Source organism: Vanessa tameamea, chromosome 23 (genome assembly GCF_037043105.1).
Source record: "Vanessa tameamea isolate UH-Manoa-2023 chromosome 23, ilVanTame1 primary haplotype, whole genome shotgun sequence".
NCBI classification, from domain to species: Eukaryota; Metazoa; Arthropoda; class Insecta; order Lepidoptera; family Nymphalidae; genus Vanessa; species Vanessa tameamea.
In genome coordinates, this window is record NC_087331.1 from 4,624,849 (window position 1) to 4,769,027 (window position 144,179).

At 32.4% G+C, this 144,179-nt stretch overlaps 12 protein-coding genes and 1 non-coding gene across 22 annotated transcripts; 8 read left to right on the plus strand and 5 right to left on the minus strand.

The window, feature by feature from the left end:
• Positions 1-8,737: 8,737 nt before the first annotated feature.
• Positions 8,738-53,734, plus strand: LOC113401936 (uncharacterized). The gene is made up of 69 exons (XM_026642016.2): positions 8,738-8,897; positions 15,645-15,689; positions 16,125-16,243; positions 16,610-16,743; positions 17,169-17,310; positions 17,801-17,953; positions 18,434-18,647; positions 18,835-18,946; positions 19,199-19,363; positions 19,814-19,948; positions 20,404-20,525; positions 20,822-20,937; positions 21,488-21,642; positions 21,809-21,951; positions 22,236-22,412; positions 22,722-22,831; positions 23,325-23,651; positions 23,940-24,124; positions 24,513-24,698; positions 25,343-25,478; positions 25,894-26,073; positions 26,762-27,032; positions 27,306-27,598; positions 27,681-27,857; positions 27,993-28,187; positions 28,367-28,552; positions 28,839-29,008; positions 29,831-30,045; positions 30,322-30,484; positions 30,565-30,790; positions 31,035-31,139; positions 31,213-31,324; positions 31,470-31,616; positions 31,886-32,004; positions 32,792-32,989; positions 33,275-33,454; positions 33,600-33,698; positions 34,177-34,329; positions 34,620-34,826; positions 35,224-35,382; positions 35,688-35,923; positions 36,141-36,252; positions 36,674-36,844; positions 37,629-37,771; positions 38,431-38,536; positions 38,972-39,102; positions 39,262-39,463; positions 39,837-40,057; positions 40,760-40,895; positions 41,169-41,546; positions 41,635-41,880; positions 42,388-42,624; positions 42,967-43,299; positions 43,452-43,617; positions 43,752-44,682; positions 45,178-45,373; positions 45,767-45,900; positions 46,120-46,361; positions 46,636-46,838; positions 47,274-47,430; positions 47,723-47,949; positions 48,350-48,474; positions 49,119-49,313; positions 50,084-50,205; positions 50,722-50,870; positions 51,244-51,355; positions 51,683-51,814; positions 52,366-52,532; positions 53,482-53,734. Exons 1-69 carry the CDS (start codon positions 8,840-8,842, stop codon positions 53,566-53,568), a joined length of 12,486 nt encoding a protein of 4,161 aa, XP_026497801.2. The 5' UTR covers positions 8,738-8,839; the 3' UTR covers positions 53,569-53,734.
• On the plus strand, positions 53,251-53,412 carry LOC113401946 (U1 spliceosomal RNA). Its single transcript, XR_003369185.2, has one exon. It is a non-coding gene; the product is annotated as a U1 spliceosomal RNA (small nuclear RNA).
• LOC113401944 (heme oxygenase 1) lies at positions 53,728-55,472 on the minus strand. Its single transcript, XM_026642031.2, has 4 exons — positions 55,297-55,472; positions 55,080-55,212; positions 54,587-54,798; positions 53,728-54,504 (listed from the first exon to the last, which is right to left on the minus strand). The coding sequence occupies exons 1-4, from the start codon at positions 55,394-55,396 to the stop codon at positions 54,215-54,217; spliced, it is 735 nt and encodes a 244-aa protein (XP_026497816.2). The 5' UTR covers positions 55,397-55,472; the 3' UTR covers positions 53,728-54,214.
• Positions 55,473-57,422: 1,950 nt separating this feature from the next.
• On the plus strand, positions 57,423-62,189 carry LOC113401941 (S-methyl-5'-thioadenosine phosphorylase). The gene is made up of 8 exons (XM_026642028.2): positions 57,423-57,580; positions 59,699-59,874; positions 60,015-60,152; positions 60,569-60,748; positions 61,072-61,147; positions 61,226-61,312; positions 61,545-61,667; positions 61,905-62,189. Exons 1-8 carry the CDS (start codon positions 57,557-57,559, stop codon positions 61,938-61,940), a joined length of 840 nt encoding a protein of 279 aa, XP_026497813.1. The 5' UTR covers positions 57,423-57,556; the 3' UTR covers positions 61,941-62,189.
• On the plus strand, positions 57,600-59,091 carry LOC113401943 (cytochrome c oxidase assembly factor 7 homolog). Its single transcript, XM_026642030.2, has 2 exons — positions 57,600-58,231; positions 58,612-59,091. Exons 1-2 carry the CDS (start codon positions 57,847-57,849, stop codon positions 58,977-58,979), a joined length of 753 nt encoding a protein of 250 aa, XP_026497815.1. The 5' UTR covers positions 57,600-57,846; the 3' UTR covers positions 58,980-59,091.
• Simj (simjang) lies at positions 62,175-72,523 on the minus strand. Of its 7 annotated transcripts, none has more exons than XM_064218565.1 (19): positions 72,403-72,523; positions 72,021-72,070; positions 71,567-71,648; positions 70,720-70,740; positions 70,114-70,246; positions 68,902-69,044; positions 68,076-68,222; positions 67,579-67,689; positions 67,223-67,336; positions 66,756-66,839; positions 66,389-66,433; positions 66,094-66,192; positions 65,798-65,916; positions 65,205-65,686; positions 64,924-64,973; positions 64,575-64,662; positions 64,115-64,243; positions 63,394-63,528; positions 62,175-63,062 (listed from the first exon to the last, which is right to left on the minus strand). In XM_064218565.1, the coding sequence occupies exons 2-18, from the start codon at positions 72,056-72,058 to the stop codon at positions 63,401-63,403; spliced, it is 2,013 nt and encodes a 670-aa protein (XP_064074635.1). In that variant the 5' UTR covers positions 72,059-72,070; positions 72,403-72,523; the 3' UTR covers positions 62,175-63,062; positions 63,394-63,400. The 7 variants fall into 7 exon arrangements, with proteins under 7 accessions (XP_064074635.1, XP_064074636.1, XP_064074634.1 ...); XM_064218566.1 differs by having other exon boundaries at positions 65,211-65,686; positions 71,567-71,651; XM_064218564.1 differs by having other exon boundaries at positions 71,567-71,651.
• Positions 72,524-73,426: 903 nt separating this feature from the next.
• Positions 73,427-76,341, plus strand: LOC113401942 (exosome complex component RRP41). Its single transcript, XM_026642029.2, has 6 exons — positions 73,427-73,726; positions 74,352-74,424; positions 74,681-74,817; positions 74,946-75,150; positions 75,243-75,337; positions 76,245-76,341. The coding sequence occupies exons 1-6, from the start codon at positions 73,556-73,558 to the stop codon at positions 76,314-76,316; spliced, it is 753 nt and encodes a 250-aa protein (XP_026497814.1). The 5' UTR covers positions 73,427-73,555; the 3' UTR covers positions 76,317-76,341.
• A 720-nt stretch (positions 76,342-77,061) lies between these two features.
• LOC113401940 (maternal protein exuperantia) lies at positions 77,062-83,000 on the minus strand. 3 transcript variants are annotated; one of them, XM_026642022.2, is made up of 10 exons: positions 82,838-83,000; positions 81,940-82,116; positions 81,104-81,256; positions 80,778-80,920; positions 80,189-80,394; positions 79,682-79,817; positions 79,046-79,194; positions 78,397-78,536; positions 78,131-78,227; positions 77,062-78,012 (listed from the first exon to the last, which is right to left on the minus strand). In XM_026642022.2, the coding sequence occupies exons 2-10, from the start codon at positions 82,096-82,098 to the stop codon at positions 77,957-77,959; spliced, it is 1,239 nt and encodes a 412-aa protein (XP_026497807.1). In that variant the 5' UTR covers positions 82,099-82,116; positions 82,838-83,000; the 3' UTR covers positions 77,062-77,956. The 3 variants fall into 3 exon arrangements, with proteins under 3 accessions (XP_026497807.1, XP_026497808.1, XP_026497809.1); XM_026642023.2 differs by having other exon boundaries at positions 81,940-82,113; positions 82,838-82,997; XM_026642024.2 differs by lacking the exon at positions 82,838-83,000 and adding an exon at positions 82,569-82,699.
• A 753-nt stretch (positions 83,001-83,753) lies between these two features.
• On the plus strand, positions 83,754-94,254 carry LOC113401939 (tRNA (adenine(37)-N6)-methyltransferase). Its single transcript, XM_026642021.2, has 7 exons — positions 83,754-83,834; positions 89,422-89,602; positions 89,681-89,778; positions 90,317-90,551; positions 90,673-90,830; positions 91,389-91,599; positions 93,651-94,254. The coding sequence occupies exons 2-7, from the start codon at positions 89,535-89,537 to the stop codon at positions 94,207-94,209; spliced, it is 1,329 nt and encodes a 442-aa protein (XP_026497806.2). The 5' UTR covers positions 83,754-83,834; positions 89,422-89,534; the 3' UTR covers positions 94,210-94,254.
• On the plus strand, positions 83,918-89,343 carry LOC135193955 (uncharacterized). Its single transcript, XM_064218563.1, has 2 exons — positions 83,918-85,139; positions 89,044-89,343. The coding sequence occupies exons 1-2, from the start codon at positions 84,146-84,148 to the stop codon at positions 89,046-89,048; spliced, it is 999 nt and encodes a 332-aa protein (XP_064074633.1). The 5' UTR covers positions 83,918-84,145; the 3' UTR covers positions 89,049-89,343.
• On the minus strand, positions 94,248-99,112 carry LOC113401937 (oligosaccharide 4-alpha-D-glucosyltransferase-like). Its single transcript, XM_026642018.2, is given in 3 exon segments — positions 94,248-94,725; positions 94,727-97,556; positions 98,900-99,112. Coding segments are annotated over 2 exon segments (3,219 nt in total). The 5' UTR covers positions 97,535-97,556; positions 98,900-99,112; the 3' UTR covers positions 94,248-94,314.
• Positions 99,113-101,950: 2,838 nt separating this feature from the next.
• LOC113401945 (proteasome subunit alpha type-5) lies at positions 101,951-104,645 on the plus strand. 2 transcript variants are annotated; one of them, XM_064218675.1, is made up of 5 exons: positions 101,951-102,074; positions 102,234-102,490; positions 102,648-102,826; positions 103,499-103,611; positions 103,854-104,645. In XM_064218675.1, exons 2-5 carry the CDS (start codon positions 102,234-102,236, stop codon positions 104,034-104,036), a joined length of 732 nt encoding a protein of 243 aa, XP_064074745.1. In that variant the 5' UTR covers positions 101,951-102,074; the 3' UTR covers positions 104,037-104,645. The 2 variants fall into 2 exon arrangements, with proteins under 2 accessions (XP_064074745.1, XP_026497817.1); XM_026642032.2 differs by having other exon boundaries at positions 101,959-102,113.
• A 1,239-nt stretch (positions 104,646-105,884) lies between these two features.
• Positions 105,885-111,603, minus strand: LOC113401938 (juvenile hormone epoxide hydrolase-like). Its single transcript, XM_026642020.2, has 9 exons — positions 111,337-111,603; positions 110,843-111,025; positions 110,403-110,648; positions 109,847-109,993; positions 108,719-108,938; positions 108,145-108,276; positions 107,374-107,608; positions 106,860-107,072; positions 105,885-106,600 (listed from the first exon to the last, which is right to left on the minus strand). Exons 1-9 carry the CDS (start codon positions 111,421-111,423, stop codon positions 106,084-106,086), a joined length of 1,980 nt encoding a protein of 659 aa, XP_026497805.2. The 5' UTR covers positions 111,424-111,603; the 3' UTR covers positions 105,885-106,083.
• Between the last annotated feature and the right edge of the window lie 32,576 nt (positions 111,604-144,179).

Below are 144,179 nucleotides of genomic sequence, written 5' to 3' on the forward strand. Positions count from 1 at the left end.
TTATATAATTATGAACTTTTAGCTTCAAGGATATTATATTAAATATATACATATATACGTCAGTAATATAAATAGATTTTAAGAAAAAAATACATTTACGACATTGTCAGTTGCTTATTTTTCTTTTAAATAAGGCAACTAATTTATCTAACGCTGTTCTCCATTTAAAATTATACATAAATTCAATAACATTATTTCTATTTATTTCACTTTTACAATTTAATTATGTCAAAAATTATATTCAATATAATTGTACAATAAAATACAACAATGAAGCATTACATTTTTTATTTGTTTTAAGAAATTGAGTTATTGTGTTAAAGTAAATATATATGAATTATAAAACAAGAATTTATAAGACTTCTTTTTGTATTCAAATCAGACAATCACATAAATATTTATAAAACTCTCAAAGCTTTACTGTTTTTGTGTAAATCTTATATAGTATAAGGTAAGATAACTTGAAGAAATATTTACTATGTTTGTATATAACTATGTAAATATAAAATAAGATATCTGTATATATCTAAAAAGGAAATGACAGTCCGTAATTATTCCACTGGCCGAATGAATAAGTATTCTTTAAGAAAAAATAATACAGAGCTTCATCTATATTTCGAAAAAGATGCTCCTCGGTGGAACTGCAAAAGTATATATCTGAATTTCCTCAGTCACATTAAGATTTACTCGCGATTATTTCCTTCAAACCCAAAACGAATTGTAAACATTCATTTTGCACATGAAAATCACATTAGTGTGCGTGACTCGTCAGTACGATTCGATTTTTAACTAAAACATATTAAACAACTAATTTCCGCGTGGTTTTTGCCTGTATGCCAAATTTACATGATGATTGGTTAAGAGGTAAAAGCATAATAGGCAGGATTATATATAATATATCCTGCCGAAAGCTTCAAGCTTTTTTAACATCAATATTCTGAGTTGAATAATGTGCCTTATTTATTAATGATTAGAATGTATGAGATATACGAAAACCCATTTATTTATTTTCATTAGGACAACCAATAGTATGTACAATATTACATCAAAATAAAAAAATAAAAATTCAAAACGATCTAGGCAAAAGTTCTACTACATACAGGTAGTCTCACCATGCACTATCATATTACACAATATGTATTAAAGAGATAAGAAGTTATAATACATTTTTTAACTATTATATAACTAATAAAACCAATAAAATATTCCATAAAATTAGAAATGAGCACAAATAATATTCTTTATTTTTCGATTGAACTGAGGGCGACTATCGTGACATATGTCTAAATCTTGTAATTGATTACTGATGGTGATGTATAACAATAATATTCTCGATGTTAAAACAAAAAAAATGATATTGAAACGATAAAATAAAAAAAAACTGAGCAGGCACGTATTACAGCACAATGCACAGACAGACAGACTCCCGCGAGACAACAAAAGTTATTTAATCGCTAAATTAATATCTTCGAGACAATTATTATCTGTTCAATTTTAATAAGAGAACGAGTTTTTTGAATAAATTTCTTTTATTCTAGGACGTTAGTGGAGCGAGTGACAATAAATACTAGACTAAATTGATAAATTAATTCGTAATTTTCAATTTTGAACAGATTTTTTTTCATATCATCAACAGTTAAGCCATCATTTTTGTGCAAATAACGTTTAAGTTATATTTTCTAAAAATGTATATCGAAAATTATTATTATTTTTTTAATTAAAAAGCCTTGTTATTTGTCTCTCTATGGAATCTAGGTCATACCCACGTTCAGTCTAATGAATGAGCACTAACAAAACAATCAGGATTCAAACCGTGGGCAGAATGCCTCGCATCTGTTGCATTACTACAAAACGTAATTCACGATTAAATAATGCAGTAATTAATTAAGTTCATAACTATAACGAACTACAACATTAATATACTTTTATTCCATATTACATTTCGAATTCTCAAGTATATAAAATATAATAATTTAATTCTATTCAAGAATATTTGTCAGGTAAAAGAATAGTATTTCTTAGATTATAACAATTTGCATGCAATAATTTATCAGGCACTGCAATTTTCCCAGTCTTTTTTATTTGTTTTACAACATGGAACGTTTAATGAACTTGTAAATAAATATATGTTAAATCACGTTAAGACTTGGCCCTGCGCCTCAACTATTGCCGATCCTGTTGAATTTTCCGTCCCATCGGATTATGTGCAGGAATAGAAAGTGCTTCTGTGTTTGCACTCACAATATTTTAAATATTTTCTGCATAGTTGACGTCTATAACCGAGGGGTTACTGTAGGCGAAATCGGTCAGGAGATAACATTATTTTATTATTATTTTAACCAACCCATTAGAGTCTGTTTTTAAAATAAAAACCATAAATAACTTCCTTGCTTACATTGTGAAAATTTACTTAATAGGTTGCCTTTATAAACAGCATACACTGTAGTTAGCAATAATCATGAATCACATGTGATACGCAGAATAGGCAAAGGGTTAACATTGTACAGCCTATTTCAACCGAAGAAGAAGTACAAATAAATAAACAACTTTGACATCGAATTGAGACGATATCATGAGTCGAGATCTTGAATGATCTATTGTATTACGAATTCGTGAAAAAATTGCGGTTTGAATGTCGGCAAAGTTGCTAGTGGAACTTCAAAAGTAAATTTAAATTGGATATATGTAGCTAAGTTTTTTATTATTATATAGATAGGCGGACGAGCAAATAGGCCACCTGATGTTAAGTGGTCACCACCATAGACAATGGCGCTACTAGAAATATTAACCATTCCTCACACCACCAATGCACCACCAACCTTGGGAACTAAGATGTTATGTCCCTTGTACCTGTAGTTACACTGGCTCACTCACCCTTCAAACCGGAACACAACAATTCTAAGTACTGCTTTTTAGCGGTAGAATATCTGATAAGTAGGTGGTACCTACCCAGATGGGTTAGCACAAAGCCCTACCACCAAGTAAATAGTTTAACAGTGTTGTATTATAAATAAAGATACATTAATAAGGAGCCGTTTGTAGTGATGCGCATAATATAGATATGCTATTAATTATTCGTACGGAATATGTAAATCTACGTTTTGATTATCATTACTCTTTTTTCGATTGCGATAGGCAAGAGAAAAGCAAGGCAAGGCAAGAGGCAAGAAAGGTAAATTAATGATTTGGAATGTTGAATTTAAGATGTCCCCAGAGCTCAATAAATGAATACCAATTACTGAATAAACTGAACTAAATTATCCAATGAAAGAACAGGCGAGTATAATTTGTAATTATATAAGGCTTCGAATCCATGCACATACTGACTGAATGACAATTAAGTGATACAATTTAATCATATCTGAATATTCAATCAACAATATACAGAACAACAATGGATTAAGCTATATTAACGAAATCCGTTGGATACTGATTTAACAATATTCCAATATTCTCAGTCCATAATTTTGAATACGAATGTACATTTTTAAATTGTATGTATAATAAATAAAATATGATCATCGTTAAAAGCGTGTAAGCTGTTTAATTTCTCGCTTAGAACAATTTATATTCAATACATTCTTGCCAACAATTTTTTTTTTCTGAAAAGGATAATAATCCATCTGATTGTATAGGTCTATAACCAAAACTCAAAAGGATAATATATACAATATAGGTTTTAATAAGTATATCTGAACCCTGTGCCTGCTTTTGCTGGTTCATTTTCCGTATAAAATTATTTGTTTGTAGGTGTGATTGGTAGATTAGATTCTAGTTGAAACTAGATTCGGGGCCTGCACCAAACATAATCAATTTCATGCCATTTATATATAATATAATCGTAGCAGACATTTAAAAAAATATATCAATTTAACAAAAATCTTATTAACGACCGCTATTATTGAGGAAACCTTAAACAGAATTATTTACACCGTTTAGACAAACCTAAATCATTTAACGTTTTATGCCATAAAAATAAATTTATACATAGCAGTTAAGATCAGAGAAGATTGATAAATTGAGAAGATTGGTAGATACTAATTCAAACCCAGTCATGCCCACTGAAGAAACATGGGGCTTAATTTGTTCTTATAATTCATCTCACACTTCTCACGATACTGAGAAAACCTGCGTATGAAGATGAAAATCTTCTACATAAAAATTAAATCCAATCTAAACCTAATTAACTTTATTCTGTCAACTTCCCCGATTATTTATAACGAAATCAGATTTTAAAGGTGAATATTTAGGCTAAAATTTTAAGTTATTAAAATCTTAGTAAACACATCAACATATTTATTTTCTAACATAAAATGTTTATCACCATCAAATAAAAGATGAGGGTATATATTTTTTATACCGTATCTCGTACCGTTAATTACTTTCCGCACTGGGGTTTCGGTAGAATTACCAGCGTTATGTTATTTATCCACATGCGGAGACTGAGCCTTTTTACGGACAATGCAATCTTATATTAATATTTTTTTGGTCTAGTTTTTAAAATCTTCCGGATAGTTTTTTGTTAATAGATGAATTTATTTAAAATCGGTTGATTCGTTCATAAAATCGTCATTTATTAACGAAACAAAACAAAAATTTATTATCATCATAAATGTACTATCCATTTTTGTTGTGATAAGATATGGACTCAACAAACTAATTACTATAATCGGTTATTATCGAAAGCCTTAATTTGAAAAGTGTGTTGAAATAACCATTAAAATTGACAGTAAATTTCTACAATAAGATACTGGGTACCCTTCTGGGTAGGTATCACTCATCAGATATTCTACCGCCAAATAGCAGTACTCAGTATTTGTGCTCCGTTTTGAAGATTAAATGAGCCAGTGTAAGTTCAGGCGCAAGGGACAGACCATCTTAGTTCCCAAAGTTGTAGGCGCAGTCCGATGTAAGGAATGGTTAATATTTGTTATAACGCCGTCTATGGGCGGTGGTGGCCACTTACCATCAAATGGCCCATTTACCTATACCTATATCATAAAATGTAGATTTACTTAGAAATTAGTCGTAGTGATAATTAACTCATTTTTTTTTTAATTCCTCTTTTCAAATGTGTGGCTGTGTTCACCTGCATAAACCGCTATGACCTCTTATTCTGCAGCGGGTTGGAATAAGTTCAAGCACCCAGCACAGGGTCTGACTTGAGTTGGGCAAGAGTCCCATGACTCTTTTCTTTTTATAACAATATATAAGCTATTAAACAAATGGCCCAGTGGTTAGAACGCGTGCATCTTAACCGATGATTTCGGGTTCAAACCCAGGCAGGCACCACTGAATTTACATGTGCTTAATTTGTGTTTATAATTCATCTCGTGCTCGGCGGTGAAGGAAAACATCGTGAGGAAACCTGCATGTGTCTAATTTCAACGAAATTCTGCCACATGTGTATTCCACCAACCCGCATTGGAGCAGCGTTGTGGAATATGCTCCATACCTTCTCCTCAAAGGGAGAGGAGGCCTTAGCCCAGCAGTGGAAAATTTACAGGCGGTTAATGTAATGTAAATAAATGGAATATAATATTATAATTGATTGATGACGATTTGATGTTAAGTTGCATTCATAGTATTCGTTTAATTTATCATCGATATGTTGATAAATTATTATAATATAAATTGAATTCTATAAATTGTTTAATTATAAACATTTTGTTTATAATTACTCTCAGCGCGCTCTTCTTTCAGTACAGATACTTAACCCAAAACGGCGTTCTTGTTTTGGTTAAATAAATTCTGAAATAATAACTTCAACTATGAAACCACATGTATAAAATATCAAAGTACTTAGACAGAAGGATATAATAAATCATATTATTATATTTACATATAAATTTATTTTAAACAGGTAAACTGACGGGCTGTTACCCGCCGGCTATGAATCGAACGATGGAATTTAAGACATTATATCCATGTGCCTTTCATACACTAGTTTATTCAATCTTTAGATTATACTGCAATATCCTGTATTGATAAAATAGATAGGTACTGAAGAATTTCAGTCTATTATTATATGAATAAACATCAATACATGATAGGTAACATGTATTGGCATCCACTCGGAGAATTATAAATCCAGGGGCTAAATATACTAAAATAACTATTATATAAAAGAATAGTATCGAATATATAGTATTATAGTTGATTTAATTAAGTGGAAACTTCATTTGAAGTGCAACTGATGCAATCGATTGGATAATCGTGATTAAAGCGAATAAGCGAAGAAACGATCCGTGACATACGTGCGTATCTATGTCATATCAACCAAATAATGTCTGGAATTATCTCAATCAAAACTATATTATATTCCAATTCTAGAAGACCGTGTATCAATTTATAGTGATGTATTCCAATGATCTTCTACCATTGGAATATAATATAGTTTTGAGTCAAGATAAAAAGTTGTGCTAAGAATTTGGCACTTTCTGGGCTGGCCACCAACCTCCTTGGAAATCCTTTGGCTGGTAGATCAGTTCGCCGCAACCATATAGATGGTTGAGGCGCTTACATGCTCAGGTGTTGAGTGCGCTTAACAAAAATTCTCTAAGTCTTTCGATTCCTATGGGTATAATCGGACTCTGTTCTACTATGTAAGCACCGCACGTCATACATCCAGAAAAAATACTCATATATTTTGTAAAACTTTTTTATTAACTTAAGTAGTTATTTTCAAGCTAAATACATTTCAGTCATGATTCATCACGTTATGTCCAAAGCTATCTAAAAACTTAACTATTACACTCATGTTCACTTTACTTTTACACGGTCGTTAAGAGAGAACGTCGTTGAAGAGAAACAAATTGACTGCTAAAGTTTTAAAGTAAAATCATCAAAATGCGCGAACGCAGCTGACCATAAAAATACGTTTTAAATAAATCGATTAAAATACAACATTAATCACAACTTTTCCTTAGATGTTCTTTAAAGGTGATTATAAAAACAATGTCGTGTTTCTTTCAAATTTCAAATTAACGATAAGAGAGATGAGTATAAAAAACATAATCAGTGTTTAACGTTAACGTAACGTCTACATAACGTTTGTAATTAAAATTTTAATATATTGAATGAGTGCGCTAAATGAATATTTTAAATATAGTTTAAATATTTTCGTTGAATAGCACATTTGAGGAAAGCACAATGCCATTCATCATCAAGGGATTACTTAAGTCGCGGACACACATAAATAATTTTAATTCAGTTCCTTAATTCCTTTTTTCTCGGCAACTGTTATCTGAAAAACTAAAATATATGTACGTCTTACCTACATTATACTTAGTATATATTCTTAATTTCCAAAAGTAACATAATTAGAAGTAACAGATATAAATATGAAAAATACAGTCTGTTTTATGATTAGCTTTTTTTTCCTAAGCTATCGATACGAAGATTTTTTTATTTACATTGGAATATTAAGTAACACAATACTAAGGGAACCTTCGGTTTACTTTTGCTGAATATTATTTAACGATTTTTACGTCGATGGTGATCGTTGCTCTGTCGCCTAATATCGATATGTTCCCGTACCGATGTACGGGAACATTTTGTGGGACGTAACACTTTTCTCCGCAATTACAGTGTATGAAGTTTCCGGTAAAGCAAGGACAAACAATGACGTATACCCACCCCCTTATTAATCATACAAATTATTCTGAAGCGCGGGATCTACGACTATCAATATAAAGCCGGAATAAATTAGAATAGATTTCTTTTAGTTTTATTTAATATAGTTCAGCAGATTAACTAATGGCCCACGATGGTTAGTGATCAATTAACAGAGACAAACAAAACAAAAAAAAACAGTCGGATAATAACACAGACAATAATAATAGCATTACGTTAGAAACAAGTTTAACCGAGGAGTAAAGCTAGTGTTCATTTGTACATTTATGTTACATTGACAATCGCATACAAAGAATTATTATGATGACTAGTTATTGATAACCAAACAAGGTACTTTTGATAGCGTGTTGAAGATGCACCAGGTGTGAACAGATTCAACGAAATCTGTTCACACCTGGTGAACAAATATATTATATATAAAGAGTTTGTATATAGTAAATACAAATAACAATCGCTTTAAATCATAAATATTCCATACGAAGAAAAAAAACACAAAAACAAAATACGATACCACGTGGAAAGTACGTGATAGACAGTTGATAGTAGCAAATATCCACCAACCGTTGGCCATCATTCCAACATTAAAGACCGTGGTGACCGTCTATTCTGATGGACCATGTATCTTTTCATATTAAGAACACACCATTAATTCGAATTAAAATATATCTCAAAACGTCAAGATTTGTCATATGTTATTCCAAAAATTGATAAAAACCTTCCAAAGATGAAGTTAATAAGACACTGGATAAAAAGCTTATCATTAAACATAACTAATTATCTATTAAAATAATTACTCAATGGTAAAAAAACGTTATCAAATAGGTATATACATTTAAACACATCATGACATGTTCACAACATTTCTCCAACCTACCCGATGACATTATTTAGCTGACAAACAAACAAAATAAATGCATCCAAAGACAAACCGTTTATCAAATTACATTGAACGCAACACGATCCAGTATTTCCGTCAACGTCCCGTCAGATCCCTAGCAGTGCGATCATTGATGTTTACAGACAATATTCATTACAAATTATAAAATTCTATCCAACAAAATGCGTGTTCCGTTATGATAAATGAGCGATAATAGTGTTTACTTTGACCCTACGACGACCCTCGATACTCAATGAGATTTTCGTCATTTGAAGAGTGACGTGCGGTACGCGAAGCTGAATAATGGTTTGATTTGTGACCGACAAAATGAATTGGTGTGTGATATTTGTGTGTCTGTGCGTTGCAAGTGTACGTGCATCGGGGAGTATGTTATCTTTTATATTATAATTTTTTCATTATTATGTATGTATATATTTAGTGTAATGACTATAGACAATCTAAGGGATATTGGACCACATGTTTATGATTTTTGTATAAATGTATTCGTACTATATATTTACTCTTATAAAGTAATACATTAATAAAAACCTGAAAAAGTTATAATGACTTTGCAGATATACGTCTTATGCAATATTAAAAAAAAAATTGAAGTACGTATAGATTATTCCTTTTTGGTTTATTATTTGGATAAGATCACTACAAAACCGGTAAAAATAATAAAATAAAAAAATAGACATCGCTACAATGGAATAGTATAAAATTTTATTACGTTGTTAACTTTAATTGTTTTCAGCAAAAATATTGCACCACACAACTTGAAAATCGAAGCTTCAATAATATTAATTAGAAATACCATTACTTAAATATAACTCTCCTTTTTTAATACATAATTTAAATGCATTTTAAATTCACCGAAAAATTATTCAACGAAACGAAATGTCAGAAACAAACACTTTTAAATAAATTATCAAAAATGAAACGTAGTTTAGTCAAATGGTATATTAATTAATATAGGTACTATAATTAATATAGTATAATATAATTAATATAGGTACGTCCCAAAAATTGTCTTATTAAAAATTAAAAGTAGTTTAGTAAAATGTTATAATATAAACTTTTCAAAACTTCTTAAAAATAATTAAGTAATATATTTGCAGGTTGAACTAAAAAAAAAGCAAACGATTTAGATGTCAAACAATTTACCGATTCTAAGAAAAAATTAAGATTACGAATTAATATGTTATTTATATCGTAATAAGTTTTAATTACAAACATGCTCATAGTTCATCCTATATCCGGTGCAAATATTACGAGATATTGATAATTATCCAGTAATTAGGTTAAACGGACATCTATTATGCACGTGGAGTATGCTATTAATTTATTTATTTGTGCGCTGGTACTTGTCAAAACATTTAGTGCCATTAATTCTCATTTAAATGTAATGCATTTTTTGTTCATCTACTTTTCCCTTAACTTTATAAGTATTTTATTGTTGTTTTATGAAATTAAACCATTTTATTTCACTTACGTATTACGTATAGGTACCGACGTTATTTTAATTTTAATGTAATCTTATATAATCATATAAGATTACATTAAAATTATTATAATTATTTATTTATATGTATAGGAATAATTTCTACCTACTCTGCTTTCTTTTTTTTAATTTTTTTGGGTAAACCTTTTGAAACCACCGAAGCGATCAAGCTGAAATACATTTACTTTGATTGCTGACAACAAAAAAAAAGTATTCGTACAATATATGAATTTAAAAAAAAACGTTTTTAAAGTTTTGTAACTTATTAACTTACTCTACAGACATCGATACTAACACTCTTTGTAAAACAACTATAAATTTTCGATTTGAAAATTGTTTTGGTCGTATTTGTGAAAAAGTATGAAAAAAGCCATGAGCAAGAACTATTGCCGATTTGTACAAACCGCTCCGTATTGTATTGTTATTTCTCAATTCCTCGATGCCGGTAGGGTGATTATTCCGTGTCGACGGATTTCAATACTCAATCATTCCACATTCAACAAGGATTTCCATACGACGGCACAAGGTATTCATATTTTTACGATGTGCAGTGCTTACGCTACCATTCATATATTTTTTTTATTCTATTCAATATGTGTATATATAAAATTCTGATCACTTTTGAACGTTTTATTTCATTTTCGATGTTCAAATTGTTTGGCATTTGATTTGTGACACAAGTTTTTTTTTTTTAATGTAACTGAAAATTACAATGTACATGGAGAGTATCGAGTTGTTTTCTGACATTTATTATTCATTCATTCATTCATATGAGTCATTTAATAAAATGATATTCGGCATGATGAATTATACCCAAACCAATTTCAGATACATACAACGCTGTAAAATAATACAATAATGTTATAACCTAAAACGTATCTAAAACCTACACGACACAAAGTATCCTCACGTCTTTCATTTTAAGATATATCAAAGTTTCAAATATACAGATCGATAGAGCGAAAAATTCTCCATCTATGTTATATTCAGTGTTCTTACGTAATGTCACTTACAAAATTTGAATTTTCTAACGTTTGTATTTTTATTTACTTAAAGAAGAAAATCTCAATCTTATACAAATATAAAAAAGTAACTTATGCTTTTTAGGGCTAGTCTACGATTTATTTATTATAAATATTATGGCAAATGGACTACCTGATGGTAAGTGCTAACCATTGCATATAGACATGCACCCTTCAAACTGTAACAGAACAATATTGTTAGCTTGGTATTGCTGTTTGGCGGTAGAATTTATGATGAGTCAGAGATACCTACCCAGACGGGATTGCTCAAAGCCTTACCACCAAGTAACATAAAATAAATTTAATAAGTACTCAGAAAATAAAATATTTGAGAAGTATTTTTAATTGTAAAAGGACTAGTCATAGATTGTATGTAGAACATTATAGTATATATATAATATATATTTCTTTACAATGTAGTTGACCATTGAGCCAATTATCGGTGTAGAATCTGGTAATACTTACTATAAAAATTCTTTATCTCCGGAATCGAATCAACATTTAAAATTTAAACTCCGAAGTCGAAGTGTTTCTAATTCATTTTGCAAGATTTGACCTTATCTCACTAATAAACATTGCACGTTAAAAAAAACATACTTATCTAAGGGCACATTAATATAAGATTGTGTATGGATTGAGAGACCTATTTGCGCGATATTTATTCCTCATTCTAAATTACGTAAAAATTCACGTTAAAGTCAGCTGGTTTGATTTCTTTTTGGTTAATTTTATTTAACTTATTTCTATCGGGACTATCATCAACATCACATCAATCGGGTGCTTCGCTGATGAATAGAAAAGAAACCAAAATATTTCACATGTATAATTTAGTAGAACATGGAATATGTATATGCGGAACGGAAAATATGTACATCTTTATTTATAATACAACACTATTGCACTTAACCACTTATTTCCACTTTAATTTTACTTCTTAAATTCCGATAACAGTTCCGTCGACGTTCAAAACTACATTTTTTTTGCAAATCCATGTCATAGACTAATCAAGCTCTCGACCAATAATATCCCGTTAATTTGGTGTCAAATGTTGTTTATTTGGCTTTTTTCCTGTTATGGTTGGAATAGAGTATACATAGATAGGTGAGACTAACAAAAGAAAAAAAAAATACTTAATAAATTTAACAGAAATATTTACTATAAATATTAATTTAATAATTATGTTAAATATGTACCTACCTAATTTAATTGTGTTGTATAAAATAAGTGATTCACATATTTTTGTCACTGACATTATGGTAATGTATTCCTAATGTTCCTATCAATTTTATGATAACAATAAACCTACATTGTTATTAGTTTAAATATTGTTTACTTTAAATGTTAAAATATTGCATCATAATGTCTAATTATTATAATATTCTCATCTAATAGAAGCCAGTGAGATCACATCGGCAATCTATTAATCACCAAAAAAATTTAGTTTTTTCATAATATTGTAAGATAACATCTTACTATAGTTTAAATTGCTTTAATTATATATTAAAAAGTCACACTTAACCGTTATTTCAACAATTTACGATTTACATTTATCTTTGTGATCGGCTATAAAACACACGCCATTTTTTTTCCAATCAATTGTCAATTTTTTTAAAAGCCCGCCTAAACTAATTCGCTTTTTTCCACAGATAATAAAATCTTAGGTTAGGTCATAAGGCGATTAACAAAATTAACTTTCGAATCCAGTCGACAAAAATAATTATTGATTCGTAATATAAAGTAATTAATACGATAAATTATAATATTACAAATTATTATCATTTGCTTACAATATGTTTTTAAATTTAGTAAATTAAGAACTTAAGATTATTTATTCTATTAGTTATGTATACTTCAAATATATTTTGTTGCCTCAAGCCGTGGCGTAAGCCGATTTTTGTCCTAGTGATTATGGGACGATAGCTGCACATAAAAAAATCGGTTATTGTCTCATTTTGAGCTCCAGCCGTAGATGTGCAGAAAAATAAAGAGGATTATTGATTGCAATTTACTAAATTGTTACAATTTAAAAAAATAATTAATTTTAGAGAGCGTAAAACGATACTGGTCGGTTAGACAATAAGAAAAAAAATAAAAATGTAAACAAAATTAAAGTGAATTGTTATCGACATACTCCAATCCTAACTTAACTAATGTATAATGTTCGACATTAAAAATTTAATTTAAATAAGGATTCATCATTTTGGCGCCAAATGTAGATGAGTGACTTTCAGTTACCATTAAATGAAAAAAAAGAAATCTATCATAGGTTTCGAAATTACTAAAAAAACTTTTGAATAAACGCAAAGTTTCGCGGTCGCCCACTAATTTTTATAATTATTGTTAATTCCATTTTATACTCTACTTAAAATAAAGTTTTATTTTTAAAGTCTCGTTTGTCAATGTCCATTTTATCAGACTATAGATCTAGTTACATCATAGTTCACTGACGAAGACTCCATTTCAAATTATCGACGTGCATACTAACAAATATAATTTAATACTTATTTGATAGATAGGTACCATCTGTACCTATCTAACAAATAAGTATAAGTATTGGATAAATGTTATAAATCTGTATTTAATATTATTTTGCTCATAAAGACGATGAGATTATTCTAGCTTAGACCGAAATTTCGGATAAAACGGTCATCCGAAATAAATCCTATCCACATACAGTATAGCCCTTAGCCATACTGTTAAATGGTAAAATAATCCCATAGACAATTAAATAGGTAGGTATAGATAACTGTAAGCTCTGTTCCCTGATAAATAATCATGAAACCTTTACATTAGTAAAAACTAGGAGCGGTAAAAAAAAATCTCAAAAATAATACCTATAAATGTACCTACATAATTAATATGTATTCCTTATTAATATATAACATACAATTTGACCTAATTAAAACAACTGATTCTTTGTTTTGTTGTTTATGAATGTACGTCATCTTTATTGTATGTACTTTTTCTTTTTAGTACAAATTATATAAAATTATGTGTGTATTAAGCTTATATATTTTGAATTTGTAATAAAACCTAAACCTTACAAGAATAAAACTATAAATAGAATAAATTCAGTACGACATCAAGATAAGGAATAATAATTTTAATGATCCCGACGACATTGAAAGGAATTAATCATTTTATTTTTAAATTTAGAAGAGTTGTATTTTTTTATACGAAAAATGTTTAAATTTATATTTTTAACCGAACAAACACAAGTAAAAATCGGTGATTATCGGAACTTTTACAATAATAATAATTAATATATAAACTTACAATTGATATTTAACTCATAATACTAATGGCACTTAGCTATATATATGTATGCGTATAATTCATCAGTCATGCTATACAATTAAAATCTCTACTTTTACAAAAATATAAATATTATAGTCGCTGAAGCTCGTTTTACTGACATAAATATAATTATGATTCTAAAACTCGTTACCGCAAAGTCAAAATATGATTATCTACATACGAGATACACGCATTAATTAATTTTCAAACATCAATTTACAAAACATAAGATTAATTATAACCCTAATAAATATTATATTAAGCACAACGATTAATTTGTTTGTTTTTTTTTAATCCCTTGCAATTTTAAATACCTTAATATTTTTAAACGTAGTTTATTTTATTATTGGCGTATAATTCAACATCATTTAATCAACAACAAAATATATTTTTATAATTCATCATTAGCTTACAGCTAACAATCCCAACTCGACGAAACATAATCCTGTGCTAAACGTATGTATCCTGTGTTTTTGAGTAACGTTGCGTAACAGTTATCCTTTCACTCGAGTAACTAACACCAAACTGATCCTCTGTGACAAGGGTGAGATAAGGATCTCCGGAGTTTTAGTATAGAAAACGGAAAACCATTTCGTTTCTCCTACATAAAGTTGGAAGGTTAATTTTCTGCAACTCTGAATAAACATTTTCCTTTTTCGAACCTTATAAGAACAATAAATTGCAGCCTGAGTCAATATAAGTCTCCTATAACAATGTCTTCTAACTAGAGATATGTATGTATGATTTCTAATAATTATAAAAAATATCGTGTATCCTTATAAAAACATCAAAATAGCTAAAATAAATATTAACCATTTCTATAACATCTAATGTAATGTTTATCTAAACGACAGTAACGAAAAAATAAAACAGATGCAGGCAAAATGATAATTAAAAGGCTTTGGTTGGCTTGGTTTTTTTCCATAATATCTCGTAATTAATAAAACAAAAAATTAAAACGTAAGTGCGATTAATTGCAATTAACAAATTAATATAAAAAAAATCAACTAAAAATATCGCCATAAATTTAACCTCCGTGCCCTAGTCGTCGTACTTCTGGTTTGTTTATATACAAAAATTTCAAGCCGTCCTTAAGTCGTTTTAACAAAATGTTTACTCTTATATGCCCTCTACTGCACATACATCGCATTTAGGACTTTAACTACATTTAAATTTGTACTTAGATTAACTTAATAATATTATAGTAACTATAATATGTATAAACAACAACTTCATAATTGAAAGAAAATCTAATTCTTAATTTAATATTGTATTTTAAAAACTTCCCATATAACAAATATTTTGATTACAGATTCGTTAAAGGATCCATACATTTGCGGACCACCAACATGTGCACGTAAGTAATTGGTATTGCAAAAATTAAGTGTAAAAAGAATAAAAATTACTAATTAACGAATTAATTATACAAATATTCCAATTATTATTAAAGAGAGATCATTCTTCTATAGTACTAAATAGTTCGCATTTTATTCTGTTAGTACTTTCCGTTTTTTTTGACATATTTGACATTATATGTCAAAATGAAATTGAAAGTAATCAGCTGTTCTATATTTTGTAAACAAACTATTCCCAATCTCGTAACCGGGTCATAAAATATTGGAGTAGGTGCTATTCTATAAATATATCCGATGAAAATTTGTTTGTATAGACATTATAAAAAAAACTCATGGAGAGTCTTTTCTATCTCATATTTTGTAATCATTAATATTATATTCAACAATTTGTATTTAAAACTTATTAAATATGTATACTTATTAATATATTTTTGCAGATGCTGAGAAATTTAAATACTTAACACCAATTATATACAACTATGAATACAAAGTTAATGTGGAGACTTATTTTGCTGGTTCAAGCAATAATCGCTCGGCACTGAATATAACGTCTGGTGTAAGTCAATTTAAATACCAATAAACCCTTTTACATAACTCTTAATATCGTTTATATTTAATATTTAAAAAAAATCCTTTTTAAAACAATTGAATTCAAATTAAATTCCAATTATGTTCCAATTTGGTTAAAATACTTAGAAACAAAAACATCTATATTAATATAATAAATGCGAAAATAACTCTGTCTGTTACAATTTCATGGTTTAACCACTGAATCAATGTTGATGAAATTTGGTAAGAAGCAAGCCTTACTACTTAGTTTTTAACCTTCAATGAGATAAATTTGTAGATAAACTGAATTCCACACAGGTAGCAGTTAGTAGTTAGCAGCAGCTAGTTTTATATAAAAATCAAATTGTTTCAGGCTATAGTTCAATTCATTAAGCCCTGTGAAGGACTCCTGCGTTTGAGTGGAGTCACAATTCTTGATCAAGATGAGAATTATCCAATTGAAAGAGCTGAAAAGTTCAAGCAGTCTGTTTCATCACATGACCTTAGGTAACAGTCCTAATAATCAATGGATTAATTTAAAGCATCTAAACAATTCTTCAATGTACTTTGGAAGCTACACATGTAGCAGAATTTCATTCAAATTATGCTTTCATTTTAACAATATTTATCTCGCTTGAAAAATATGATTTAAAATACTATAATAAATTTAACTTCCCTGACAATCTTCGATTAATAGAGACATTTATTCTAGCCATTGGGCCACCATAGCTAATAACTTTATTATTTAAAGTTTTTAGTTTTACTCCATATAATCAAAAAAATGTTTTGTAAATTAAATATATTTTTTGAATTTACGTCAAATTCTGACTTAAAATGTAATTGTATTATTATAAATATATAAATATAATTATGTAAATGAATGTGCGACATAGTACAAATATTAAAACAAAAAATAATTTTCATCAAAACAGGTTTTCTTTCCATGATGGAATCATTTCTGAGATCTGTCCGGATGACGCTGAAGAGGATTGGGTCCTCAACTTCAAAAGAGCAATTCTATCTCTTTTTCAGAACAGCATGAAAAGATTTGACATCAACTTTAAAGGAGTTGAAGTAAGGCAGTATCTTTTATTTAAGTCAAATATTGCAAAATTAAAAAAAAACTAGACAGATCTATCTTTATATTTCTTGTTTAATTTATAAACTCATACATTATATTTTCTGTTTCTAACATTGCAAAGCAGTCAGCTCTACGATATTTAAAATTAAAAGCCACAAGGTCCATTATTATGATTACAACATATTTGACAAAAAAAGTTTTATATTACCAAACAGTACAATGATAATTAATGAATAATATTAATAATGATATATGTATTTAAAATATTAGTTAATATTTTGTGTAAAATTAAAGTAATTATTGAATTAATAAAATATACATTTATATTTTTGATATTTATTAAAAAAAAACTATAAATGCACTATGCTGAAAAATAAAATTTAAAAAGAATTTTCCTCAAAACATTATAAAAATTATGCTGCTTGACCTTTAAATTTGTCTCCAGTTGTGCACAAAAATTCACTTTAAGTATTTACATTCCAGCAAGACATCCATGGCACATGCAATGTGGACTATGTTGTCCGAGGACAGGAGAACACCAGCCTCATACTGGTGAAGACACGTGACCTCTCCCAATGTACAGACAGATACAAGTACATGTCAATATTACAGACTGTGCGATATGATTTTCAAAGTGTGAGTTTTTTAATTTTTATGTTATGTATATAGTCAGGCTAGCAAATGGGCCACCTCATCACTGCCCATAGACGTTGGTACTGTAAGAAATATTAATCAATCCTCATATCGCCAATGCACCCCTTTGGGAACTAAGATGTTATGTCCCTTGTGAATGTAGGTACACTAGCTCACTCATCCTTCAAAACGGAACAGAACAATATTGTTAACTTAGTATTGCTGTTTGGCAGTAGTATATATGATGAGTGGATGGTTCCTATCTAGAGATAGGCTACCACAAAAGCCTGCCACCAAGTCAAGAGTACATTTTATATAACTTGTATTTGTAAATTTGTGTTGAAAAAAAAACAACATATTCCTTTTAAAGAAAATTAATTCTTCTATATCCAAGCCTAAATTAATTGCGCTATTTATGCTATTTATTTTTTAATTTATCTTACAATTGTTACTGAGTAAAAATGCTTGAGATAACCTTTACAGAAATTTCAAACTTGGCCAGTTCTAAAATCCGAAAGCAAATGTCGTATATCCGTGGACCACAACATTTACAAATCAGTGAGCTGTCGCGAACGCCACCTCTTCGAGCCTTTCTCGGGAAAGAACTCCGGAGCCATGACCACGGTCTTACAAGACTTAGTTCTTAAGGAGGAAATTAATAAAACGGGCTCAGAATACATGTACACTGAAAATAAAGGTAAAGATTTTTTTATTTCCTTTTTTATGTCAAATAAGTAGGTGGAAGATAAAATGAGCCAAGATAAAAAATATCATCTGCCATAATTAATGCTTCGAACTTGGAAATACCTTCTGTAATGACAAATGTTTTTTGATTCTCGTAGTTTATTTTTTTGTAATTATTTTTATACCGTTCTATATTACAGCCTGGGCTGCTATTCAGAAACGGTCCAATATTCTCCACCACCACTCGCCGTACGGGAGATCTGACACCGGCGAACTGAAATCGGCCAGAGACGTGCTAAAACTACTGTGTTTGTGAGTTATATACATATATATGTAATATTTTCTAATGAAATAATAAAAATTGTATTTTCAGTTAAAAAATTTCAGAAGACTGTTACCGTTTTAAGGATTAAACTAACTAGAGAAACATGTGTAATAATACCTAAATATCAACTTATTTTTTAAGTTAGCTTTAAGTTTTCTTGAAACGGGGACACTCTAAGGAGTTTAAAAAATCCTCACGGTCAAGTAACAGACCCACCACATGTGAAATAAAATTCGCAGGGTCAAGCCTAGCTCGGACGACGAAGTACGGACAGTCGATGAGAACATGGACAGCGGCTCGACCGTGGGGCTGTGGGGCCGCCTCGTGCGCGCCGCGCGGCAGCTGCACCACCCCGCGCTGGCGCAGCTGCTGGCGCGCGCGCCCAGCGCCTGCCCCGCCGCTGCGTCAGTACCCCCACACCACTGAGCGACACCACTCCACCACACGCATCCACTATACACCTAAACATACCATAGTTAAGATCTAATAAACTCGTGCCGCGGTGCGAATGAAAACCCGTGCAAGAGTAGACTAGATGAATCAGAGACATTTCTACTTAACTGCATATATGTCACCGTAAGATTACAAAAATCATACGAGACAGATTGTAATCTGTCGAAATATTGTGAACTGTGAAATATGATTGCAATTTAACACATTATTTTTAGCTATATTGTAATCTTTCGAAATATTGTGAATTTCGACAGTTTACAATCTGACGAGATAGATTGTAATCTTACGGTGACATATATAAACTAAGTACCGTAAACAAAACATACACCAATTAATACACAGAAAGAATAATCACTGCACAAATAAAAATCCAATATGACAATAAACTTTTTTGTTTGTAGTAAGCACATTCTCGACGCTCTACCCTACATAGCGAGCCCTGGGTCGGTGGAGCTGATAAAGAACTTGATTGTTAACAACGAGGTCAACAAAGAAACTAGACACGAATGGCTCATGTCTATGGCTATGATACCAAGGTATTTCATGCAACACCTTATAATCATTTTGTCAAACTTATTTTGATATAGAGCCCAGCTCTTGCGCCAAACCTTAGGTGACTCTTTATTGTGGAATCTATTTGCTGCTATATTATTTTTTTCTCTCAGAGCTCTGAAATTATACCATATAGATTCTAACGTGATTAAAAATTGGTAATTACCCGAGATTTTTTTTTCATCCTCATACCACCAAACCCAACCAATTGAACGTATTTAAGCAGCAAATTAAAGAGCTCAGTGTTTCTTGGTTGAAAGTGGTGTTTCCAACCCTACAAAAAACAGCTATTATTGGCGTTTATAATTCAACAGGTTAATTTGGTATTGAGAAAGTTTTACCTCTATAAAGTTACGAGTGCATCCTCAAATACATGGAAAGTGTAAATGGTACATCAAAATACATATTTAAAATACTCCTATATTACAATATTTTACAGACCTAAACTAGAAATGTTGAAGAGTATGTTGGAACTGCTACAGAAACAGAAGAACGACAAGATTATAAGTTTCACGGTATCGTCTATGGTCCATTCCTACTGCAAACACAGCGGGAAGTCACGTATGATTCTTTTTTATTATATAAAATACCTACACAAATAACCTCTCAAAGCCCACAAACACAAACATACACCCAAAAGTACGCATACACACCCAAAAATAATATATTTCAATAAAAATACCTAATAGAAGATAAAACTTGTTTTTTTAAAAAGAGTATCCAACAAAAACTGTATCTCAAACGTACATCCGGATGCCGTAATGTATGGTCAGGACATTAAGATCATCATAATTTTCTCATGTTTACATTCCATGTTCACAAGCAACACACATCTATATCAATGACTTTGATTTCAGTTCGAGAATGTTGCGAAGACGAATTCCCTAAACAAATCTTATCAGAATTCCAAGACATTATCAATGAAAGGATCAGCAAGGGAGTGGTCAATGCTCCGAGAGAAGAAAGAGACAGTGTAAGTTATACAAAATACTGCGAAACAATTTAGCCCAGTACTTATTGTTTTTTCATCTATTTTATTAAACGGAGCTATGTCACTCCCGTAATTTTATGCTTATATTATATAATTAATTATTGAATTCATTTCTTTATATTTAATAAATTATTAAATATACTTTATATTTGAATATTCTTCATTATATTGTCAGTTGAAATTTTTTTATAGATTTTTTGTATTATTTGACACTGGACTTTGACACGTTTTCAATATCCTGTATCGTAGAATCACACATTGATTGAATTCTACTTAATTCTAAATATGACTAAATTTTTATCACTAAATTAAAGTAAAAATATCACCAATTATTTATAAAATAAATAAATCTATCTATGGACACAGATTGTTATAATACATCCATTTGAAATAAAACAAACTCGAGCGAATATCTTTCAAAATTCAAAATCTTTCTTTTGTCTTTGTTTTGCGAATTTATTTGTCTCTTTCACTCCTGCCTGACTCTTAAATCAATTTAATATATAACATACCTGACTATATTTAATTTCAGTTAACAATAGCAATTAAAGCACTCGGTAATATCGGTGGGTTCAAGCAAGAGTTTGCGGACATTTTGATGAGTGTTATAGGAGATAGCATGATTCCTGTTCCTACCCGATTAGTTACTATCGACGCTTTCAGACGGACGCCTTGTGCTGAAACAAGGTGAGGCTTAATAAATTCTTCATTTTTGTCGAAATTTGGAAAATTGTAATATTCGGCCCAAACGTTGCAGAAATGCTTGGTAGCAAGATTTACAAGATACAATTTTTACACGTCTTTGTTACTTGAAGTGTTCAGGAAATCATACAATGTTATTATTTGTTTTCAGAGAATACTTTTTAGAAACATATAGAGAAGACTTAGTTGACGTGGAAATTCGTATTGCATCGTACTTGCAAGTAATGCGATGTCCGAACCTCAGTACTATCAGGAAGATATTCCACTCTTTAAGGAACGAACCCGTCAATCAAGGTATTAATTTATTTTTGAAGTGAAATTTGTCAAAGTCAAATTTGTGTCCCAAAATTTTAAGTAATTTAGTTATTTTGTGCATAAATTTGTAGTAGTAACGTAAGTTACAAATAAGAAAGCCATTTAGCGATTTTGATGAGGCTTAGCATATATTAGCAATTAAACTGGATATAATAATTCAGCTCAAAAAGGCGCTCTCGAAAATATCTTGTTATTACCATAACTTTCAACGTTTTTCCACGAAACATCTATATAATTTAAAATATCACCTTCTTGACCAACAGTGGCGACATTCGTCTGGAGTCATCTCAATAACCTCGGACAGTCTTCACTACCATCTCGAGTAGAAATCCAAGGTTTGCTGTCGGGTAACACGATGCCCCAATTAGAAGATAATCCAGACTTCAGGATGTTCTCAAGAAATTATGAACAGAGTGTCTTTTTCGACCAATATAATGCTGGTAATTTTACTATATTTTAATTGTAATGTAATTATCGTTGATTTCATGTGAGTGTCATATTTATTATTGAACTAAACACTTAACGCTCATTGGTCACCTATTACATCGTCAACTTCCAGCGACCAATGAACATTCAGATTTAAGTTTAACGATTTAATCTGACTTAAATCAGTATTTGGAAAACTTTAAGTAAATATACAAAATAAGATCGTTATTTCAATATTTTGTTATCTAACCTAACTATAAGATTTTCCACTACGGACTGAGTTTTATTTATGTAACATTATGTTTCCCTCTGTAATTGTCCAGGTGGTAACTACGAAGCTAATGTGATATTCTCACCCGACTCATACATACCAAGATCTGTATCACTGAACTTGACTGTTGATATGTTTGGAGAATCAATTAATTTATTAGAAGTAAGTAAAATTTAAATATTGGACTCTCCTTGTGTAAATACTTAAAAATAATCTCCTATAAATCACATATATCTCCTACTTCTGTGCCTCATAAGGTGTTTGATGCCATATGTATTTTTTTATTTGTCTATATATTTATTTATGTGTCTATGTCTAGTCAAATATAAATATTTTATATATTATAATAAATATTTTAATAAGTCTCATCAGACCAGTGTAATTGTAAATATATTGATACTTTTATTTAAAATAAAATCATCATTAACTGCAGGGCTAATTTGAAAGAACTCAGTGTCTCTCATGGATTTTTGATGATTAATTTTCATTTGACTTATGGTGATGCACTGTTTTTATGCATGTATCCGCATAATGTGATACTTATTATTATATAACTTTATTGACATTTCATGAAGGTATTCCGCGGTTAGTTTCGATTTTTTTCTTAAAAAATAACTCTACTGATTCTTCAGTAATTAATAAATTCGAATTTCAGATTAAAGCCCGAGGCGAAGGATTTGAAAGATATTTCGAAAATCTCTTTGGTAACAACGGACCTCTAAGTAAAAGTAAAATAAACGAAAAAATAAATAAACTCCGATTCTTCCGCTCAACCAACGAAGCTGACGAGGTTCGAGGGAAAATTGACGATCTTGGATACAAGAACAATGCTCTTAAGCATCGGTTTCCTATGGCCGAAATAGGATTCAAAGTGTTCGGTAACGAAATATCTTTTTGGAGTGCAGAAGGTGATGAAGAGATACGAAAATCTTTAGAACGGTTGGACCCAAAGTTGAGAATTCTAGAAATTTTATCAGGAAAGGTCAGTATTTTTTGTGTAAAAATTATTCATAATTATCATTTACCTCGAATTATTAAATTTATTGGAGCTTAATAATACTAAAACTACTACAATTTAGTAGAAATTAAAATTCTAGAAGATTTTGACAATGAAAGATGTAGATTTTAATTAATTTTGAAACAGGGGTCAATCATAATTAACTTACGTTAATTTTATAGTGTTTAAGTCTAGAAAATATATACATATACAAATACATAAACAATGAACCTCATTAATTATTAAATGATATTAAGAAGTATCTATTTCTAGGAAATATCATACAATAAGGCGTCATTATTCCTCGATACAACATTCTCCGTGCCCACTGGTAGTGGACTCCCTCTTAATATGAACCTTATGGGCACAAGTTACGTCGACACAAAAATGTCCGGTACGGTAGTTGACAAATACACCCAATCCGGTAATTTGGACTTTGAAGGGAAAATAAGACCCAGGTAAGTTTTATATGTATTTCACGAACTCCCAGATTTTCGTTGATAATTATTAGCAAGACTACGAGCTTTTGCAATGACATCTGTTTTTTTTTAATATGTAATAGCAAATATTCACAGTCAGAAAATAAGATTTTTCAATAGAGAGAATAGATAATTCATGCATTTTTAGTATTTATTATAATTTCCAAATGATTTTCCTTTGGGCATTTTCCACTCTTTTTCTTAGAAACCCAGTATGCCTCCTTAAAAATTGATTCTTCGTAGTGATAAAATCTTTGCAAATAAATTACATATAATAAACAATTTTTTCTTTGTAAACTTTTAGAACTACTATGATATATATTTTTAATCAGTTACATACTAATATTTCCAAAAAAATTAACATTAGTGTTGCGGTAAACATAGCAGCTACGATGAGTGTGTCGGCTGGCTCCTTAGCGTCAAGTGGCATTAGGCTGTCGTCAAGGCTTTACACCGCCACGGCATTGGAAGCGAAACTATCGATACGCGGCCTTGGACTAGTGCGATTGGACCTGTCCTTACCAAGGGACAAGCAGGAAATATTCGCTGCCAAGTAAGTAATTTTTTGTTGAAAGACTTGCTATATTTTTCTATAGCACTCGTTAGAAAGAGATAGCAATATTTCAGTCCCGTCTGCTTTAGTGTAGGAATGTTAAACGATCAATCATATGTATAATGAAATTATGTAATGTAACGCTGCAAGTAACATATAATTAATGTATGCTTTGTTATTTATAAATTAATTTTCTTTATTTCATGCAATAGACAAACTTAGGTGAAAGGATATATTTTTATAATTGGTTAACTTACCAGTAAATGCCGTCTTCATACTGCCAAGTTCTCTAGCATTTAACATATATTGCAAGTTATAAGTACATATTTGTAGTTATTGCGATTTTTTAAGCAATTCTTAATTACAACCCGAAGTAGAGAAGTTGACACTTGTTACGCCCTCGTGTCTTTGTTAACACATAACACCTGTCCATTGTGCTCTAAACCCGATCTCTCTTCACGTATGTTTCCTCTGTTACCATAGTAATGGTCCCATAAGACTGAGGGAACAGGGAGTAAACCTGCCCAAACACCTGAGCACATTACCACCCTCTATGTAGATGACCACACTCCGCGGATGCCCGAAATTATTTTTAAGGAAGATTATTATTATAACATATTTTTTAATATTATACTCAATTTCAGATCAGAACTGCTCATACTTCATGGAGACCAAGAGCTTCAACAGCAAGGCTTGAACAAGAATAGAATAGAACAAAGTACTTGCAGTTGGAGTACCTTCGACAAAGCTATCGGTATCAAAGTTTGCGCCGCTTACCAGGTGATTTACTAATAAAATCTGGATTAAGTTTACAACAATTCCATACCATTTTTTTTTTGTCAAATACAAAAAAGAATAGTGAAACAGGATCTTAAAAACACCTTTAAATTATCATTTTAAGAGTTTGTCTTGTCAAATAAAAGTTATACGGAAATGTAAATTTTACGGAGAAATTCTGCCAAAAAACTAATGACCAGAAAATTTATTAGATAATATATAAATTAAATTTAATCGTTTGTTTATTTAATTAATTTAATGTAATGATTGATCTTCATAATACTATTATATAAATAATTAAAGATATTACAAAATGGCGTAGGTGAAAAAGTCTCAAAACTCCAATGAAGAGGCGATGTTCGAAATGCAAGTGAAACATTTATGACCGTATAAAGAACATAATTTGAATTACTTTCAGTTCCCTAACATGACCAATCTCCGGAATGCGCCATATTTCATAATGAGTGGCCCCGCCAAGTACATTATATCTTTAGAAAAAGCCGACCCCTCCGCCAAAACATACGCCTTCCAATACAAGTGGGATAGAAACGAGACTACAGATGTATTAGGGTTCTCATTCGACACTCCAAATAGTAAGGTAAGATGAGAAAAACTACCAAATGTGATTATAAATTTTCCAAAAACATTTTATTACAAACCATAATAATTTTAGTATGTGTTTTATGAAAATTATCTTTTACTGATAATAATCTATTATTGTTACATTTGTATCTCCACAGACATGTTGCCCGTGCTTTTGGCATATCATATCTTTAATTTGTCTTTGGTATTTTAGTGTGCCTTCACTTTTATAATAAGAGAATTGAGAAGAAATATTTTTCTTAATAATAATTCCTATATTTATAATGTAACTATATGTATATATGTCACCGTTAAATTGTAAATACCGTTAGATTGTAATCTATCTCGCAAGATTGCGAACTGTCAACAGATTGTGAACCGTAACATACTGCTTACAAATTAATGCATTACTTTTCGGTAAATCATAATCTACCGAAGCTAATTAAAGTTAAATTATAAAAGCTCTAACCTAACCTACCTGAAATATCATAAATTATCGAAATTTTTAACGTTTTATTTTGAGTTAAATCACCGTCCACAATATTTCGGCAGATTACAATCTCGCTAGATAGATTACAATCTGACGGTATTTACAATTCTACGGTGATATATATATCCATACATATAACGTAACAAATTTTCCCACTTTGAACGAAAATAGGTATAAGATATATGTATGCATTATATTCATGTGTAATTTGTAGGAGAAACGTATGTTCAACGCAGCCCTAAGCTTATCGAACACGTCAAGCACCGCGGCTCTCACTCTTCAATCTTCAGAGAGCACCATTAAGGCCAAAGCTCTGTACCGCAACCTACCATACGACAAATCCTTAGAAGCTAGCCTGGATGTAGATGGAAAGAAACAGTTTGATACTGTAATGTCTTTGAAGAGGCATGATATCAAGTACGGATTTGTTTGGCTGCCTCATGCATTTTGGGTTGTTAACGATGAGAAGATAGCGGAATTGTCGGGTAAGTTTAGAAATTATTATACTTCTCTTTATACAAAAAATGTCAAAAGAGAACTTACGATAAAATATGTGCCATTATCCCTTGAAGAGATTAGCTTCTACTCACGTACGATGGAAAAAAATAATTGAGACAAAAATACGTAATAAGAAATAGGCATGTCTTAACATACAAAATCTATAATATTTTCAGCGCTGGTTGTTTATGATATATACCATACTTTGTAGTTAAGTTGAAGTTTTTTAACTCATTCTTGTCAATAATCATTACTTTTAGGGAGTCTTAAAGTGAAGTCCAAAGGTGGTGTCACTCAATGGGATATATCAGCCGATTTCCAAACAAAACAATTAGCAAGTCGTTTAATAGGATATTACACTGTAAATGGACCTACATACGGTACAAAGTTGCACGTCGATTATCAATTCTATGGCAACCCTAAACAGACGATAAAAATTGAAGGGTTATACAGCGAAAGGCAAATGTCGTATAGACACGATCTGTATGGGGAATTGTCTATGGAGTTCACAGCGTATCCTGTCTATAATTTCTATTCGGTTCTACGTAATGTGGTGAGTATTATTATGATTTATATGTCGTGTTTTTTATTACCTTGCGTTCATTTTTGCACAAAGATATTTCTGTTGTTTTCAGAAAACTCAAAACCATGTTGACATAGAATTTAATGTTAGTGCATCTAAGGATCAGAAACTGGACCCTGCGTTCACATTCGTATTCAAACGTATTGATAGGCTCAATGGACTTAAATTGGATACGCTAGTCGCCCTCAAAAGACCAAAACCAATGTTATTGAAATTACAGTACGATCAAGTAAGTATTATTTCGAGGAAAGTTCAAAACATTTTCGGTTTGATGTTTTAACTGAACCAAAATATTTTATTATTTCTTTTAACAAAATTAAGCAAAATGTACATGGAAATGAGAGATACATTTTTACGATTCCAGATAGGACCTAAATATTCAGCTCTTGCCTTATTCAATTTCAATCCGAAATCTCGCGAGATCCTCCTCTCAGGATACTTGTTCGCCCCGCCCGGGACTCAGCTGTATGCGGATGCGGAACTAAACGTCACCTTACCGACATTACATCCTTGTGAGCTCAAGGCTAAGTTACATGAAAAAAGACCTAATGAGTTCCAAGTAAGTTTATATGTTTCATTATTTTGTTTATTTCGCCATTTTTTGTATGTATTGAATTTTTCTTTTAGAAATAGCCATTATTTAAATTGCCGAGTAAAATCTATTTCATTTGATATTTTTCCGTAATCTTCATTATTATTCCTGATATTTATAAATTAACAAAGCTAATATAACACCAGGTGAATGCAATGGGAGTATGGTTCACTGGAGTGGACTTCAACATAGACGCAGTGTACCAAGACCAGTCCAAGACAAACTTAGCTTCTCATCGGCTCAAGGTTTTAATCAACAGCAGTCATTTCAAAGACATCGCCGTGGATGCGAGATTTACACAGGATAACAGACAAATAACTTTTATTGCTGAGGTAAATTATTAGACAATATTAGTAAATTCCTACCCCCTTATTATCAATCATTTTGGAACGACACACTTATATTTTCTCGAGATGCTTTCCTTCAACGCTGAGTACGAGATAAATTATAAACTTTACTTAACAATGTGACCAAAATAGTGACGTGTGTTCTTGTTTAAACTTGAGATTGTTGTTGGCTTCAACTCTTCTTATTTTCAAGGCCATTTGACTTGAAAATAAAATAATAAAGTACACAATGTCTTTTTCCTAACAAAATTTGTTTTATTTTAATTTTTAGGGTCAATACAATGATGACACATACAAAGCTTTGGTCCGGTACTTATTGCTCTCTGAGCAAAACTTCACGGCATATGGAGAAGTTGATATAAGTGGGAAAACTTACAGCCTCAACTTAAACGCCGACCTCAATAATGACACCAATATCAATATGGACATACACTTTGACCAGTGAGTTGAAATATACGAGACTTTTAGAAATTTATATCTAAGTATATATTTTTTCTTTATAAATGTTTCGATATAAATGACAAGCCGTTGCCCGCGGCTTTGCTCGCGTGCAAATTGTGTATAAATAATTTTTCGTGGAATATACACTGTTTCTCATCCATCCATCATTCAATGACAACTGTAGCCTCTATGACATTACGATGAAGTGCCGTTAGTCTGGTACCGTTGCATAGTTTTGGAAGTCTTAAATTCCTCAGTATCATGATTGGCACGCCAATCTTCTTACTTAAAAAATGACGGACTTCAAGACTAACTTATATACGAAATTTCAACCTCTATTTCAACTCTTATGGGGAAATCGGATGAATTTGTACAAAGACATGCGAGTTATGTAATGGCGGCAAATAATATTGTGATAATCATAATATAAATCTAACCTTACATATTCTACCGCCAAGCAGCAATACTCAGTATTGTTGTGTTTTGGTTTGAAGAAGTGAGTGAGCGTGATTACAGGCACAAGAGACATAACATCTTAGTTCCCAAGATTGGTGGTGCATTGGTGTTTTAAGAATGGTTAATATTTCTAACGGCGCCAATGTGAACAGACGATCGTTGGCCATTTACTATTAGGTGGCTCATTCACCAGTCCGCCTAAGAATATCATACAAAAAAAATGGTTACGTAAGTTTACCTTCTGATCGCCTGCATTTAAAATATGGGTCAGTACTAGCTATTATTTAATGAAATGTATAGGTGCTTACAAAAGGGATGTACTGGACATTAACTGCAAGTATGATAATACGGTGCGTGCGTGCGCAGGCTGCGCGACGTGCACGTGTCGTACGCGCGCGCGGTGGGCGCCGACAGCAAGCGGCTGAGCGCGGCGCTGAACTGGGACGCCAACCGCGACCCGTCGCAGAAGCTGAGCGTGGACGCGCAGCTGCGGCGCCGCGGCGACTGGCACCACTCGGGCCACGCCACGCTGCACTACCCCGGCCGCGTCGTCAACGGGGAGTTCGAGTTCCTGCTCAGAGGTGCGCTGCTTCTCGCTGCCTCTCGCTGCTGTAGGCAGTTCACCAGCTCCTGTGTCGATCGCCTCTAATCTTCTCAATTTCCCAGATTAACAGACCGAACATGTCTAATTGCTAGGCAATAAGTAACACCTGATGCATGTAGCATAATATTCATCAGGCACGTTCAGGTTTCCTGGCGTTGTTGAAATATTAAGACAAATTCTAAATGAACTCTTATTTGATTTTATCACACATAATTTATTTACGTTTGTAATGCATTTCATTAAATCTTTTTAGATTGGTTCTGTGAGTGGATGATACGTATGGGGTGGGCAAGTCCGACTGCTATAGTTTGGCGTGTTAAAGCCTTTTCAGAAGCGCATGAACAGACTGTATATGCGCTTCTGTCGAGCCTCAATACCCCCTTCCCCGGCTGGGAAGATACGAGCTTCAACCTGATGTAAGTGAAATTATATATTGATATAATCTCCTCTGTTACTTTTATATTTAGTAGATAATCCTTCTACATTTTCTTCGAAGGTGGCGTTACAAAGACAACCTCCAGGCTCTAAATGGAAGCATGAACTGGCAGAAAGACTATCTAGCATTTAGCTTATTGGCCGATTATCTATTCACGACCACAAAATTCTATGGAGAAATCAATGCATCAGTCAATTCCACGATACCGACTTTGCCTAAAGCAGCTGCGATCGCTAAACATACCGTCGTGTGGAAGAAATCTGCAGACACGTTGCTGAGTTTTCAGGTATTATAGATTTTTACTGAAACTAACTAGAAAAAACTGGATTAAAGTCAGTTTAATCTAGTTTTTATTAGACTTGGAGCGTTTGTGATATAATTCAGATTCCATGGGCCCATAATTAAATTTCATTGTATTTATTACAAATAAGATAGTCATATTAGAAGACCTATTAGATCATGCTATGTCTATAGTGGTTTATGTACCATATCATTTGAAACAATGCATTTGAAAATGAACTTTTTTTTAGTATAACGAAGATGGCTTGCTAATGATCAACTCATCTTGGGACATAACTAAAGGACTAAAGGAGAACAACGTCACAGGGCGAGTTACACTTCTCACGCCATTCCAAGTGAGTTTACTTTTATTGATCTATTAGGGGATTATTTTTGAAATTTAAATTATGTTGACTTTGTAATTTCCAGGGCTACACCAAAGGTTTCCTGAGAACCGAGTTCGTATTAGGTCACAAGAGGGATATCAAAGGCGTGACATATCTGGATTTAGAAGAGAAAGTCGTCAAAATATACGTAAACGGTAAATGGTGTCACTGAAGTGCAAATAAATATTTTTGAATTACTTTTGTCAATGGATTTTGTAAAGTACAAGAAGATTGTTTCGGATGTTTGTCGATAAACAATAGATATTCTGAAGTATTTCAATTGTACGTATCGTACCGCAGGCCACATGCGTCGTATCACCAACTGCATGCTGGTTGTGAACGTGACGTCACCGCTGCCGCAGTTCTCTCAGAGCTCGGCTCGCTTCGGCTTCGTGGAGACCGACCGACATCTCGTGGCCATGATCATTACACCCAACAGCACTACCGGTACCGACATTTTGCGTAGACTCATTTGTATATTCGAGTAATTATATTATTAATTAATTCAGATTTGTTTGTTAGTAAAATATCATTGATATTTCAGTTCTATCCTACCTTACTAATATTCGGCATCCAATTTACGTGAAAATATCGAATTGTTTGACCATACTTATACCTTATTAATCTTACTCTACTGAGTTGAAGAAAAAAATATAAGTATCTCAATATTATGCAAATATTGTATTTATATAAGTGTATCTAATATAATTCCCCAGGAATCGAGGTTCTTCTGAAACTGATATCGATGCAAGACTTCCAGATATTTGGTCACGTCGCTCTGCCAATACAGTATTTGAACAGAGCTATGATCACAGCCAAGAGAGCTACAGAAGAGGTAAACGAAATTGATGATTATATAACAGTTACTTTTAAAGTTTTATTGAAAACGAAACAACACAAAATGCTTATAAGTACAAAATAGTCCTTATAGATAGTCATTTTACAAAAATATTATAAATGCGATTTTGAGATTGGATTTTTGTTTCTCGATCAAAACCTGTATCTTCATATGTGATACACCGTATATATATATATATATATGTATATATATATATATATATATTTACTAAAATTGAATCCACACTGACCAAACTAGGTTGGTAATAATTAATGTTTACCCTATTCCCCTCGAAGAAGGTAATAAAGAGAAACAAACCTTAAATTATCATAATCCATCCGATTTGCAAAGATACACTACAAACGTTTCTTGATTAGTATATGTATATTTTTAGCATAACACTATTTCACTCTGCTTATATCTACTCTTAATTTCTAATTTTTCTCCCATAATTTCGATAATAACTTCGCCGACATTCAAAACGCTGTTTCGCGAATCCATTATGAATATTATAGATTAATTATTATTATTTAAGAATTCGACCTGGAATGGTATCACGTCAATTCATTGTCAAAGTTACTTAACTCATATTTTTTGCAATAGGCCATGTTAAAAACATTGACACCAAATTATTTTACCATTTTTCCAACTTAAGATTAAAAAAGATAAAGATAAATAAATATAAAAATAGATAAATTGTAATTATATCAATACTAAGTACCGTATGTATAAAGCTGAGTTCGGTTTATGATAAATCTAATTGTGTCGTCTCTTCTTACTATAGATTGACTTTAGAGTGGGATGGGGTTCAATGGACTTCGGTTGCACAGGAATATGGCAATGGAAATCAATTCTAGATTTCGTTTACGTCTACAAATTGTACACGCCATTGGATGGTTTTGAAGAAAACGGTCTTGTTTTGAAAAATATATACGGGAAAGGCCTCGATACTGAACTTTCTGTACGACTATCTAAACATAAGGTGAGGTTTAGTTTTACAATGTCTTATTAAAAAAGACTTAATACTTTTTTTTAAATAACCCAAACTTTATCACTAAAATATTCTGAAAAGATCAACTTCTGTTTTTGAATTACAGATTAATAAGTCATTAATGTTTACTGCTTGCTAATATTCCTCCTAACCTCCCATTCTTAAAGGAGAATGATATTTTAATTATAGGTCTTTTCAATTCAGGGTACATCACTGGCAACTTTGGCTAATCATGTTTAAGGATATTACTGTATTCCTCATTTTTATCTTCCTCAGTTCGGCATAGCGGTTCTCCTGGTCGACAACGACAAAGGTCTCCTGGACGTTTTAAAGGACCGCTTCCAGCACAAGCCTGGCAACCCGGACATGTTCGTGGAGAACTTCGACACGGAAGCCAGTGTCACACTGGACACGCTCTACTATCCAACTATCACCTTCCACGCTCATATGATGAAGGTTGATATCAAGCTATATTTTCCTAAACTCATAATCGTCTCTATAAGTACAATTTATACTTAATATTAATATTGACTATTATTTTTACCAAATACAGTCTTTACAAATGCATATTGAAGAATATTTATAACATTTTTTTTTGTAGTTCGTTGGTCCGGATGAAGAAGATATTCTAGAAGCAAATGCCACTTTACACCTTCCCGATAAACCTCCTATTGTTTTGACAGATGTTTTTATTCTTGAGGTGAGTCGTTGTTTTCTCATCGAGTTAAGTAACAATGTTACCTATTTAAAATTAATAGCTCATGAGATCAAGTCAAATGATGTAAACGCTTGAAATATTTCGGTAAGGCTTCGTGTAGTTCACCTACCTGATACTACCCACTCGCGAAAATGTCATTGCATGCTACAAGTCACACCATCTTAGATCTCACGGGTAGTGGTAATCTTGCAGTTGTTTATGTCCATAGATGGAGAAGACAATTTACAAACAGGCGACACATTTATTCCTATTTAAAAATATATTATAACCGACGAATATAGTACAAGCCATGCGACAGTTGATAAGTTACAGTCAGCAACATATTTGATTCGACATATGCAAGCATTACATTCATTCATAACAAACAGACTTTCTTTTCCACTGAATTATTCTCGGGTATCTCTACTTTGCAATTCCAAATCATAATTTTGATCAAATGAAATAATTAATCTGTTTACAGCAATACACAGTAATGCAGAACACACTTAATCTGGTGACACCGTTCCCAGCCGTCAGGCAGCTCAAGTCGGTGTACACCGTGGACATTTCTATCGGAGAGAAGTTCAACGTCACGTGCGTCGCGTTACTGTACAATGGCACTTATTGGCACGAGGTAACATATTAAAATGACAATTTTCATTTGGACAGATTTGTGTGACCCACCCAAAAACATTTAACGGTTATTTAAAACGTAACCTTAGTATTGATTCTTATAATAACTCTTCTACCTATCTACTGCAATGTGGATTAGTGGTTAATATATAGATCACAGAACTTCTTGCCCGATGCTCTTGAAAATATCAGAATACCCTCACAATATATACCTATATGAAATACCTCCGTGGGAAAATCCTTCGTTCTTTTTTCATATATGTAATTCATAGAATATTTAAAATTCCACAGATATCATACAAAATATACTACGAAACTGAATTGGGTGAAGACGACGCCTATCAATCATATTTAGCGTCAGTCGGCATCGCAACCCCGTTAGCTGTGCTACCGGCTCTAGAAGCGCGAGTGTCGGCTAGACTGGAAGACGCTCTATGGAAACTATCGGCAGATATGGCAATGCCCTCATTTACAGTTACTGCTCTAGCACGACTCGAGGTAAATGTTGCAGCTGTCTCACTCTGTACTTACCTATATTTAATTATAAGTAACTGCTATCTCGCTCTGTCCGAAAGAGAAAAAAAAACATGGTGTCACATTAAATAAAGGAGATTCATTTAATAGGAGGTTAATTTTACAGGAGATCTAAACGTGTGTTTAAATCTTATTTAATAATAAGATACTACTTTTAAAATTTATATTAAATTAAAATATTAAAATCAAATAATAATATTTACCTAAATTTTATCAATTATGAAAATGAATTAAGATTTATTCTTCTAAAATTAATAAAAATTAATATAAAATATTAATTTAAGTCAACAAAATTAATTAATAAATTGAAAAAATATTTTTTAATAAGTAACAAAATTTTTCATTGCATTCGAAATAATAGCTGGACGACCCATTCGTCGAAACATCGGGCAGCTTGAACCTAACGTCGATATACTTAGAGGACTATTTCATCAAGATGGAATTTAAGAAAGATTTCTCCGACGTGGAAAATATCGTGGGTGGAGGAATTCATATACAACAGGGAGATCAAAATAATTATGTAAGTTAACATGAATTTTATATATTAATGAGTCAAGTTTAATTAGAATTCACCCGATAGTGTTTTGTTATCGGTATCGGAAGATGTCGTCTATCAAAAGTATAGCAGGTAAGTATAAATGAAATGTATCGATTGACTTCCTCGTCGGTCTAGTGGCTTGATATAAGGCCACAGACCCCGAGGTCCTAAGTTAAAACCCCGGGTCGGCCAATAAAAAGTCACCCGTGCCTCGGTGCGCACGTCCTGTCCCGTGGGACTACGAGGGCGGGCGCGGCGAGGCCGGCGTATAGCGTGTGGCGGCGCAGCTGTTCGCGGAGACGGCGTGGGGCGCGAGCGCGGCGCAGCGGCTGCGCGTGACGGCGCGCGGCGCGCTGTCGCCCGTGCTGGCGCCGTCCACGCTGGCGCTGCAGTACGCCGAGCTGCGGCGCCAGCGCACGCTGTCGCTGGACCTGGCGACCGGCGACGCCGCCTACTCGCTGCAGGCCGACCAGTGGCCCACCTCGCTCAGCGTGGCGCTCAGCAGTCCGCACGACGGCTTCAGGTACGACCTCCGTCATGTACACGTCTCTGGAATTGCTTCAAAATTATATACATAAATATATTTTAAATCAAGTAAAACTCATTACCTTCGTTTGAAACCCGCGCGCTCTGTCCCTTTAGCTCATTCAATATATCATCACCAAATTTAAAATGTTTTTCAAATAATCGAATCGATAAATTTAATTATAAATAATTTATTTAAAACATTTATATATCAGGGCGATGAAAATCATAGGAGAGTTCGATGAGGATGATATCCGAGGCTCGTTCGTGACGGATACGACTGAATACAGCATATCCGGAAAAGTGCTCAAACGAGAACCACTTGAGGTAACAGTATGAATTAATTTATGCTTAATTATATTTTTGTAGTATATCAAGACAGGATACCTAGTTCTGCTTACGTTCAATCCTACTTAGACTTAGGTACGCCAGGATTGCTACCGGTCACTAATATTATTGTTATTCTACCAACAAGTATCAATATTTACATTGAGTTCACAATAATTGAGTAATGTCACAACTTAAATTTTATAGCACATTGATGCCTAAAGTAGCTTTTTCGGCAAATACTAGAATCTAAAGGCAAAGTAAAAGTAAATGGGCTCATTTGTTATATTTTGACTTTATAGTATAAATTTAAAAAATATTTAGATTCATTGCTGTTTGCAATTTATTGATAAGTTTACAAATGATACAATTGACACGATTACGAAAACGTTTATAGCAATAAAAATATTTTCTATTCCAGCTGTCTCTAACGTTAGTACCAAAAGGCCAAGGTCAGCAGATAACAGTTAGAGTGAAGTGCGAGAACTCCCCGACATTATACGGTATAACAGCACACATCGTAGGGCCGATGGAGGCGACCGTCCGCGCCAGGGCAGAAATGGAACAAAATTTCACTGATATATATCTTAAGGTAAACTGAAATGAACTCTATTATAATTGTATTTGAATATAATTTACGAAATATTACACATCTGGAACAAAATTAAAATATAACATTGTGAGTTACTCCCTTATATTTTGATTACCCCGGTGTTCGATTCTGTGTTTTAAAATTACATATACCTAATAGGCTATTTGACTGTTTTTTAATTAATCCATTTTATATTATTTAGTAGAGGTTAAGGAACGCAGTAAAAGTTGTGTTTTTTAATTCTAGTACATACTTGCTGAAAAATATCAAATTAAAAATTCAATATTTAAATAGTGCGCGAAAACGCTACTTTGACTATATGGCGCTGCAATGGGTGCAAGTGACATCACTTGCCTGTATTGTAATCTGTGGCACATATAATCCACATACAGTAGACAAACGAGGTTAACAAGCAAGTGACGTCATCATAAACCCGACCAATCAGGAGCGTTTTGTGTCACGTGACAAATGTTTAAAAAAAATGCATTTTTATTTATGGATTTTTGAATAAAATAATTATTATTTTCAACTTTCGTTAATAAATAACCATTTTTAAACTCATAATTTATAAGGATTAAAATAATTGGCACTTTATTTTTCGCATTATCAAATAGCCTTTTGCATATGTTTGGACGTATGTCTTTAAACACTTGCATATCTTCATAAAAAGTTAATATAAAGGAGAAAAAAGGGAACGAATATTGTCTCTAACAAAGATAATGGAAAGTTGATAGTGTAGGCACCAAGTCACTCAGACCTATTCGTAAAAATGATTTAATTTCAGGTGGATATACCCCAAGTGAAGGGTAAGGAGATTTACTTCAAGTCCCGGGTGGACGTGTACCCGGAGCTGCGACGGGTGGTGACGGTGCAGGCCGCGACGCCGCTACAGAAGCTGAAGTTTGTCAAGGGTGATACAGATTTCGTGTAAGTCCAGTCTTTATATATAACCTGAAACTTATACAAGACCAGTTGGTGCCTGCGGCTTCTTTGCGACCGTTTTATGGGTTGGTCGTCAGTCTTTAGACATAAAAAGTTAAAGTGAGCCTGTTCTTCCTAAGAGTTTAAGCTTGCTTCATATCAAATTTTATCAAATTAGATTCAGCGCAAAAACTTAGCCTAAATGAAAAAAAAATGCCCTTTTTGCAATGTATTGCTGAGGTTTTATAACCTCCATCTGAAACGTTCTCGTCTTCTTTTATATTATAAATAAATAAAATATAAATATTGGACAACATCACATATATTACTCTGATCCCAATGTAAGTAGCTAAAGCACTTGTGTTATGGAAAATCAGAAGTAACGACGGTACCACAAACATTCAGACCCAAGACAATATGTTTAATTGTTTTATAAAACAAAACATGTTGGCGCGATGAAAAAATTGATTATATACTAAAAATAATCGCATAAAATCGTATTATTATAATCTGTGCTTATCATTCTTAGAAATGCATACTCCTTGCCGAAAATTAAAGTCAATAAATACATTTAGTAGTTTATATTCGATTTTTTTTATAATTTTTTGCAGACCTATACTGCTGAAGCCTTTGAACTTAATAAAATATATATTATATTGTTATAGATTTGCACCAAAAACTGGTTACCTGCTGTGTAACTACGAATTGCCAGATATGAAAGGTGAAGGTGACCTCAAGTGGAGTTTCTTGCTCGGAGATCTCTTTATACGCGTAAGTACGAGACAAGCTCGACACCAAATTAATCTGCTTTATTGTTGAAGGCAAATATAGACATTATCAAAATGTATGTATATATCTCAATGTTTTTCCTCAACTACGTTTACAAGATGAGCACACATAGATAAATCAATGGTGTGCTGCCTTGTAAATTCATAAATATCGCCTACATTATAAGTATGTATTCCATAAAATCACCTTAACTATTATAGATTCTTAAATAGCTTGTAACACAAAGATAATAAACTTCATTTTCACTATTTGAAACGAATGTTTTTATTCCCATACTAATTAAAATATTATGTAAATTAAAATGTATTGTTGATTATCTTAGTATTTCACCAAAATTATAAAAATCTACTTCACAACACTCTTGCAGTTTTCATCGGAAACTAAAACTAAGGATAAAATATGTATCTTATTCTAAAGGCAATAGGTCAGCAGCTGGTAAAGCAAATTCAGCGCAGCGTCGACTTAGACATCTACTTCGGTAACAACACAGCTGACGGTCTCACTAAAACCAATGCTGGATTCAGAATGGACTTGGATCGCATATGGCAGTAAGATAAATTATACCTTACCTTGTAATAAATAAAACTCATAATTGAATGTAGATGCTGTTATGTCTGCAAAAATAGTATGTTATATTAGTAAAAATATTCTTTCGTATTATTCGGTATTCTTTATAACAATACGGTTTCTCACTTGTCACTCCACAGAATCGGAGGAAATGCATCATTTGGCTTTATAATGGACAAACGCCTCAATCTCATCATCAACGCCATCCTCCCGAAGCCGAACGTAGACGTGCACACCCTGTACATGGACGGATCGATGGGTGACGCCATGAATCCTGCTCAGACTATCGAAGCGATGTATCGTACTGACGTTACCAAAATACTTGTTGGACTTAAAGGAAAGGTGAGCGAATTATATTAAGTAGAATATCAAATCAGCAAGAATGCGCCTATCGTATTATTTTACACATCATGGTATTGTCTTAGTGTTCTTAAGTAGGGTTTGGGTAGATTAGAAGATTAGAGGGGTGCTTATATTCACTTTAGACATCAGAATTTACCTACGTACGATTTGCATATGATCCCTCAAATATTTACAACAGTCATGAACAATTAAGAATATACACGAAGAAAATCTCGAAAACAGTAAACAATTCAGTGATATGCGAAAATTTCGAACAGCCAAATTCTACACAAAGGTCTCTTACGACAAATTCAAGCCATCATTAATTAATTTTAAATTAAAATGTTAATAATACTCTTCCACTTGTCCACAGATGCTGACTCTAGCTGAAAGTTTCGACGCGAACTCGACAATAACTTGGACATCGAACTCCGTCATCCAAAATGTTGACAACATAATATCTTACGACTGGGACGTGAATGGTTCAAGATACATCGACTACGCTTTGAATACCCCAATATATGAGGGCGAACCGACTTTCACTCTCAAGGGCTCATATCAGAAAGATATGGTCCATGGATACCACGTTGTAAAGTGAGTTACACATTTTATACATTAAATTAAGTTTTTTTTTATGTAATAGATAGGAGGTGCAAATGGGCCACCAGATGGTAATTGCTCATCATTGCCCATAGACTTTGGCCCGTAATCATTCCTTGCACCTCCAATGCGCCAGCGACCTTGGGAACTAAGTTATTACGTCCCTTGTTCCTGTAGTTACACTTGCTCAATCATCCTTCAAACCGGAACATAACAATATAAAATATTGGTGCTTGGCGATACAATACATAATGTGTGAGTACCTACCGAAAAGGGATTGCACAAAACCCTACCACCAAATGAGTGCTTTCCAGGCGGACAACAGTTGAATTTTACACCTGAAAAATATTGGTACACAGAATCTTGTCGCGGTTAAGAAAGTTCACTTCGAACACTTATCAAGCATTTATCTGTATCTGTGTGTATTTTATACGATAACCTAACCTAACTTAATATTATATGAGAAATTATTATTTCCTGCTTTGGTAAGAATAAAAAAATAGTAGATAAATCTACAGTCGAGTAACTGCGTCTATTGAAACAGAATTTGTATTTAGGAAAATTCAAAACTCGTCGTTTTCCTTTTTAATAAAATTAGATTTTGGGGTTAAAGTGAAAACTCATATATATATATCCGTATTTAGACAACCGTTATGGAATATTAGACGATTGATAATATATATTCGAATGGTTCAGGGGCCACATGCACCGGCCCGGCAGCTGCCAAATAGGCGAGATCGACGCGCGCTACGGCGGGTTCCGCCACACCGACGGACACTTCAACATGTCCACGCCCTTCCACACCCTGCCCTGGCTCAAGTCTATATTCGAAGTGAGTTTCAACTATGTATTTATTTATGAATCTTCCACTAAAGATCGACAAAATGATTACATTTTAAATTTTAAAAATATTTGCTATTTCCGTTTTTTGCGCATTTAAAAGCCCTCATACTTATTGCATATAATTGATTACGTTTTTGCTAAACATCTGAATCTATCGCCATGATTGACTTAACGAAGACTTGTTATGATTAGACTGACTATTTTTGTAAAGCCGATTATCAAACCATCTCACTGATTAATTTTGTGGTTTGTTTCTTAACAGATAAATAATATAGAAGAATTATCAGACAACAAAGTGGATCTGTTCTGGCCTAACAAGTCAGCTTCACTCAACACAACACACAAGTACATAAAACAAGATAATGGTTTCACACAACTCGGAACTATATCGATATCCGTTCCATTGAACACCCAACATTTAGTTAACACTGAGTACTTTTATGTAGAAGAAGAAAAATCAAGCAATGGAAACGCAACAATCGATTTTGACCGCGAAAGATTTATTGAATTCTTCTTTGATAAAGTATTGACTAAGAGTGATAGGAATCTGGATCTTGCGACTATGAATCTAAAAGTGGAGAACGCACACACACCATTCGGTGTTAAATACGTTCATGAATACGATAACACTGGCAATATAGTAAGTATAAACTCAGGAGCAATTTTTCTTTAATATTTTCGAATAAACTACTAAAATTTTACCATTTACAATATAAATATTATTTCAGGACGCAAAGCAAGCAACAATATTCCACCTACATAACGCAACGATGGCTAACATAACCGGCAGGCTCGATATGTATACTTACGACATCGGCAAGCAGCTGAAACTGACCGCCATACACAGAAACCGAACCTGGTCCTTCGAGAACAAGTACGAAGCAGTAGACAAAGAACTAAAGCAAGGAAGCAAAGTGACTTGGGCTGACGACGTTTGGATCAACTATGATATTCATGTTACTAATTTGACCATGGTAAGTATTTTAATTTTAATAATAATTTTTTGCACAAGCAATACTTAATTTACAAATCACTGTTCTTTTTTTCTCTCAAAAAACTTAAAATTGAAGTGAGGATGACAATTGCCCAATTGATTAGTGTCGAACTTGTGCCTTTTTTATTAAAAAAATATTGGATGGTGTTAGGGCTATAATTAAGGAAAATTACCCACCTGATGGTTAGTGGCTATAGACATTGGCACCCTAAGAAATATAACACCAATACGACACCAATCTCAGGAGCTAAGATGTCATGCCATTTTATACTGGCCGGTGACTGTTCACAGAACACAACAGCACTAAGTAGTCCTGGTTTTCGATAGAATATCTGGTGATTAAGTAATACCTACCCAGACGGACTTGTACAAAGCCCTCCCACCGGTTCATAATACAATCTAAAACGCAAATTAAATACACACACTGAAATATTGTATGCTGTGCAATTATACGATTGTTTTCGATACAAATTCATGTAATTTCCAGGCCGATACAGAATCTCAACAAATTATAATGGACGTTCGCTACCCGCTGCGCACGTTCCGCGTGACGGCGCTGTACCGTCTGCAGGACACGTTGCTGGACGGCACCGCACACATGTTGTGGAACGTTCGCGCCGAGAACAAGAGCGCGGAACTGAAAGGCAGATGGGAAAACCCCCCCACCAAGGAAGGCAACCTGCACGATGTTTATCTGGCGCTTTCTCATCCATCCTTTAGAAAGGTATTATTATTTTACAACATGTACTATTATTTTGTATAGGCGAATAAATTTGTTCTATAAAAAGTTTAATAATATGAATCTTCTTTAAATAAAAAATAAGTAAATATATTTCTCAGTCTTATTGTGTATGAATAAAATAATCGTATGGATCCAATTACTTGGCCTCGGGGACATTGTAATTCCTAAACAGAATTGCGGCACAATTCCTATAAAAAAATAGTGACCTCAATTTTAAATTAAACATTACGTTAATTTATTATATTTAAGGAATACCTTAACGTATATGTTTAAAAAATATGTATAAAAACAAACAACTTTAATAATAATAAACATTACTTTCAGGATGTAACACTAAAGGGGCAGTATCTAACCACTCCCGCGGTTATGTCCAACATCTCCATAGAGTTACAATACTCGGATTACGAAAACGAATACCTAAAACTTAGGTCCATACTAACTGATAACTCCAATGGGCCAATAAGAGATTATAAATTTGCCCTCAAGTGTACTCATCCTTCAACGAACTTGGACTTAGATATGAAATCAGATATAAATATATACAGTCGCTGGTATTACTTGACCAACTATTATAGATTCCAAAAGAATCTTTTCTATGAAAAGTTAAGGAGTAATAAGCTTTTGATCGATTTAAATAGAAGTGAAGTTAATTGGGAGGTAAGTTTGCTTTTCTATTTTGATTTTGAAAATAGAACAAAAATGTAATGAAAATTTATAATGACTTTATTATAGATCTGAAATATACTAGTAAAAAGTTTATTTTGATGCTTATACAGGATGCGTATAATTAATGTTTTCTTTTACAACAGCGCGCTAATGAAACCTATTTCTATAAAGTCAACGGTACCTGGTCTCTTGTTTACCCGAGATATCAAGCCAGAGGCTGCGTGTTACGACCTAACGCAAACGATACTGTTTTTGCTGAACTGTCAATGTTTGATAAAGCTTTGGTCGCCCATTATAATAGTACAGATGGTAAGTGTATCATGTATAACAAGATTTATATATTTATAAGTAAATAATTGTATCCGGCTCGAAGGACCAAATAATGTTTAATAGATTATAGTTGTTTATTACATTTATTAAAAAATATTACTATAATATTCCAGATATCTCATACCACATGATTGGAAGAATCGTAGACACGAGATCTGCCAAACTAAATGCATGGCGTAACTACGATGACGTCACTACCGTAGATGTAGCTTCCTATATTCGTTTGAATCACTCTCGACTTCTCACGAGCGCTGTAGTATGGCGACCGGAAATATTCGGCGAAATTAAATCACAGGCGCTCTTTACATTGAAACTTTTGTACAGCCAAATCAATGAAACTCTAGTCATCGTCAAAGAAGCTCCGATGGAAGCTCATCTCGCTTTACGGAACATTTGGAGCGATGCGAAACCGAGAGTCAGAGATTTCTTGGATGATCTAAACGACTTACACGTCATTAAGGATGATTTAGACGATTTCGAACGGTTCTTGAACGAATCTTACGACCTTAATGATTTCTATGTAAAGGATATAGTCGAGTTCACTTACTACGTATTAGATGAAATGGCAATCAGAAATCATTTGGAGAGTCTTCCGGGTTTCGTTAATGATATGTGGGGAATGATGGGTAACACTAGCTCGTCGATCAAGGAGAGTCTCACATATGTAGTGGACTCCATAAAAATGGCCTACTCGAACTTCTTGGACTCCATGAACAAGTTCCTCGAAGCGGATTTGATGGAATTAGTATCTGAGAAATTGGAAACAATGATATTGCAATATGACAATTTCGTAAGAGATTTACATATGAAGTTTTTGGACTACTGGGAGGAGACTTGGGTGAATGCGACCACGAGACTCGGTAAATATTGGCACGATTTGCTGAAATCTATTGAGCCTTTGTTCTTCAAAATGTTACATTACACGGAAGCGTTTGTTGTAACGATATGGAGGGGTATTATGGATTTCTTCCACGAACGAACTCACGAACTGACGGATACGCCATATTTCAATTACGTATCGACATTTGGTCATGAAATGGATCGGTAAGTTTGATTGTTAATATATTACTGAAATAATTGAAGATTTAAATTTAGAAAAAAAAATAAAAAAGGAACTTTTGTTGTATTTTGAATTCATACACATATTTAAATTTCTTATTTCAATGTAAAATAGCATGTATTAGTCAAAATAAAACAAGCCGACTTAACATAAAACAGGTGTTTATATGAAGAATCAATTAAATTGAATTAAAAACATCTGAAAAGTACCGAAGACAAAAACTAAACATTTTGTTTTTAAACTCAATCTAATTAAATATATAATTTATAAAAACTATTTAGTAGTTCTTAATTCTTATTCAGTGTTTTAAGGTGTAAGCATATGCAGTTCATTGTTAATATGCTTTTAAAATACCAATTGATTCCCATTTAAGTTACGAAAAAATATATATTATTTCTTAGAATTTATATTATAATACATAATATGATTTTGATTTTTTACTTGTGAAATATCAATTTAATATATAATATCGTCAACAGCATTTACAAAGATTTAGTAAACAATGACATTATAACGAATATCAAAAAGTACACGAGAAAGCTTTGGAACGTAATATGGGGTAAAATAGAGAAGTACATCCCCTTCACGGACGAGTTCAAACAGTTGTTCAACGAATTCAAGAACGCATGGGAGAACTTCTTGAAGACACCGCAAGTCGTTTACGTTAGAGAAAAGGTATTTTCTAATATTATAAATTCGAAAGTTAGTTTGTTTCTTTGTTTACGCTTAACTATTAAATCGATGATCAATAACTTAATTCTATTGTAAGTCATACGTGGACAAAGATGGACATAGTCCAAAAAAAAATCTCTTTCGGTCAATTTAAAATTATTGGGTAGGAATGGTCAAAGCTTAAGATGAAGAAGTAAATGACAATTTTGTAATAAAATAAATAAAATAATAAACATAATGAATACATACATAATAGTCAATACATAGAAGGTTATGGTAAATATGAATAGAAGTACACAGTATGTTTTAACAATATTTTACATGCGAAAATAGTAGTCTAAAATAATCAGTAACTAATGATTGATTCATAAAAAAAAAACTACGTATGTACTATAGTATCAAGAGGCATACGTGCGCCTGAAGTGGTGGTACGACTACTTCTTGATTGGCGAGGCGCTGGACAAGGTGTGGGAGATACTTTACGCCAAAGTCACGAGCATGGCCAAAACTGCGTTGCAGTATGAAGAACTGTGAGTTTGCTCTTTACTAAGCATATATGGTTTACGATTTAACGACTAATGTATTTTATTGAGCAAAATTCATTAGATTTTAAATAATTGCTAATAAAGAGTTAATCTATTATTGACATATTTTTGGAGATATTTATAATTTAACTTTGTATATAGAATTATTACTATCCATGAATCTACAATCTACAATCCAAAAACTTACGAACGCACATTCAACAGACACCGGAATCCGAAAACTAACTTCATATTCGACCCACACAAAGGAGAAATACTATTGGAACAAAAGTTACCAATGTCCTGGCACGCTTTCAACCGGACACCGGACTTCAGCGAGATCTCCGAGTACAGGACTGTTAGGGACTTCATGGACGAATGGTTGACCAGCAACAGAAGCATCTGGGCCTATTATTACGATCTACGACCTTACATGGACTTTAACAATGTAATGCCACCATTTGCAGGTATGATGTGGACCGACATGTAAAAACTCTTTTATTTAATTAGATTTCTATTGGCATTTAAAAAAAATAATTTGAGACTTCAGGTCAAGATTTCGCAAAAGATGACCTGATCTGGTAATTTTACAGCTGCTCCTAACAATACTCATAAAAATTATATTCAAATCCATATTTCTTAAAGTTAATGTCATATCATATCATGTCAGCTTTAAAAGTTTACGATAAAAACAATAAATATTTTATGTATGATAAATTATTAAGATTTTCCATTTTTTAGGGTTGGCAATGATGACTGGCCAGGGCACTCTGGTTACTTTTGATAAACAAGTGTTCACAATATCTGAACCGGGAACATTCCTACTGACTAAAGACTACAGACAGAACAACTTCACCATACTCATGGAGAGTAACGCCGAGGGAAGATATGATTTAGTTATCCTAACGAAACGGAATCTCATATTTATCGACTTGTACAAAGAGGTGAGAATCGTTTGCATAATAACATAATATCATTTTTTTATTTACATAGTTCAATTTAATGTATGTTTACCATGAGAACCAGTTCTGAATGGTCAACAGCATTAAACTCAATCAGTCACAATATCAAGTAGTGACAAGTAAAGTCAAAAACAAACGACATTTATTTCTTACTGTACAATACAGTTGGATCTTCTGATCTCGACATCGTTACACGGTTCGAGATGATTACCACACTATGCCTTGAAATATTAGCCATCTCGGACTCCGAATGACGTACACCACGAGATTGTCTTGGGATTTCTTAATTGTCAGTTGAAATACTTAAAAAATACGATGTCCGTACGTTGTGCTGCGGCTCTTGTTTTAACGGAAAGTTCACCTGGAACTATTGCGCTGATATTTATATTAAAATAAAATATTTTTTATTAATTCCAGCAAGTTTCATTAGATCGAATAACACCACTTAATCTACCAGCTGTTGTGGATGACCTGGTGGTAGACAGACAAACCGACACACTATCTGTCGAAGGACAGATCGGCATGGATATAGAATGCAACCTTCTTTTCCGTACTTGTAAACTGGAGGTTGCAGGTAAGAGATTAGGGTTCCTCATATATTTGTATCACTTTATTTATTATTTAACTTTATTTATTTTTAAAGGACGATCACAAACTAATCGTTATATCGGTAAATTAAATGAAAACTAACATTTTGCAATTGTTACTAATTTATTTTTATTATCTGTGTTATAAACTTTTCATGCGATTTGTATTTAATGCAGAGGATCTACGTTTCAATTTACTTTAAAATTTTATTACTTCTCAATTAAATCATTTGATTTTTAAATATTCCTGTGTTTATTTATATTATTATTAATATTCAGGTTGGTACTACGCCAGCCTCGGTGGTCTCCTCGGCACATACAACAATGAGCAATACGACGAGCTCCAGTTGCCCAACAATTCCATCGAGACGAACATCGAGCACCTCGCCCACGCGTGGGCGGTGGAGAACGCGACAACACACACCCCTCCGCAGAGATATAACAACACGGCCTGTGACAAGTTCTTCAGAAATAAAGTATCTCCATTACATCCCTGTTTCTCATTGGTAAGTCATTATTAATTTAAAACATTTATTTAATTATTAAATTGTTTTGCCGTCGGTATCAATGATTGTTTTGAGATTGATTTTAAAAAAGGAATAATTATTTATTAGTGGTCAAATATAATGTGTACTTAAAAATAAATGTTTATGTACAATCGTGTGATTAAAAAACGCGTCTTTTTAATTAATTTATTTTGATGTACTGAAAACAAATATATGTATGTACAGATACAGAAGTAGTTGACGACATATGTTCATTATTAACACCGGTGGTAGGAATTTCTGCCACGACACATGAAAACATAGTATTACCCATGTTCCGGTGGTGCTAGAGCCAGTACTCTCACACACTGGTGTAGTGTCATGGCGTGGGCCATAAGGTAGCTCCGAACCCTCCCGGCAGATCGACGCGGTGCCGTTCTACGAGCAGTGCGTGGGCGGCGCGGAGGCGTGCGCGCTGGCGGCCGCCTACCGCGAGCTGTGCGCGCAGCAGCACGTGCCCACGCACGTGCCCGACCACTGCGTGCAGTACGTACACGGCTTTACTTCCTGATATTGCCTATTTAAATGCGGTATAGTGCGCTGTAGTCCACTGGATACCCTACCAAAGATTTACGATATTCCATTAAATACTTCATGTAAATAAGACCCAAAATCTATTGAGTATGATAAGATATGAGGTGGTCCGTATGGTAAGTAAAATGTAGCGGTATATAAACAAATACTATATAACTTGTGTCGATTATTATGTCAGACTACTGCGTAACATATAATATTATAGTAAAGACGTGTGTGTGCAAACCCAGCACTTCCAATTCTCTGACACGTATAACACCGACGATTTCTTAACTTCGATGACAGACTCAATGTCCCTAAATGACACAACCTATCATTAGACCCGGAACCTTGAAATTACAGTCACTTAAGCTAGAACCACAAGACAATAAAGTATATACAACACTCGTACTTATGAAATGATTTGTTAAATCTCGATTATCTTCAATTAATATTAAAGGGAGAATTCATCGATAGTGTTAAATTATTTACTAAAATATTTGTCGCTCTATCTTCATTGGGTTAATTAAGAAAAGCTTTATAATACTAAAACAAACATAAACATAAATACAATTAGGGAAAATTTACAATGAAAAAAATGTAAACTCTCTTTCCAGATGTATCACACCTGACGGAGATGTCGTGGAAGAAGGTTCATTCCTACAGTTGCAGAACGTCCCTAACTCGATGGATGTGGTATTCGTCATCGAAGCTCAATATTGTAACAAGAATATTCGAAAAGCGAAAAACATCGACATGTTCGTCGAGACTTTGGACAGCAAGTTCCAAGGGAACGGATTTTCTGATAACAGGTAATTTTGAAAAAAATTGTCATGAAATTTCAAAAATTATATACAACCTGCAGCAGACCCTGGAGTTGTATTCTGCTGTAAAGATTAAAACATAACCATAAAAATAGAGAATTTTAACGTATTCTTTGTAATATTCATATTGATGTTAAACATCAATATATTAAGTAAAGTATAAAATGGTGATTGTAATGTTACCTAGAAATAAAAACACTCAGGTACATCAAACTACCAAACTACAACAAACAATAAGAGGATATACCAAAGGCACGGACAATACTTATGTGGAAATTAAAAGACTTTTTTTTTAAAGTACTTATTTGTCACTAGCTTTTTTATGTGTTCTCTATAAACCTATTTTTTGGTTTTCATAATTACATAACGTATCGTCGTTAATATTTAAAACTGTACTCGTATATTACCTATCCTGTAGATTTTTTTTTTTTTTTACATGATATTTTGTCACTTCCTTAATACCAATTATAACGAATACATTATATATTACAAATCATCGCTTGTTGTTCAAGAATTAGATTTCCTAAAAAATCTATCTCAGTTCACACCTTCATCATAATAGTAATATTTTATGTTTAATATATGTGGTTATCTGCAGTTTGTATGTTCTTTTATAATACATAGACAGTCCATTTTTATATATCATTTTCGAATTCTCAAACTCAAAGTAAAGAAAATATTCCATTTCTAATTCTTTTTAAAATCAACAGTCGACGTAATTTAGGATAGGAATGTTCTTATCACACGTGTGCGCGCAGGTACGCGGTGGTGGCGTACGGCGGCGCGGGCGTGTTCCGGCGGCCGCGCGCGCTGTACGTGCAGGGCGCGCTCTTCACCAGCGCCGTGGACGTGCCGCGGCACTTCGAGGCCTTCCAGATCGGTACGCCGCTATTCTATGCCCTTGACATATCGTTGTACTTAACTGCTCGTCCTAAACTACAAAGTATGTCTAAAGTACCGAGTGTCATAAAATACTGTGATTCTAGCTTTTATTTTATTTGCCAAATTAGATATTACAGATTTTTTTTAAAATTGTAATATTATTGTACTGCTTTTGAAGACTGTTTAAAAAGTAGCTAAAGCACTTGTGTTATGGCAAAATAAGACGTAACGACGATACCACAAACAACCAGACCCAAGACAACATAGAAAACTAATTAACTTTTTCTACATCGACTCGGCCGGGAATCGAACCTGGGACCTCGGAGTGGCGTACCCATGAAAACCGGTGTACAGACTACTCGACCACGGAGGTCGTCATACATTTTTTTATTAAATTTTTAATAACAAACACTACAGTTACCAAAGTATAAAACGAAGTGTTGCCTTCAATTTAAATGGCTATAGCAAAGATTTGTTTAAATAGTATGTATGACCTACCCCTGCCCCCCTCCAGACAAGAACTCGCTGGTGCGCAGCAACACGACGGTGAGCGGCGACGCGCTGTCGGCGCTGCGCTTCGTGACGTCACTGCCGCTGCGCGCCGGCCTGCCGCGCGCCGTGCTGCTGCTGCCCTGCACGCGCTGCGACGACTCCACCAGCTCGGTACGTCTTTAGACTCGTACACCTCTCTATCTACACTTATATTATAAAAACGAAAACAACTCTGTCTGTCTGTTGCTCCTTCGCGGCCAAACTTAGTGAACGGTATTTGATGAAATTTTGTATAAACACCCGACAACCAATCCATAAAATGCGTACGAAGCCGCAGGCTGAAGTACTTTATCGCTCGTGCCGTCATCGTTCGTAGCCTTCTGGATTACTGACGACTAATATCTATTAAAAACATTGAGATAAACCGATAGACAATTCCTACTTATTTATATATAATAAGGTAGATATACTGCTAACATATTCGAAGACAAGTGACACCTAACATGATTATATATTTATTACATTTGTTACGTGTGTATTACAGTTTGACTATTCTACTATTTACCACAACTTGATGGAGAACTCCATAACCCTGCATGTCCTGATGGACGACGACTTCTCGCTCTCGAAGAAAAGAGCCGCCAAGTATCTCTTTGGTAAGTTTATCTAGTTTGTTTTTGCTTGTAAACCAAAATATCGTCTATTTATACATAAACAGTTTATGACAAAATAGTCCAATACATGTTCCACCCGTGTTTGACAACCGATTGTGAGAAGGGCTACTATATTTGTACCTTAAAACACGTAAAAAATATCTTCGTCATCATACGGAAAATAAAACAAATCGAACACATCCTAATATTATTTGTGTCCTTAAATAAAGATTTTTTTTCAGTACCAAGTAAGATAACTTCTAATAAGATATTTTTAGTAATAATAAATTGTTTAAATATAACATATTTGTATTGTGTACGTAACACAAGGTGTGGACAGCATGTTGGCGTATACCAATAAAGATTACGAAAGACTCGTCGGTGACCCCGGACTCCGGAAGCAAGTGAGACTGCCAAAGGATAAACTTGGACTATGCACTTCTCTCGCATTGGAAACTAACGGTATGAAATAAAAAAAAACACTTATTTAAAATATTAATAGGTAACAGTAAACATAATTGCTGACTGTAGACACTGAGCGCTAATTTCAAAAGAGTTTGGGTACTTTGACCCACGAAGTAACCTACTCTGGCGATTTTCCAGTTAAAATGTATTAATAGAATTCTAAGAAAACTGTTACTGAATAAATATATATGTATATGTTCGATAAGCAAACTCTTAAGGAACAATTACTAATTTTGTTCAGTAGTCACGGGTTTTTTTACTTAGTAACATTAGCGTTCATTTTTTTATATAATTTAGGTAAGCAGACGGACAAGAGTGACCACTTACCTTATGGTAAGTGGTCACCATAGACATTGGCGCTATAAGAAGTATTGACAATTCCTTACATCGTCAATGCGCCACCAACCTTGGGAGCTAAGGTAGTACGTCCGTGGTGTCTGTAGTTTTGCCGACTCATTCCCTCTTCAAACTGAACATAACAATACTAAGTATTGCTGGATAACTAAAAACCTTATGAATTGTGTAAATAATACAAGTATTCGGTGTAGGTACCATCTGGGCAGGCTCGAAGTTGTCGGGCGAGCGCGGCGCGGCGCGGCGCTTCGCGACGGTGGCGGGCGGCCGCGCCGCGCACGCCGCGCCGCCCTGCGCCGCGCCGCGCTGCGAGTGTCGCGCCGCCGCGCTGCACTGCCGCCCCTGCGCCGCCCGCGACCCCGTCTGTATCCCGACTCCGTAACCACATACACACACACTCAGCCTTTTCTCAATATAATATCATTTTTCTATAAATCATATTATAGTTGTCCTAAACATCTTCCTACGGCATTTTTGCTGATTGGGACGAAGTCCTATTAAGCAGCTTACAGTAGAGTGAACTGGCAGAAACCGTCACATATGGAAAAACGGCGACCTTTCCCTCCTCTATTATTGAAACTTATTTTTTTGTAATTGACTTAATTCACATCGAAAATCACATGAAATAACAAATAACAACTTAATTTCGTGTCTTTTAATTATTCTCAAGTGTTATTCAATTATTTCATTATGTCTGTTATTTAATACATCATATATAGCAAAAGCAAATAAGTTCCAACCGGTTATCCCACGATACATCTTATATTCATTTTCCTTATTTGTAACGTATATCTAAAAGCCATTGTATATAACTCTTTCTTAAAATAAGTCAAGATAAAATGGGCTTATTTTAATATTACCATATTTATTAACGAATCATAAAGCTTATTATTCGTTGTTGTTTATTACTAGTATACAAACCTTCAAACAGCGATCTTACGTCATTTGTTTCCAAGTTCCATTATCATAGTTCACAATTCTACCGCTAGATGTCGTTATACATGCTATGAACATTTCTACATCGCGCTGGCCAGATTTTCGTTGGCGTAATGACTACCCCAAGTTACGATTTTGAAAGCATACTTACCTGGCGTAGGGGACACCGTGATCATTAAGGCGGTTCCCCCAGAGCGAGACCTATCCATTGCACTGCGGATGGGTTGACCTCTGCGATTATCCCTAATGCGGATAACTCGGACGCGTAATTTTTGGTAGTGGGGACTGCGTACGCGCTGTCCCCCTCATAATTTTAAAATATTCATTAAATAAGCAACGTTACACAAACTTATTTATATTTATTAATATTTCAGCTGGAATTGTCATTCTGGAACTCTGATGACATCGACGAATTGATCGATATGGCGATGGACCCACCCACGCTGCCGTCTTTTAGATGATAAAAATTAGTGTGTATTAGTGAAATGAAAAAACAAAATTATAATAACTCTAATCTACGACAGATTATTTTTGTAAATTATTAATTATTCGATTGAATATGTTTTTCTTAGCTAGTAATTATGTTAATAATTAAAATGGATAATTAATAAAATACACGATACTTAATCAGTCTTTTATTAATAACGACAATACTACTATCACGCTGTAAATAAGGGCTTACCAAGTGTAGATCAATTTAACTTCAATGTGGAGAATTTTCTTAATCAGACTCTTATTAATAATAATAATACAAAAAAAAACAAAACTAGAAGCCCTTTACTAAAGTACTTTACATAAACTTTTCAAGTCAACTATTTAATAATAAATTGTCCATAATAAACTCTAACAAATATAAAATACAATAGCTTACACAAAAGAGTAATTTTCAACTACATTATATAGTATTCAAGTTAACAAAGATAGAAAAAACGTGTCATGCTTGGTGATATATTAAGCTTAATATGTTGTAGATTCTATAATTAGTAGATATTGCATGACTTCTTATTAATTATTGCATGAATGTAGGATATACAAAGTTTCAATAATACAACAAAGTAACAAATTAATCAGCTATTTCTAGATTAATAGTGTGCCAATTTTTTTATTTTATTTGTTCAATCTGTAAGCCAACATCACACCAGCTAAAAGCAGAACTATTGCTGAAGTTTTATATAATATATTATAGAGAACTTTGCTTTGACCCCCAACAGAGTTAACTATCAAATTGTTCATTAGAAAAACTTGACTACTTTCTTCTATAAATGCTTGCTTTTCATCTTCTGTCATTTTTTCTGCTATCTCGTTCATTGCTTGTCGGAAGTCCTTCTTCAGTTGAGCAATATCAACATTAGTGAAGTCTGTCACTCTGTCAATATATTTATTCATATCTGAATTACCTAAAATTATATACAATAGTTATTAATTAATTGAAAAAAGTTTTTAATAAGTAAATAATTTTTATATATTCTATGTACATACCATCACCAAAAACATTTCTCTTCTTTGCAAGAATCTGTCCACCGCTCAATAAGCCTAAGTATAGGTGATATACATAAGCCATCAGAAGTTTTGGATTTTCTCTTTCAAGGTTTTGTAAATGTTCTAAATAGTTCTCCAATGCCAAGGATTTGGGTAAAGACTGCCAGTTCTCACCAAGATAATGTACCAAGTCTTCTTCAAAAGCATCTTTTCTGGAAGAATAAATACAAAAATGTAAAATAAAATTTGAGTTAAGACAAATTATTACTATGTTGACTTTATCTTTCTCAATATGTCATTGAAATATACAGACTATGGCTAGGTTGTATTAAAGGTCACGACTCAATTCCCAATCACAAGGAACTTGCTTTGTACAGACACAAAGATGTTTGATGTATGAGTGTGTGTATGTTTCACAACAAAGAATGTATGCATCCCATTCAAAGTGAAAGACATTTTAATATAATTATGAAAGGTAATAAAATTAATTTACCTGAGTAGTACATCAGTCACAAATAACTTCTCATAATCTGTCATATTTAACCTTTTCTTAGCATCTTCAAGGAACCCAAATATGTGATAAAACACAAATAAACCTCCACCCCACACTGTTTCATCACTTAAAGCTGTAAAAAATTGCAAATTATAAGTAATACCAAAAGGACAAGATTTCATTTAAAAAATACAGTAATAATAAGCGATTTACTTACAAATAGCAAACTTTGCGTTTACCAAGGCGTCACTGACTGAATGAATTGTTCTTGTCGCTTTACGCACACGAGTGGTAAACAATACTTCTTTTTCCGCCATTCTTTAAAATTACTCTTTTTGTGTACTCTTTACAACGTTTTATCTAAAACTATTTTACGCCGATGTCGAAATGATTAATGAAAATGAAACTGAAGTCTAATAAGTTTAAAAATAAAAAATTGACAATGACATATGTGAATTGATAACTGTCAAAGGACTGACTGCGGAGCGAAATGCACGAACTGCTCACTTATATCCTAATTTCTTATATATGTCTAATACATTAAAATCATTTACATTAAAGACAAAATTTAAAATAACTTCTGAAAATTTATGTTATAGAGTAAAATTGGCTCTGTGGGTATGACATCTAAAATTTAACCTAAGATTATCGTTAGGAAACCTGCACGTTTTTGGATAAAATAATTATATTATAATGTATATCGCACTACCCAGCAATCCCCATAAGAGAGGCACGGTGGAATTACCTCCTATTTTTCATCTCAAACGGAGATGGAGCTTTAGCCCATCCGTTATAGGCTGTTACTTATTTATTACTTGTTAATTGTTATGTTCTGATAGTCTGATTACGTTATAACAAAGACAAATACTTTATTTAATTGAAGTAACCACCCATATATATATTTTTTTCTATTTGGCCTAATGAAGCTCTCTTTTTGTTTTAGTATAAGATTGTTTACATACGACAAACTAGCAACAGCGCCAGATGAAAAATGAATGCGAGCGCAAACTGCAAAGCAATTTCTCATAATGGTTCACCTGATCAATGATAACTGTTTTTAATTCGATTTAAGCCCCTTAATTTAAAAAAATCCTTCCTCAATTCTCATCAACGTTTCATAAGGAATTCCTGTGCAACATTTCGTTAATTTGACCCATTATTTTGCATATTGGACTGTGCATTGTATGTCAGTTATTCAATTTAAATTTATTATGTATATACCAAATAATAAAGTGAATGTGAAATGCAAATAATAATGATTGATTATGCTTATAAAATTGGTCTTTCGTAATAAAAATAAATATTTGTACTCGATTTATTATTAGAAATGTATACTTCATATAAAAATAAATATGTATACTATATTATAACTATAATAACCTTACAATACCACAATGGACAACATAGACTCACTTTTAAATAGTATATTTTAGCTGTTGACTCTTATTTTAAATTAATAAGTTTACTTAAATCTCATGTACCATACTAATCTATAAGACCTTCATTTGTTCAATTCAGCGTTGCAAAATAGTTGACCTCGAAAACTATTCAGGATATCGATAGTACTATCGATAGTATCGTATTGATCAATACTACGATACTATCGATAGTATTGATAGCTCTCCGTGAGCAATACTATCGATAATGGCAATACTATCGATACTATCGATATTATCGCTAGCTCTCTGTAAGCAATACTATCGGCAGTAGCAATACTATTACTACTATCGATAATATCAATAGTTGTGGACTATCGATAGTTTTGGACTATCGATAGGCGGCGATTTTTTGATAGTATTGGTTTTTTAATGTAAGTAATGTATTCGTAATGTATTCTAATCGCTACACTCAAGATTACTACAAAAAGTTTCATTATAATGCCACCGTTCTCCTAAAAGTTTTTTTTAATGTTATGAGTATTTATAATGTTTATTCATAATTCAAACACAAAAAATATTGGCAACATTTTTCACATTAAAATTTTTCATTATTTCTTATTCCGCACAAAATGTCTTAATTCTAAAAACAAATATTGTGGTAAATTTAATTTCATTTATTTAAATATACACTATATTTGGTCTACTAAATTACTTATCTTGAGAAAGTAATACTATCGGAAATAACTGGCTATCGATAGCACAAAACTATCGATACTATCGATAGTTTAGGTTAAAAGTAATGGTTTTTGCAAAACTATCGATAGTATCGATACTATCGATAGTATTGACACGTGACAATACTATCGATAGACTTTCGATAGTTTCGCTTACACCTTAACTATCGAAAGTGGACAATCGATATGCAACACTAGTTCAATTATCTGTGGAGCAATATAGACGCTGTGAGATCTGTGGTGATTTGAATTAATAAATTGCGAATAATTTAATTTAAATCATTCTGAAGAAGTATTAAGTTAACACTTTACTTGTAACAATAACATTTATTTTTCCAACAAGTAGGCACATTTTTAAAGCGTAATGGTTGACAGAAAAAGTATTAAGGTATAGTCGTTTTAATATTATTCTAGTATACAAATTAAGATTTATTTACCTAGAAGTATAGTCTATACTACCATTGAAAATTAAATAGTTTAAATTTAACGTAAGCTTAGGCCATAGTTATATCCTTTTATTACTGATGATTAAAAGTTGCTCAACGGTGATATTCTTTTACTGTTGTTATTGATAAGACTTATCACTTTGACATTTAACCTGAGTTGTGTTATCTAACCTTTCGTAGTATTGATTTTGTAATTTACGAAATAATAATGGCATATGATTTAAAACGGGAAGAGGAAGTAAAAGAGTTCGTTGAGAACCTTGGAATCGAATATCGGTTTGGATGTTACAAAGAAAACAAACCCGAAGTCTGTCATCTTTTGGCTGACTATTTAGAAGCTATTAAAAAAGACTTCGATAAAGCGGCAAAAGTATATAAAAGTAACTGTATGGAATATAACTACGGCAAATCATGTCTCAAATACGGTAATTACGCGCTGATAGGACGAGGTCGAGAAAAAAGTGATCCTCAGGAAGCATTGAAATATTTCGAAAAAGGTTGCGAGTTAAATGACCCCACGTCGTGTCTTCACGCCGGATTGCTACTAACAGCTACTGGCCCTGCTATTTCAGTGCAACGAGATGTCCCTAAAGGTTAGTACAAACGATTCTTATAGATTTAAATAAATTAATGTTAATTATTGCTTAACCATAAGTAATAATTGCATAATATTTGGTAAATGTTTATTTACAAAATACAAATTCTAATTACCTACTTAAATGATATTTACTATACAATTAATGTGTCAAGTAATATTTTTTTACAAACTATTATTTAATTTGACATGGTACTGTGCATAGGTCAGATGACAAATTAAATTTCAAACAAATTCAACAATACTTATTGAATTGAAATACCACTATTATATTATCAATAGAATATAGTCTTAATTAATGGATACTGAATATAATATCACTTATGTTAAAAATATTTATAAATTTATTAGAAACTAATGAATACAATTTTTTTTCAGGCTACAATTATCTTAAAAAAAGCTGCGACAACAATGAAGCTATGGCATGCCATTATCTAGCTGGCATGTATCTCAGTGGAGTGCCGAAAAATCCAAAAGAATATAATCCTCATAACCCAGAGAAAAATGCCAATATAGATTTCCTAATTAAACCAGATCTAAAGCAAGCATTTCAATTTGCAAAGAGAGGATGTGAATTGGGCAATGTGTTTGCCTGTGCAAATGTCAGTTTGATGTACAAGAAGGGTGATGGTGTTGAACAAAATCTAGACGAATCAAAGAAATACTTTGAAATAGCAAAGAGTCTTCAAAATGCCCATGAAACTACGAAAGAGCTCAAATTTCAACAAGGTCTTGAAAGTAAATGAAATATATGTTATGTAGTTATAAAATGTATTTAACTTTTAATAAAACTGCATTTGTTTTTTTTGAGCAGATATAGTGTGCATTGTTTAATTAAATAAAGTATGTTATGATGTTTTCTTTAGTTTTAATTATCCTTGTTGAAATACTACATCTATAATAACAACAATCCATAAATTATAAGCAATTAGTCTTGGACGAAGGTTTTCCATTCTTCCTTTCATATGGAGAAAATTTGAAATATAGCAGAATTTCATTTGTCATGCAGATTTCCTTCCAATATTATCCTTCACCAAGACGAGCATGAGATAAATTATAAAAAAATATTAGCAATGCCCCAAATTAATTAAGGAATAACTAATATTCCTATTTACCCCTCCTTTCCCTCCTTTTAAGCTTACCACTTGTGTTAGGACTGGGGACGGAAAAAAGGATAATACCTAATCCAATGTAATATGTATTTAAAACTTATTAGTAATAATAACATTTATTTCAGACTAAAAATGCTCATGAAGTTATTCATTCGGAAAATATGTATGCCAAAAAAATTTACATATTCAGAGCTGCTTTATTATGCAGGTTTAAATAAGATAATACCATAAAAATAGCAACAAACCTTATAAAACAAATGCATAATAAACACAAATGCATAGGATTAGAGTGCTATTAAACCGTAATCTCTGTTGTGCAACAAAGAGATAATTCATTCCTTTTCACTACACAGATCGGTATAATCGGAGGGTCCGGATTCGATGATCCGAATTTATTTGAAAATCCAATCGAGAGAGATATTACAACACCATTCGGAAAACCCTCTGACGTGTTACTAGAAGGTACCATTAAAGGTGTTCCTTGTGTTCTTTTGGCCAGGCATGGAAGAAAACATCAATTTCAACCAAGGTACTTATAGTCCATAACTTAAGTCACTATTAATATAATATAAAGTAATATAAGGCACTCTTAAAAATAAAACTGTAAATCCTTTAAGTAAAGTATCAACTACTAATAATTAATTGATGCAATAAAATATGTTTTTCCAGCGACGTTAACTATCGCGCAAACATTTGGGCATTGAAGATGTTGGGTTGCACGCACATTCTGGCTACAACTGCAACGGGCTCGTTGGTGGAGCAGTACCGTCCCGGTGACTTGGTTGTGTTGGACGATTTTATTGATAGGTATGAGCCAACGGGATAATTCATTAGCAAAAAAATAATTCATTATAATATGATAAACTGCATTCACATAATTTATTTTCCATAGATTATTTTCTGGATTTTCACACGCAATAATATTACATTACATATATTATTTTAATGTTAAATCTTTGCTAAATATTGAATAATATATCAAATCAAATCTATTTTATTCAAGCAAACTTTACAATAAAGCGTTTTTGAATATTTAAACACTACCACCGTTTCGGATTAAGCCGCTTCTATCGGGGAGAAACGGCAAGAAATACACTGTAATGTTATATGCATATAGATATATAAATATATGCAAAATAAAATACATATATAAATATTAGAAAGTATTATTTATCGTAATATGTTGCCTATTGCTACAATAAAACAGACATTCATATACTTAGGACATGGGGTCGTCAATGCACGTTCTACGATCGGACGGAAGGTGGTCCGCGCGGCGTGTGTCACCTGCCCATGAAGCCGGCCTTCTGCGAGAAAGCGCGGCAAGCGCTGCTTAGCGCTGCACGCAGTAGAAGCCATATCTGCCACGAGAGCGGGACTGCCGTCACTATTCAGGGACCTAGGTCGCGTGTCGGTTTATACTACATTGTTGTATATTAAAACGCGTGTATTTTGCCGACTATAAGCTATTATGGGATCGCTAAATATTCAAAATGCAACAATGTATTGGAACTAAAATAGAACCGATATTTTGTATGTTGTCATTAAACTCAACAAATTAGTTGTATAGTTGGCGTTATACATATTTCTTCAATTGCCAATTTATTTTCGTCGTGCAACATTTTTGGATAGAAAATGTGACGAACATCAAATTTGTATTACCCTGCGAAGAAATATCTTAGCTGTAATCTTTTTTTATTATTTCAATTGCATATATGTATTTCAGGTTTTCGAGTCGTGCTGAAAGTTTGATGCATCGCCAATGGGGCGGACACGTCGTCAACATGACGACCGTACCTGAAGTATGACCTCTACTAAAATTAACAAAAAAAATAATTGATGACATTAAATGAAGAGAAATTAATTTTCTTTTTTCATAGGTAGTACTTGCGAAGGAAGCCGGTCTGAGTTACGCGGCAGTAGCGCTCGTCACAGACTACGACTGCTGGAGGGAGAACGAGCAATCTGTAAATATCGTGACATGAACTCAAACTCTTTTCGATATTCATTATAATATTAAATTAGTAATTTTAAATCTTACTGATTATACATGTATTTATTTTTACAGTATTATTCATCATATTTTTATTTTCTATGCAGATATGTCAATTTGCGAAAATCTTTTAAGTTAAGGATTGTAATAGTTTAAGCAAGAGAATTTCCAGTACCACGAAATAAATGGAACTTTATTTATAATAGGTATCAGTGAGTGAAGTTCTGGAGATGTTTGCGAGGAACATTAAGAAGGCTATCGATGTAATCGTTGATGCTGTGCAGATACTCGCTGCAGATTCAGATTACACATACCTCGATTGCCACAAGGTACGCATTTTACATTAACAAGATATATTACTATTATAGTCACTGTCCTGCAATCTTCTGACATTTAACGATTGTTCTGCTTTGAGTTTCGATCTTCCGGCCATTAGTATAAAGTAGTTATACATCCCAATTCAACGCAAATAAAAACCACACAGTTAATATATCTACAATATTTTTTTAATTATATAAAAATTAGCCCTTCGACTCTTCAAAGATTAATATAAATTTTTGTTCCAGGACCTCGTGGCATCTGCTATTATGCTGAAGCAATAATCTTTTTAAGAAACAATTTACAAGCAATGAAGAAGTACGGTTTTACCTATAAATATTGCTTAGAGGTGATTAATTAGTCTTCTTTGGAATAACAAATCAATAATGTCTGAAAGAGAAGATTTATATTTCAATGTTTAAGTAAACACCTGCTAAAGTTTCATAAGTAAGGCCGTTATTAACTAAGTTAATTGTATTTTCTGTCAATGTATATTCATTCCGAAATAAAACAATGCATTTATGCGTACAATATTTATTGAAGTACTTAAAAATCCAGATATAAAACGAAGTTGATCTTTTACACACTACTAATTACGATTATCTTAAAATTAGTTTTGCTATAATTACGTATTTGTTGTGCTTTTTAATTAACGTCAAAAACTTATATTATCTAGCTCTAGCTCTCTTTAAACCATACCCAAAATTATCTGATCGTAAAATGTTATCTCTACATACTAGCCGACCAATTCTACGTCACAAGGCTTGCTGACTTACGCCCGAGAGCGCTCCGAGTTGTTCGTAACGTACGCACCGGCATCGCGCTAGTTAATTTAAACATTCTTTAATCGTTTTAATCGCTAAAATAATTCTGCCAGGAGGTCAAACTATTAAACTACGCCTGTAGGGATTTGATAGTTTTAGTAAAAAAATGCTATCATTGTTAGCGTTTGATGGTTTCTTTTTAACCCTTAATATGAACGCAGACAGCAGTGTTTCAAACGATAACTGTGCACCTAGCAAAGACAGCGATTGTCGATTTCGTTTAGCAAATATATCGAACTGACATATGTATTATATTCACCACGTTATCAACAATTGACGCATATTATTGAATAATTAAGGCGAAAGATCCCAATCACTACCACAATCATTGTCAAATATACTTTGTCTAGAATTGAGGTTATAAAAATAAATCAGTCACTGAATAAAACTTTTCTATATCATAAAATGTGTGAGTGACGTCGCGTTTGACAGCCTCTACTCAGCTTGGTCGACTAGTAAGACCCATCATAACCGTTACTTATTATTACCTAGCATACTGTAAAGTAAACATTAAAACAGCTCTTAAAATGCTCTTCTTATCGTCTATACATTTTTATCCTTCGTAGAAAACGTTGAACCAACCTGAAAGAACGTAATTTATGCCTTTTTATTTTACTATTATATGACTTTGAATGTAAACTTTAAGGGGCGTTTAATGTTAACTGAAAATAACTTTAAAAGTGAAATTGAGTTTATTACTGGTAAAAGGTTCTTTATCTATCTGTATAGAAACTTTTTAAATAAATGTTTTTACATTATTTACATTACTTTTAATGAGAGAAACAATTTTAAATATAATATGATATGTTGACTACTAACATTAATTTGAGTTTACATAAATACATAAATAGCTGTAACTACAATGTTGTTTAAATATTCCATTATGTGATGAGATAAATACATTTTTAGACACCTGTAGTTCAGTTCTTAGGCCAGGGGTTCCTGGCGTGCTGTCCGGGAATCATATCCAGCAAGTACTGTCGCTGGGCCTCCGCCACACGTTGCATCTCTGCCGCCATAGCCGCGCTGCCGCTCCCACCCTTACCCGCTGGAAAGTACAACGTAGAAGCAGATCAAATGTTCCAATAATATACAATGTTAGTAGAAGAAATGTTGAATTTATTAAAGTTATAGTTGTGTTTAATGTTTATTTTATACAATTTGTATGATCGATGCCAACTGCAGGATTAGGGACAAGTAAAGAACGTTCACAATTAACAAGACATAATATATCAAATGTCATAAGCAATATCAAAAGTTAAAGTGGAAAGATAAGTGAAATTGAGATTTGTTTTATATGAAAGAATATACTATTAATCAAGATCTATATAGTGCATAATATAGCAGATCTATTAGAAAACCTTTTGAAATATGTAAATCTTAGGTTTGATTATCTCTAATCTTTTGTCATTGGAATATATGTAATTGGCGACATGTAATAAAGCGTTATTCGCCGCTTAATTTTATTTTAATGGAAATTTTAAATATGACTCGTAACCAAATCAATCAGAAATCGGAAATTTGATGAATAAATAATTAGACGGCATAAAATTACTCTATAATTACACCGCGTTCTCTAGGTGACACGAGCAAGGTAAGGTAAGGTAAGATAACATAAATCGGTGCATACGTACAGCGCTTACCTAGCGCACTAGCCTGCGCCATGGCCAGCTGGTAGGTGTAGAGCAGCGGCGAGAACTGCATCATGGCCGCCGCCGCCGCCGCGGGGGACACGCCGCCGCCGCCGCCCGCGCCGCTCAGCCCTGCGGCACCGTTGTGTTACAATTAAAAAAAAAGATGGTCGCAAAAATCACGCGGTAGGAACTTAGGCTACATGTGGCATATCATATGCGACTTACGTACATTTCATATTCTTGAAAATTAAGAAAACGATTTATATTTGTTATATATTAACTCTTCAGTTGGCTCGAATTTCAGGACGCAATATTAAATTCCATTTTCTTTTATAGATAAAGCCTTTGTTCGCCCTCACGGCACAGTAAAATGCAAAAGAAGATTAAAAAATCAAACAAATTATCCATAAAAATGAATTATAAATATTTCGTAAAATACGTAACGAGTATGAAGACTGACCTCTGAGCAGTTGATGCTGCAATGCTTGCATGGCCGCTGCGCTTTGCTGTTCGAATGCCATTTGCGCCGCAGCTGCTGCAGCCAGTTGCTGAAAATTAAAATAATTATTAACATATGCCAAACATCTTAGAACAAGTGAGGCAAATTTTCACCCTCAATCCTTTATTAGCAGTTGGAAATGTTTAATTCATCATGAGGTTTTTAATGAAATATATGAAATTTAAAATGTGAAAAAATCATTCATAAATATCTTCAACATTAAAAGGTAAAATATTACAGATTATTGTTGTGACACTAGATTAAAATTTATTTCTATGTACAGTGAATGAATAACTGTTGAAAACCTTACCTGATGTTGCTTGCTGCTACTTCCCTGGCTACTAGTGCTCGAAGACGATCCTGGAACATTAACAATTCGGACAGGTTCGTGTCAGGCCAGAAAGATGGTAACCAACCATAGATATGCAAATGATATGATATTATGTCAAATAACAAAAACAACACAAATGGTTCTCTAAACCTAATTGTAATAGATAAGAGGTAAGAGTAAGACGGTCAACCGCGTCAGCCGCGTATCGCATGAAACTTGGGGAAAACCAATGTGAATAATAAAGCGTGTTGTGTTTTTACCTTTACCTTTCTTGGAGGGCGGGTCGGCGTCGCGCGCGCGCTCGGCGTGGTGCGCGCGCAGGGCGGCGCTGGGCGTGGGCGGCGGCGGCTTGCTGGGCGCGGGGGGCGCGGGCGCGGGAGCGGAGTGGCGCGGGCGCGCGGGCGGCGGCGCGCGGTGGTGGTGCGCGTGCGCGTGCGCGGGCGGCGGCGCGGGCGCGGCGGGCGCCGGCGGCGGGGACGGCGCGGCCAGGCGGCGCTCGATCTCCTGCTCCTGCTGCAGCGCGCGCACGAAGGCCGTCTTGAGGCGCGCGGTGTGCTCGGCCTTGAGCGCGCGCTTCACGTTGCCGGACACGCAGAGCTCGCACAGCCGGCGCGCGTGTGGCGCCAGCGAGCAGGCGAAGGTTGCGTCCTGGCGGCGGGGCGGGGCGCGCTCCCAGCGCCACACGGCCGTGAAGTCACTGCCACACTGCGCGCACACGGCGGGCACGCTCGAGCGCGGCATACTGTCGGGCATATTAGGGGCATCTTTGTTAAATTACGCTTCCTGGTATGGTGACATGTCGTTAGTGTTTCATCTTAGAGTATGTTCTACTATTTTACTTATTGATAAATACCGGTCTTCGTTAGTGAGATAGTCCACGACGTGCTCGAGCCCCACCAGGTACACGAAGTCCGTGTTGCTGGGAGAAGGGATGAAGTTCATCTCCGGCGGCGGAGGCTTAGGTGGTGGAATCTATATGCAAATTTTAAGCAAACTTATACGCATACAACTCAACTTTATAACATTTAGTTTAAAATTTGGAACACAAAAAACGATTTATAAGCTGGGTAGCTTATAAATTGACCATATGACCAATACAACAGAAAAGATTACCAAATTTTTGTATATAAACAAGGACACTATAATGACCTGCAGCAGCGTCTTCTCTAGTTGCTTGCGCAGAGCGAGTTTGGCGGCGGCCTGTCGCTGCGCTGGCGTCTGCGTCTCCTCGGAGCTACGGGAGCTCGTCTGTGCAGACACAACAAATATATGTTATACGAGTTATCATCATAATTATACTCTAACTTTTCATTACAAAAAAGAAAAATAATCCATCAAAGTATATGTAAATACGTATGTTAATTATCTGTTTGTTGTTTTAATATGTAATTCAAAATAAACGATACAATAGTGTAAGAAGTCGACATCACTTTCTCATACTCACTGCATCACTTGTACTACTGGTGACCGATGAGTTATCCTGAGCAGGCTTGTAATAAAATAATCATTTTATTCTACCAAGTAACTCTTTTTACTCAGTCTGATAAAAACCACATTTAAATCTGTTGCCCAGTTTGAAAGATCTAAGCCTGCAGACGGCGGGAAGCAACTTTGTTTTATACTATGTAGAGATCGCACAGCATCTCTATACTGGCTTTGAGCAAGCTAGACTAGGCATCAATTATTTATTTTTCTTCTGCCAAACGGTATACAAGGGTCCACTACGTATAGGTCTTCTATATCATATATATCTAAGAGAATAGAATTCACTCCGTTTCGGTTGAGTTTCATATAAAATCCAATCAAATAACCTTGGGAGTGGAGTGCGAGGCCGGTGGCGGCGCGGGCGTGATGGTGACGGACGGCGTGATGCTGGCGCCGCCGCCCGACGACGACTGCGGACACACTACATTAGCAAAGCTGCTCATAGTGCTCGGGAACATTCCATACTTACTTCATTCTCAAATATTTATCATTCATTAATATACCAAAGTATAAGATTATTTATTTAACACAGGATATCGTTTTGGTTAGCGACGAGCTACTGGTTGTTTCATTCTATTTATTGAATAACAGCTATCTGTTACTTTGATAATTTCAATTATAATTTTTAAGCATTTGTAATATTAGGATGTACATTTTGGAAATAAAGAATAAATTAATTTTAAAACAAACTAGCGATATATACAAATAAATCTTATTATTATATAATCAACAAAACATAATATATGTATATATATATATATATATATATATATATATATATAGCGGGGGGTACCTGTGTGCGGTAGGGGCCGGGCGTGAGCGTGGCGCCGCCGGGCAGGTTGGCGGAGCGCCGCGCCGCGCCCGGGGCCAGCGCGCCCGCACTCGCGCACGCTGCGCCCGCCGCGCGCTGCGGACACGCACTGTCTTAATACTCATACCTCAGAAAAAACTACCAGCGAGCCAACAGACGCGGTTTATTCCACCATGCTGGTCCAGTGCAAGATTGCTGAGTACAATAGCAAAATATAATGATCGATATACAAGTTTCCTCGCGATGTTTTCGGTCATAAATTAATTAGTCCTGCTTGCACGGACACGGCTCTAACCCCACGATCTTCGTTTACGTTTCCGTGTACGTGTAGCGCATACCTTACTGTGCTGGTGCGCGGGCGGCGGCGCGGGCGTGACGGTGACGCCGGGCGGCACCACGCAGCCGCTGCCGGCCAGCGCCGCGCCCGCTGCGCACGCACTCGCCGATTCCTGGGGGGAGGTCATCAAATCCATTTAACCATTCTAATATTAATACACTGAACTATATACAATTTATTTTCTACTTTAGTAAAAAATACTATACTTAATACTATGAATTAAAAATGTTTTGAGATGTCACTAAATAATGGAAAGTGTTTGTGTAGATAAATAAGTAAACCTGTATTGTACCCATTCTCATATATGTTACAATAGTGGCTCTGCTCGGCAATGGTTGCCTGTTTGCACTAAAGGTACATAATTCGTCATGTACCTTTACCATACATATGTATAAGTTTAATAAATAGAGTACAGTAATAATTAAAATCTAATAGTACAACTGTAGAAAAGTGACCATACTAATACTGTCAACATGCAAAAATCTTAGGTGTACCGACCGTTGCCTTGGCCGGCGGAATGGTGGCGGCCTGCTGCGACTGCCGCAGCTTCCTCAGCAGCACGAGACGCGTCTCCTCGGCGCGGAGCTTCTCTCTCAGAGCGCGGAGTCTGCGCTCACGTTCCCATATCTCCGCACTGGACAACTCCTGAAAAAAAAAAATTTTTTTTCTATAATTACCAATACTTATATGCCCTATATTTATTAAACAAAACAGTAAAATTTGTCATATATTTAAAATAAATTTATATATATAGAAACAAAGATGAAAAAATTTGCATCAAAAATATAGAAAATCACAAACTTATCAGATTATCCTATAATAAAATTACCTATAATACTAAGCCAGTAGTTCGACCGCATGCATTTTAAGCAATGGTTGCCGGTTCAAACCCAGACAAGCAAACAACTGAATTTTCATGGACTTAATTTGTGTTTATACTTCATCCCGTGCTTGGCGGTGACGGAAAACATAGTGGAGTAACCTGCATTTGTCTAATTTCAATGAAATTCTGCCACATGTGTTGGGATACACAGACCGGCATAGAAGTAGCGTAGTGGAATAAGCTCAAACCTTCTTATCAAATAGGGGGGGGAGTCTTAGTCCAGCAGTGGCATATTTACAGGCTGTTAGTTAACTATAAAAGGACTACAAAAAATGAGCCAACTTTGTTATTTTGGTGTGCGTGACAGCTTCCCTTGACGCTCGCAATACGCCATACCGTGTGCGTCAGTGTGCGTGTACTCGACACGTTCTCAGCTTTGACAGACTACCAAGATATAAGTAATCGAAACTATTTATTAATATTATTACAAATACGACTCACCCTGTGGCCGGTTATCGGTAAGGGTGGTTCGTTCTCGTCATCGGAATCCTCCTCGTCCTGCGGGTCGCGCGGAGACTCGGGCGGCAGCGCGCTCGCTGTTATAGAAACATTCACAGCGCCTGTGTTCAGCTTGCTGCTAACATCTACACAGAACTTTACTTTAACTCACTATCGATACACCAAGGGAAACCAAAGTAGGCGGAATATTCACTTCGAAAAACAAGGCCCCGAGGTGGTAGCCCGTTGTCATTTTATTGTATAACGAGTAGAATAACGGTCTACGCAGAACATTTATATTGAAGAACAAACATGCAAAAAAATCATCCCAGTTACTTTTGGGCTACAAACCTCTTCTCACAATCGGATGAATAGTTTCAGAACGCATAGAGGAAATTAATTTTCATTTATAATAAAATTAGAAAGAATATATATTTTCATGATAATAGTCATGATTGGTTGGCACCAAAACAGTATGTTTTTGAGTTCAGAAACCTAAAAAATATAAAACACAAATGCGATTCTATATGCGATATGACTAAGACTGATCTCGGGCCATCTTGTGACTTCAATAGATTTGGTAATATTTTTGATAAATACAGATATTATAAAAAAAAATTATAAGTGGAAAATTAAATATCGTTGCAAGATGTACTTTTCTAATGATCGTTGACAAATCGCGGTCATTTCAGGTCATTGACATTCCTATTCTCAGTTGAAACAAAATATTATTTATGTACGTAATAATTTATCATACAAATATCAAGCAACAAAAAAACTAATATGTTAGAAGAAAAGTAATTACAAAACGGGAAGCTTGTTTTCTTATTGAATTTCCTAATTAGTGGTACGAGTGCCTTTGTGAGTGTGTATCATCGTCATATATATTACGCGTGGCAATTTCTTGAATGAGATGATTTAGTATTCCTTGCGGGATTTTTCCCATATAACTTAAATATATTATAGCTTACAATAAAAAAATAACAAAATCGGTCCAACCTTTCTCGAGATATGTATTTACCAACGAGAATTTAATTTATATAAATTTATATAATTTCTGCTATACATATATATAATATATAGTATAGAGTATATAATATAGAGTACTCAATATCTTATTTATTTGAAAAAATATTTTATATTTTTTTGTGTTAGTGGAATTTATACTTATTTAATAATTAATTACGAAAAAAAAAAGTATTTCTTATTAATAACCAGTAAATGGAGCCGGGGCAGGCAGTGAAGGTTTCCGATGAGGCGGTGCTGCCGGCAGAAGAACAATGTCGGGGCTCTCTGCATAACTACGTTGCTCTGATCTTGGACGTAGTACTCTCTTACCACTTGCACCCTGTTGTATAAATATCGTTTTAATAAAATTAAAATTCAAACTTATATTCATATTTGAAGGGTATATTAATTAGTTATTTTTGGAACGAAGTTCTTTTAAGCGGCTTACAGTAGAGTGAGCTAGGATATATTATCACGAAAGGATTAGGCGTCAAAGCTCCCTTTCTCTGTCTCTTTTATAATATTATTTAAACTTGTTTTTTGTTATTGTTTTAATTCAAGGGATCTTTAAAACAATTTGTTCATTGTCAAAATTGTAATTTTTTTTATCATTGTGTTCTATGTATTAATTATACATAACATACATATAGCAAAAGCAAATTTGTTCCAACTATATGTCTTGAGACATCTCTAGTTTTAATTTTTTACAATTGAAACAGTTAATATAAATTATATCGAAAATATATCTATAATATAGAACATCATAACTAAATACTATTTATAACTAAAAAAAAATATGAAACATGATCTTACATTTATACTCACTCTATCAATCTTGAGATTTGCAAAATATAAAAAAGAACATTATTAAGAGGTAATATAAATTATTTGCACAAATAACAATACAGACAATATAACTTGGCCTGTCAGAAGTAAGTCACAATAAGAAAAGATACATGTGTGTTTACATTAACGCATTGTAATAAATACTTTATTGATATTTTACCTTTTTAGTCATGAGAATTATTCATAATTTCTAGCTGACTAACTAAGATAGTGCGCATTTTACACATTTAATATAGCAAACCCCTCATACAAGATTATGAAATATAACACTCCATTTCCAGAAAAAACTAAAGATGGTAGTTAGTTTTGTTGCGTACAACTTGTACAACTTTTGAATGATAAAGTTGTTTTATTTTGATTAATTATTTATATAATTGAGTTTTAAGAGTAATATCAATATATTTATAGGTAGTCGGACTTATGATAAGTTGTCTCCCCTGCCCGTAGTTATTGGAACTGTAAGAAATATTAATCCTTCGGTTCGGTGATATTAGTCACCAGGGAAACACAAACCATAGAAACTAAGATGTTATGTCCTTTGTGTCTGCAGTTAAAGTTACCCTTTAAACCAGAACACAACAATACAAACAATACCAAACATTCCTGTTTGGCGGTACAATTTATGATGATACTAACTATGAAGCTTGCATAAAGACTTACTACCAGGCGATTTACTGACTTATAAACTTTTATGGTAAAAAGATAGGAACACACAGAATCATCATAACATTCCAAATATTCAAATTAAGAGAAATAACACAAAATTTATAATTATACTTTTTAATTTTTTAAATATAAGTAAAGAGTTCCTTACATGAGGTGGTGGCTGGGCGGGTGTTATTGTCAAACCACTGGCTGTCAATGCTCTGAGTTCGCTCAACTCAGGCGGTAGAGACCTGCTAAAATTGTTCTTCTTTTGTTAATATATGCTTGATAAAGAACATTTATAAAAGAGGGAATTATAATTTATATAAAAATATATATTTTTTAATTTATTAGAATAGCAAGCTTTAAAAAAGTTCTTATTTTACATATATTTTATTAATAATATTTCGCATGTGATTTCCTGTTAGGATTTTTTTAAATAATTAAATATAAACAATTTGTTTGTGAAAAAACATAAAAAGCGAGATAATTTTTTTATAAAGTTAAAATATTTACGTTACTTAAGTATACTTAACACATTTAAACTTACTAGTTACCTGTAGAAATGTACTGTGATCCACTAATGTCCGTGTATTTCGAATAAAAAATTATATTAATCTTACCTTACGCTAAGATCCACCGCCGAATCGTCTACGTCCATTGTACTCCACCACTGCACAATTAATTAGCGAAAATTATACAATCACCAAAAATCAATACAACACAATAAAGGGTTGTCATAATAAATTTCATTTATTCAGTAACCACAATTTTACAATGACATCAAAATAATGATAAACATATTATTAAGAATGAAATTAACTTTGAATTTTCAACATAAATAGGAGTAATAATGTATATTAATATCCAGTAACGCCAAAATAAATGACAGAAAGCTGACAAATTGTCATGGACCTCTTGCAGCTTGCTGCATCTATATCAAGATAAATAGAAACTGTCTTATAAGAGATATGTTTAAGTATAAGTATTAAAATGTTTATTCACCTTTTAACACTTTTGATGCCACAGTTTGTCTTGTTTTTATTTCACATTTATTCGAAAATACGGTTTTTTACAATCTACAATTGTACACAGCAAGAGCCAGGTAAAAGCATAGATTAAAAATTAAAATACTTTGAAGAGATCTATGTTGCCATATATATATTTTAAGTTTGGATAATATTTTAACATTATTTTCAGTTTTTAAAATAAGTACTTGTAAATTGATTGTTACAGATTTTAATTATGAAAACTGCTTCTTTATGAATCTTTCCTTGGTTAATTTATCAGAAAAAAACATTCTTTTCAATATTAATATATGTAGTATTTAATTTTCGTTCAAGTTATTGAAAAATAGATATTACATTTTTCCTCAAATAAATTTAAAATAGCACGTGCGTATACATTGTTATTTTTTTTTTTTGTAACTAGATATATAAATGAAGCTTAAAAACTTCCTAATTTAATTTTGCAGGTTACTTAACTAGTAACCTGCTAAATTAAATTATATAGTTATACTTTATTCAATTATTTCAATGAATGATAGTGAAGTGTTGTTTTGAAAGAATCAAGTACATATTGTGCAATATATTATTAAAATTTAAATTTTATTTAAATTTAACAGACTTATCAAGACTAATCAAGATTTAGTGGGGGTTTTTAGAGGGTACATGTTGGGGGGGGGGGGGCGATTTTTTAGGGAAAATATTAACAAAAGAAAAGTATAAAAAACTAAAAGTATTGTATATAAAGCATACTAGGATAAAGCAAAAAAATAATGTAAATAAAAGTTAAGAAATCTAAATTTCAGGAAAGAAAAGATAAGGTAGAAGTAAAAAATATAATTTGTTTAATTACAAATTATTTACACATATGTATGAAAGATCCCTCACACAGATGTATAATAAAAACATTAATGGTTTTTAATCGACATTTAGCCTTATTTAGGGGAATTTGAATTAGGTTATAGGGGGAACAATCTGTAGAAGTAGGTATCACTAGTTAGTTCGCTTGTCAGAGTCAGATGTCGATATCTGACACAAGTCACAACCCGCTGGCCGCTAGTAGCGCTGGATATTTGTTTTGGGTTATGAATTCATAGTAAATTTTATAAGTTGTGATTTGTCATAAAACTTATTATTTGTTTCAATAAATCATAATGCCTCCACCAGATTTATTATCTAGTCAAGGGTTGCGTCTGGACGGTCGGAGACCTAACGAGCTACGTAGAATAAGATGTAAACTAGGAGTTTTTACTCAGCCTGATGGAAGTGCATATTTAGAACAGGGAAATACGAAGGTTTTAGCTGCTGTTTATGGTCCTCATCAGGTATATATATTTGTAGATCTAAAATATTTAAAAAAATCTAAGATGCCATTTACCTGGCCTATTGAAGAGAAGGATAATTTATTGTGAACTTAGAAGTTATGCCTCTTGTGCTTGAAATTACACTGGCCAAACTGGAACACAGCAATAATATGTAGTGCTGTTTAGTGGAAGATTAAATAAGGCGGCCCAATCATAGATATTTTTTTTTTATAAAGATATTAATCTTACACATAAGATCATAGTTCATTCATTAAATAATGGGTACTAAGGTATTGACGCCATCGCAGCATATATATCAAATAAAAAAACCTAACCTAATCTATTGTACATTGGTGCAATAGCAGAATGTTTTCTTTTTGCTGCAGTGGTGTTAATATCTAATAAGTACCAAATAATGCTTACCAGAACAATTGAATATAAACTTTGATTAATAATATAGTAAAAATTTAATAAAAATAAATAAAGTAAGAAAAAAATAGAATTATGTATTTTAATTATAAAATAACTTAAAATTCATATTTTAAGAAATATCATATAGTATGCCATATTTCATATTTGACTAATTATAAAAAACCCTTTAAAAGTAGGTAATACTTTGTTAATAAAGAATGTAATTTTATTCCAGGCTGCAAAATCCAAGAGTTCTGTAGAAGGAGTTGTTGTCAATTGCCAGTACAGTATGGCAACATTTTCAACTGGTAAGGAATATTAAAAATCATAAGTAGTATATTATTATAAAAGGATATTATTATGATGTCCTTCAGACTGCAGTCAGCCAAGGCCAGTAAAAGAAACTAGCCACATGTGCTGGAAATATTATACTGTAAAATCATATTCTCTCACTGTCATGTCCTGTCAGAACAGGACAGTAAAATTTACATGACACGAAAGGGTTCAGGTGCAGGACCAACTGCTTTATAAGGTATAAAAGTGTAAATACTGCATTATTTACAGGTGAAAGAAAAAATAGACCACGAGGTGATCGCAAGTCACAGGAAATGTCACTCCATCTAAGGCAGGCATTGACAGCCGCCATCAAGACAGAACTGTACCCTCGTTCTCAGATCGACATTTATATAGAAGTTTTACAGGTTTTCTAGCTAATACATTACATAAGACATACATATTTCTAACACAAATTACCATTTGTTTTTTGCTTTAAAAACTTTTAGTTTTTTAAAGTTTAATGTAAATGTAAGACATGGCGTTTTTCTCACAGGCAGACGGCGGTGCGTATTGCGCGAGCGTGAACGCGGCGACGCTGGCGCTCGTGGACGCGGGCGTGCCGCTACGCGCTTACGCTTGTGCGTGCAGCGCGTCCATGGCGTGGCGCGGGGCGCAGCCCGAGCCGTTGTTGGACGTGGGCCACGTGGAGGAGGCGGCGGGTGGCGTCGTGCTTACCGTGGCCAGCCTGCCCAGTACCGGTGCGTCGCGCTGACCTTATGTCCACAGATACAGATGTCGATGGATATTGTTTCTGTCATTATTTAGTCTTTATTAATATTTTTGTTTTCAGGAAGTATTGCTCTCTTGGAATTGTCCCATAGACTACACAGTGATTATTTCGAAATGGTCTTAAGTAGAGCAATGCAAGGCTGTAAAGATATAGAGGTAAGTTTAAAAAAGATAGTGATTATTATTACTTGAATATGAAGCAAGAATCATAAAATATATTATTTTTTATAGTAATTATGTTAAGTGAATATTCACTAAAATTTTTTTGTTATGTTATGTATTACTAACAGTTCTTGTTTTATTTAATATGTTCTTGTTCAATAACATAATTCCACTGAATTACTTATTTATATAATGTGCTTATTTATTCATGCCATAAGAAATAAGAATCGGCATTACCCGACAAAATAATATATTATCATCGTATTGTTTACCCTTAAATCGTCCCACTTGGACTAGTGTGGCGTGCCTCCATCGCTAGCAACGTATTAATGTAGTTTTTCATAAAGTTACAAAGCTAGTACAAGTTACAAAAATATATTGACAAATTAAAACAAAATATACATAATTTCAATGAATGATTTTACATTACTTACTAATTAAAATAACGTAAGCCGTTATATTCTCCGTGAATATAATTATTTATTAGTCTGGAGATAGACAAAAGCTAATATCCCCTTCGCATTTTTTGACGTATCCTACGCGAATCACGATGAAAAATTAAATAATGTTTAGTTGATAAGTAATAAATATCATAAAACATGAATTATTAATAATTTATGTATGGTTCCGGATATTATGTTTAATTTTATTACAATCGCAAGTAGGTGTAAATATATATAAAAACTTAGTAAACGAAGTCAAAACATTTTCTAGTTTTTAAGCGATATGAGTATTACGCAATATTATAATTTTTTTTAAATCCGTAATTTTACGATGTCGGCGGTTGGAGGGTAATGCATAACGTATTATCATTATTTATTAATATACCCTATGATTTAGAAATTGAATGCTTGAAGAAACGTTGTAAATGCAATATTCTAAATTAAATAATTTATTTCAGATTGTTCTAGATAAGGCAGTGAGAGAACATTTAGCAGAAGGGTGGACGAAACAAGATGTTGTAACAATATGAAATATACGAATTCTTCATACAACAATTGTTTTATTTAACGGATTTAAACTAAATATGTTTGCTCCAAATAGTATCATACAGAAACGCTTGTTTTATTACTTACCATACCATATGTTTTGTCTTGAGATTGCCTCGACCACTTGCTATAATGAGCACGTTAATTTTAACAGTATAAAATTTATGGTTCCAACTATAGTAAACACTGTCAAGACACTAGCAAAATCCGACAAGAGTGGCCTAGGCGCAGAGCCAACAGTTATAGAAATGTACACACTGTCATTTTTCCTATCTCTGGCTGCTAACAGAACTTGGCAAAAAAATCCAAAATTATTTTAATGACCCGACTCGGGATATTAACCCGGGATCTAATTTGCAGCCTTGTGAGGTAGCCAGTAAACCATTAAGACAATGCCGGATTGAAAGGAACAACAGGAATGCAAGTCCCTAATTATTATTTTACAAATTAATTTGAATTAGTTCATTACTGTCAGTTAAGATTATCATATCAATAATGTGTATAAGTAACTTTTAAAACACTAATAATAGTATAATTGGACTGCACCTAGATGGGTACATATTTGTACATTACACAAAATATATATATAATTGTTCAGTCGTTGGAGTCATACGAATCGCCATCGGGGAAACCCAGGACAAATCTGGCACTGCATCTAGGCAGATAATCTATAATATCGAGTTATCGTTCAAAAGGAGCTTGAGGTGTATTTCGATTCAAAAGACATAATTAGACTTACATATTTATTAGAGATCTGAACAAAATAAGAAATTAAATTATATGTACAGTCTATGTTAAAACTAACTAAATTAGAGGTAAGTTAATAGGTACACACTGTTTTTATTATGCGTAGCTTATTGTATGGTAAGAAAACTTAACCTTAGAAAATTTATGGCAAAAGAAATGACATGCGACAGCTCATTAGTATAGCGAAAATGCGTATTTTATTTATCCAGCTTAAGATATTATGCGTATGGAAAAGAAAAATAAAATAAATAACTTTTTTAAAATATCAGATGTAAAAAATCAGTCCATCTGTTTCATGTGATTGCACACATTGCAAAAAAAATAAATAATTTTCTTTTTTAAAATAAATAAAAACAGTACGAAAACTTGTACTTAAAAGCCCAGTTGTAACATAATAAATATTCCCTCTATAACTGCGATATATAAAATATTATTATTACTTCAACATTCTCGCTTCGAACACGAGTCAATCGCGCAACACAATGGCAGCTCTAACACTTAACACTGGGGCACTTTGTAAAAAACAACAAAACGTTGTCACAGACTAAACACACACAAAAGTGTGAATAAAGTTTCTTAAAACACTGAGTTGCTAAGGCACTCAACTACAATTACCATCTATTCATGTATATATAAAAACTTTACGCGTTAAGCATATGAAAAATAATAACAGAATGTTAACAGGTAATAAAAAAAATTGTAAACTCGTTCACCGATGCATGCGAAACAAATATCTTTCAATTCCAAAGGAGACTTAACCTAAATGTATAATACGAATAAATGTTTTGTCACATGCTATGGCTCTGTTATGATACTAAACGATAGTATGTGATACAAAAATCTAAGCTTTAGTTTTATTGTAAGTTTGGTGCAGGCGTTAGTTGGCCACTACTGCCTCCGGCGCTGTGTTTTGACTAGGCTCCGCCTTTACGTCTGTAAGAATAATTTGAGTATAAAATATTAATTACTTTATTTGTCATTTATTATTCATCAAAATTATGCTTTAGAATGATTTTTTTTATAAAAGTTTACAAAATGCCTATTTGCTTACCATTATTAGTCTTATTGGGTGAGTTCTGAGTTGAAGTCTTTTGCGACTCACTGGTGCTGCCTTCGGCTTCACCTGTCTCTCCCGCTGAAGATGTGACCTAAAATTTTGTTGAATTAATATTAAAATAATTTAAACTTACATCGAAAGTATGGAGAATCGATTAATAATTAAATTATTGTGCTATCATTAGTGTTACTAGCAATTGTCTTATGTTGGGTAAATAGTTACATATCAGTAAATAGTCATTTAAATCATTGCAGACTCACCCTTGTTCTATTTGGAATTCTAGGTTTTAATCCTTTAGGCTCTTTTGCAGGATCAAAGTGGCAGTCAAATATGTCAATTAGCTCCTTGATGTCTTCCTCTTTCGCTGATACCGTTAACACCTTCAACTGCTTCTCAAGACCTAGTTCAAAGATATATTGTTAAAAATTATAGTCTCCGCTGAATAAAACAAGAAGTTTGTTTCCATAATGCAAACATTACACTATTAGTATGCTTTTGACCAAAATCTAATGTAGCTGAGTAAAGTTTTGTAGACAATTTATTAAAAAGTACATTTAAAACAAGTGTAATAAAGATGTTTAATTTAATTGAAAACTTTAAAGCATACTTGCTGCATGGAATGCATTCTTAATTTTTCATATTCTAAATATATAATTGGTAACCACCACTGGCAGCGATTTTCTTGCTTACTTTACTGACTGTATTTAATATAATAAAAATAAATAGCAACACTATTTATTAGGGTTTATTGACTTAAATTTTATCAGACTAGTAATTTAAAACTAAATTTTTCAAAACTCTTAAATTATTTAAGAGTTTTTTAGAATTAATTTAGCAACAAATTACATCAATGCTTGATAATTTACGTAGGTTTGTCGAGATCTAAATGCTATAAAGTTATATACAAACCTTCCAACTTCTGTTCTTGCCAGGCGTCCTTGAGCTGATCGTAGAGCAGGCCCGCGTCGGCCAGCAGACGGCGCAGCTGCGTGACGCGCTTGCGCTCCGGTCGCGCCAACCGCAGCAGCGGCGCGAACACTGGCCGGAATGTGTTCTGTCTGCAAATTGTAGTTACTAATTATAATGTCCTTAGGTTCTGGTCATTATGTTGGGAAATGTATGACTAATTTAGAGAAAGTTTAGTTATTGTTGGTTAGTCCTGTTTAAATTCAAGAATTATTAAAAGAAACCTAAGGGTATAAACAGATAATCCTCTTTTGCAATAACAAAAAATAACTGATTACATATTGTGAATACTAAAATAATTAAAAAAATATATTTTATTGTAACTTGTAACACTTCAAATATCAACATGAATCTTAAGGATATCATTGCTATTATCAAAATATAAGCAATGGCCAAAAATCCCTTGAAAATTAAAATTATGTGTATCAAGTTTTCTTGTAGAGGAATTGAACTCTTAACATTTACAAAATAAAAAATATAATAATTTGGTACAGAGAAAGTAATATATAATAAAGTATATGTTGTAAAGAATAATTATTGATAGATGTAGCATACAAGGGTTTTAGTAAGTATTCATACCTTTCTAGTAATTTCTTAAAGTTGGCAAGTGCTTCCAATTCAGTATGAACCGGTCGTGCCCAGACTCTAGCAGTCTCCACCATATCTTTACTTGCCGTTGTGCCTTCTCCTCCAGCTCCCACTTCTTGTTGCTCTCCTGAATATTAGCATTATGATAGAGTAAACTAAAATTTTTCAATTTTATGTTCAAGCCATAAAGTTACTGAACTCTTTAGAAAGCATACAGAAGCTAATATTTGCATTTACTTGTATAATACTGCTCAAGGAGAATTAATGAATATAGACATTGCAATAGCTTGTAGTGTGCTGTACCTATATGTTAAGTATTTATAACAGTTATTTTTCAATTAAATTGATTAATTTAAGAAATATATATATTTTCTAAAAAACCAAAAAATAATTATCAAATCTGTTACCATATCTAATTCAATTAAAAATTCGGACAATCCATCTATCCAACATAAGTTAATTTAAATGATTATGTAAATGTGTGGTAAATAAACAAACCTTGTGCCAGATGCTCAACAATCCTATATGCCGCTGTGGCACGATCCAGTGCACTATCCACTGAAAGTGTATCTGCGTCTAGTAGGACTCTTGCAAGAACTCTTAAAGATACAGATTTAACTGTGGACTTGCATTTGTCAGCAGCAAGAGCATAACTGTCTGCGAAACCAGCCACTATTGTCTTGAAACGGTCCAACAACTTATAACTGAAAAATGATCAACAAATTGTTACATACTCCATGAAATAAAACATAATATAAATCTAAATTGAGATAAATATTTATTTATACAAATACAGCCTTAGTCTTAAACATTGTTTAGTAGTTATTCATTGATTTAACATTCAATAGTACAGTATTGTTTTACAAATCACATACAAATATTTTTTGGTAAAGCCAATAGTTACGAGGAGGTTCATTTTATATTATAAACAAAATAACATTCAATATAATTGACCCATTACCCTATATTAAGGTTTTTACTTTAAATATAGATAAGTAACTAGTATAATAATATATTTGTTATAATAATAACAACATCATAATCAGTAATACATTGTGCAAAGTGTAAAAAATATTAAGTTATTTACCGAGTAAGAGCTTCTAGCAACATTGTAGGACTAAGGCGGCGTGGCTCATGGTAGATGAGAATAACACTGCCATCACCTTTTTCTTTTTCTAACCAGTCTAGGAAATCCGTAAGCGCCGATATTTCAGATTTTGTTTTTAATATCTGAAATATTAAATATTAAAACCTCCCAATTTTTAAAGTTGACACAAAATTAAGTTGTCTAATAGATAATATTAGAACAAAATTTATCATTAATGATCCTTATTTTCAATTAATACAGCTATGATAACAAATATCATATTTGTTTAAAGAGAAAAATTATGAATATTAGCATTAAGTACATACTTTATGTGTATTAGTATCTTTCAACATTCGGTATCGACCCACAGTGACTACTCGAACATTGTGACGTCTTCTAGCACCTGGATTCAGATCTCCATAAGGCATAATGTATTGCGAATATGTCTGCTTCGGGGTAAAAGCAGCAATTTGACATATCTGTTGACAAAATAATTACTTTACATTTACTTATCAATGAAGCAACAATCAACACCAGAAGGAAATACTTAATTTATTATATTTATAAAAATGAGTTTATGGCTCTTCTCCTGAATTATTAAAACAATCTCATAATCATAAAAAATAACTAAATGTTATGGTAATTTTGAACATTATTTTTGTACAAAAAAAATATTGCATTCAATCATTATATAAAATAATGTTTATATATAATATGCTTAATTTCTTCTATACAGAAGTTGTTAATTATATTATCTAATATTTCTTATCAATTTATAAACAAGCTATATTAAGCATCAATCAAATTTAATTTAATCTTATCTATGGAAACATTCAAAACATGTTTATATTTATTATAAATTACATTGTTCATTAGTTTAACTATAAAAAAAAAATATGAATTTACATTCATTTCAGAATTTAAGTGATCCCAATCACAATAGCATATCATCATAACACAGGACCTACAACCAGTAAAGCATGTATAGGCAGCCTTATCACTACAAAGATCTCTTCTTGGTAAACTTTGAGACAGAAACTGAACTATAAATTTAAATAAATCCTTTATAATTTATAATTTCATATAATTCTTCTAACTGTTAAAATAATTAACCATTTACTTTTGAAGTAAAATATTAATGATATGCTAAAACAATAACTACCTCATCGATCAGTCTTCTTCCAGTGGTATCCATATCCCATCCTACAAGTGCATACTTGCCTGGTGGCAAGCCTGCTGGTTTTTCTGCCAAGGCAGGTAAAACGTCTGCAGGAGCTTCCACTCCACTACCATTCACCTTTGCTTCTGACACCATTGCCATGTACTCTGTGGACTGCTACTGTGAATTTTGTATAAATAAATACATTGATTCTTAATTATTCCATTTTGAGAAAACAACATGAGGGTAGTATAAAGTTTTTATAAATATTACAAAATTATCATAAAATATTTTTTATCAATTTATAAAAATACTGAGATAAATAGACTGGAATATTATTTTGCTATATATCTAGTTACTTTTTGAGAAAACATTAAGTGGAAAATAGATATGGTTAATTTTTTTCGCCAATATTTCTATATATATATATAATATTTATGAATTCCCCACTCACTTGTTATTGATTATTTTTCACAAACTATGAAAATATGCTCGTAGAAGCTTTTAGATTTTTTTTGTATTTAAGTATGTTTTATTAGAACACATTTACTGTATACTAACTTCCCTTTTTAAATGCAAATCTAACATTACACACTATTTACACTTGCTCAAATTATAAAAATTATTACAACCTTAAAAATGATGTCACGCCGCTAAAAAAATACAGGCGCCCAAAAATAAATCGATTGAAGGTTCTGCAAATATGTCTAAAGATTTTCAATACGGATATTTAAGAGAAACAAGTTGCAGTTTATTTTACAGGTGTAAGTTTTTTAAAAAACACATAACATTTTTTACCAAGGAAAACCTATGGAAAAATAAAAATGAGGACACGTGGCGATCTTTTCTTTAGACATTTTGCCCCACCCTTGTATGTCAAAATAAGGCAAAATTAACTCACTATTTAAATATGATGTTCCTTGTTGAATGTTGTTCAATTATTCTTTAATTATAAGAAATTTCAAGATAGTTTACAATGCCTGCAAAATAAACTAATTTAGGTAGAAAATATCAGAAATCTTGGCACGTGTGCGGCAATCGGAAAAACGCAATAGTGTTTGAAAAGTTTACATAATTTATCCAAAAATCGGTAACATTTTAAAAATCGAAAATTTCTTAGGAATAAAGAAATATTTTCTATTTTTATTTATTTATAATGAATAGCTTAAAATATGTTTTCTTAATGTTAAATGTTTTACCAAGTTTAATTTTAAAAATAAAAATTGAACGCCATTATATTGTAAATTAACTATTTCGTTAAAGTATTTTTTTAAGATTTAAATTTATTTCAATGAGTTTTCTTTTTTTTTATATGATAATAAATTATCCTCGATATTTATATTATTGCATACTAGCTCGTCCTGGGTACAATAAGGGTCTATATACAACTTTTAGATTGAAGAATAAACATTGGCATTTAGCTATGAAAGTTTTCTACTAAAATGTTCATTATTTTATATAAAAACTTCCCTCTTGAATCATTCTACTTATTGATTTAAACCATATTGAAATCCGTTGCGTATTTTAAAAGATCGAAGGTACTGTCGGCGAGAACGGGAAGTGAGTTTGTTTTACACCATGTAGAGATTATATATTTTGTAACTTTTATTGAGCTACTTTCCATAAATATTTATATTAAAATAAAAAAGATTTTATTTTTTTATTTGTTTCCTGCATAAGTAACAACTAAGGCATATAAAAAAATATATTATATTCAAACCTAAGACATCATTAAAAATCGATAAATTGTTTTGTTGCCATGATGCACTAAGCAAAGATTGCTTAAATTGGTTGTTTAAATGCTGATATTGACATTGTTTGTGTGATATTGTTTGTCTCTTTTACGCTCATTGTTTACGGTATAATAAAATAAACATTGAATTTGACAAATGCAAAGTTGTATGACGGCGTTTCCGGCCTATATCAGGTTGACAAGCTGTCAACCTAGCGAAGCGTCATAGTGAATGGTGAGGCGAGCAGCCATTTTGAACGACACGATCGAACGAGAGGGCGCCCGTTTACCACACTTATGACGAATCGCTGTGATTGCCGCCATATTGCCGTTTTGTTCAAACTATCTTAGTTGATTTTTGTATGAAAGTGCTGTGTATTCGAACTATTCCTGTGACTACAGTGATTATTAAATTGTAATTAACATCTTGGACTGGATCGTTTATTTTACCACGCCCATCTACCCGATCTAAATAAAATGAGTTCTTGTGACGGCCCTTCTGCCATTTCATCAGAAGTGGGATTCGATGGTGCCCAAGTTGAGGGTCAACGGACAAAATCGGATGCCGAAAAGTTACTAAGCAGTATGGAGGCGTTGTTATCTCGGGTTCTCGCAAGTCAGCAAACACCAACTGCCAACACTACTCATTCTACGCAATTGCTACCTTTTAACCCAGACGACGAAGAATCTGACGTTGAGGCTTGGTGCAATATAACCGAAGCTATCGTTCTTAAGAAAAATTTAAACGGAATAGACTTGCTCATGGCCCTTACCAGCGCCTTGAAAGGACGAGCTGCAGCCTGCATTACTAAAGTGAATATAAATGAAATGACCTGGACTGTGGTCAAGCAATGTCTAATGGCGAAATTTTCAAAACCAAAGTTGCCGCAGGATTACTTCGACGACATATTACGATTTCAAATCGCTGCCAAAGAAACAGTTTCCGAATCTGCACTACGTCTGTGGAGCTTGATTGAACGGATTCCGAAGTGCACGATGCCTGAAGAAGTAGTTACTGGATTTGTGATATCAGTACTGTGTAAAAAGGATGGACTAATACGTCGCGAATTAAATGCTCACAATATTATGACTCGCACTCAACTATTTCGAGTACTCGGAGGTGTGTCCTTGAAACGCCAATCGGATGGTGGTGGAGATACCAGTGAGCCTGAGATCAAGCGTTTCCGGTCAGTTGAAAGATTCTCAGGCAGATGCAGCTTCTGTGGAATAAGAGGACATCGCTTTGCAGACTGTCGAAAACGTCGTGACAACTTCGGATCTGCATCTCAAGAGGTACCGAGCTCGTCACGAACATTGAAGAACACAACTTCCGTGTCTTGCTACACTTGTGGAAAAAAAGGACACGTGACAACTAACTGTCCTGACAAGAAGAATGGAAGCAAGGCTGCGGTCATGGAGGTCCAACATTGTGAGCACCGTCCGTCCAGGGGGACTTTGAAAACATCTTCCGGTGAGTCTGTCCCTTTTTTATTTGATAGTGGATCATCTTGTTCGCTTTTAAAAGAAAGTTATTGCGATAAACTTTTGGGTACTGCGCGTAAAGACGTTGTTTATCTTAGTGGTATCGGTGGCAATGATCTGCTATGTACTACACAAATTCTAAGTAAGGTTGAAATCGGTGATCGCCTTATTAGTTTACTCTTTCACGTAGTACCGGATTGCAACATATCAGATCCTATTATAATTGGCAGAGATATTTTTGATTTAGGGTTATGTGTTAAAATTGACAATGATAATCTTGTTATATATGCCAAAGAACAATCAAATTTTTGTAATAAATCGGATCCTTTAGATTTATATCAAATTGATACAGATTTACAAGGGTGTGATAAGGATATGTTGATTTCAATTTTAAGAAAATATTCTGATAGTTTTATCGAAGGTACACCGACTAAACGAGTTAAGACAGGAGTATTTGAGATAATTTTGGTAGACCCTCAAAAAGTAGTGTATAGACGTCCTAACAAACGCGCACCTATAGAGAAACAAATAATTAAGGAACAAGTCCAAAAATTGTTAGATGCTGGAGTTATCCAAGAGAGTTCCTCTCCTTTTGCAAGCCCGATTGTCCTCGTTAAAAAGAAGGACAATTCGTATAGGCTTTGTGTAGATTATAGGGAGTTAAACTCTAATACTGTACCGGAACGTTACCCTTTGCCCCGCATTGACGAACAAATCGACCAGCTTGGTGGGGCCAACTTCTTTTCTTCTTTGGACATGGCTGCTGGCTTTCACCAGATCCCTGTCCATCCCAACTCAATTCAGAAAACAGCCTTTGTCACAAATGAGGGCCAGTACGAATACCTCGCCATGCCATTTGGGTTGCGTAACGCGCCTTCGGTGTTTCAGAGATGTATCACAAAAGCATTCAGCCATCTTAAAGAAAAACCTTTGATATATATGGATGACGTGTTGGCCTATTCAGTGGACATTTCTGAAGGTTTGCAGCGCCTTGATGAACTATTGGCTGCACTATCAGAATCTGGATTTTCAATTAACCTAAAGAAGTGTAAGTTTATGAAACAAAAGATAGACTACTTAGGATATTCTATTCAGTCTGGTGAAGTTAGGCCCAACTCACGAAAAATCCAAGCGTTGATAGATGCCCCAGAGCCCAAGTCAGCTACAAATGTTCGACAATTCCTCGGATTGGCATCTTATTTCCGAAAATTCATCCCCAATTTTACCCATATAGTTGGTCCCCTCTACCCACTTACGAAACTCAAAGGACGTATTAGCTGGACTCCAGAACATGAAAGGATACGTAAACAGTTAATAGACATTCTTACATCCGAACCCGTACTTACCATATTTGACCCAGACCTCCCTGTAGAGCTGCATACTGACGCTAGCTCCGATGGGTATGGAGCGATCCTCTTGCAAAAGAAAAACAACCTTCCCCACGTAGTAGAATATTTTAGCCGTCGGACGTCGGATGCGGAGTCACGCTATCACTCTTACGAGCTAGAAACTTTAGCAGTAGTAAGAGCAATAGAGCACTTCCGACATTACCTGTATGGCAGGAATTTTGTGGTTGTTACCGACTGCAATTCATTAAAAGCGTCAAAGTCTAAGAAGGACTTAACTCCTCGCGTATATCGATGGTGGGCATATTTGCAAGCCTACGATTTCGATATCGTGTATCGTGAAGGCAGTAGGATGGAACACGCTGACTTTTTGTCTCGAAACCCTTTACCGAATCCAGATTCAGACAATACCACAGAACCCGTAAAATCTCAAATTCAATCTGTTCATTTTATCGAACTCCACCACGGCTGGCTATCTGTTGAACAGAAACGAGATGCCGAAATCCAAGACCTTATTTCGAAATACCATAACAATGGTTTTCCTGAGACTGTAGCTCAAACTTACGATGTTAGAGAAGGCATCCTCTACCGGAAAATTGTTCGGAATAAAGTAGTGTCCTGGCTGCCAGTAGTTCCACGATCTCTTATCTGGACCCTTATAAATCATGTTCATACTGAATTACAACATCTAGGTAAAGACAAAACGCTTGACAAGCTTTATGAGAAATATTGGTTCCCGGACATGTCTAAATGTGTCCGAAAATACATAGACTCGTGCATCATTTGTAAGGCATCCAAGGGCCCATCCGGACCTCAAGCCGTTCAGCTTCACCCGATTCCAAAGGTACCTGTACCTTGGCATACGATTCATATTGACTTCACGGGAAAGCTGAGCGGAAAGAGTGATCGGAAGGAGTATTGCTCAGTAATCATAGACGCTTTCACAAAGTTCGTTTTACTAGAACATACCTTGTCTCTTGATGCGAAGAGTGCGATTAATGCACTGCAAAAAGCAGTTAATCTTTTTGGAGCACCAAAAAGAATTATTGCAGACCAAGGTCGTTGCTACATCAGTTCTGACTTTAAGTCATTCTGCGATGAGCATAAAATAGAACTTCACTTTATAGCGACGGGTTCCAGTAGAGCAAATGGTCAAGTTGAGCGAGTAATGCGTACTCTCAAGAGCATTTTAACTATAGTAGAAAACGACCCTAACAAAACGTGGCGTGACGAACTAGGAAATATTCAACTTGCCCTAAATAGTACCAAGTCCGCTGTTACTAAATATTCACCATCAGAGCTTATGTTCGGGATTAATTCCGATTCTTTAGGTATGGCCAAAATAAACTGTATCGATAACAATAATGCGGTTCGCTCGGATGTCGATTCGATTAGGGAGGATGCTTCGATAAATATTCAGAAAGCTGCTGAATCTGAAACTGTTAGATTTAACCTCGGTCGCGCAAAAATTAAACCATTTTCTAAAGGTGATCACGTGTTCATTAAAAACAACGAACGCAATAAAACTAAATTGGATAGGAAATTCAGGGGTCCTTTCGTAATTACAGAAGTTTTAAATAATGATCGTTACGAACTTAAAAGCATAGCAGGTAGTTCCAATCGTGTTCTTAAATACTCTCACGAGAATTTGCGCACAGTGCCCCAGGGACATATCGGATTACTAGAAATCGCGACTAGTCTTTTGAATGAGGATGAGGCCGAGACGGCGTCGGATACTGAAGACAATATATTGGGCTTTAACAATGAGAACGAGTCATTAGACCGTCTAGACACCTTGACCGTATGCTCTGATACCGCTTCCGCGGACTCACGTACTATGTCAGCCAACTCAGACACAATGAGTGCTCATTCAGACCCCGAAACGTGGGACGTTATTCACGAAGTTGAAATACATTGAAACAAGACAATTCACCATCATAGGTAGGTATTTGTCTACTTACTATACTTACTGCCAGGTATTGAATGTGTAATGTATGTCGTGAATATTTTGAATGTTTAGAAATTTGTTTGATTAGATGATGCACTTCTTAGTCCCAGAGAGTAGACGAAATTTGTCGTCCGAGCCTCACCCATGCAGAGGGTCAGCTTGTCATGTGATGAACCTAGCATCATCTGACGAAAATTGTCGTCCGAGTCGGGTCCATTACGAGGGCTGACTTGTCCTGTATGATTGCTAGTTATAAGTGAGACGAAACGTGTCGTCCGGGCCAAATTCTGCCAAGGATTGGCTTGTCTGGCTATTCGTAAAGACGAAAGGTGTCGTCCGAGTCATATCCTGCCAAGGATTGGCTTGTCTGGCTATTCGTAAAGACGAAAGATGTCGTCCAGGTCATATCTTGGATGGGATAGACCTGTCAGGATGTTTAAATATGTGAAGTGTGGTGTCAGAGACAAATTTTAGATAGAACATTAAAATTTAGGTTCATATTTCTAGACGATTGGTTTATCTGTGGTGCTGAGTAGTTGATAAATAGCATTAAGTCAGGATGAACGAGCAGATTACGCAGTTAACTTAATTTGTTTCAGGTTAAACGCCCGTGGACGGTCGAATGTCAGTCTGGCCGTGACGGCGTTTCCGGCCTATATCAGGTTGACAAGCTGTCAACCTAGCGAAGCGTCATAGTGAATGGTGAGGCGAGCAGCCATTTTGAACGACACGATCGAACGAGAGGGCGCCCGTTTACCACACTTATGACGAATCGCTGTGATTGCCGCCATATTGCCGTTTTGTTCAAACTATCTTAGTTGATTTTTGTATGAAAGTGCTGTGTATTCGAACTATTCCTGTGACTACAGTGATTATTAAATTGTAATTAACATCTTGGACTGGATCGTTTATTTTACCACGCCCATCTACCCGATCTAAATAAAATGAGTTCTTGTGACGGCCCTTCTGCCATTTCATGTATTTATGAAATTCCAATGGAAAATATTGCAAAGTTTCAATAAAGGTTTTTGAATTTTCTCTTTTTTAATTAAGTATAAGCTGCTATTAAGTATTGTCAAATATATTTGCTATGACAGAAAACATCGAATTTTATCAAAACCAAATAGCTTTGGCTAGAACGGAAATAAAAAACTTAAGGTTAATAATAATCGACTAATGTTAATAAAGCGTTTGTTTGTTATAGACCATTAGCTTTAATAATATTTTCAATTGCAGGCAGCGTATATCTGCGCTTAAACATGAGCATTTAAAAGAAATACATAATATTAAATCGACGCTTAGTAATCTTCGCTGTTCTAACTGCGCTGCTGAAGGTATGTTACATATATCTATATAAACTGGGACTGCATTATATAATGTAATTTTAATATTATATAGTAGCGGATATTCTAATAAATCAATAACATTAAGTTTACTTATTTAATAGAGTGAAGCAATCGTTTAAACAAATTCATAATTAAAATTAGGTATCACAATTTTCTTGTTACTTGGTTAGTATCAAACAGCCTGTAAATTGCTGTGGGTAGAATTCCCTTGACAGACTTGAAGATTGGCCCACAATACTAATCCATGCCATGTTGGTTTGTAAAAATTTGGCAGAAACTGACATATGCAGGTTTTATAATGTTTTCATTTACTGCCAAAATGCATAAACATGAGATGAATGATAAAAAACATGTAAACTTATTGGTACTTGCTCGGACTTGCATCTACAAATTCGATAAAATTCATAGGTTTTGCCATTAGGTCACCTCAGCTCTATATATATTTAAAATAAGAACCAGTACAGTGTGTACGGTATACCCTTCAAATTAAATTTATTCCAATTCTTAAATATGACTTTTATTACAGCCACTTCATTGGTTAGTATTCCTGATACTGATCAGGCTTCAGTATCTCAGACTCAGTCAAATGAGATATTGTTTCGACCTATAGGACACATTGAGACATCATTTGCTAATAAAAGAGCAGTGCCAAGGCAACCATCTGTTTTGACAAATTCAAAGGGAGTTATTGTGATTGATACAAATGTGTTCAATAACCCCAATCACGCAACAACTGGTTTGGAAGAATTTTCTCATTTATGGTTTGTATTGGAGTATTTTATTTCATAGAATTTTTCAAAGAAACTTATATGGAAATAATATTCATTTTAAAGTTACAGTTTAATTTAGTATTATTATTATTATTATATAAATTTTTTTCAGGATTATATTTCACTTCCATATTCATGACAACGTCACTGTACAGTCAAAGGTGTCACCCCCTCGTCTTGGTGGGAAGAAATGTGGTGTATTGGCTAGTAGGTCTCCGCATAGGCCTTGCCCTATTGGACTTTCTCTTGTCAGATTGTGTCACATTGAAGGTATTACTTAATTAATATAAAATTTTATGTTATTATTTTTGTAACAAGTACAAAGTATGAAACTGTTTTGTCAAATAAACTATATTCTCACTGTGTACTTTCATACAGCATAAATATAACCCTTTTACATGTAATTATAATGTATCTGTTTACTTATGCATATGTGTAAGGATGCATTGGTAGTAATCATATATTACTCTGACGTAAATTGTGCATGTAATTTGTATCACACAAGGCCATCAACATTCAACAATGTAATGACAATTTCATACATATTATATATACTTTATACTCTAAAACTATTCTTATGTTAATTTCAGAGTGAAACAAAAAAGTCATTTTATTTCAATGAAAGTTATTTTATTATTTAATTTACATTGCACCGGTGGAGAGTGATGGGTCCCAAGATGTCTCTTTTTTATGTTTTACTTTTTTAAGTTATCAGTAGTATTTAATGTTTATCAAGTCAATTTTGTCATTCTTCCTCAAAATTAGAATAATAATAATAACATTGGAGAATTGTGACGATAATACCTAATAAAATATATTTTATTACAGGAAATAAAATATTCTTCAATGGAGTAGATATGGTTAATGGTACACCAGTACTTGATATTAAGCCTTTCATACCCCAATATGATTATCCTCCAGCAAATGGGGATTCCCCGATTTTAACTTCATTAGTTAGACCGCCAACTGAGGGAACCAATGATGCAACAGAAACCATGGTTAATTTGCATGTAGATGATGATTCTTACTCAGTTAGGAGGTTAGTATCTTTGATTATATCCATTAAATAGCTGTTGCCTTGAAATTGGTTATAAATAATTTAACAGACTTGTTTAAAATATTATGTTAATTTAAGACCTCTTTGTAAACCACATTTGTGGTTCAACGTTCGTGGGCTAGATCCACCAGACTGCTCGTAAAGCTCACTCTCGAACTTGCCTTTCAGAACTTATCGAAAACAGTCTGCTCTTAGGACTACTCCGGCCATTTTAAAGATTTGACCTTGTGAGGCTAGAATATCCAGAAACGCTTAAAAACGTATCTACTTATTTTTAATCAGTATTCCAAAAATAAAGTTTCATGATTCTAACTTAAAAAATGGCGGACTTCCATACAAACGTTCAACCCCAAAATACCTTCCTTAGTGGGTCTAGTCTACTCAATAAAACGATCCTCACCAAATTTCAAGGCCGTAACTTTAACAGTTTACGCTCGGCGATGATGAATCAGTCAGTCAGGACTTGTTATTTTATATATATGATATATAAAACACTGTTAAACCAACCTAATCAATAAATTTAATTGGCTGATGGTAGGAGTATGCCCAATTAATTAATGTCTATAGGATTAAAGTTGCTGGGAGCTTTAAGTATTACATTGATCCATAAATGGGCGAAGAACAGAAAAGTCGAGCGTACTCCTTTGTTTTATATTACCGAAAGCTCTTAATACTGAGTGGAGAATTTTACGTAAAAACTTATGGAAGACTGTAAATTAAGGCTCACACGCACAAAGGGGAGAGGGTTATGAGTTGTTAAAAAATATGGGAGTGATGTCCCACAGGTCCTAATCTCCGATGTATGTAAACACACCACGAGCTAAAATAGATTAAATCGCTTAAATTAGGCCATCTTTTAAAAAAAAAGATTTGGTTTGGAACGCGCGATTATGCACATCGAACGAAAAGAGGTTCTCTAGTTTTTATTCGTGATTAGGTCAAAATACGTTATCATACCAAATTTAAATTTGGTATGATATCGGCGGCGGCAAGATTATCGGCGGTATGCGCTTTTCGGATTTTATCCATTATTTAATGTAAATTACATGCATGACATACATCTTGATATGCCATTTCGCTTACTATTTATTTACTTTATTTACCTAAGAGGAAGCAGTACCACCGATATGCCGACATACATAGATTACTTCAAATAGATATCACAAAAGCGGAAAATATAAAAATATAATTTATTTTAACCAGTACTATCAAAAATACTATTTTTGCCGAATTGCTCAGTGCAGAAGGTTGTGTTGGCGATGTAAATTACTTTTTATAATTTAAGCGATTTAAAGCGTTAATGTTTCTGGTGGGTAACACATTCCATCAGGTGACCCAATGGCCAATTCGAAAACCTTTGGTAAACTAATGTAAAAAAACTATTGTATTTGTAGTACCTATTCAATATTTTGTTATTTTAGTTTATTTTTTTTATGATACTAGCTTCCGTCCGCTACTACGTCCGCTTTTGAGAAGCATTTTGTTAAGTACCTTATGTGTGTTAAGTCAGGGTGAGCTGACTGTTCGAAATTTGATCCAAATCCGAGTAACAATATAATCCGTCCATGAACCGTCACTAACTTTTCGTTTATAATATTATTATTAATCATATTTTGTTTTATTTCCATTTAATTTTATTTCTTACTAAGCTAAGTACACATAAGTCAATCTTAAAAATGTTTATTATGCTATTAGTTTATTGTTATCGTGTCGTGTGGATATTTTGTTGGAGACTCATAAAATAAAACAATTTATTTGATATATCTAAAAAATGAGTATTTATGGTATAACAATATATTTTTAAATAATTGTATACATAAAGCTATGCGTAGACATCATACTCAAAATGGCACTAACATATTTAAGAAGAATAATATTTTTTTTATAAGTAACTAAGTCAATCTTTTCTGTATAAAATAATGTTCTATTAATATAATGTATATAATATATGTATAATATGTCCCAACAGTCCTAGTAGATAGATATATTTTTTTATAATATTTTATTCATTAAAATTATATTTGTTTTTTCAGTGTAAGTCCTCGTCTAGTTCAACCGATTGGTATTGATACATCGAGTCCACTTCCTCGCTCGCCGTTCGGTGATATTCCTTCCCCAGTACACGAACCTGCAACTCTTATATCCCCATCACCAGAATCACCAACAAACGAAGACTTACTGGATGGTCCAACGAGGTCTCCAATTCGAAGAGTTGAAACTGAACGTGGCTCTCCAGATGGTCAAGAAAGGTTCACTCCGCCACAATCTGCTACTTCACTAAATGTTAACCAAGATGGTATTCGGGTTGCATCCTGGGTGATTTCTCCACCTTCACAGCGGTTCCAAGTAGTGTTTACGGAGGATGCTCTCCAAAGATTGAACGATCTTATTGGTGACAGAGCTCAAGCATTTAAATCAAACATTGAAAATCTCTTAGCAGAAGATCCGAGATCTGTTTATGTCAGAACCAGATATCCCGAACACGAATATAGCTGTGTCTTAGAAGATTTATCAATTAGTTGCGTATTTAACGATAACTCAGCGATGTGCACTATTATAGCACTGAGAAGTGCTGAAGAATTACAAAATTGATTATAAATGTGTAATCAAACAATAAATGCTTTTTAGTCTATATAATTTCTTTTATTTATGAAACTTATTTGCAACATTATGTAACTATGTAAAACAAATTATAAGCTACATTTTAAAAAATAATAATTGCCTACCGGAACCAAAGTCGCCAACAGTTTCTAATAAAGACAATTCAATAAATCGAATTTTTTTGCCATGAAAGTTTATAGTTTTTATTGAGTTATCTTCCTTGAATTTTATGGATTCTGAGATGGCACTCCACTCTTTTCTATTAACAGAATAGCGATAACGAGCCATTAGGAATGTACCATTGCCAGCATCACTACGAGGTATGTACTCTGCTTTATCTAATTCGTAAATATCTCCTAAGTCGAAATGAAGTGTAAGATATTTATCTTCTTTAGGATTCGACTGACCAGATGTACCCCAATCGGTATGCCATATCGATTTGAGATTTCCATCGGTAAGATTACACACTTCTTGACAAGGTTGACATGGCAAGTTACATGTGACTAACTCCTGTTATTATGTATTTCAAAGGGTCGTCCATTACTATACCTGAAGTGTAGTCGGTCCATTCGGAAACTGTTTTATTCCAAGCAGTTCGAATCCTAAAGTTATGTTTACTGCTATATGCAAAATCTTTAAATGTAAATGAATTGCCTTTAATATTTGTAAACACTGCACCATCTCTTTCGATTTCATAGAAATCTGCTTTACTACTTTCATCCCATTTGAGCGAAATTGATGTCGAAGTTGGTTCTTCGTCGATGACTTTAAGATTTTGCGGTTGTTCTAATTGTTTATTCAAAGAGAATAGCCCAAAAACTTCACCCTGATTAGTAAAATCGGTTACCTTGATTGCAATTTCATTCGCTGTGACGTCGAATTTTTCTATTTTGATTAATAAACACTTTTGTTTCGTCGCATCATATTCACTCAAATAGGAATTTATACAGAAGTCCTTATCAAAATAGTATGAATTATCTTGATTTTCAAATTCAGTAAGACTTTCAGCTTTATTTAAAATTAAAGATTTCCCATTAATAGCTACCTTTATATTTTCAATCTCTTGCGATGCCATTATTTGTATCAATGTGCTCCTTTCTTTAACCATATTTTTGTAAGATTTACGAGTTTTATGAATAGTTATTAATAGATCACCAACACGGTAAGATGTCGGTGCAATTGCTAAAATTTTGGTGGTAGCGTAATCGCCTTTTAAATAGTCTAAAGTAATGCCATCGTCTTCGTAAATTTTAAAGCTTGAAGTTCCATTTGGGTATAAAGTAAATATCCTAAGATCTCTTATTAATTCATATGGATTGTTGTGTGGTTTCGTCATCGGTACAATAGACCCTTCTTTTATAAAAATAGGAATCTTCCAGAGAGGCGTCAGAATATTATTATAAATTTTACCACCTTGATATTTTTTGCCGGTCATAAAATCAATCCATATTTGATTTGTATTTGGAAGATATATTCCATCGCGAACAGATGTTTCCATAACTTTTACGTCATTATAAATTGGAGCTACCAATATATTAGGACCCCACATGTACTGATACTGGGAGTCTTTTGTATAAGCAGATGTTTCTTCAGGAAATTCAAGGAACATAGCTCTTACCATTGGGAGTCCATATATAGACTCATATCCAATACTGTAATTATATGGCATTAAAATAGATTTTAGCTTTAAATAGGCTCTATTAATTTTTATAGCTTCCTCGTCGTAACTGAATGGAGTTTTTGGGGTGTTTCCCCATCCGTCCATGTTTAATTGTAATGGTGTAAAAGTTTTCCATTGATAATCTCGGATATTAATTTCTTTACAACCACCTGCGTAAATGCCATCCATATCAGAACCTACAATCGGTAGACCTGATAGGCCTGCTCCGATATAAGTTGGAATATGAAATCGAATATATTCCCACTCCCCGCCTTTTTGATCGCCGCTCCAAATACCAGAATAGCGCTGCGTACCAGCCCATCCATCGACCATAATAATCATTGGTCTGACATTGGTTTTAGTTGCTTTCACAAATATAGTCGTAGCATTTTCAACTGCGCTAAGTCCAAAAGAATAACCTGAACCGATCCACGCGACATCGCATTTGAGTGCTACTACATTAGCAACACCTACTTCCTTACCTAAATCTCGCTCCCCTTTTTTAGGATTTAAGGGATCAACAGGGTGAAGATTGGATTCCGTCCATAAAGCGACTTCAACTCCATTTTGTAAAGAATAATCGACGAATTCTTTTAAATTCTGAATGTCGCCATCCAAAGAATCTGTTTGACCATACCCAGAACCGTAACCGTCGTTTGGTATAAACCAGCCTAAGGGTACATCGTGCTTTTTGTATCTGTCTATCATAGCACGAGCAGAAAATTGGTAGTTATTCTTTTCTCCATTTAATGATTCTAAAATACCTTTTTTATCACCAATTTCATTTGGTTTATAGCTTTTGTAATATTCCCCATCTTCAAAAAGTATCGCTCCTCGAGTGTCTGAGGTAACTTTTACCCAATAATCGCGATTAAAAGCATTTAAATGCGCTTCATAAAAAGCATACTCTGGCATCAAAAGCGGTTGTCCCGTTAACTCATAATAATCGTTCAAAATGTCTTTTGGTATACTATTAATAAAATAATATGCATCAAAATCTTCACCTTTGTGAACTATTTCTATGAAATTATCGGACTTATCACCAAAGTCATAAGTTCCTTTTTGCCAGGTATTTCTTAAGACACCATATCCATAAGAAGACCAATAAAAGGGACAAGGCGATGTTACCCCTCCATCGTCCCATTCGTTCATATTTTTAATGTATATCATTTCACCCTTGTGACTGAATCTTCCATTTTGCATTCCACCTCCGAAAAAGTATTCGTCATCGTGCTGTTTGAGTATTTGGGTTGAATTGCAATCGGCATAAGACAATGGTTTGATCTCATGTAATACTTCTTTGTTCATTCTCAAGTCAACAATATTCATAGTACCCTTTATCTTATCAAAAACGATTTGCACATCTCTCGTTTGCACAATATAATGTGTATTTACATCATCAAGTATCGATTGCCTGAATGCTTCGAAGCCATAGTCATTTATGTTTTTTACAACAATCTTTGCGACATCGTCTGGGTTTATTGGTATTGGAAAATCTAAGAATATTCCGCTTGGTGCCATGTAATATCTGAATACATGATTATTTAAAATGTGTAAATTAGCTTTTTCACCAGTTTCAAATTCTATTGCATAATGACTGTCGGTTTTTATAATAAATTTTATACCACCAATAACTTTTTCTGAATTGTCCACCATTGTTTTTTCAGTTTTGTTTCACCTGAAAGTACAAATGTTTAAACATTGTTAAATCTAGCTATAATCGTACATTGTAAAGTGAACTAATTATAAATGAAGGTTATGGACAATAAATACATATTTGTTTTAAAAATAATATTGAATTTACGACACTATTTACTAATTTTTCACATAATACTAAGAGTTGCGTGGTTCTGGCAGAGTAGAAGAGAACCCTATCTTGATTTCCGTCCCGTGGATATGTAAGAGCCTACCAACGGAACTAATTTATCGTGTGTATCATTTACACTTTTAAGTGCTCTGTACAAAATCCCTCAAGATAAATTTGTACGATATAATTTGTAAGATAAATTTGTACGACATAAAAAACGTTTTTAAGTATCAAAATAATCATTAATATAAAACTTGAACATAAGCTTGTGTAACGACTTAAATTTCTATACAACTGTCCGTAACATATCTATCACATCTCTATCCATAACAGCTTTTATATATGCCATAGGAACGATTATAAATAAGAGCTCAAAATAATATTTAATATAATATGCAGTTTCTTAGGCCACTAAATTTAGGAACAAAGAACTATAATTCTAGCCTGGGATCGTAGGATGGCTAAGGCTAGTGTAAAAGTTAGCATGAAATGTAAATCAGATGTAACACAAGGAATTTAACATTTTTCGGATCAAAGACAAACCGGCTAGACGGGTTATGCATGTATTGGGCAAGTAAAAAAATGAAGATTTTTTATTGGAATTTCCAGAACTTCGTCAGAGGTAATTCTAAAATCTTATTTAAAAGTTAAATAAGAATGTGCAACTTACCAATAATAGGGATGTGACGAGATATGATTACGAGCTAGGAGCCATCCAATCTTTGTATAGTAAGTTAGTTACTAATAATTGCCAAACATATTAATAATATATTTATTATTAATATGTTTGGAATAAAGCGTACATTGCAATTTTGCTCTAACGATAGCTCCAACGGGATTTTGGTCAACATATTTTCAATCATTCAGAATGAAAATAAGGTTGATCGTTTCATTCATTTTTTTATCTAATTATTACCTTATCAATTTTGAAAGTAATAATTCCTGATTAGACACCTACGCGCAAACAGAGTGATCTATGTTGGTAATATTTTACAAACGAAGCATTAGAACAGTTTTCTCTAAAATATTAATTTTTGTGCAGTGTTAGAACACAATGCTCTAGTCAATTATTTTTAAGCGAATGATTTAATCACCAGCTCTTAGGAATTGAATTTTTTCATTTACTCATTTAGACGTTTAATCATTTTGACTACATATTTATTATGCGATAATCTTAATTCAAAAAATATATAAATGAATAACAATTGACATACCTCTTATTTATTTAAATTGATTCCTCAAGATATCATAACTTGCAATCAGGGCTTTCCAAGAACATTATAAAAACATCGTTTATTTTTCGAGTGGATATGTGAATTAATGTTTACGTTACTTTTTTCCTCTATAAAAAAGTTAGCACACTCGCACGGCCTTAAGTAGACTGGAATTCTATATACAATCCACCGGCTTATATCAAGCTTCAAAATGGGACGGTTATCACATCGTTCTAATAACATACAAAACATGATTTTGACATATCTATTTAAACAGTCTTGATAGTAGGCGCATTCTTATTTGCTTTATAAATTGTAAATAGGATAGGTACTTCTATATTTAAACAGAGCATGTCCTTTGTTCATTTTTATTACAATTATATAAAATTTAATATGAATTGAAAAAAAAATTTAAAGTGTACTAAGTATCACGACGCATCGCTAATTTTCTTAGAAAATTTAAGTTAAATAAATATATATATTTTGTAGTGAGGTTTTCGCGTGCTCACGACACGACTATATTATTATTAACTAATTCAAAGAAGGTAAGTAATGAGATCGTATTTCTTTTCGTATGCTAAAAACTATCGAAAATATTAATAAATTGTATCGTTTTGTTTTTGTATTTTATAACAATATAGGAACAGGTAATGTGGCTTGTAATAAAATTAATCTATAAATGATGGTCGTATGCTGTCGATCTATTTTTTGTTGACATTTGGAAACATACAAACCTCTAGTTGTTTTATATTGGCGGAGGAAATCAATTTTTTAAGATAAAATCATTCAACCTTTAGTGATCAGTGACCGCAAACTATAAACTTTTGACATTTTGATTTTTTTTATAATTTCAGATTAGTAGTTCTTGTTTCGATTAAAAAAAAAGTTCATCCTGCGTTAACCCTAAGTTTTATGTTACATTATTTAGTTTTCTTATGTTGGCTGGGGAGTTTTTTTTATTAAGTGTTTTATATTTTCATTAACTGTTCATAGTTGTTCAATCTAATTTTTTTGTATATCCTCAGTTTTTTTCATATTATATCTATTGCTCGTTAACTGCTCTTCATTCTTTTATTTCGATTTACAAAAATATCTGTTCGTCCTGCGTTACCCTTTAATGCAATATATAAAAAATAAATTTCATTAAAAAAATGTTGATAGAACAATGAAGAACAGTGAAATAACAAAACAAAAATTATAAAAAAATTATCTTCCCCAGCGAACTTAAGACAGTTCAAATCTCTAATAGATTTTTTGTGAGACTAGTAGTTTTATCTCACAGACTAGTAGTTTTGGCAACGCAGTATTTTAACTCGATGCAGTCGAGTTAAAATAATTACGAAATAAAGTACCTGTATTTGGATATCCGATCAATAAATCATTGAATTTATTTGAAATTGGTATAAAGTATTAATCATTAATAAAATAAAATTAAATAAAAACATTCATTATTATCGTTTAAATGTCAATCAAACTGCTTTTTATACTTTGAAATTCAATACAGTAGTTTAAGAAATTTTAAAAGATATATAAGTAACCACATAAAAAATACACTAGGTGTTCTTACTTCTTTGGCCTCTACATCATCACCGGACGAGTGGCCGAGTGGTAGAAGACTCTGCCGGAGAATACACAAGACATGTTGTAAGAAATATGAGCCTTGAACTTAGTACGGGCGAAATAATGTTTGAATAAAATCCTTATTTTAACTGAGTCCGTAATTAGCAGCTTAATCTTTCGTAAAAAGTTTTTGTGTACTTATCTATACTATATCAGTGCAGTTCGCTTTGAAAGTGCCGCGAATATTTTATCTCCATTTCGACAACAAAAAATTGCTTATGCCTATTGTCCCAGCTATTTACTACGATTGTACTTTATTCTCAATATTAAATAAATATACATAGTCTGATATACTGTACTAATCTATAATACCTATATACATTAAAGAGAAAAATAGACATATGAAACCATTGACCTATACAATGTAAAAATCAAACCCTAACTATAAAAAATCCTAACTTATTAAAGTCTCGTAAATTTAAATTTTGTAACTAAGTATGTAGTACATGTAATTAAGTATACAAAATGTCTGATCATACGTGTACTTACAATCTACAATTTTTTTTGTCAAATTAATTATCAACACAAAACGACTTTACATTATATGAAGTATGAATATATTACATTTATATTTTAGTAATACATTTTATATATTTAATATAATTCAAGATAGCAAATATGACATTGTCAATGAACGAATGTGTCCATTTCCATTATTCAACTCATAGATATGTCATATGATTCAATTGGTTCAATTGGCTGGCTGTGGCTGTACAAAATTTCGGTGTTGCGTACTTAAAAATATGAAAATTACGCCAGAGTAAGAAATAAAAATATGGTATCTTTTATTACTTAAAATTGTCAAGGCAAACTACGAAATATTTCTCGAAACCATATTTATCGTAATCATATTTTTTTGCTCAATAAGGGTCAGGCGTTCTTAGGCGTAAATTGTTTTCATTTGGATCGAACTTCATTGTACGTAATATATTTTTTGTTACGTTTCACTTTTTTCTTGTAAAAAAATAAAAATATTGTGACCGAAGATATAAGTAGAAAGCTATATAAGTAATTATGGAGCACAATATCTCGGAAAACGTACGTATTGCAGCCCAAATATCACAAATCAGCCGAAGAGTATTTACGCTTATTTGGGCAAGTATGCCGAAATTATTTACATCCACAATCCTTACAGCCAGATTTATCTGGTGATTGGGATTGTAGTTAGGACTTAATTGGAAGATTACTGGTCTTCCACTCTTATACTCCCGGTGTATTCTTCATTATAATGGAAACGACGATATGTTTGCAATGACATTTTTAAGTAAAAAATTCTGTCGTTGAAAGACGATTTTTTCATTTATACATAATAATAATATATCAAATTTGCCAGATAGCTACATAACATACCTTCTACCATAACATATTTTAAGCGATAACAGACAACTGAGTGCGTATACGCCTTTATATTAAAATTATATATTTTATCTATAGATAAATTCTTGACTCTCGTTTCACTTCCGAATTGTCGTTGTCATGCTGTCAATTTTTTGATTACTCACGAAGTTGCTGGCCAGTACATTTTGTTCTGAATTAACCATCAAAAATATAAATAGTAACTTATTACACAAGTTTGAAATCTAATAATTCTAAGGTATACTATGTTTCTATAATGTTATGAGATATTTAATAAAATTTACTTTCATTTTTTGTCTATAGTTAAGACTTACCTACCGGTAATGTAGCTTGATTAAAACTTGTAAAACTTTTGCAGATGTTCTTAACTCGTTCAGAGTACGATCGTGGAGTCAACACATTCAGCCCCGAAGGAAGGCTGTTTCAAGTCGAATATGCCATAGAGGCTATAAAACTCGGTTCTACCGCGATCGGTATTTCAACTTCTGAAGGTGTTGTTTTGGCTGTTGAAAAAAGGATAACTTCGCCCTTAATGGAACCAACTACTATTGAAAAAATTGTAGAAGTTGACAGACACATTGCTTGTGCTGTTTCCGGGTTAATGGCGGATTCCAGGTGATTAAATATTAATAAATAATTTCTATCATACTAACAACATTTTAGAACAAAAATTTTGAATCCGACCTGAGCTTCAAGTTTGTTGTAATTTGTCAGTAGTCAGTTAGAAAGTGATACAGTAATTATATAAAATAAATTCTTTTTTTTTTTTCAGAACTCTAATAGAGAGAGCCCGAGTAGAATGCCAGAACCATTGGTTTGTATACAATGAGCGCATGAGTGTTGAGTCATGTGCACAAGCTGTTTCTAACCTGGCTATACAGTTTGGAGATAGTGATGATGATAGTGGAACAGCTATGTCCAGGCCATTTGGAGTAGCTGTTATGTTTGCAGGTTTGTTTTCAATTATTTAAATATGAAAAAATTAAATATTCATAGTAAAATGCTTTTGTATAAACTAATTTTTAGTCTTATTTTTAAATCACTATATTAAACAAATATTTTAATACAACCTAAGAAGTAAACTTATTAGAATAAGTTCAATTTTATAGTTGAATTACTTTATTTTCTAAATTATCAAGTAAATATACATGTACAACATTTTAAATATCTCAGTATCTAGTTGATTTCAATGGCAGGAGGAGTTAATATTGATAAATAATTTTATCTTGTCAATTCATAACATGATATTTGTGGAAATCTAAATAATCTATGGATTGGGAAAAATTAAATTTTGAATGTCAGCAAAGTCATTATAATGACTGGAAGTAAAAATAAAGTGGGTATGTCAGTAAGTGATATAGAGTTATAATATAAATAAATATATATTAATCAAGAACTCTTTGTATAGCAAATATTAGCAATTTACATGGAATGTCTAATCTAAGATTTTTTATCTTTACTGGTCCTGCCATTGGAATAGAGCATACTATTTAATTTACTTGACTAAAAGTATAGTAATAAGCAATTATTTATAGAAAAATACTTTTATTTAATTGAGTTAAATCTGTATGAATATTTTATATATTTTTATGTTCTGTAAAACTGAAATAATATATTTTCTAGGTATTGACGAGAAGGGCCCTCAGCTTTTCCATATGGATCCAAGTGGTACATTTGTCCAATATGATGCTAAGGCCATTGGCTCTGGTAGTGAAGGTGCTCAACAAAGTTTGAAGGTCAGTAAAAATTATATTAGAATTTAATTTTTTGAATGATTATTCCATTAATGATTCGGGGCTTTTTCATATTAGTTCCTAAAGTTTAATAATTGCGATTAGTTAAATTTTTTTTAATAAGTTCTTTGATTATATGTAAAACTATTTGTTGTGTGTTACTTTTTTAATATTACCTACTATAAAACAATTTACAAGAACTTTAATTGTAAAATTATAAAAAGTAAAGTCTTGGTTGTTTTTAGGAAGTGTATCACAAGTCAATGACCCTCAAAGAAGCGATTAAGTCTGCACTAACAATTCTGAAACAGGTTATGGAAGAAAAGCTATCTGAGAACAATGTAGAGGTTGTTACAATGACACCAGAGTCGATGTTCCACATGTTTACTAGGGAGCAACTTGCCGAGGTCATTAAGGATATACCTTGAACTTTTATACTAGGGATAGTCAAAGCATGGTTTAGTATACAGTTTTGTTTAATTTAATACTTGGACCTAAGTATTAAAAAAAATGAAGAAAACAATAAAATTTAAATTTCAGTCAAATTCATACAAACTGAATTCTCTCCATGCTGCAACTATCTATTATATGTATTCCGGTAGTATTTGAAGTAAATTGTATAATTTGGATAAGTATTTTAGTGATCATGTATTTACCTTCTTACTTATAAACATTGTTTAGCTTGTGTTTAATTAAACACTAGTTTCTCTCTTTCTGTCATCATTAATTTTACATTAGAAAGAAGAAGACATGGTATAGTTTAACCGATCACCCCCTAAGCAACATTTATAAGTAAAATCATTCATTTGTATGGTTAAGTAAAATGTATTAATTGGATCATATTATTTTGAATAATGTTAGAACATTCACAATCAAGTATTTATCAATATTTTTTAAATATGATAACATCAAGATTTTAGACCGTAACACCATTAAAATGTTTCCTTTATGCAATTTATTTTAAATATTACTCCGGTGAAGGAGTTTCTAAGAATCTTAAAGTAAGTAATTGATGTTTAATAAAACTTACATCAATATCTATATGTATTATTTACCTTTTGATATTATTTCATTTTTATTCAATAAAGTATTTAAACAAACAAACACTAAACAGTATTTTATAGCAGTATACTGTAGATTATATTTGTTTCATAGAATTTTAGTTGCAGTTTCTTTTTAAAGTTTTACTAATATATTATTAGGGACAGGTCAAACAGGTACGTAACAATGTGTAACAATTTTGATACAATTGATGAATAAACTAACAAAGTCGAGATATATATCTGCATAATGTTTATAATAATAAACAGTAACAGCCCAAAATGTACCCTGCTGGACAAAAGTTGTACTATTATGTCTTTATATACTTCAAGGCTTTAAGACACAAAGCATCTAAGCATCTTCAGTGACTAATCACACTGCTAAAGTGAACTGAATTATTATTAATTCTAATAAAGGTTTTTTAGCAAGCATTACCTAACACTATCTAGAGCAAAATAAAATGTGCGCCTTTTTAGAGTTCAATTTGCTAAATAGTGTAGTAAGCAAAAACGACAATCCAGGATCCGACACTGCTACTTATTCATATTTTGATAGAAATAAATATCTCATAATGATAATAATAGAATTTGATACTATTGTTTTATATCAGAAAAATAGGTCTAAAAACATACATAATATTGTTTCAATTTATCCAAGGTATGTGTATGTAATTTTATTTAGATCATATCTTCAATGCCAGAGCTGCAATGGAGTGAAAATAGTTCCAGGAATACACTACAGGAACTGTCCCGTTTGAGGTTGGGAAGGCAGACTGTCTAAGCAATATTTATTTTTAATGTAAACTGTCATATTTTGAAATAAACCTTTTGATGATATTTGTATTAGTTCTTAATTTAGTGCTGATGGTAAATATATCTAAACTTATATTAATAATAAGAAAAATTTGTTTGTTTGTAATCTATAAGCTTGGAATCTATTTCAATAACTCTTACTCTCATTGGAAGGCTACTTCAATTTTAGTAAAATCAAGGCATTTTATTTATGGTATTATTCAAACCGTAATTTCAGTTTGTATGGTTACTTGTGCGTGATTTGTGTGAGATTAATAGACTTGACCAATCACAATGAAAATTTGCTACATGAAGGCCAATAGATGGTGCTGCATGCTAACTTTTTAATATTACGTTAATGTGCTGCAGCATTCGTTTTCTAGTATATATAATTATAATCTATTCAATTTAATTTCTAACTAAGAAAACAGAAAAAGAAGAATTATAATTGAAAAATATATTTTTATATATCAAACAGTATACAAAAGTAGTTTCAATGTAATAAATTGATTTCTATTAATAACACAATTAAATCTTATTGCTTATAATATTAATAAATGCCCCACGTTTGTTACATTTCAATTTCAGTTAATGCCTTGAATTTTATTTGACAAACTGACATCAATTTTTTTTTTTAATGTTTTTACCAATATTTTGCCAAATAAGGTTCCAAATCCAATGGGTTGACATTGGGACCAAATCTTTCAACTGGGATACCATTTTTATCAACGATAAACTTTGAAAAGTTCCACTTAATAAAGTCTCCAAATGTGCCACTCTGGGTGCGTTTCAAAAACGTCCACAATGGATGTGAGTTTTCGCCATTCACCTCGATTTTCTCGAAAACGTCAAACTTGACGCCTCTTTCTTGGATGAATTTGAGGATATCTTTCGCAGATCCTGGTTCCTGAGTACCAAATTGGTTGCAAGGGAATGCTAGGATACGGAAATCTCTGCTCTTGGCATATTTTTCATATAATTCATTTAGTTGGTTGTAGTTTGTGTCCGTTAGTCCGCATTGTGAGGCGACGTTGACAATGAGAAGTACAAATCCCTTATATTTGTCAAGTTTCACGTCTCTACCATATATATCTTTTACAGTAAAATCGTATATGGTTTCTGGCTTTTCAAGTTTGCTTTTATCAATGTCTTGAGGGTTACTGAAAAAAAAATAGGTTTAAAGGCTGATTGAGTGTAGTTACTACAGCAACAAGGGACTAAACGTCTTACATCCCAAGGTATGTTACAGATGTGGGTAATATGTTTTACAGTGTCAATGTCCGTGGCAGTGGTGACAACATACCATCAGCTAGTCAGTTTTGGCTTAGTATAAAGTTATAAAACAATAACAATAGGTATTATTTATACACCTAGTATTATTTTCATATACAATATAATTTCATTTTAACAAATTCTTACCCAACAACATTATGGAATTCTCTAAATGTTTTAACTGCATCAAATATATCAGTTGCCATAATATCTGGATTTTCAAACGTGGCAAAATGGCCGCCATCTTCTACCATCGTACTGTGTAAATAATTCTTGAATTTAAGCTTCAAAATGCTATCTGGTTGATATGCCAGTTCATATTTGAATTTGATGCCCCATGTTGGTACTACTGTTGGAATTCTGAAATAAAATCAGACATCTCGCTAACATTACTCTATTCAATATGACTTATGTTACAACATAATCCATGTTCAAATGTATACTTATTGTTATGGTATTTGGTATGGAAGTATAGAACACAATAGAATTTGATGTGTTCCACTGTCATTTATCTCCGTGGGTAAAGAAGAATATATAGTATAAAAAAAATTTCTTTAGGATAATAAAGTGACCATTAATATAATTATATAGATACAATCAGGACATCTGACGTTTTTCTAAAACAATATGTTGGTTAAATTAATAAAATAAATGAACTTACTCATCAAGTCTCATACTCAAGGCACGTTTATTGAAGGTCTCTGCATACAATCTCACAGCCGTAGTCATACTATTTGTAGACCAGTACACCATGATGTTGTCTAATAAATGTGTGAGACTGTACTTGGGCAGTAAGTTACCATCTTGAGAATCTTTGTTAGACGGATTGGTCATTGTACAGAATTTATCTAGGATGTATGCAGCTAGACCGGCTGGCGACTCCGTCAATGCTATACCTATAACCATAAAAAAGTAATGTAACAGCCTATAAATTTTGCAGCAAGATAAATTAGATCTTATCACATAACGAATAAAACTCATAATAGAGAAAATTGCGGACACGTGCAATAGATGCTGCTACTGCTGTTAAGACCCACCTCTCTTTTTGGTGGTATGGTTTGGATATAGGGCGGCAGGCCCGTCTGGATAGGTAAAACCCACTTATCAGATAAGTTTCCGCCTAACAGCAATATTTAGTGCTGTTGTGTTCCAGTTTCAATAACATCTTAGTTTCCACATAAAATAATAATAATAGCACAATTGGCACAATCTGAGGATTCCCAGGATTGCATCAAGTTGATAACAAAGCAGTTGTCCATTCATGACACAGATTTTTTTAGTTAATAGAAGTTAGAGAAGTTGAATTCCCTGCCTATTATAATTAATTCAAAAATATAATATACGATTTTAAATTTTTATGTAATATATAGATTTTGATTGTTACTTATCATTACTCATCTAGAAAATGGATTAAAGAAGAGTTAAATAATACCAATTGTATCTGGTTTTGTTGCTTGTAAATGTAAGTAACCAGACTCTTCTATCAAGCGCGCTACGTGCTCGCTCCACGGGTACATGCGGCTTTCTAGTTCCGGTTCAACTATTAATTTCGGCCAAAAGTTGCCTGCAAATGATATGCAAAAAATATGTAACAAAAAGAAATTTAAAATATCTGTGAATTTTGTCTTCTAGCGGCTTAATATTTTCTCCTGTAAATAAAGTTGGGAAGTATAAAACTTTTTTTTTAGGAATGCCCCATTTTGAGGAATCACTGATATTCCTATTTACGTCTCCATTTAAGCTTAAAGCTTGTGCTAGAAGTGGGGACAAAGGGCCAGGATCGAATCTGCGAACCATTGCGCTATTGACGTTTCTAATTTAGTAACTTCGTAATAATTAAGTCTGTAAAAGTAATTATATTCCATGTTATAACTTTATGAAATGATTCGTTTGAAAGATAGGTATAATAATTTTTTTGTAATCATTTTTTTTTGTTTGTATCGTTGTTGTGTTTATAAGAGCCATCTTTAGCAATTTAAATTTTTTATCCGATGTTAAGAACTTACCCAACAAAGTATAAAAATGAGCCAATGGATGAAACCATAGCATGGGCATATTAGTATGAAAACCAAGTACTCTATCAGGAAATACAGTAGAAATAATCGAGCCCAATAAATGCCCGGCGTCACCACCCTGGATATAATATTTTTCATGACCTATTCTTTTCATCAAATTTGAAATAACTACCGCCATCTCAGCTGGACCTAAGCCTGGGCGAGCTGGTGCCTATAAAATAAATTTAACTTTAAGTACTGTGCCATAAGGTCGAATATTGTATAATTAACCTAATAGCACACAGATCTTTAACATTGTTATAGGTATTTATTTTGTTAATAAGGTTATCACTGCTAGTATTAAATAGGGCAATATGTGATGTAATTTTAAAAGTCATATCAAGAGAATTATAATGTGATGTGCACTTATTATATAAAACATATTTGGAAGTTGATATTTATACAAATAAATTCCAAATATGATATATACATACAAATGTATATAAAATCTTTCTTACTTTTAAAGTCTTCCAAACTATTAATACAATTTAGTCTTATAATCATTTTTTTAAAACGAAACTATGATATGGACGAATATAATACCATTAATATATTACAACTAGCTGCCGGTCTCAATGGCTTGTCTATTATGCCATAGAACTTGAGGTTTTGGATTGAAATACCAGGTCAAGTCCTAAAGTTTGCGGACATATTCTTAGTAGGGATCTGTAGTTAGAAAGCTAGGAGTTCAGTACTAATGGTTTTCTACTACTTCTTCAATGATAAGATTTAAACTTACAGCTATACTATATATTACAGTCTGTCTGTTTGCTGCTCTTTCACAAACCACTAAATCGAATTTGAAGTAATTTAGTATGAAGCAGCTTGTCTTAAGGCAGGACATAGGCTACTTTTTTATGCCTAACACATTACGACCAAACCTTGAAACGCGAGCGAAGCTGCCGGCGTTAACTAGTTTAATATATAAATATGTTCCTATCTAATATTAAACCATCTATAAAATTTTTCATCGTTGCCATGTAATGAAATAGTTCATAAAAATTATCTTATCAAAAAAGACTTTAAAAATATAGTTTTAAAAAGTGTTTGTTGCATTATATTAAATAATAATTTAAATACCTGTGAAAATCCATATCCAGGCAGGCTAGGTGCAATGATCTCAAAAACAAAATCATGACCAACCCTTGGTGTTATTAGTTTAGGTATAATCTCATAAAACTCCCTGATAGAACCTGGCCATCCATGTAATAATAGCAAAGGTACTACCTGTAAAGCATCATCTGATGTAAAAATGGAAAAAACTATATGGTAAAAATAGGCTCACCTGTAGCAACCAGAAAGAGAGCAAAAATGTATTTTACACTTAAAACAGCCAAGAACAATTTGTTGTAACATTTAAAAAATCAAAATAAAGCTATACTTTTCCTAACATCGGTTTTAATAATTAATCATAATAGATAAACCAATATCTAGTACATCAAAAAAATTATAAATCAAAATTACTACTACTGTGTATGCTGTAAGGGCCAACAGTAATAATTGAAAAAAAAAAAAATTTAATATAGGCAAGCAGGGCGATAAGAACTGTATGTGCTACTAACCTAAAGGGGACTAAGATGTTATGTCCCTTGTGCCTTTCTTCACTTAAAATAGGTTTTTATGTATATAATCTTACTTTAATATCACCGGCGACATTAGGCTTAACATGCATATAATGTATATCCAGTCCTTGTACATTAGTCATATAGTGATCATATTTGTTGAAGAAATCTTCCCTCTCCTTAAAATTGTATTTATTCTGCCAGTAATCTAAAACTCGAGTCATAAAATGGGAGTTAAAACCATAAGTGAATCCAGTGTTTTCTAATGGTGGAGGGAATGGTCTTCTGTGCAGAAGTCTTTCTTTAAGATCATTTATCATCTGGAAGTATAAATAGTATTAATTGTTGAATTATTAAAAATTTTCAGTAGCTAGCTCATTTTTATTAATTCATTATTGTAATTGGGATGAACTACACTTTAAGTTCTATTTAAAAAAAAAGCTATAATAGTATTAGTGGTCTGTTTTATATTTCAATAATAATAAGTATTTAATGATATAAATATTCAACTCACCACATCAGAAAACTCAATTTGATAAGGTCTTATAGATAAATCTGGATTGAGTTTCATGGGATATGGTCCCCAGTATTCGTTCAAGTCTAATTTAGGTAGATCAGGCGGAGTTGTGATGGCTTGATATACATAGTAAGATGCTAAACCCGTTAGTATGGCAGATATAAAAACTATTTTTCGAAACTGAAAAAAGGTATTATTTTTACAGTCATTACAATATAAATATCTGATGAATTTTCTAAGTAAAGTTTATTAAATAGTAATTATTTTATCTCTATTAGAATAATTTTAAAAATGCAAAGTCACTTTAAATGTTACTTTTAAGGTTCTATTATTTTTTAGAACTGAATTTTATTTGTAATTCAATAATATCTGTGTACCAATAAATTGCATATCATTTATAATTTAAAACTCCTCAGCAACAGAATAATCATTCTTAAAAATAAAATAACATTTTTAACTAGATTATTATTTTAAATAGTTATGGTACTTACTGAAAATAAGGATGTTTTCGTTTTATTTTTATTGTTTTGTTGATATTTCTTTTTGTTTTCATTTTTCTTTGATTGTTTATTGCTCATTATACGTCCAGTCGTTAAGTTTTTGAAATATCTTAAAAATTTTACCGGCGTAATAAGTTTTACTTTACTATAGAAAACTTATTTAATTTTACTTAATTATTAGTTTAAAGCAGTTGTAGATAAGAGTTTATTGATATTGACAAGTGTGAAAGGTAATATTTTTATAGCTCACTATTTTAAATCAATATTAATGTTTGAATGATACTTGGTGACCACATACGAAGTACGAACGAACACGAAAGTTGAATAAATGACAACTCATATGACAAATGACAAAAATAATTGACAAGCTAAGTCAACTGATAAGATTTCTGTTCGTGAAATAAAAAATATGTTTATATTTTTTATTGCTTTATAATTTTAATGAGTTATTTATAATGCCTTAAAAACATAATAAAAAGTTGCACGTCAAATATGAAGATATTTGATATTTAATATAAAACAACACACAATAGGACAGAACTTTAAAATATTATCATATTTTTTTTTTTGAATTTATACTATGTGTACTTCGAATATTTATACTGTATGTTACTCTTTGAAAGAGTACTGAACCAAACCAAACTACTGAACCAAATTTGTTGAAATTTGGTATGAAGCAAGATTGAACCCCAAGGACCAATTTCTAAAATGCGAGCGAACAACGCGGGTGACAACTAGTAAGTTATATATTACAAATATTCAAATCGTATATAAATTAGCTAAAGTTATGATGATATTTTCATCTAAATCTGTAAAACCGTTTACCCTCCATGGCGTGCGCTGCATTAATAGTTAAAATTGCACGAAAATAATGTATAACTGAATTTTTCTTTATAAAATGTTTAAATAAAAAAAAAGCGGCCAAGTGCGAGTCGGATTCGCACATGAAGAGTTCCGTAGCAGCAAGTAACAAGATTTATGTTTATGAAATTAATTTTTTTATCATTTTTGAAGACCTATCCATTGATAAACACGTATGGGTTAGATGGAAAAAAAATTTTTGAGTTTCAGTTCAAGTATGGGGAACCCAATTTTTTTTTGTTTTTTTCTAATTTTGTGTGAAAATGTTAATGCGGTTCACAGAATACATCTACTTACCAAGTTTCAACAGTATAGTTCCTATAGTTTCGGAAAAAGTGGCTGTGACATACGGACAGACAGATAGGCATGACGAATCTATAAGGGTTCCGTTTTTTGCCATTTGGCTACGGAACCCTAAAAAAGTCCGCATATAGCATTGTACCACTCACAAGTAACACCATTTTAACTGTGAATTGTAAGGCTACTCACAAAAGAAAAGTGCTTATTATGAAAATAGAATATATTTTTCGGCTTTATATATGTAAATGTCCAGGCATATGAGATCCATCAAAATTACACACAAGGCCAAGTTTCCAACTAAGATTTTGTCCATTCTCAACAAAGCTTTGGTTATGAGCGGAGTTTCCAACGTACTTACGTTTATACTTTACTTTACGTTTACTTTTAACTTTAATTTTAACATGTGCCTTTAAGTTATGCCTTATAAAATATAATGGCAACGCCACTTTTGTTAATATTGCAATATGTATAATGTAGTTTCATTGATGTGAAAGTTGTCGTTAATCCATATTTAAATAACACAAACCTACCATATTGTAATCATTGATTTAGGTATCATTCCTACTGTGATATTTTGTACACGATTATTTTCAGATAATTTGGAAGTCGAAGCAGTGTTAGGTAATATTATGGTAATTGTAGGATCAAGCATCATTTAATGGCATTCAACTCAGAGTTTCATTTCGTGTGTCCAACTTCATTGCTTCTTCTGTACAAGGTTCTTGCTTGTTTCATATATAATTTATGTTTCATACGATTGTAGACTTCGTAATGGAGCCTAAAATAAGCTGTACATAAAATCATGATCTGTTTACTTCATTAATATATAAAAATAATATTTAATGACAAAAGTAAAAAGCATTAAAATCGTTAATTCAGTGTATATCAAACGAATTATTCACGTGTGAAACGAATGCGAAAATAAATGTGACTTGAATTGACGCTGTCAGCGCAAGCCACAATCCCTCTGTTAATTGAACGCGCGGGGCCAATATGGCTTTTTTAATTTTTCCACTCAACCGCTGCAGATACTCCCTTTGTATAGGGCTGATGCCAAAGGAATTGTTTTTTTATTAGGCTTTTAAAATTATAAAACCTAATGTTTTTTCAAAGTATTATATAAATTATAATTTACGCATTTTACAATTATTGATATAATCATTAAAAAATGTTGTCCAATGAACTGTCATCTACATCATATTATTTCAAAGTTGACATATGTATAGCATAGTTATTAACTAAAATAAATATATTAATAATAATAATATACTACTAACTAAAACTAAGGCTTTCTCTCCAAAGCGGAGTTTTAAAGGGGACTCTCCTTTAGTTTACCAAACCTTGAATTGATAAATTCGTGTTGGCCCATGTGATTGATAAAACTTTTACATTAATTTGTACCCACTACTAAAATAGCTGTGAATTTTGGAATAAATTCATCTCGATAGTCCATTAATTTTATAGTCGGATGAAAATGTTACTTCAATAGCTTAAAATGAAATATGAAGTTATAAAACGCCATTAAAAAATGTATTCAGTTTAATTTAATGACAGCCCTAAGGTACACCCATCACGCTTTCAGCTCGCTATCACGGCTCTCAGCACTGTCACCGTACTCCATTTTTCCCGCCCATCCGATATTCATTTCATCTCAAATGACTCAGGCAGATTTAAACCTTATGGGCACAGTTTCTAATTAGTAAGATAGAAAAAATCGCTCGCGTTTATTTATTTTATATAATATTCTGTTTTTGGTCGAGCTTAACACTGCGGTTTTTCAAATAAATCCTCTTTTGGGAAAATGACATAATTTAATATTGGTTTTAGTGTGAAATGAAATTGTTTATTTTATCGCAATTTCGATAGCTGTTTACCTGTTACGGGAGAGATAACACTTTAAATTCGAACCAATGATTTCTTCTATACATCATTGAAATACAATACAAACATCGTTAAAGTATTAAAGTAAAAGTACAGAACGAGAAAATTACTTAATTGATTCGATTGACCTCTTTAATTGCTAAATAATATTTCTATTAAGAATAACATATTACTCAATTTTAATACGTGTTTTCATAGATATTCTTTCGCTTTTGCAACTCAATTACTAATTGTAACTTTATTTTATGAACCTAACTAAACCGTAAGACGTAGCATCTGCGAAGCGTTGATAAGCTTGTCACCCTATGGCGGCTTTACCCCCTAGAGGAATACCTATTCAACCGGTGTTATTACTGATCGTAATAATCTGTTATAAATATTTTTAATTTATTCTAACTTATAACGTACTGATTTATGAAATGCATAGGGTATGTTGGTAAGCTGAAAACTCTGTAAGCCCTACCATTTTATTTCATTAGATAAATAAAATATTGTGAAGAATTTAATTCGACATATTTATGTATATATAAGCTCTACAATTATTTATATATATAAATAAGTCGAAGATAAAAATATGCACGTCACTAAACGCAAAAAAAGTTGAAGCAGTACATGCGTATTATATTTCTTTTACGTGATAGTGTTGTATTATAGTATAAACATATTTCATATTGAAATTTAAATATTTCACTGATCCGTTCTCGCTTTAAATAAATGTAAATAATTCCGACTTCAGGACTTTTATATATATACACGTACCTAATGTAAGTATCTACTACCTTTTATGTATACGAATTTCCAAAAGCGTCCTTTGTGGTCATTTTATTTCAGTTGTTTTGAAATAAGATCCTAGTTGTTATACATTTTTGGAGAACTGATAAAACGGTTATGTTTTTAAAATAATCTGCAGGACAAGTTTCAAAACGATGTTTTTTGTTTTTAAGGCATATTTTAGGAAAAAAATAAAAAAAAAAATTTGAAATAATATCTTTTTTCCGACTCGCATTTTAAAATTAGGACTGATAATTATTGTTTTAATATTGAAAAATAACCAGTGGTTATTCGTTTTTATAAATCAGAAGAAAAAAATAGATATTAATTGATACTTTTTTTTAAATAAATTTTTCAAGTTGCATTTTTGACTTATTTTGAAAAAATCTAAAAAACGGGATCACTCAAAAATGGTTCACTTTTGTATCATGCATATGGGGGTTAAAATCACCCCTATCACCTCCTAACGGGAATACGTCGAATTACCAATAAACCTGTATAATACTAGCTGTGCGTCTCGACTTACCATCCAAGGTACAGGATCAAACACAGAAATCATCGAAATCGGTATAATCGTTTAGGGGGAGTTACATACAGAATTATAGAAGTTTATTGATTACATTTAAATAGTTCCTTTAATATTTAGTTTACATACCTTTAATATTTATACAAGTGCTTTAGCTACTTACATTGGGATCAGAGTAATGTATGTTATGTTGTACAATATTTATTTATTTATTTAAAAGAAATATTATATTTATTATTAATAGCTGTGAAGTAATTAAATATTTGTAAAACTTTAATTAAATTGCATTGCGAGCATAAAACAAAAATATTAACTGTTTCGTAAACTTGCGTTCAATCTCGATGACGCCCTCTTATTAGCCCTCACGTTCTCGACGACGATTATGACTAATACCCTTGTATTAGTGTTTTTGTTTGACTTATATATATAAGCTTTGAAGTTGTCTGGTAGACAGTGCAGAAGCATTAAACCCTTCTTTTCTGCAATTTAATTCAGTTGTGTGATATATATAAATAAATATTCCCGTATATATATATATATATATATCTATTAACTAACCAAGGTGCGCGCATCAAAGTTAAAGAACTTAACAAATATAATATTTTTTTGCTGTCTTTACTCTTAGTCATCTTACGCACACTAAGACAAACACTAGACCAGTAGTTCCCAAACTTATTTTTTCAAAATTTTACTGGTTTCGGTGGACCCCCTGCTGTTACATTTTTACCACTTTTATTAATAGAATAGAATTACAAGAAAAAATTAATAAGGTAATATAGGTTCAGGTCATAATTTTAATTAATGGAAAGGATGTATTTGATGGAGTGTCAGCAAACAATCAATGTTTAAAATGTGTGATCAATTCCCCCCGCTCTGTGATGTTTAATTTGCTCCTTTTTTTTGTTAAGAGGTTTGTAACGGCACTAAAACTCCTTTCGACAAGGTATGACGAGGGAAAAGCTATTAAAAATTTCCTTGCGATTTTTTGGGACACAGTCCAGGATATTTTTCGGGTATTTCTGCTTGCAGCCAAAATGTTTGGTAGCCTTTTCTAAATTTCACCTTCAGCTCCTCATTGGTGCTTAGCTCGAGCAGCTCCTCTTGTTATACAACATTGGCCACTTCCGTTTCATCGAATGGATTTATGATCCATGGTGGTATATCCATCGTCAGCATATCTTCAAACCTGGTTTTGAAGTCATCATGCAGGGCACTTAAATGTTGACTGTAGGTATGGATATCCTCATCAATACATTATACCTGCGACAAGTTTGGAAATTGAGAGAATTCGCACCGACTAATGTTTTGCTTCATAAATTTCAATTTCCCAAGTAAAGCCGAAATTATCCCCTTTGTTTTTATTAATTTCTGGCTGCCAAATTGTAACTGCAAGTTAATATCATTAAATTTTTTAAACAAATCTGTCATATACGCAATGTCTGCTTTGAATTTGATCAAGTTTTCTTTTAAATCTGGATCTCTACTTTCTAGGAACTCTAATACGGAATCGAAAACAGAGTAAAATCTCGTTAAGCATGCACCTTTCGACAACCAGCGTACTTCAGTATGTAAGAGCAGTCGTTGGAAGTCTTCATCATTTTCGTCGCACAATTGAGCAAATAAACGCGTATTCAATGCATTGCTTCTGATTTTGTTGACAGCTTTTATTACCCTGTCGGCACGACTAAAAGCCATTAAACTAAGAATTGAATTGAATTGAATTGAAGAGATTGGTTCAACCTGTCACTTAAATGTTTTGCCATAAGATGTTGTCGGTGGATTACGCAATGAAAAGCTGTAAGTCCTGGTATAATTCTTTTGAGATGACTTATAAACCTACTATATTGTGTATATAGTAGCCCGACCGATTGTGTAGGAAAAAATAAAATTCGAAATCCCAAAATTGTCCATAGAAACGATAACTAACATTTCATCAAATCAATGAGTTCACGCGCTCCGTGTATTTGCGTATTTTTTGTCTGCGGCTTTATTGTTAAAACGTGACAAACTGGCATCGAAGCTCAAGCCCCGCCCTTTTCCCGTCGCCCGCGCACCGCTCGCTCTTTCCGAAAAGGAATAGTTTTGATAAAATAGTTACTTCAAAATCAATTTAAAATGATTGTGAAATTACTGTTTTATAAAATTAGTAGTTATTTGCAAGAAAAATTACAAAATTAATTGCTCTGCAATATTGCTTATTCGGCCTTTTTAGAGAGGTAGTGCTTCTCTCGTGAAAAAACAATTGAATATAACGTGCTGTGTTTGTCTTCAAATCGAAAGAGGACAATTAAAATATCTGTAAGTTACTAAGTAGGTAACTTAGTAACTTCTATACAAGCAGTTGTGATCAACCGACTAGTACATGTAAACAAAATACTTAAGTACTATAACAAAAAAAAGGTAGGTACTTACTTTTCTCCGGCACTAGTAAACACTGTTATAAATTTTCTCCCACCTTTTTTTCGAAATTCCGGAAACAAATAAATGAATTTGCCTTTGGCATCAAGTATTTATAGTGGTGATCAAGTTCATGTCTGAACAAGCATTTAGCATTGTCGGGCGGATAGCCCTTTGCAAGTCTGTACACGAAATTGTACGTAATATCGAATACGCAAGTTAGGACAAATAACAGCCTTATTACAATATTATCTGCTTAGTTAGGTACTTAAAACAATATAGCTAAGCCCTTATAAAAACTATCCTTACATTTTTTTAACAACAATTAAACTTTGTTCAGGACATACGCATTTTGTATATTTTAAATTAGGAATAAAATACCTATACGTTTTCACAATAAGTACATATTTTAGGTCAATTTTATTAGTATGTTAAATCGTTATATTTTTATAGAAATAATTCGTCGTTTTCATATAAGTTGTAATAAATACATTTCTGACCGAAGTTCTTAAAGGATATCGTTAATCATAAAGGCAGTGCTCTTCGCTGAAGATGTTATAGCGGAGAAGTGTTATGCAAACAAGAACACTATTACTCGATGCCAATAGTTTGATGAGACGATAATGAGAACCGACTGGTCGGTGAGAGGCATACTGTTGTACTTCCTGTATAGCAAAGCTCGGGAGTAATACTTCCTAATTCCATATTGCTGCTTAGAATCGCTTGATAGAAAAACCTAAGTTATTAGGTTACTACTTTGGTCTGATCGATTCTGTTTCTCTGATTTGAACTCTGAATCTAAAAGCATATACCTACGTGATATGAAGAATTTAATAACAGATGTTTTATCAATCTTTAAGATCACGAAAGTTAAATGTGTATATATTTGTGTGTAGGTACTATCTAGGCGGTATTATGTTCGATAGAGTAAAGCAGTAACTCTGAATCAAATTTTATTAATAATCGACCCATGACATGCGATGGACTAAAATTTCTTTCTAAGAAAAAATTTAATATGCCATTAGTTTTTTTTAGACTAATTCATAGAACAAATTAACGAACGATTATTCCAATATATTATTACATAACATGCCATTGAAACATTATTTCTAATATTTATTTAATATAAACCCTATTTATAGAGGATCCAACAAGACGGTACGTCGGGTGCTTAAGCTGATACTTAAGTCTGTGTTTGAACCTTAAGTGCCGATAACGTCACAGGTTCGGCTTAGCGGTTACGAGTTTCGCTTGACGCTCTGCTTTCAGAGAGATGGGGATTTAGGTTGAGTTTCTCCAAAATTTAAGGTTGGCACTGTACGAACTGAATTTGTTCATAAATACTTTATTAATTTTAATATATTTAGGTAAATTTAAGTCGGTAACACTACAAACAATATTGCTAATATAAGAATTTCTTTTTGTAGTTTTTTTGTTGGTAGGGGAGATCATTAATGTTAAATTTCTTATCTATTATTTTTAGTATTGTTTGTACAATACAGTAGTGACATATATTTTTTTAAAGTAAAGCAGGGGATTATTTGATGAGGCAATCGTTTGCATGTGATTCTTCTTTTAAAAAACTGTACCTCTTCCAATAATAAATTACCATAAAACATATTTTAAGCACGAAACGGTAGTGTCGTGCTTTTTGTAAATATTGACGTCGTATTTCACATGTGAATTTCATGTTTAAAATCAACTTTCGGTCTTACGTTATTCTGATGCGTGTTTCCTGTAAATGTTATTCTTAATTATTAGAGTTAACGTTACATATAATTTTGTCAAACAAACGTAGGTAACTAAGTATCTTGATTCTTCTTAGTATAATCTGCATTGCGAATGGGTAGTGTTAAATTGAATTTTGTTATATAAAATGATGATTCAAAAGTGCTCGTAAGACTACTTGAATAAAGTATATTTTGATTTGATTTAATTTAATATTTCACGATAGTGTTCTGAGGTGAACTACGAGGTTGTAAATACAAAATACGCTACGGTTTACAATCAATCATAATACTGATGATGAAAGGGTCTGTTCCTTGCTTACTAACAATTTGTTTCATAAATGATGAATTAAACTTAACTTTAGCTCGTGTAGTAACATCAAATTAAATACTACTAATATTTATTATCATGAATTATTATCTTATAGCATCGTAGATAGTTGATGTATTGTACGTAGGTGTATGGGTAGCTAACCAATCCCGGCTTCGCACGGTTAGAGTAATGGCCTACATATGTTTTTTTATCTATTGTAATACATATATATCTGTATTGGTTTAACTGGAACTCACCAGTAAAGCTAAAACCATCCCACCTGGGACATTTTCAACTATAATCGTAATATTTCAGCAAATTTACAGACAACCTTATATACTTAAACCTTTCTCATGAATATGTACATTAGTGAATACCGTACGAAAATCAATTCGGTAGTTTTTTAGTTCGTCGTGTTCAAAGAGACAGACAGACAGATAGATAGACGCGAATGGGTTGAGTTTGTCTTATAATACGTCGTGATTATCATGGTAAACCTCAAGTCTATTATGAATCCGGCATAGAGTCTGTGTAGATAACCATACATACCTCTGAAGTGCTGTTAATAATATACATACTAAGTTAGCTCCATAGACAACTATTACAATAATAAATAATTAATAATTAGCTAACAATAATTCCTATCCAGCTTACATTACATTGAAGGTTAAAAATACACTTCTATTATTCTTAGAGGTTAGAATAGCAACCCTACGAGATCTCGTTACGTAGCTACGGAGCCATCAGATAAGGGCGGGCTCAAGTTTAATTGAATCCTGCTGAAGTTTCCACCCCGGACCGCGCTGATTGGCGCGCGCAAGACATTGTTCACCCCAGCTGTGTACCGCTTTATGAAGTCTGTTGAAACTAGCCTGGGAACTGGGAACTGCTTTAATCTATATATAGAAAATTCTTGATAGATTTTTCCTTCGTTAATGGAAAGTATGAAATATCTTGTATGATAAATAAAAATGAATGTTTAATAAAAAATAAAAAAACATGTAATATAAATTAGTGCTAGTGTACAATACGAGTACTTTCGGTAAATAGACCATACGATTTTTACAGTTCTTTTAATGAGTATTTCATTTTTCAAAATTATAATATTTTATTTTATGGTTATAATAGATCATGTTCATCATACATACTGATGATGATGATGATGAGGAGTGCAATATAGTATGCGTATATACGAGTATGTATATATCGTTTCGTTGTCGTCAGGCGTTTGCCTGTTAAGATTTCGCAAACGAATCAAGTTAGTATTTTATTCTTTGTTATTTTTACTTAATTTTTATAATTAATACGTTTCGCATTTCATTAAAATGTGGTTCTTGCTTCGGTTTGAACCCGCAATCTTCAGCTAAAATTAGTTCTTCTTGGCTATAGACTCTTGAAGCTATACAACGCAAAATTTTAAACTAAACATCGTATTTCTGTTGAAGTTTTTTTTATTAAATTTCTCTCTTAAAGTAAAGTATCCATGATTACTTTATCTAGGTGCGTGTCTGTAAAGAATTTCGTTTACATCACATCTTTTCGCACCACTCATTATATATGTGATATCGATTTTGAACTTTATTGCAATAGAAATAGAGATCAAATGATCTTAAGTTTAGTTTTAGATAGGCAAGGTTGTTCTGATGCCATCGAATTAGTTCCAGCTAAAGTCAACTGGAGCGGATGTTCTTTAGATGTAACGCGTGAGTTTTAATTTTGGAGAATAATAATTATAGTAGAAAATTGAGTGTTCTTTTTGCATTGTGTTAGTGACTTCCGGTTCTCGCAACAACAACGCACGACAACAGAACGCTTTGTGTAATTATTCAGTTTAAGGTTCATTAACTATTACATGAATATTCACACCAGGTAATTGGCGATTATAAAGTTATCTGGCTATCTGTTTCGGCTTACAAATATAGAAATAAATTTGTATTATTTTTGGATCATGAACCTTGCGTTGACGGAGAATCAATTCAATTTCAATCCAATCATCACAATGGATTAGGAACGTGTAGCAGCCTAACATATAAACAATATTTTTTATTTATATAGATTGATCTCCTTTAGTATTACACAACGATTGAATTGACTAAAAAAATTTATTTAATAACAAATACAGTCCAGTCAGACAACATTTTTTGTTGGTTTTATTATATACTTATGGAACCCTAATTCTTTTTTGAAAATGAAAGTAACCTAAGATTAATATAAGATATTACGGAGACCTACAGACAGCCAAACAAAACAAAAAAAATGTCATTTTTCTATTATGTAAATTTTAAACATTTAATATGCATAAGTAAATGATTAATAAACCTGGGTTTATGCACACATTTATGAATTACGATATGCGCTTTAAGCTCAGGAACGCAAATGTTTATGAACCGATGTAAAATTCGCGGGTTTGATTCTGCTCCTTTGGATATTTTCCTCTCCACTCCTAGCCATAATGTAATTGGAATATTAGTAATTCCTTAAAACGGATAATGTTATTATTTTTATTAAAACCAAAAATAAACACGCTTCGTTATCTTTGTAATTGGCCTATTTTGGTCGCAAGGACAATATTAGTATTGTTACAATATTATGTTTAATATGTAATTTAATAGTATAATACAAAGTCGACTTGGGTTTGGTCTTTCTAAAAGTTAAAACTTGATCACGTAATTATAATATGCACTACGCTTGGGAAGAAGTAATTGTTATATTGTTTGTAATTAAGTATATTCATGTTTTTTAAATGTTGATTTAAATCTGTTGGTATCTCTACACTTTACTGTTGGTCACTCTAATTCATTCTGTTCAATGTATTTTTTTTATGTAATAGCTGATGTTAAGTGTTCACTACCGCCGATAGACATTGTTAAAAATATTAACCATCCCTTGCGCCACCGACCTTGGGAACTAAGATGTTATGTCCCTTGTGCCTGTTGTTACACTGGCTCACTCACCATTCAAATCGGAACGCAACAATACCAAGTATTGCTGCTTAGGGGCAGAATATTTGATGAGTGGATGTTACCTACCCGGACGGGTTTGCACAAAGCCCTACCACCAAGTAAATAAAAGTAGGATAATTGACATATATATTATAAAGGATATCAAAAAAATATTTCTCTATCTAAAATCCGAGGTAATAATTGTGTAATAGTTGAGGAATTCAGTTTAGTATTGAAGACATTACTCTCAATGTCACAGTCTCAATGTTTGTAAAGATTAGATGATAAGATAATTAAAGAAGCTCCATCTAAATCTTCTTCATTGATTCAATAATTTTTTAAATATTTTTTTATATCTATCTGTGATTGCTAAATGTAGATTATGACATTATTCATTAGCGCCTACTTGCGCAATTTTTGAGGTGGAGAGATCGGTTAACCGCTGTCAGCTCTACGTGAACTCGGCTCGATCACACATATTTGTGTGTATGTGAATTTGAATCTGGGTTTGAATCCGCAATAATCGATGAAGATTCACGTGTTCTAACCGCTGTAAATATAAATTGAAATATAAGTAGGCTCCAAAAATCAATAGTTATAACAGGTACATTTTTATGTCATATAGTTACGTGGACTAGCAAATGGGATATTAAAGTGTTACCGCTGCCTATAGGTTTTTGTACTGTAAGAAATATTATTAATTTCTCACATAACCAATTCCAACAACCTTGGGAACTAACATGTTATGTCCCTTGTACATGTAGTTACACTAGTTCACTTACCCTTCAAACCGGAACGCAACTGTTAAGTATTGCTCTTCGGCCTTGGAATATATACATGTATAATTAATAAGAACGCGTACATCTTAACTTATGTTTGCGGGTTCAAACCGAGGCAAGCACCACTTAATTATCATGTACTTAATTTGTGTTTATAATTCATCTCGTGCTCGCCGGTGAAAGAAAACATCGTGAAGAAACCTGCAAGTGTCTAATTTCAAAGTTTTTTTGCAACATGTAAATCCAACAAACTGCACTACAGCGTGGTGGAATATGCTCTGACCTTCTCTTCAAAAGGGAGAGGAGGTCTTCGCATCGCTTAGCCTAGCAGTGGAAAATTTACAGGCTGTACATGTTAAGAACTTCCAAACATATGTTTCATACATAACTCAAAGCTAATTAGGAAATAAAATAATTACAACCGTGTAAATTATAAACTGCAATCGATCGATCCCGGAATACTATCACTAACGTTCAGTCAGATGCTGTAATGTGTATCGAATAACAATACTTACTTGGGTTATATTTCAATACTTCGACATTACCTCGTGAAAGTGGAGCATTTGTTTCTACCTAACCATGAGATATATAATTTATTCTATATAATAACTATCAAATCCGCCAAATGTTATTATTATATAAATCGTAATACATTCTTTTGTTTTTTTTTTATAGTGATGTAAGTTTTCCGTACAATGATTCTATTGTCATTTTTATTATACGATTAACTAAACTGGCACATACCTAATACTACGAGAATAGAAAAAGAAGAAATTCATACATGTCACGTTAGTAGTCCAAAACGAAAGTGGGTGCAATTTCGAAGGCACTTACGTAATAATATTATGTACTAGGCGCTACATCTTCTACTTTAAGTTTTATGTATGTTGGTTTAAAAAAGCAGTCTAAGCATTAAAAAAGTAGTCTCCTTATTTATATGTAAAGATAACTTGTTGGTACAGTCGCTAGAAATTCTGTGTCATGTGCTATTTATAGGCGTTTAAGATTCATTCCCAGTGTGCTCATTTTGTTTCCTGGTTACATGTTATGTGACAACAACAATTATAGTGTTTTTGTTCAATATTTATTTTATTTTTTATTTATTTTTTATTTTTACTTTATTAGGGAAACAAACAGTACAAGTCATTCTTAAAAATTTAATAAATTGTACGTCGAAAAAAAATGTGTCCTACATGTTCTGTACAAAACTTAATTGGAAAAAAGGTTTTATAGGTATTAAAATTTTCTGAACTTATTGTTATTGATTGAAGGGCATTGTGCATTTAGGTGGATACTACTAACTGACCAAATTTTTTACCGCCAAATATGCTTTGTAATTACGGACACAAGGGGCGTTACATTAGACCAAGTGATTGCAGGCGCTTTAACGATGTAAGGTGCTGTTTACACTTACATGCCGGTACCTATGGTCGAAGTCAGGTTTTATATTTTTTCGTTTGTCAGCCTGAACATATCTACAGAAAAGTTAACTAGAATATTTATTTATCTATTAAAATAAATCACGCATAACATTTTTTTTTAAATGGAATAATTGTTATCAAGTATTAATCCCTATCAATATATGTAAATAACATATTAATTTTAAACGTTTTATGTACTAAAAATGATTATTACCGTTTATAATTTACAATTCAAGTGTGTCTTCAAGAGTGTGTCGTGTAATACATAAGCACAGTACGGGTAAATTGATCGGCTGGTGATATTTACACAGCATTATTTAAAAAATAGATTGGGATATCCTTATTTAATCATATCCTTATTTAACCCTTGCAAAGTCGAAACGTATCTAAATACAGCGGTATTTAAATAATTTATACTCACGATAGAAATGGCGCCGTTAAGACTAGAGACAAGTTATATCATTTGTTGGTTAATAAAGTTACTCGATATTATAAATATTAGCTTAATATAAAAATGGCTTCCGCGTCAGAGATATAACAATCAGCTGATCGTTGCAACGTCATTCGCCATCGGCGTCAGCAACGCTTTCTACAAGACTTCATTTAGAATGTGTGGGCACAAAGCATACGACAAACAATGGTGAAACATAATATTATTATTATTGAAATAAATAATTGAATAGTGCAATCAATTCATAATCAAAGAGATATTGAGATTTAAAGTTGATTTATTTCAGATTTAATGAAAACATTATGTTTTAAATTAAAAATATTTATGGATACAGTTTGAGATCAACCTTATTAAATATAGTTACAATAAAATCATACAAGTCGATCAAGTCATAACTGAGAAATCGGTGACAATCATAAAACATTAGTAGTATCCGAGTATAATCGTTGAACAGAACAGAACAGGACGTTCAACCTATTCGATGTCAGAACATAGATCTATTTTTGAAATTGGTTAAATTATGTTAAAAAAAGAAAATATATTAAATCAATATTAAGAATACGTTATTAAAATAGATATAGGTATATGAATTTTTACTTTAAATTATATTTTAATATATGGCTTTATACGTATTTAAAATAAAATGTTCAAAAATCGCAACATCTTATCATGTAAGTTACTTAAATGTATGTGTTCTCAAATATAAAAATCATAAAATGTGCACCTAAGTGTGGCGTATGTCTAAATCTCACTCATCTGATCGGTAACAGGAGGTTTTGATGCTCTGAATATATGTCGCTGCGTTTGTTATGCAAACAAAGATTATTGTATTACACAGTAAATTACAATATATTCTAAAATGTAATTAAAATTCTCTGATATGTAATTATTGCCTATACGTAAATTAAGTATGTGTTAAGTTAAACTTCAATTTGTGATTATATATTTTTTTATGTTAGAGTATTTTAATATTATTAAAGTGTGACGTACTATTTATTATGATCTATGTTAGGTATAAATTATGTTTTTGAAGCATATTAATTCGTATCCATCGAATAATTAAAATAAGTGTAATTTATAACGCATTTATTACAAAATATATTTAATCTAATAATGGCAACTAACGAATAGTTTATACTATCAAACATACAACGCCAATATGCTGCAAACCAGACGATTGTCAGTTGTGCCTGTTTTGCAAACACAGTTGCTCATTCACCTTCAAGTGAAATCCCATCAATATATTGTTTGTCGTTAAAATAAGTGGTAGCAGATGATATTATTAAGGTCGTTGACTTACAGTTAAATTCTTGTCAACATTGTTTTTTGCTGGTAATCAAACTTTATAATTAATTTAATTTATGTATTGAATACTTTCCTCCCATCACAAAATAAGGCGACTGACGCGATGAATGGGGAATGCATACGGAACATTGTTGGGAAGAGTATATTCTATATATACATATATCTATAAAGAACTTGCTTGCACATTACCCTATATAATGGTAGAGGAATTTGCATACTAGTGTACCATCATAAGACTATTAATAAAAATATAAGTTACAAGTATAAAAAGTATTTCAATTTGTATTTCATACATATTCATGTGGGTTAACGTAACAATGTATTTTTAGTTGAAAACCGACGACGATTTCGCATTGGTATAACTTAGATTTTGGCCAACATTCACTTGCTTAAAATGTGGTAATGTTAAAATATTTAAAGCGATCGTAGTAATAGCGTGTCCACTTCCATTCATATTCTTACAACGAATCCTTTCTTTTCTTCTATCGATTGACCGACCGTCGTAAAATAGTAAATCTTACTAGGCCAAGGGGGGGGGGATTTGTTAGGTAACCTAAGCTAACCCTGATAAAGTGTACGCAAAAAATCATATATAATAATCGGTTGAGCAATTAAGACGTAAATAACAAACTAATAAACACACAAATATTAATAGTCAGGTTTAGTATTTAAAACTAAACTAAGAACCCGTGAAGTCACATTAGGTTCTTTTCCGTTAGAGGAGAAAGTAATTCACAGCACAATATATTCTCTCAAAATTCTGGTGTTCTAATCACTGAGCCATCTGTGCTCAATTATATATATAAAAAAAACATTATTCTTTGCTCTCGAGCTAGTTAAAACTGAAATAACCTAAACGTTATAATGTCTGTAATATTTTGTTTAATTGTATATTTTTTACTATTATTGAAAAACTGTGTACAGTCGATTTAGTTTTTGTTTCGAATCGAAATAGCTATAAGGAAATTGACATTGGATATTTCCCGGATTTAACTATATTAGTTTTTACAAATTAGGTATATTTTAGAAATCTTTTTACTTATAACATTTTTTTTTCAATATTGAATATTATTATACCATGAGAATTTAAGTGTTTTTAAAAAACAAATTGTATTTAAATACAATTTTGTAATTACCGTATAATCAAAAAAACATGACCCAGTATTAAAAAACAATAAAATAAAAAAGAGGTTTCAATCAAAAGTATTGCTTAAGGAATATAGTTTTGTTATGACATATCCTTGAAAATATATCTCGTTGACTTTCACGTATACCTACTTAAGTTACATTATATGTATATTAACTTGATATTTTAAGGTATTGAATAATATCAATTGCACTAGTTTGTGATGAGGTATAATATTCGAGTAGTCGTGTATAATTAACGCTAATCTTGGGTTGCGTATAAACTCGATTCAAGGGCTTAGTGCACACATATTTTTTTTGAATCACTGATTTTATATTGTTCTTTATTCTCAAATTAAAATATAAAATTTTATAATTTTAATTAACTCAGTTAAAGATTTTATTAAGTTATTAATAATATTATTAAAGAAAAATTAAATAAAAACAAATATTTTTTATCTCATTTTTTTTTTATTTCAATTTCATCACGTTTTTTTGTATAATTTAGTTAGCACCTTATCGTTTAAAAACAGTAAAATCAATTTTAAAAATTTATAATAATATATTATTTTTATAATCAGAATTCATATATACCCCTTAATTTACATTTTTGTGTTTTTTTTTATATTACTTAAAACATATTTTTATTTCTGTAATAATAATAATACTAATTGTTTGTTGCGTAAAACGAAATGAACATTTGTTTAACGACAGCACATATCTACACTCACGAGTACATAGCTAATTGTAGGTATTATGTAGTCCGAAATATTGTGTGTCCAATGTGCACGCAACCTTATTTGTTCAGATACATAATGGTGTATATCTACTTTGTTTTGTATTTGCTTTGTTCTCACATTTTCACCGAAACCGGTTACTCATGATCAGAATATTATTAAGTTTCTTTTCTATTTCTGTTCTATAAAGATACCATATTTCTTTACCTCAGTAAATAAATTTTACTTGTCAGCGTTATATTTGTGCGGGTAAGAGTTAAATCGGTAGTAATTATCTCGAGTTTTGTATTTAATATTAATTAAAATCTACACAAAAAAATTTTAAAAACTTAACTTTCAACAAATTTTATTTTCATAATAATATGAGATGAATGTATTTGTTACGTATCTAATTTTATATAATATTTAAAAGAGAATAAGAAACATAAATTTATTTTGAAAATAGAACACGACGTTCGTTAATTTATGCTCATTTCAAACTCGATTCGAATAAACGCAATTCATTTAATATTATGAATAATAACTTGCATAAAATGCAATCTTATCTTTTTCTGTCAGTTTATCGAACGGTTGCTGAATAGTATTTTAAGACAAGTTAAAGTTAAAGTGAATGTTATCAATATTATCTATTATAAAAGATAAATAGATAGATAGGGATCGCGAAAAAAATGTCTGGACACCAATAAATAGGCACAGCAAAAATCGTTAACCTGATTAAACATGAAAAAAAAAAAATGTAAATTTCTTCGCATATTATATCAATCGCATTTTATATTGATTCTGGTTTTACTTATAAGTAAAACCATTAAATTTATATATAATGTGGTATAGGTGGTGATTAGTTTAACAATGCTGCGTCTTCTTCTTTCGAATGTTAAATAAATGAAGTAGGAAAGAGAGGAATCGGTGTTTAACAAAACACTCGTTTATAAGCAAGAGCGTCTGTGTTCAACTCATTGAATCAGTTTTTATTGATATGATGCTATTAGGAGTAATTATAAACAAGCAAAATACATAATACTTTAGATCTCATAAGGTTTTGTTGCTGTTGCGACGTAAAAAGTAGAAACAGTCTTACAATACCAATTATATTAAGAAGCTATTGTCTGTCAGGCAAATCGTCTCTGCTTTCGTATTAATGCGCACTTAAAAAAAATCTTAATAGATTTGTTTGCCTTGGTCGGCGACCTATATCAGAAGGTGGACCAACCAGATGCCTGGAACTTGGGCATCGATACTTCAGAAGTGGCTTATCTAGCAGTTCATAAAAAATCACTAAAGATCAAAAAATTACCTCTATCAAAGACAAGTCAACTGTATGTGTATTGTGTTTAAAGCACAAACTAGTGCACAATTTTAAAGTACAGTTGCGTTTTCTATATCCTCACTCATACGGTCCGATACGATAGGAAAGAGAGGTCCAATTCTGAGGCAAGGGACTAACACTGGCAACACCCTAACCGGGTCTATACTAAGAATTCCTTTACAGAAGCCCAATAACATTTATAACCATGGCGTGTTTTATCTAACTAAGTACAACTGTTTAAGCTAAATACTAGACGTTTTATTATATAATAGCGATACCGAAAGAAACAATAAAAAAAATAAGAGTATGGACTCTTAGAACGTACAATTACTCATAATATCAGTTCCAGAACAATGTCTAATTACAATTTAATATTATAAAAATCTTAGTAAAATATTAAATTGGTTTCACACATGCTATGAGGCATTTCACATGTGTGCAATGTGAACATGCAAACCAACAGTTGTTTTGAAATACTATTGACTTTATTGTGTCTATTGCACTAATTCTACTTTATAATGGCTGCAATTCCTTAATGGATTTTTATACGAGATTTTTTCAACAAATTACCTTTGCATACCGTGCATTTATTCGTTTTTAAGCGCCTTTCTTATTCGTGATTAAGCAATATAGGTTTGGAAATACATTTTTGAACTAAACTACTTTAAGTTGTATGTGTTGGGTTTGGTAATTTATCGGTAGGTTTTTCTTTCGTCAATTTTTTCGTCTGAAAAAAAAATGTCAATACTCTAAGATATAATAATAATTGATTATTGTGAAATATTGTCCTTTTATGTTTTAATTAATTATTGTATTTTTCTAAATCGGTAAACTTAGTTTTTTATTCATCAGAAATAGTAACAATCGCGATTTTAAAAATCTTCCATGACATGATTCGTTTTGCTATGAACTATAAATACTTTTTTAAATATATAACAGTGGGTCATTTTATTGTGTCGATTGCTAATTTCAACTCATTATTGGTCTATCTACATTCTGTGTAACATAATGTTCACAAGCGTTGGCGATAATTGCTGGAGTTGTCACATTGATCGAAAGATAAAAAAAAATATTTTTTTAATTTAATATTGCTTAGCAGACTGGCAAATTCGCCACCTGATGGTAAGTGTATAGTGACTAATGAAATATACGAAAAAGAGAAATTGTTTAATGTTATTTTAGTAATTAAGTTTGTATGTACTCAAGTTTTTAAGCCTTATTCAATAAATATTGTTTCATTGTATCATTGCTCGCTCGCTTTATGTTTCTTACAGCGATCGATCTTATAGATCCTTATTATTAAACAAATAAAAGTTTTGTAATTCATGTGTATGTATAGCGAGTCGATAGGTTAAATTATTATAAGTAATTTTAATAATCTTATCCCATAGGTACATCATCAATGCGCCGACTACATTGAGAACTGGAAGGATAAAAAAAACCGTTTATTGACCTTAATTTTTTTTATTGTAATAATATTGTAAATATATCAATTTAAAAATAATTTTATTTATTTATAAATATTTATTTAAGAAATTAATGACTAGGCTGTATATCAATATACGACTGTTTATCATGAATGAGAGAAAAGAAATACCAACTTTAAAAAAAAAATCTGTCAGTCCCCTCTGTGTGAAAGCGGCATTTTTATGAAAGGCCCATACTTGTAAATGTAGAGTAATGGGTAATTATTGAGCGTTATGAACAACGGTGAACAATTACCCTACACGTTACGTGATGATAATATTGTTTGCTATTAAATAATTATAATGTAACAGATAATAAATTTTGTCACGTTTCGCTTAACATAGAATAAATGTATTCTCGTATATAACCTTTTTGGTAAAATTTGATGTAATTATTTATCGTCTAGAAGCGACTAGGAACTACTTTATGCCAAAATATTTATCTAAAAAAAGATACATTTAAGTAGATATGTTATAAAAATCTGTATTGGACCAAGCGCCATCCTCCCCTTTAAGCAATCTACCCACCGCATCTAACATACGGAACATAAACATCCTACTGTTTGTCCTCTTTCCAAAGTATGCAAAACTGTAACAGCGTATCTTTATTTAAAACTTCATTAAATCTTATGAAAAATTATATAATTGATAATAACAGAGATAATGATTATTAAAAGATACTAAATAATAATTTGAAGTGAACGTTAATTACGTTAATTTGCTTCAACACAATAAAAAAAAAATAAAAGTATAATTATATAAGTATGTATAAAAGATGTAAATTATACGCTCATTTTCAGAATACAAATTGCGGCAAGGATCGTACCTCGGCGGTGGTATCTCCGGAAACGAAGGTGAAATAAGCTCTATTTAAAAAAAACCGATAGACATAATATGGCTACTATAACGCGTAAAAAAGTGACATATTAAATTGTTGCACTCTTAACTTTGTGATATTCTTATTATAGAAATTGTTACGATTTAATAAAGAATTAATTTTAGAGAGCAAAAAGAAGTTATTGATTGCGTAAAAAGCGGCGCTATGGCTGTATGAAAAAAAAAAATATATAAAAAACGTTACAACAGACGTCGTCAGCGTACAATGAAGTTAAATCAAAACAAAACCCGTCATAGGTTTCGAAATTTGTAAAAATCTGTTGAATTAACGCGAAGTTTCGCGTGCGACCCACTAGTATATGTTTTATCGATACTAATATTATACATGACAGCGACAGTAACTAGTCACTAACTGACACTAGTCTGTGAATTTCATGAAATTTCGTATGAAGCATCCTTAAATCTATACTTTTTTGTGACTAACACCTGATGACCATCCCCTAAAACGCGAACGAAATCGCGGGCGACAAATTGTATCAAATATATTGAATACAATGATTTTCCGGGTTATGCTGTCATAATATAATATGTTATAATAAAATTTTTGGCATAACCAAACATTTAATTTTATTCAAACTTTCGCATTTATAACATTTAGTGCAAAATAAATAGTAGCATTTCAAATTTAAATATTATAATGTAATTAAAATAATATATCGAAACTGATTTTTACTCCGTCTCAGTTGAGCTGTATTTATGATTTCTTGACGTCAGTACTATTTTCAGAGTCGACATAGACCAGTGGCTAAAATATTTCAAGCGGAGATTGTGGGTTCAATAAAGCTATTATTAATAATAATCATGTTCATCTCGTGTCCAGCGGAGAAGGAAGACATCGTGACTCCTCAAAAGGAGCCTTTGCCCAACAAAAATGTTATGGCTAACTAAAATAATCATAATTATACTTAATTATTTATGTAGTTTTAATTTATTATTGCCGTGGAGTAGGAATTAACACAATATTATGTTAATTTCTAGGTAATTCTATGGTTTAAAAAGGTGTTAATTGAGTACCATATCACTCAGCTACCCACCCAGAAGCCATTTCACCGTTACGAACATTAACTTTATACGATTTTACTCAATCGTTGTGTTGTAATGTATTTTAAGATCATTCTTTAAGAGTACTTTTATAATTAAAATTTGCACCACAAGGTCACAAAGAAATACTTTTTTTATACGTTTCAATACACTTAAGCTTTAATTTTTTGACACAAATATCACGTCTGTTAGAGTTAAAGTAGTTCAGTCATTATATATATTTCAAAACGCAAGTTAATCGCGAAGGCTGATGTTTAATGACTTCAATGTATTACGAGAACGAACAGTGAAAAGCAAATTTAAATTTCTTAATTTGTGTTCCTTGTTCGATGTTTCGACAACGATCGACATTAGTAAAAATTCATATGACCTAAGTTGGTTGTAAAAAAGCAACAATAAGATACCCATACCCATGTTTAAAGCTGGTTAACTTTTCAAAGCCACAACTCACAATATAAAAAAACAGCCTTCGGTGCATTTTTCATGACATTTTTCCGGTGTAATGACGCAAAGTATGTATATTAACTCCTAGTATTTTATTACCAATTTGTGTTCATAGCAACTGTTATGCTTGGCGGTGATGGGAAACGTAACCTTATTATATCGGATAAAATAGTAAAAATAAATTATCTTGTGGTAATTAATGCTCATAGCACAATCAATAAATGTCTAAGTCGATATCCGTCTTTGATTTTACGAGAGTTGAAATAGCTTCTCTTTAAGCGCATTGCAGACTCAGTGTTTTCTATCAAATGCCAAAACCGGAGTATTATTTATCATAATATTATAATTATGAACAGGAAAGTTTTCTCAGATTGTACGTTCCGGATTAATACAAAAAATACTTTAACATGAATATAGCTGTTAGTTTTAAATTTGAGATACTTGCTTAATGCATCGGAGAGAAAAACACTTACCTATGAGATTATGTCACTCAAAATTATAATAATATTACGCAAACTCGAAGAAGTTTCCAGGAAAGTAATAAAAGATTAATTTATTTGTTACTTGTTTCAGGCAGTGGCTTCACCTGCGTGTGTGGGGAGGTGAGCGGGGATGTGGTACTGGTTCTATAGCTAACTATATGATAATAATCGGTTGAGTAGAGACGCTAACGCGTAACAAACGACCAAATAAATTCAGTTTGACATTCATAATATTACTTAGGCAGTTAGGTTTAACCGTATGACATAATCTGTTTTAAATGCTTTTGCCGATTCAAATGGCAGAAGTCAAGAGAATAAACAAGATTGACCTTGAATATTGACATCGACATCGATTTTGTCGATTCAAGGTCAAAGCTGTGTTTAGATCCAAATGATCATTATAGATTAAAAATTAAAACAGCGCTTTGAGCGTCGACGAAGTTTTGAAGCTCAATACATACTCGTATATCATAAAAATAGCAAAAAGTAATTTGTATAAATCAAGTTAAGTATATTGTTTAATAACTCAAATCGAATGGATAATATATAATGAAATATACCAAATAAAATGGTTTGTTTTTTTCTACATTACTTTTCATTGGAATGTATTATGAGGATACTACGTGACAGCTGTACTATAGTGTAATATACACTTCGTATCTTCCCCGTGTAATATATACCGACTTATGGCAACACGCTAGGTTGATGCTTTTAAATTGAATATTTATAGTTAATTTTAAACATATCACTCTGCTTATTACAATATTTAACAAAAGTGAAATCAAATAACTATATCGATTGAAGTTTACTCTCAGCTAAAGAACTATCCAATTAATTTAAACCGATTTAAAAAAATGTAGATGGCGCTGTACGTTGCATTCCAGCTGGGCTTGTTCAATACTGGTGACACCGAATAACGATATTAAGACAGCTTTTTTTTTACAATTCATTTTAAGGAATTGAAATAGCTTTGATTTATGTGAAGACGGGGCAGCCCATTAGTCGTTTTATATAAGTATCGTGCGTTACACTTTTTTACGTTAATGTAATATCAGTTATGCAAAAAAAAAAATTAACATAGGCGCAAAAATTTTTTTTATGTAATGTCAGTTTAATTTTTAATAGTATCTTAGAGCTAAGACGATTCGTAATTTGAAAGTGAATGCCGTAATAAACGAAATTTAAAAAAATTGTTGTCTTTTTTCAGAACGATAAAGTATGTTTTAGTAAGAAATATATTCGCATATTAGTATTCTTGAGAATAATTCAGATTTTAAATTGGATATAATTATTACAGTACTATTACGGATATTATTTATTTTAGAGTAATTATAATGACTAACTAGTATAAGCTTAAGAATTGGTTGTGTTTTTTCGATACGCAGAATCGGATGTCTGGCTTAGTAAAGTAAAAACATACAAAATACATACAAAAAAAAATACATACATACATACAAAAAAAAATATTTATACAGGTTTCATTACTGCACTTTATAATTACATGTACATATTCGTTTTTATTTACTACTGTCACTTGTCAATATTTCACGGAAGCATCCGCGAGTGTGACCCACACTCTCACATTTTTTATACTTATCTAGTTTATATATAACATAATTACATCATTATTGTTTTTATTATTAGCTACGAAGGGGTATAATAACGCTATAGATAAAATATTTATAACTTAATCCATATAATTCTTTTGGTTTACGAGGCACACGCCAGTTGCTCCCAGTGGCATGATTATCTATTATCAACTTCAACAATCATTGTCATATTTCAGTCACTTTACATAAAACCTTTTTCATAAAACTCTCCGTCCATCAGCGAAAACAGTATGACAATCCGTTCGGTTGTTAACGAGTTTATCGCGTACATTGTTATAATTATATGCATTGATAATAAAGATATTATTCTCTCCGTATAATAAAAACTAATGATACCTGACCGATTTCGGTCACGGTGGCTATTCTCAAGGGAGATACCCAAGTGCACAGGTCATTTAGTGCAAAAGTGTGCGTTTAAACACAAACGCATTCTCTATTTCCTCAATTTCATAATCCAAGTGGAAAGCAATCCATTACGGTCGGAATGGTTTCAGATGTAGGACCAAAGGCTTCACGTTCTTTCTGAGACACGGGAATATAAACTCCCACTTTCCAAACTTGGAGTGCTACTGAGAATTTCTCGATAGTAAAACCCTCGACCCTGGATTGAGCGTGAGACCTCGGGTATCGCAGCGTAATAAGCTAGCCACTAGACCAATGAGTCAAACTATAATTTAATTAAACACATTACTTAAAATAAAAGTCAGTTAGCCAAGTTTATATTGCCTCAGAAGATGGTAACAAGATGTGCGCAGACGCAGATTGATGATTTGAGGGCGTGAATCAATAGTGAATGTCGTTAGATTGTTGCTCCTGCAGCTTTTGCTTCTATTTTTGTCAGATATATTAGTTAATATATTTTGTAAATGTCAAAGGTTAGTTTACAATAATTTAACATTTGTAACATTTTAATTTTTCTTAACGATTATAATGTTTAATCGAAGTAAAGTGATACTAGCTTACCTTGAACCTAACTAATAATAACAAACAGCATAAAATTTATTCATACAATTTAAAAGAGCCGAGCTGTATTCTGAAATTGTCTATGTTTTATACTATAAGGCAGGAGAGTTGGTTTATTTGAACGCGTTAATCTCAGGATCTACCAGTCTTATTAGTAAATATTCTTTCCATTAAGGAGATTATTTATTGCGAAATGATGGAGACTTTATAGAATTACTCCTTAACCCACAACAGAAGGGATCCAATTCTAATAATTTTTATGGTTATATTCTGATCTAACTTTGATCAAACCGCAACTGGATCGTTGTTACTAGAATAATAAATCGGCTAAATGGCGGTGAGTATGTGTCGATTCGATTGCGGTATTCATTTTTTAGTGGAATTGTCTCCTGCATTTCACGCGGTTCAAACTGCGTGGAGCAGATAGTCAACTATAAAGATTTAGTTTTTTGTTTTTGCATATTTATATATAGAAAAATATTACAAATTGCATGTTTGGTATTTATCATAAAAGAAGAAAGAAATTAATGCTAATTATTCAATAGATATTGTGTCATAGATTTTAGGTATTGTTATGTTCCGGTTTGAAGGATGAGTAAGCCAGTGTTACTACGGTAGGGTTATTACACCTTAGTTCCTAAGCTTGGTGGCGCACTGGCGATGTAAAGGATGATTAATCCCGTACAGTGCTAATTTCAATTGGCAGGGGTGACAGCTTACTATCACGTGATCCATTTATCATTCCGCCTGCTTATATGACAATACAGACATTTTATATTGAAACAATTTTGATGGTATGTAATTAAAGGTACGTGATATATAGACTTAGTTTCTCCGTGGTTACAAACTCATTAGGGATGTATGTAACATATTATGCTTCATAATGTTTATTAGAAGAGGTAACTCAACAAGTAACTCATTTACACCTATATTTCCCTGTTATTAGTTACACTAAGTTATTATGATAGTAATAAAATATATATAGAGTCTGTCCGTCACGTTTATGGCCTAAACTAAACTTTGTGACGTGATTTTATATGTTATACAAAATTATCGAATTCAAGCAACTTAGCAAGCAAGAGTTGGTACTAAATATATTATTGAAAAGATTAAGATCTTTCATTTGATACCCAACATTATTATTTTTTGAATACAGGACGTTATGTGCTCTAAACGGCGCTATAATACATTAAGTGTGACGCTAAAGTATAACCAGCAGACGATCGAGTGTTAACACTAGAAAGACGGCAAAATACTCTTACCAAGAAAGACGGCTAGGGATCAAAATGACCCCACGTCATAATAACAATGTATTTAATATGTGTAATGAGCATTTGATTGCAAATATGTTTGTGATCTTTAGAAAAGGCGGGATTATCATTCAAACATTAATTTGATGCGTAATAATATAGTTTTTAATAACTAGAACTTTTATATTAATTTATTTACAATTTTGACAAAAATATATTTTTGATTGCATTGTTTTTTTCAAATAACACACATTTGATTGGGTTTATTCTTAAAATTACAAATAGAACAGTGGCGTCTTTTTCTAGTAGCTACGGCTGACTGCCTCGGTATTTCTGGTTGTATTGAACCAATGGTAGAAGAGTTCTCCGACATATTGCTGAGTTCTAAAGCTACCTGGAGTATAAAATCTCTTCTACGGACTTTGTTGTTTGTCACTTCTTGATATAAAATTAATGCATTTATAACAGCAAGGTCTATTACAACAACAAGGTATATTATAAAAAAACTCCTGACGACACCATACTGTTATCATACGCATTATCCGTTGCTTGCATTTCGCGAATCCCACGTACTTGCCTCCTTCGTCCTCTTCCCCTAAATGATCGTTGACGTTGTACAGTAGCTGAAAAGACAACGAAAAATATTTAAATATAATTGTATAATATATCAAATCATCTACGTTGGTAATTCTAGTAATCGATAGATGCAAATATTCTTATCGAATAAGTAAAGAAAAAAGATAATAATTACCTAGTGGCATGTTGTCATTTGAGTCGTCACTGCTTGAAGAACTCGTTTCGGATGGAATTATCTCTTCTTCTGAATCGCATTTAGTTTCCACATTTTCACCCTCACCGTCTGACTGATCCTCAGGCAATGATTGTAACGATAATAATATTTGATGGTCGCTCAGCCTAGACATTGTAAAATAATTAAATAACACTGTTTGCTCCACGAAAGTAACGTAAGTAGTACGTTGGTATGATTCTATACAATTAGTTTCACATGTAACATCCACAGCTATAAAAGAATAATGTAAATATTACGACCTACCTTCAAATGGATACTGTTTATCTTAATAAATGCCGCTTGGGTCAAATGACCCGGCGCCGTCTTTGCAGGTAAATGTTATGTTTATTTAATTCAGGATGATAATATAACAATATCATCAACAGTACATTGAAATATAAACTATTTCATTAATAGTCACGGGAGGACGTAGCACCAAAACTAATCGTTTCGAAATTATCGAACGATAAACTTCAAAATGGGTCAAGAGACCGTCTTTCTAGTGTGTATACTATACCCTATACTCTAAGTATATATAGTTAATGTAGCAATTTTATAACACATCCTCCTGTTTTGTTTAGAACCTCTCATCTAAGTTCATTTGGAAATGATTGCTTTAAGCAACAAGGCACTTATGCTTACTCATTGTACTATAATCTAATTTTAAACTGATTTATGTAATACAGCCAGATTGAATTTGTTTTTATATTACATGCACTCGTTTTTAATTATAAACAAGATCAGTAATAACAAAACTAATATCAGGGCATCAAGGAGTCATAGAAAAACCGATTAACCTAGATTGATATAATTTGAACCTCTTTGAGTAGTCTATCAAACTCTAAACCAGATCAAATTAAATGTACGCTTCTTAAAGTTACATAAACAAAAATAACACTCGTACCTTCACACTCGACAATCACGATTACATATTTCAAAAGATATTTGAGACTTGTTACTCGATATTAAGTGTCCCAATACGTTTCAAGGTTCTAACAAGTGTCAAAATTGATCGAATGACTTATACTGTTTTTTTTTTTTATTATTATTGCACTTACAGAAGCCCGTATTATACGACGGGATTTTTGCTTTAATTCCAATTTTTATTTTAAGGACTTTTATTTATTTATCGATATTTTTTACTTTAAATGCTTAAACAAAGATAACGAATGCTAAATAATAATTATAGTTAATTATTTACAATCGGTAACTCGACGTTGAACGTCAACTTTAAAAATGTAGCAACTATCTATAAATTTAAATATTACAAAACAAATATTTAACAATAAAGAATTCACGCTAGTCTCTACTAATATAATTACTAATATTGTTGTCTGTTTTTTTTTATGTTTTATTAAGATACATTTATTATTCTGAGTATTTTCCTCAAAAATCAATAAAAATCAAATATGTTCTTTTAAAGCGATTAAAAAGGTTCTTCCAAAAAGTTTCTTTATATATACATATAAGCGCTTTATATTTTAATGGAAGTTACATTTTATAGGTATCTACATAATATTATAACGATGAAATTATTACGTTTGATATATGGGAATATCGATCCAAGTTGTTATGTTTATATATATCTATTGGTATTTAATTGCTTCTGTCTCCAATAACTGACCTATTGTTATAATATAGCAGTTACTAATAAACGTGGTAGTGAGTAATAAGTCACTTATTTCGCTCTTTCTATCATAAACAATTTGATATTCGAACAAAGAAGACAAAATATTCTGAAAATATGTGTCCGCTGCATGTTTATTAGAAGTATAGCTTTTATCTGCTTTAAGGAAAATAATTTTAAGCTATACAAAATGCTTTGTTTCGGATTATATATCTAATACTTTAATTTTAGTTTATTAGTATTTAATAATTATTTCCTTGTTTCAATAAATATAACGTAGTTATTTAAGAGTTAATTGGCATAGAGAAAAAGTATACATTTGATTTTCACAGTGCATTATAATATAGATTTAGTATGGTAGATTTGTATGAGTATACGAGTGTTTCTTATATTAATGTCTATTTCTTGCGCTAAATCTTTTTAAAGGATAAGTTTGCCTTTCATACTTATTTCTCTTTAGTTATTTTTGTCTCTATCTATTTTATTTTTGGTATGAATAATTTAAAAAAATATCTCATGTGTCTATGTAAAAAAGTTTTTTTTGTTTTTATTTACATGTCAAGTAAAATAAAACGCGAACGCTTGTGTTTGATGAAAGGTCAAGTCAACTATGAAAGTTTCTAGATATGAATTATGAATGTAAATTACATTGGATCATCCTTGATATTTAATTTTTTATCTTTTTTCTCATTGATGTGACTAGAATGTTTGATCTCGTCACTGCATTTTATATATATTTTTTATTTTTTTACTTTTTTGGGAATATTATAAAATTGTTATTGATCATATCAAGTCGAGTACTGGATGTGACTTATAACTTTTAATAGAAATTTACAAGAATCTATATGGTATCACAATTTGACGTTTTGTACAAATTCCCAAAGAAAAAAAAACATCTATATTTTTCATAAAGTGGTTTTCTTTACGACTAAACTATTCATAATACTACATCAATGGTAATAATTTGCGCTCATCCGCGAGATTGCAATTTTAAAAAATGTCACAGATAAATTATTATTAGAATGTAGGAAATTGCAATATAACCTATTATTAGTGGGCCTTATCGGTTAAGTAGCGATCTTATTCGAGCACTTTTGGACGGAGGACCAAATGTAAAATATGCGCGAAAGGACACAATAAATAAAGAACAGAGACTATGTCTATGTATTCATTATTTTAATTCAGCCTTTATGAGAAATAGTTGAATAGACGCCAATTGCCTTTATAATAACAATCAACACTCAACGGTTCATTTTATTTGAATTTAATGGCTGATTCTTTGAATGAGAGCCATATTCTGAGATAAAATATTTGTATTAAATTAAACAGCAGAACTAATTCGAAAGGTTGCTATGATGCGTAATAAGTTGCGAGTATGTTTACGCCCTTATGATATCATAGGAAAAAAGTTCATATTGATGTAACACAAATCTAGGTAATAATCATAATTGTTGTTGAATTATAAATAATAAATGAACTTTAGAATTACATATTTCATGCGATTTGCTAATATGTAATATATAAAAATAAACTAAAAACGTCGTATTTTTTGGAAGAGTGAGAGATTAAAATAATTTTCCAATGTTTGTCATTAGCTTAAATTTTATTTCCAAAGTTCTGATACCAAAATGGAATAGGCTATATATAAAAATATTCAGCATGTGAGTTAACCTATGCAGGAGTCTCCTCTTCTTCTACTCTGTTATTACAAGTAGAACAGCCTGTAGATGTCCTTCTGGGTTGAGGCGTCTTTGTCCTTTTGAAAAGGAGATTAAGAGTATATTCCACCACGCTGTTTTGACTGTTTTCTTCTATGGAAATAGACATATGTCCTCACAATGTTTTCCTTCACCATTGAGTACGAGAAGAATTATTGTCACAAATTATGCACATGAAAAAAGTAATTGCCCGGATTTGAACTTGCAATCTTTGGTTACGTGTTCTAACTACTAGGCCTACTCGGTTCATTATTAGTTATTGTTGGTGAATTCGTATAATATGCGTTTAAAAACGCCAAAGACTATTCCATGTACAAATATATCGATTTAAAGTAAAAACAACATAACTACCAGTGGAGCTTGAATTATATTTTTTGGCAAACATAGTCCCTTTTTTAAAGCAAAGCCTACGGGCTTTACACGACCTGACCTTGAGGAACGACACAGCCAAAACAACCTTACCGCTACGTGATACAGGGATACTGTCAACATCTAAGCATGATAAGATCGTTGTATTTTCATTTAATTTTTAATTATTATTATTGTTATCGGATATTAGTTTAAAGGTTACATCGTAGCTATTAATTTATATTTTTTTTTGCCCTAACTTTATTGGTAATGTAACTTAGGTAAGTTTAAGATCGAATATTAAAGCTAGCATACAGGCTAATACATAAAATGTTATGTAGCAACTACCTATATAATTGATCATATAACAACTATTTACATTAAAGACTAAAGACTAAATTATATATATAAAGATCAATAACTGCTTTTATTACATACGGTCATTATTCGTTTATTAATAATAATAATAATCGAATAAGGCAGTATGTAATGGTGGCAAGAATGCTATCAGCTTAATATTGAGATTTTTTTTTAATATCATCGACAAGCTACCTGATTCGGAATCGCACGAATAGAGCACGGGCCTAACAAAACGTTTATTTTTTATATTTATCGTAATATAAAAAAAATGCCTATAAATCGCCTGTAAATGTTCCTCTGTTGGGCTCAGGCCTCATCGTCCTCGAGGTTTGGGTACATATTTTGCAGAATTTCATTGATATTGCAAATTTCCTCACGATGTTTTCCTTCACCGCCGAGCATAAGATTTATTATAAACACTAATTTGTGTTTATAATAAATCTTAGCACAAGCAAATCCAGTGGTGCTTGCCTGGATTTGGATATGAAATCATGTGTTAAGATGCACGCGTTCTAACCCCTGGGTTTGTCTCGGCTCAATTGAAGTGGCTTTGTTGGTACGCAGAACACTTTATCAAACTTTCATTATAATCTGATAAAAAATTTAGGAGTGGATTGAGGACAAACATACAAATATTCTTTCTTAACTATCAAGAAGATTAGCTATAGATGAAATGTTAAAATTGCATATCAATAGAAACTTTATACTTAAAATTATATCACAAATACAATCTTGCGTAATATATTTAATAAATATGTAATGTAGATTTGATTTATAACATAGATAATCTTATATTGTTGTTTTCTAAATTATACTAAAAAAAAAAAGAAATTAAACTAAATAATCTTATCTAAATATTACTTAATAAATTAGTCTTAACTAAACATACTGGCAAGATTTTTTAAATTGTTGACTCTCTGACCTATTTCCTTTGCCAATCTGTGCAATAAAGAAAGAATTACCAAAATACTACGTAATTAAAGGAGCTCAGATCCC

What these genes read in the sequence shown, in the direction of transcription:
- LOC113401943 (XM_026642030.2), top strand. Translation starts at nt 57,847, where the DNA reads ATGGCATATGATTTAAAACGGGAAGAGGAAGTAAAAGAGTTCGTTGAG. An exon ending in GCAACGAGATGTCCCTAAAG is followed by an intron (nt 58,232 to 58,611) that starts GTTAGTACAAAC and finishes ATTTTTTTTCAG; the next exon opens with GCTACAATTATCTTAAAAAA.
- LOC113401936 (XM_026642016.2), top strand. Translation starts at nt 8,840, where the DNA reads ATGAATTGGTGTGTGATATTTGTGTGTCTGTGCGTTGCAAGTGTACGT. An exon ending in CACTGAATATAACGTCTGGT is followed by an intron (nt 16,244 to 16,609) that starts GTAAGTCAATTT and finishes AAATTGTTTCAG; the next exon opens with GCTATAGTTCAATTCATTAA. An exon ending in AGCCGCCAAGTATCTCTTTG is followed by an intron (nt 51,356 to 51,682) that starts GTAAGTTTATCT and finishes ACGTAACACAAG; the next exon opens with GTGTGGACAGCATGTTGGCG.
- LOC113401944 (XM_026642031.2), bottom strand. Translation starts at nt 55,396, where the DNA reads ATGGCGGAAAAAGAAGTATTGTTTACCACTCGTGTGCGTAAAGCGACA. An exon ending in GTGACTGATGTACTACTCAG is followed by an intron (nt 54,799 to 55,079) that starts GTAAATTAATTT and finishes TTATTCTTCCAG; the next exon opens with AAAAGATGCTTTTGAAGAAG. An exon ending in GAGAAATGTTTTTGGTGATG is followed by an intron (nt 54,505 to 54,586) that starts GTATGTACATAG and finishes ATATAATTTTAG; the next exon opens with GTAATTCAGATATGAATAAA.
- LOC113401939 (XM_026642021.2), top strand. Translation starts at nt 89,535, where the DNA reads ATGACAGAAAACATCGAATTTTATCAAAACCAAATAGCTTTGGCTAGA. An exon ending in TTCTAACTGCGCTGCTGAAG is followed by an intron (nt 89,779 to 90,316) that starts GTATGTTACATA and finishes CTTTTATTACAG; the next exon opens with CCACTTCATTGGTTAGTATT. An exon ending in CAGATTGTGTCACATTGAAG is followed by an intron (nt 90,831 to 91,388) that starts GTATTACTTAAT and finishes ATTTTATTACAG; the next exon opens with GAAATAAAATATTCTTCAAT.
- LOC113401940 (XM_026642022.2), bottom strand. Translation starts at nt 82,098, where the DNA reads ATGGCAATGGTGTCAGAAGCAAAGGTGAATGGTAGTGGAGTGGAAGCT. An exon ending in TGTTGAGCATCTGGCACAAG is followed by an intron (nt 79,818 to 80,188) that starts GTTTGTTTATTT and finishes GCTAATATTCAG; the next exon opens with GAGAGCAACAAGAAGTGGGA. An exon ending in GAATTCCAAATAGAACAAGG is followed by an intron (nt 78,228 to 78,396) that starts GTGAGTCTGCAA and finishes ACAAAATTTTAG; the next exon opens with GTCACATCTTCAGCGGGAGA.
- LOC135193955 (XM_064218563.1), top strand. Translation starts at nt 84,146, where the DNA reads ATGAGTTCTTGTGACGGCCCTTCTGCCATTTCATCAGAAGTGGGATTC.
- LOC113401941 (XM_026642028.2), top strand. Translation starts at nt 57,557, where the DNA reads ATGGTTGACAGAAAAAGTATTAAG. An exon ending in AAACATCAATTTCAACCAAG is followed by an intron (nt 59,875 to 60,014) that starts GTACTTATAGTC and finishes ATGTTTTTCCAG; the next exon opens with CGACGTTAACTATCGCGCAA. An exon ending in CATACCTCGATTGCCACAAG is followed by an intron (nt 61,668 to 61,904) that starts GTACGCATTTTA and finishes TTTTTGTTCCAG; the next exon opens with GACCTCGTGGCATCTGCTAT.
- LOC113401938 (XM_026642020.2), bottom strand. Translation starts at nt 111,423, where the DNA reads ATGAGCAATAAACAATCAAAGAAAAATGAAAACAAAAAGAAATATCAA. An exon ending in ATGTCGCCGGTGATATTAAA is followed by an intron (nt 109,994 to 110,402) that starts GTAAGATTATAT and finishes GATGCTTTACAG; the next exon opens with GTAGTACCTTTGCTATTATT. An exon ending in TTGAGTATGAGACTTGATGA is followed by an intron (nt 107,073 to 107,373) that starts GTAAGTTCATTT and finishes ATTTTATTTCAG; the next exon opens with AATTCCAACAGTAGTACCAA.
- LOC113401942 (XM_026642029.2), top strand. Translation starts at nt 73,556, where the DNA reads ATGCCTCCACCAGATTTATTATCTAGTCAAGGGTTGCGTCTGGACGGT. An exon ending in TTTATATAGAAGTTTTACAG is followed by an intron (nt 74,818 to 74,945) that starts GTTTTCTAGCTA and finishes TTTTTCTCACAG; the next exon opens with GCAGACGGCGGTGCGTATTG. An exon ending in GGCCAGCCTGCCCAGTACCG is followed by an intron (nt 75,151 to 75,242) that starts GTGCGTCGCGCT and finishes TTTTGTTTTCAG; the next exon opens with GAAGTATTGCTCTCTTGGAA.
- Simj (XM_064218564.1), bottom strand. Translation starts at nt 72,058, where the DNA reads ATGGACGTAGACGATTCGGCGGTGGATCTTAGCGTAAG. An exon ending in GCAGCATCAACTGCTCAGAG is followed by an intron (nt 64,244 to 64,574) that starts GTCAGTCTTCAT and finishes ACGGTGCCGCAG; the next exon opens with GGCTGAGCGGCGCGGGCGGC. An exon ending in TAGTGCGCTAGGTAAGCGCT is followed by an intron (nt 63,529 to 64,114) that starts GTACGTATGCAC and finishes TGTACTTTCCAG; the next exon opens with CGGGTAAGGGTGGGAGCGGC.
- LOC113401945 (XM_064218675.1), top strand. Translation starts at nt 102,234, where the DNA reads ATGTTCTTAACTCGTTCAGAGTACGATCGTGGAGTCAACACATTCAGC. An exon ending in GGGTTAATGGCGGATTCCAG is followed by an intron (nt 102,491 to 102,647) that starts GTGATTAAATAT and finishes TTTTTTTTTCAG; the next exon opens with AACTCTAATAGAGAGAGCCC. An exon ending in GTGCTCAACAAAGTTTGAAG is followed by an intron (nt 103,612 to 103,853) that starts GTCAGTAAAAAT and finishes GGTTGTTTTTAG; the next exon opens with GAAGTGTATCACAAGTCAAT.